Genomic DNA, 144,179 nt, shown 5'->3' with positions numbered 1-144,179 from the left:
TTAGTGCTTTCCATGCAGTTCAGAGGTGCATTAAAACACCAGTTCACCCTTCTGCATTGCAGCTCAGGAGGAGAAATCTGGTACCAGCAGTCAAAAAACTCTGGACAGCACTTCTACAGCTTTATCGCTTCTGTGTGCCAAGCAGAATAAAATAAATTCATTTTAAAAATCAGCTACTTGAGTCAGTAATCCAGCAGAGACGAGCAAACAAGAGATCTGAAATGCAGGAGTTCCATTTTAATACAGACACTCCTTTTAAAGAGCAGTTTAATGCCAAGAGCACCCATTTCAGCCTTGTGACCCATCTATCAAAACACAGAGAGGAGATCACAGCCCTTCAAATGGTGCAGGGAAGGCTTTGTACAGCCCCTTCTCCTTCAGTGAAATTCCTTTCTAAAAGCTTTATTGTTGTTCAACTAGATAAAGGCTTGGCCTTTTCCTTTCTAACTTTTTTCTCCTCTCCCCCTTCCCTTGCTGTATACAGACATTTCAGAGAAAAGAAGACACTAAAGAGGGACAATGGAACAGTGATCATTACCTGAGCACTGCTTCATATGAAAATGATTTTACAGAGACCGACAGTGCCTGTTCTCCAGAGAAAATAACTGGACCCATGCCACACCACATAGGATATTAATGTTCTTTATGAAGTGGAAAAAGACTCAGATGAGGCAGACACAGAGCTATCAAAAGAAACATGCGTTAGTTTTGCTTCAGGACAACATGTCAGAAGCTGTAAACCCCTTCCACCTCGAAGGGCATTCACCCTTCCCAGTCAGGACATGTGTGTTCAAGTCTTTGTTCAAATGCAATGTCTCACATTGGCTCTCCTCAGCCTTGTTTACCTACCTGGTGAATCTCCTTTCTGTTCCATGCCCTTCTGCTGTACAGCATCTGCTCCCTACACCAAATTAAACTTAAGCCAGTGAGTCTGCTTAACCAAGCTTGGCTCAGCTTCTCAAAAACAGCTCTTCATACTGTATTCTTGTGCATTTATTTTAAAAAAGTGTGTGTCCACATGCACATACACTCTTCATAGCTTAAAATGAAAAAAGCCCTAGAAATTCTTATTTGTGTCAAGCACTAGCACATCACTTTGCTGTCAGAATCCTTTTCTTCATTTGACTGACATACACAATCAAATGAAATCTGCATAGGAAAAATAAACACACATTTTACTGCAGGGAATAAAATGAGAAATTATTCTAATTTTCTTTTAATCTTTTGTAACCAGAGTAATTCAATCCCATATTAAACAAGCATTGCTTCTGCAGCATATTCCCTTGCAACAAATAACACTATAATCAGAATAACGTTGTTCATAATGAATACAGAAGAATCTTCAAATTGTTGCAGCACTGGGCCACCAGAATTCTGCTGGATGTTGGAATATGAGTCCTTAGTGATCTATGGACAAAATTACCATTTAGAGCCACCAACATTAAGAACTCATTGTACTGGTACTATTTAGAAATATGGTAAGAATTTATGTGCCTTGAGAGCTTCTATTGACAGAGGAAGAAAAAACAGTAAAAGCTGATGTTTGAAATGCATGTTGTAAATACAACAAAACAGTGGGAGACCTGACCCACCCATTTACATATATTGTAAAGATTTGCATATAAGGCACCCCACTGCACAACACTCCCAACAGAACTCTACAGTAATTCCTTTAGATCCTCTACCATTTCAAGCATCTCTGAAAACTGTCATTTTGTATTCAAAATTATGCCATAAGGGATAAGTTTCTCTGTATCTTCTAAAGGAAACCATTTTAGCCTAACAGAGATTGGGTGGAAAGAAGCTGGCCCTGCAGTGCTCACTGCAGGTTTATACACAAACGTGCTCCAAAAGCTTTGGGAGATGAAACACATATTATAAAAGTCGTTCCTGGGAAATGGAAAAGAACACATCTCTGACACATTTTCAATGTCCCAAAAATACTAAGAAATAAATAATTCATTCCCATCACAAAATTTCCTAGAGTTCCCAATCACTGTCTTTAGCAGGACCAGGGATGAGGGAGGCAGGGGCAGTGCCCTGGCTGACAAAGGGCACCACCCCACAGTACCTGAGCAAGGAGTGGTGAGCTGGCCAAGAGCAGCAGCCAGGGACATACCTGTGCCACCACCCAAGGCCAGGGCAGTGCAGCAGGGCTGGGGTCAAGCCCAGGAGTCAGGATCAGCAAAGTAAATAGCCCAGAACAGGCAACAAAGCCCAGGCAAGCAGCTCCCAAGCAGAAGAACAAGGTCTCCAGCACAGCTTCAGACTGGTCTTCCCACAGCACCTGAGCTAAGGTTTCACAGCTGCCCCTCAGCAATGCAACTTTTAAGTGAGGGCAGCAGAGCCTGAGAGGGGAAGGGGTTGCAGTTAAGGCCTGACACTACTAACTGAAAGCAGGTGTCTTGTGGAATCCAACTTAAGTTAGCAGCACCAAGTCTTTTGCTATTACTACACCTGCTTACCTAATTCTTAACTACCTTCAGTTTCTGGAAGATTACAAATTTTGAAATGCTTTTATAGAACTAAGAACTTCAAAATGACTGGTAAGATGCAAGGAGTTATGAAGTCATGTGTAATAAGGCTCTGAAGATCATGAGAAACTGATTTAAGCTGCACAGTTTAAATGTCATTGGATTTTTTTGACACTTCTTTCTGATCTGACATGGTGCATTTGGGAGACATGTCCATAATGGAGAAAATGTATGCATTGAATATAAACACACAGAGACCTCCCTACACAGTAGTGCTCCCAGCTTTCTCTAGCTGCTGATAGTTGTAAACGTATATCATTAGGATAATTTCTTTCTTTTGGTTTATATTGATTTTCTAGAGGTGTAGAAAAACCTTTTGCAGATATAGGACATCAATTTGGCATCCTGAAACATTAGTCTGGCATGTTAAAGGTATGAGGAATATGGTTAGCACTTACAGCATGTTTGTGCTGCCACCAGTGCTTCAGTTAGAAAACAAAACACTGTTCTTGAGCTCAAGTAGATGCTTATTGGATGCTCAGTTACAACCTTTGCATCCAATGTGCAGGGCTATTACTGCTACAGGGTACTAAATCTGCTGTGGCTCAGTGGAGAAGTGAAATTGCAGTTATTGCAACCCACATTATTCATCCATACAGTTGAAGTGTGAGCAAGAGACTGTTGAGATGGTATTTCACACATTTTCAAGAAGAGACATACAGGTGTTTTCACCTTACAGCTGAATTTGTCAGGAGTAATGATAGAGAGGGAACACCTTGCTGTACTCTGCCTTTGGATTTCTGCTCTGAAGAAAATACATCTTTCATTTTTACATGCCACAGTCTCACACAAAATGACTTCACACTGAAAGTATTTGTACTTTGCTAACTGCTTTAAAAAGTCACCCAGTATTATTAAGTGCTCATTTAAAGTAACATTTGTGATCTGCCAAACTACTTAACACCATGTAGTAAGAAGTTTTAAGCCATTATCAAGCTTGCAGTTATATATAATAAGGAGGATGGGTTTAAATAGAAATCATTTTCAAGTAGAGGAATGATTAATCATTGCTGTTCTCTCCTTCGTTTATATTCTTAGCAAAAGTTGTCAACCTTTGTCCCAGCATTAATGGTGAGTTTTATGTGACTATACGTGGTATTCTTAAACTTGATTAATTAGCAAGGCCACTTTTTATTTGAAAGTACAGAATGGAGTCACATTTTCATTCAGTTCCCTAGGGAACTAATTATAAGGTCTGCTCCACATACATCACAACAATATCTCCTATATGGCACAAGTAATTATTTAGATACTGTAAATATCCTTCCAAATACCTAAAACAGACCAGCTTCAGCTATTTTAAAGTTTCTGTAGAAACTGCTAGCTTCTGCTGGGAAGTTCCAAATATTCCCTGCTCAGGAAAAACAGCAGGTACTCAGCATCATGAAAAAATTTAAACCCTCTACCGGAATTTATTTGAACCAGCACAAGGGAAAAAAATGAAGAAAAGGAGAACATAGTAGTTAAGATTACACAACCCTTTAAAAAAAAATGAACATAAATGTTTAACAACCCAATGATGTTGTTTTTTCTCCCTTAGCTCCAAGGCAGCAATCAATTCTTTTTATTCTCCGCCCCCAGTACACTGGCAACTGGCAGTTTTGCTGCATTAAAAATCAGGGTAGAATATGCAAAAACCCATCTTTTAGAAAAGGAAAAATCCTTTTTTCCCATCTTTCATTGGCCTTGGGGCAGGGGCAGTGGGCTAAGGAGTGGGAAAGGCTGACTAGTCATATTCCAGGAGCTTTGGGAATGGAATTCCATCATACTAGATGTACAAAGATATCAAAAGTTTTGCAGTAGCGCAAGACTTCTCCTAAACTTTACACCAGAACTGGAAGCTCAGCTGCTACAAAACTGCAATTTACCACTAGGAACACACACAAGGAACACAAACACTACCTTGGAAAGGGACAGAGTGGCTGCAAAGTAGCTGAGGAGCTACACCAAGCATCAGTTTACTTCTTTTTGGCTTGTGGAATTCTCAGCTTTCTTAAGCTGTGCTCCAATTCCCAGGATTTGCCCCTAAAGGCAAAATTTGGGGGGGGAGGGGGGGGGAAGGCTATTTGATTGGCTCCAAAGCTCTTCTAAATTGGATGATACAGTGCACATCAAGCAGTAGAACAGCTTCCATAGCAACACACACTCTCTGCTTCATTATTTCTAGGGCATCTGTCAGTGACTCTGCTCCCTGCACACAGTTGCAGGGAGGGATGCTTGCTCGCAGCCTTGTAAACAGCCACCGTTATTTTCCAGGTGTATCTGGATTATTGTCAGAGTGCTCCTCGTGAGGGCAGGCAGCAGCAAACTGCTCTTCCAAATTGATTGTAATACAGATTTATACTAACCAACATCTCCCAAACAAAGACTTCAGTGCAGTCTACAAATACTGTAAAAAACATCCTGCAAGAGACCAGAATTATAGATTAAACTTTCTGAAGCCAGAAAAATAAATTAGAGAAGATCATGCTATCTAGAAATACACATCAGCTATGCTGAAGCAGAAGACAAGTGTTTCCACATAGGAAAACAGTCTTAATTATTTCTAAAACCTTCCTCAAATCCCCTTTTTCTGAAGGCCTATAAAATAGGTGAAAGTATCAATTGCTCCAACCTTCACAATGTAGCAAAACAAACCAAGAGTATAACTTAAAGTGCAACAAGCATGTCAAATCACAAAACTGTGTGCCACTACAATGCTTTGATTAAAATTACTCTATTTCATCTTTGAAGATTTTCTTATATTATTTCACAACTTACATAGTATCAGTATTTCTCCTTATTGTCATCACCTTGGAAACACCATTACATGCAGGAAAACAAATACCAGAAAAATAAATATGGATTTATTATTTATAATACAAGAGGTTTTTAATCCAGAATCTTCTATTTGATATTCTTAAAGAATTTTACAATAACTGAGACATTTTTTATCCAAGTAAATATCTTCTGTAGCTGAGTAATAACAGTTGTGACCATGATTTTGAAGATTTTGAGTACAGGTAAATAAACAAGAGAGGGGTGATGAGCACCTACCATTTCCCTCAACAACAAAACCACAGGACTTCTGAAAAAAAAATTGATCAAATTCAAGAGGAATGTACTTTTAATGTTAGATACTGCTTATTTTTAAAATGTCTAAAATGTCTGAGTGGCCAGCTGCCTGCTGAAATTCTGCACGGCGCAGGATGCCTCCCGGACCCGAGCTGCCACCACCGCCAACTCGGGCTGCTGTGACAGTGCCAAGCAGCTCCTGCAAACTGACACCAGGAACCTGGGCTGGAGAGACTCTGGGGCTGGGCCTTTGAATGTAAATTGAAAAGAAACGGTACTGCTGAGAACAGGGCTGTGGACATTGAGGAGAAAAGATGCAGGAGCTAGCATAGTGCCCGGGGATTGTTGGGCGGGAGCTGCAATCACTGCGGGGCTGGGATGTTGATGGTTTGGTGGGCTTAGAGACCCTCGGGCAGGAGCTGAAGTGTTGCAAGTAACAAACCAACATCAATAACTAAAGGGAATGTTTAATGAAAGTGCCATTTTCATTAACTGAGAGTCAGTCTCTGTTCTTTGTAGCTTAGTTTTCACTGCTAAATATCTCCTAAATAAAGCACATTCTAAATTCACTCCTAAACCAATACAAAGATTCCAGAGCAGGAAATTCTCCATATAGTCTCTATATATTTTTTTCTTAAATCTCCCTCAAGTTCTAAATAAAATAAACCTTTTTTTCTTTACGAGCTTCACATTGGCTCTTAGAGCAGGACTAGACTTAACTCGGCTTATGTTTCATTGCTATCATGAAAGGCAGGACAGAATCACTCCCTTTTATGCTTCCAGTTTTTGGCAAAGCTAACAGGAAAAACTATAGGAAAAAGAATATATAATAACAAAATCCCTAGTGGAAAATAAGCTGCCATAAATAATTTTACAATATGAAAGCTAATTTAAATTTGGTCATATTTCTGGCAGAGCAGCGTTTTGTTTACAAAACTCGGAGTGCTTTACACTCTATTGTGAATGCTCATTTAATTTTATCTGAAAGAGGAAGGTGAATCCAATTCAACTTGTTTTCATGCTGAGATAGTTAGCTTTCGCTCACTCCAGAAGCAGAGATAACAGCATATACCTTCCCTGGCACACTATGAATTGCAAATAATCTATCTTTTGCATCAGTGGCACAAGCGAACAGCAACTAAAACAGGGACTGATGAGCAGGCAGCAAGACCTGTATCTTCTGTAAAACACACCGTGTATGCCAAGGTGCAGGGGAAAGGGCAAGAAGTGAAAAAGTTCTCCCCAGTTTCACGTAGTGAACCAGGTCACAAAACAATTGAAACACTCTAATTCTCACTGAGCTGACTGAAACTTCTTCAGTTATTTCAGGGTGATTTAAAAAAAGATAAATTTGCAAGCATCTTCAAGAAAATCCAATGAAGAATAATGTCATCTACTCAGAGTCAAATAATGAACAATTAAAAAGGGAAAAAATATTTGAGAAAAATTAGTTGAAATAATTCTCTGCTTTAAGGAAATGTTTTCAAGTTACGAAAACCTGAGTGTTTCCAATATCTCATTTTCAATACACTTATAATGTAGTATTTTTGAAAGAACCAGAAAATAAGGCCTCACACTATTAAAAAAAATTGTATACTTAGAATGAACCAAATTATCTAATTGAAACCCTAAAATTTTTAGTCCGCAGCTTCACCAGACATGTGGTGAAGCTATTTCAGCAGAACCAGGTTCAGAATTGGTACCTCTCATTTAAAACTGATGAATCTTCATCATTTTATTCATCAAGACCCCCATACGAGGGAGTTTAGTTGATATACGTGAACTTAACAGCTATCAGGTGGTTAATAGATTATTTAACAAGAGAGTTGTTGTAAAAAGAATGTTAAAAAATAAAAATCAGCTACTCCAACTGGCATTAGTTACCCAAAGCAGTAATCAGGTTTTGCCGTATTCTTTAAGATATATTAAAATATCAGAAGTTCTTATTTCAGCAACGCAAGTGCACTAAGCTATCTAAAATACATCCAAAGTATTCTGTTTGTCAGCAAATGTATGCCATAATATATAATTCAGGATGATGGACAAACTCTCATGGATGATGGAGAAGTAAGGTGATGAATATATTCTCCAGTGAATTGTTATGCAGCAATTAAGCCTGCCCGCATTTAAACATTCATTGAAGGCTCACCAGGATATTGGGCATTGTCCTCGTGAAAGCTGAAAACATCATTACAGCAATCAAACAATAATGCTTCCATGTAAAGGAAAATATTTTTAATGAAGTCATCCACAACACCTTTATGCAGTCAGTTACCAGTCCAAAGCTGAGATAAAGTGTAAGTGCAATAAATCAATATTTTAAAATATAGCATAAGTGTTATGAAAATAATTCTGTCACCTCTTTAATTCAGTTGAAATTCAAACCCAGAGAAACACACCTACAAAACTGGTCCTGGTGTAAGACTGACTGGTGAAAATAAACATATTTAGCTGCTACTCAATTAGAGACATTAATTGCTCAGTAACATTATTCATAATCAGCTGCAAAGACATCAAAACCATCAGGGAACAAAAACAGCAAAGGAGAAACACTGCCCCAAATGATAAAACAGCTCTTCAACCTGCACTGTTATATTTGTGTTTCAGTAAGTTTTGTAACTCTGATTTGGAAGCATCACACACACAGGAACAGAGTCAATCAAATGACAACATTTAGAGGACATGAAACCAAAGAAAGATCAAGTTACATGAATTCAGGACTTGGGTCACCAGTACAAAATGGAAACAGCAGCAAATGTCATCAATGACAAAAAAATTGTCAGACAAACAATGAAACTAAGAAAGGATGACCTTAAAGCAGCTTTCAAAGAAATTTCTTGTAACCAGATTGCAAAGATGAAGAGGCTTTTTCTTCCAGTTAACTTGAACCAAGAGACATGAAGGGGAATGACTGGAAATGGAAAAAAAAAAAAAAAAAGAAAGAGTTCAGAGAGACTCTGCTGGATACCAGTAACAGTGGAACAAGAAACAGACATTCCAAATTATTGGAAACTTAGATAGAAATAGGAGAATTTGTACTTGTGTTGCAAGGATTTCTGAAAAGAAAGAAGCAGTATAAGGAAGAAGCACAAGGAGAATTGACATTTTAATGATACTTTCTCCAAGACTAAGTTTCTTAGTTATTTTTAGAAATGCAAACTGCAATAAACATCATTAGAACCATCTAGCAAAGCTCTCCAGAAAAAATCAGTGTTTCTTAGTAACCAACTAGACCTACCTAAATGGCCCCTAATATTCACTAAGTCTTCAGTACCTTAAGTAAATACTTAGTTTTTATATTTTTATTCAATAACAGCCTACAGTCTCCAGGAGCGATGTTTATTTTTCCAGACTAAAAATCCAGTTTTAAAACAATTCTGCATCTATCAATTAGAGACAAGAAAAAATACAACTTTCCTATGCTTACCTGAAGAATGAATGAACTAAATGACCTTGGAAATAATTTGGCAGATAGATATATAATGCAATTTATAATATCCCCCATCCACAAAACAAAGTCTACGTCCTCTCAAACATGGATCTGATCAAGGACCAGTGTGTTACAGCAGTCTGAAAGTGCTGTTACCCTGGCACCTCTCATGGCCATGGGGGATACTCAGCACTGCCCCACAGGAGCAGCTGTGCACTCACAAACTCCATCACCTATGCTGTAAATGCCCTGGACTGGAGCATTTCCCATCCTGTTTCAGCTGCAATTCAGCAATGGACTATTCTTACCTATCATGAGAGGAGACAGAACCTGCTGGTAATTTAAAGAAAAATTCATACAACACTGAAAAATCTTCAGATGATCAAAACGTCTAAAACTATTTTACAAAGAAAGTATTTAGAGAGTAGTAATGGAAGAAATTGGAGAGTCTGGCATTGTGATCTCACATTGCAGGCCATGGGATGTACCTTTCACTTTTGAACATCCACAGAAAAAGAACTCTTGAGACCAAGTGGCAGAAGATTAAAGAGTCATATTGAATGAAGACTTTTGACACTCTATCAAAATAAAGAAATAAAAGGCTGTTTCTTAACACGTTCTCTGATTTAATATTTCCACTTCTGCAATGTTCTGCTTCACTGCTGCTGAGTGACTGAAAACGAAATAACAAAAAGTCTTTTTGTGTTTGTATCTTGCTTTCTTTCTATGTATTGTAGAAGAAATGACAGAGCTGATCATTAAAAATGTTACAGTTAAGTCTTGCAGTCACCAGATGTACAGCTGAAAAGTGGGATCAGTCCTGAAAATTACATCACAGGTAAGGAGAAAGGAAAACTGATGAATAAACCAAGGAAACCAATAGAAAAAAAAAAAAACAAACCTGTCGCCTCTTCTGCTAGATTGGAGGGTGAGGAGGGAGGAAAAGATGCAGTATCATGTGGTTTGAATAATTTCTGTTATGCCCTTTCCTATGATGAGGTAACTGCAGATTTAACACAGGCTGTGATGTAACTCATTGCAAATAATCAATTTGCAATTTATCCTGATTCTGATTAAAAATATAATAGCATAATATGTGATTAAAAATATAATAGCATAATAGCTTTAGAATCAGAAAAGTTCTGTAGAATCAGAAAAATTGATCCTGCCTGGGGCACTCGCATGTTTGACAGCAGACACTATGCAAGCAGCCATGGGAAGTGCTTGCTGTTCAGGGAGAGGTGAAGCCTCTCAGATGAACAAGGAGATGAATGGAGACATCAGGTGTCACATGGTTTGGGGTTTTCCTGGTTTGATAAAGAGCAATTAAATAAGTAACAATTTCTAGTACCCTCCATGAAGTGGTTACCACGCGGTTATTGAGTGGCTGCAAATGCAAATAGAGGTAGAGAGCACCGGCCTCTCCCCTTTAATGTGGAAAGTGAATGAGACCTTCCTCAGTCCATGACCCCTCTCCTCTTATTTATTTTATTTCTTCATTCACAATGAATTTTAGGTTGTTGTTTTGGAGTTACTGTTCTAAATTCTGGACCCTTATAAAATACACTTGGCAAAAAAGTACAGATAAATTTTAATTTTTTGTTATCTTTCTATACTCAAAGATATATTATCATTGATACTTTTTCCTCATATATTTATATCAACTATTTAATTAATAAATTATGAACAATTCCTCTTTGATAAGTAGAAATAGACAATTTTAACCAACTGAAAAGACAGGAAGATTTTAGAATAAGAACTGTGATAAAGATACAAACAGAAATCAAAATTCTCAGTAATTTAGTTCTGTAAATATTTGGAATTTTGACTTGAAAAGTAGATCAACATTAAATTAAACATTAAAACCATTAAAATATTTCAAACTTTAAAAAAATCGACATAGTCTTGTTGTCACTATTTACTATCCCATCCTCCGCTGTTGTGCAGACACTAAACCTCTTTGCAGTACATGTTTGGGGACCTGATACAAAAACCTGAGCCTTCAGAAGATGCAGCACAGATCAGAGCAGGGTCACCTGTCCCAAGGCACCGTGAATCACCCACAGCAGCAGAGTGCTCCACACCCAGAGCTCAAAGCATCCCCTGTGCCACCACTGCCTCCTCCCACCTCTGGGTTAACCACGCCACTGCTGAAAGCAGAGAGGAGCTCCAAGGGGTGGGGACATCCCAGGCAGACCTGGAGAGCTCTGAAAGAATTCCACATTGACTAGGGTGGGATAGATGAGCAGGGCACAGCAGGCCACATCAACACAACGGAATCTTTTTGGAACCTTTCTTTAAATAACAGCTAAACTGTATAACACACAACTATTCAAGGATAAGGAAGTAAATTGCACATATTTTTCCAGCAGAAGGTTTCACCAGGAAGAAGTTATTCTAACTAAATGCAGATCTTTCAAAGTTATTAAAGAAATTATAAGCAAAACACGCTTACTTTGGATTTTATTTATAGAAAGGTAAGGAGAAGACACCAAACCAGGAGTCACATTTTCTTTAGCAGAGACTTCTTTTGTCATTTATCTTATTCTGAACTCACTGAAGAGGCATAGAGGCTGCTGTGAACTACAGCCAACCAGATCAGAGAGAGCAAGGAGCAAAGGGAGGACTGCGAGCTGCCGAACAGATGGAGCGATTAACTGCACTGGGGGAATCCAGTCAAAGCCACCAAGAATAACTAGCAGGGAGCATGGCTTTCAAGGGCATTTAACAGGAAACTGGGCTTTTTTGGACTTTTTTCTGCTTTTCTAAGTTAGCATTTTATTGTCATTTCTTTCTGTAGCCTGTTGTCTCTCAAATAGAATCCTCACCTTACTGTTGCAAATCTGGAAAATGTGATTATTTTTCAGCTACAAGAAAATGGAAAATCCTCCAGGTTTCTGTGCAAGGGTTCAAAGTTATATTAAATATTTTAATATTGAGCCCTAAAACTTGAACTGCGAGGAAGTTCCCATGTTGCTGTAATTCAAGACCTGGACTTGTCTGACCATCTGCTTATTTTCCTGGTCTTACTGTCATCCATCTATCAAACAAAAACCATGATCTTTTGAGGCACTGTCTGCAGCTCCTGCTAATTTCAGTCTACATTTATGGAGCTTATGTGTTTTGGAGATCAGATCAAAATGTGTCCTAAAATTGATAACTGAGCAAACATGAAGATTCACAAATACAGTATTTCATTCACATATTCTGGCAATTTTTAAAAATAATGCTGAAACTAGTATACAATGCAATAATTGTATACAATTACCTAAAGTGGACTCAAATGGATCTCAACATTTTCCAGACATGCAGAAAAATATACAAAAATGTTAAAGTTTCCCAAATACAAATATTCAGCTTCTAGAATGCTAATCAAAAGTTTGGCCAGATTTTAAAGCCACGAGAAACTTCTGAAGAAGGGTATTTCATAGAACTACTTGTGTTGTGCAGTTTTTCAGTGGACAATGTGAGAAAAATTTTGAAGTCATGCAAGAATCCATCAAATTAAATGCTGCACTGGGAAGAAGAATGCTTGGATTCTATTTCTCAGGCTAAGCCAGACCTCAGATAAATCCTGAATCTCTTCTTTAATGCTCATTGTCTGTTTTGCCTGCTACAATTACAGTCATCATATTTCTGCAATGACAACAGACCCTCAAACTGGCCAGAATCTGTATTTCCTGGTTTGACATTAATTGCAGCAGTAAACCAGGTATCAAGTGCTGATGCAAAGGCAAAAATCTGTAGTTGCCTGGTCATCAAAAAACAATCTGAGGCGGGCAATATTTTTAACTTACTGAGCTGCAAGTCTTGGTGAGATAATTGTGTGCACGTACACAATATGCAACACAGAATAATCTTCCATCTTATGCACTTACAGGCTCCTTAATTCACAGAATTCCAAGTTTTCCAATTCTCTTTTTGCCATGACAGTTTTACTGTGTGAAAAGATGAAAATTATAGTCTTACATAGAGAAGATGCCTACTGAAGAGATAAAATATGCTTTATAGATAAAATCACTCATATGAGCTTTGTCTATTCTTTTCTAATTGGATGTCAAAGCAACAACCAAAAGAACCATCTCAAGAGACATCTGAGTTCAGGAAGATGAAATGGTGAGAACAGACAATGGTTCACTACAGGTTCAGGTACAGGTTTTGTCAGCATTTTGTTCTCCTTTGATCACAGGTTGAAACAAAGTAACCCAGAGATTTATCAAGAGGGGAAATACTGTCCAAATAAACTTCTGAGTTTACAGGTTATCGAATATCTGAGAAACTATGTCACATGCAAAAATCATCACATACAAAGAATAGTGAACCTTACATTAAAAAAAAAAAAGTTCTTGCTCATTTTAATTTGAGCAAGAACCCTCCAAATAATGGTCTAGATGTCAGTGTGTACTGGGTTGGCAGATACCATAAGGATCTCTCTATACTGTGTGTAAGATTTGCCCTTCTCCTGCCTGGGAAGAACCAATCAGAAGAACTCACAGAACCTTTAATTTTTACTTTTTTTTAATGATTAATGATCATTTCTGAGGTTCCTCAGATCCAAGTGATTATTTTCCAAAGAGTGGGTGTTGTGACCCTTGTGGACTGTATTTCTAAGTGACTATAGGTTACATAACAAATATGCATATATTTTTCATCACATGAGGAAAAGCAAACCTGTTCATTCTGCAAGATAAGCATTATCAGCTTGGTGGTAGGGAAAAGACTTGAAGTTGTCCAGGGCAAGAGCTGGGGCACCCCCAGTACAGCAGTAGAAAGGTAAACATACTTCAATCAGACCAAGTGATAGAACTGAGGTTTCTGTGGAACTAGAGTCACAAAAGGGTACCACAATAAAAGGCAAAGTTGAAGAAAGTTGTAAAGAGCAGGAGCTGATTACAGTCTTCTTGAATATGCATCACTCCTACTACAAGCTGGCAAGTGAATTTTTCTCTCACAATATGGTGCACCACGTGCATGTTTTTCACTGCTGCAGTTTCCCGGAATAGCTCAGTATACAGGAAGATATGGGGCATTGGCAAAGGAAGAGTAGAAAGAGGTCACATTCATAGGAGTCCCAAAGCATCTTCACTTCTGTTTAAAATGCTTCAATCTATATTCCTGGAACTGGTCCTGCTAATTAGAAAAGGAAAACGTAACAAAAAATCCACTTCTTATTTTTTTTAAATAACCCTTCTTTACCATGGCACAAATTATTGTTCATTAACACAGTAGACAGTGCAAGGATGTGGTCCTTTTAGATTACATTATCAGGGAGACATAAATTTAAGGAGATGATATAACCTCGCCATTCCTTGGCCAGCTTACTACTGAATCCTAATTTCCTAATACATAAGAAATAAGAATACATACTGTATAGCATTCAATCACACGTGACATTGGTAGTACATATTAGCAAAAATTACCCATTGTTTTTCTTTTTTTTGTGTGAAATTGTGTTTATTTTTTCATTTAAAATAAAAAAATATTATCATGACTGAAAGAATAATTTAATCTGAGCAATTTAGATTTAAATATACAATATTTTATAAACAGTGTTATGGCTATCTACAATTCAGACATATATCAACAAGAATTTTTGTTTCTCATGTGAGCATCATTTCTGTAGAGGAAACTGCACAGAGAGTAAGTGGCTCCCTGGAGGATTTCCTCATTTCTAGAAAGAGATGGTATCTTTCTTTGAGAATAATATTAATACCACAAAAAATTCATCTGAAAGAAACTTTGAAACTAAGTTCACACCAATGTCTGGGAAATTGATGTCTTACACTCTGTACTAAACACACCAAAGAAATTCCAGCGTGTAAAACACCAGTCAAACCTGTCTCAAGGCTACTTTCTATTTCAAGCCTATATTCTTGTTACATATATTTTATAGCTCCTGGTTTAGATTGTGAAGGTGCTAAAGCATCCCACCGTGTGGCAAATTGGTTGCAAACCAGTAAAGCTAACAATAGGTGCCAGAGCCAAGTTGGGACTGAAAGGTTATGTGAGGAATTGTACCTTTAAAACATTTCTGTAAGGGGCCAGAACTTGACATCAGATGAAGCAGGTGCTTCCATTATTAGCTCAGATTGATTTAACAGGATCTTTTTGGGGAAGTTGTTTGGCTAAAACTGGAAAATTGCAAGTTCTTCCAAGTTCCCCGCTGAGGGAGAAGTAGAGCACAGACACTAAACAGGAAGAGGGAACAGAACTGACAAAGAGGTTTGACAGAACATGGTAGGAGAAAAAGACTCGGTGCTTTGAAGGAACACTAAGAAAGAAGAAGCAGGATGACCAGAAAAGTGATCAGAAGTGATGATCAGAAAAGAATTTCCTCTGGAGCAGTCTGATCATTGTCCACGTGAGAACTGTACTTCCAACAGTTGCTTTAATTGAAGCCTTCCCTTCATTTATGTACATCCTCATACTGCTGCAATTAATGTATCCCCATTCCAACATTCAAAATACATTGAAAGCTCCCTAAATAAAAATTAATAGGAAGATTATAAAAAAATCTTATCCTAAAATAAGCTGTCAAGCACAAATACAGAATATAAATTCTAGCTGAAGTTATAAAGCATCTGGATAATGGATCAGATTGCAGCAAGTAAAATTTCTCAGGTAAATTACACAAGAAATTGAATTACTAATACATAAGCACCCACGCAGACATGCCTTAGAATGCACACACTGAGAACAAATATAACCAGCAAAGAAAACAATTGGTGATGTTAAATCTTGTTTCATTTTTGCCTGTAGCAGAATAACGTGAAGGTAGTGACAGTCTACATGAGGGACATCTCTTAGCAAATGTAATAGAAAGAACAGGCCCAAACAGATGAAAAAGGAAAACACCCTGTACCCTGATTTTTGAGGAATTCTTTCTGTCATTTACTTACAGAGACATTTTCCACACATGCCCATGATAATATTCCCTAAATACATAATGATGTAACTCTACAGGTAAATAACTTTGAGGCATTTAGGAGACAAAATGATTTGAGCCATTTTATATAAATGAGTGGAAGAATGCTTTGTATCAGTTACCTTCAGTAAAGTTCGAGCCTAAAACAACAGAAAATGGTTCTTACATTTTAAAAATTATAAAATTGAATATTTGACAGTAGCCAATTTATTAAATCACAGAGAACACTTTTCTTGATATATTATTTTCCCGGCTTTCCCTCCTATTTAATAAGCCAAACATTAGCACATTGTAACAACACAAGATTTGGTTGGCTGGGGATTGTTGCTGGGGGGTTCCTTTCGTGGTTTGTGCATTACTTTTCTCAAACCTGTTATAAATATAAGCATTTTATGAATTTCCATACTAACATTACCAGAAAAGAATCCTGATGACAAAAGGAATTTTCAAACAAAACCGCATTGAGGTTAATCCTGAAGTACAAACATTCACGTGCATCTCAGCAAATCCCTGTTTCGTTCTAAACATTTTGAGTGCAGCTTCTACAATACTGTTTAATACAAAACTGTATTCTAATGCAGAAGGGTTGAAAATCTTGTTTGTTTGTTTACCTGTTCCATCAGCTTCTATCATCTGCAGAGACCCAAGTTATAATTCACAGAAAGGAATGGGTAAGTTTAGAAAGAATAGATCACATACTCCTGTAAAGAGGGGAACCTAAAACCAGGCAAGGTGTTTAGGAGATGGGCTTTCAAAACCGAGAGGTACCTGGATATGAAAGTAGAAAACTTACCATTCACTCAGCTGAAACAGAAGAGCTAAACCAGAACCAACTCTGCCAGATGAACATTTGAGGACAAAGAAGCTGAAGCAAATTTAGGAGACCCGGTCTAGTGGTAACAGGCATTGAATACAGAAGCAATGTCTGAGTGAGCTCAAGGATTTGCATTATCAGCTGCTGGTTAAAGTGTTTTCCACATTATTCTTTGATGACTGATATATCAATAATTAAAAGACACATATAGCCAAATCAATCTGAATGCTGTTCTTTGCCGTTCCCTACCTATTGAGAATCTGCTGCTGTTTCCCCAGCACGCGCACCACCTCTGCAGAGGCCAGTTTTCAGATTCCCATTCACCTGTGGTCACTTGCAGCAGTACCCCTGCACTGTAAGAGAAAAGTTGCTGAAGTTAGAACATATCACAAAAGAGATTTATCTTTAGAATTCATTAATTTTTCCGATTTTCTCCTTTTCCACCCCCTAATTTTTTACCAGGGAAAAACACTAATAGTGACCATTGTTAACAGTTTCTCCATATAGATGAGGAAAATGTTCTTTCTAGCACAAATGCATAATAAATAGAAATAATATTTTTATCCTGTAAAATCATAAACTTTGTCCATGTCATTTTTGAATTTTTATTTTCAATAATTGAAAGATTGAAAGTCACAGCAAAAGGTGAGTGATTGAATCAGAAACAAATTGAAATCTTGTTATATGATGTAATAAGAAACATTGTCCATGCTTATTAGTAGCTGCAAAATTTTTTATTTTTTACTAATAATATTTCTAAAGTAGACAAAAACAGAGCTTATAGAGGTAGCATTAAAAAAAAAATAAAGCTCCTAACTTCAGAAAGGAAGAAACAATCAATTATTCCATTTTCTGAAATACTGGGAACATCAAGCCAGTCTAGTAGCTGGTGGTTTTAATTCTTCATGTCAGAATTTAGAACCATGTAGGAAACAATTTCATGTTTATTGACTTAGAATAATTGAGATTTCTGTCTTCTTGAATCTGTGAAACAGGCTCTATTCACCTGCTTTGTTCCTGATCTCCATTTTCAGGTGGAACAATTTAAATAGTGTATCTTTCACTGACAGGTTCCTTCATGCTGTCAAGGAAGAAAGTTTCAGTTTTACTTTTTATTTTTAAGGTCTTCTTATGCTTATTTAATGAAGCATAAATATGGATGGTACCTTTTTCCTTACAGCAGCTGAAAACATACAAAAATACATTCAGCTGCAAAAGCACCTATTTTTTAGCCAGTCTTTTAATAGTTCCCTTGGTTTCCATTATTTTTACAGAGATCTTTACTTCCTTCACACATGTGAGCCACACCATCTCCAAAACAGTTGTCCACATAAACTCACCACGCTGATGTCAGGAAAAGAAAAAAACAAGTGGAGCACTCAGAACAGGAAAATCCTTTCACACAGAGATCCATATTACTGTTAACTTCATTTTCACTTCTTATGAGCTGAGTGCTCAATACTGATGTCTATGTCATTCTTTCCTCTTTAACTGTAATTAACCCTACAAAGAGTCTGTCAGGACTATTTTAAAGTACTTATTACCTAAAATATTGATCACTGATAAGTTCTTATCAAAATATACCTAGAAATACCAGTATTTTGTGGATGAGCTATTTTCTGTTTCTGGATTGAAATCATCAGGTTTTGTCAGAAATATCTTGTCAAGCATTCCCTGTGCCAATGCCATAGCTCAAAAACTGAGGGCACCCATGAAAAGTCAGAAAAGATTTTATCAAAATATACAACTGAAATGTCTGCAGAAGGTCTGCAGGAGGCAGACTGTTCATGTCTTTTTTTTCTCAGTTTTCTAGACCTCTGTCTCTTGTTTGGTAAACAGGTTGTCTGAATAAAGTATTTCTTATTCTCCTTTTTCCTCATATTCCCCCTTGGGTTCTATACCTTGTGGCCATCTTTTGTCTATATGCGAGGAGATTTTTCAGCTGGATCTCTGGGGCTCAATTTTGCCTTTATACAAAGAGAAGGATAAAATACAGAAAGGAGGGAGAGAAGATAAAGCTCCAATTAATTCGTCTTGAGTGAATAGGCAAACAGGTGCAGCTGAGCAGGGATCACCCCTCAAAAAAACTCATATATTCTTTTGGTGACATTTAATTATACTTTTCAAAATACCTCAGCTCTAAAAAACAGGCATTTCATTTCAAAGAAAGGAGAACATAGCAACATTCTCTTATACAGAGATGAGAAAGCACATCTATGAATCATAGCAGAGAGCCAGCTAACCCTGCAGCAGATTCTTCTGCCAACCAAACCTAGAAAAGACAGAGTTTGAAGGATTTTTGCATTTGCTCAAACTAAAACATTCATGAGCCTGCAATATTAACACAACCCCACACTGATTCCCAGAGACAGAGCGCTGCTCCTCAGCTGGGACGCTCCATTCCAAGCTGACACATTTCATTATGGCTTTGTTGTACTTCCATACCCTTTTGGGGTACACCAAAAGGGCTCAGCTACAAAGCTGATCAGGTATCCACTGTACACTAATGTATATTTTACAGCTGGGCTTTTTCAAATATGACAGATTTTGTACACCACATGAATTCTAAAGAGTTCCTACAAAGTGTGAAAGAAGAGTGAATTCTAGAACCAGAGGAACAGGTTGTGGGACAGAGCTGTCCTCCAAGTCTCAGCCAGCGTTTGGAGTACACAGTGGTAAACATAAAATAAAAAATAGGGAAGAGAGATCCTAAGATGTTATTTCATCCATTAGGCTGCAAATTCCACCGTTTCTGTGGGAATATAAGAAATAATTAGTCCTGGGAAAATATTCTTCCTACTGAAGGACAACAGAAAAATTACAGGCTCTAGAATATATGTAACAATTAAAAATGTGTGACTTTATTCTTTCTCAATGCTTCCTTCTTCCTTTAGTATTTACCCCAGCCCAGAGATTTTCATTACAGCTAATGTTAAGAATAGTTATCCAACCTCAATACCCACTGGGCAGGAAGTTGTAAATCAAGTACATTGCTTCTCAAAAAAAAAAAAAAAAAAGGGAATAAAATAACCAGACTTCAGGCAAAAGCTCCATGAAAGTCCTGGAAGAAGACTTAGAAAATCACTGACTCTTTTTTTTTTGTTGTGCCACAACATTTACTGTGATGCTACTTTTGGAGTAAAAGAGATTTCTCTCTGCACACAAAGGGTGTGTTCCTCAGTGACAACACCCATCCCTGGGGAGCCTACAAAGAACACAGCAGGCACTGTAATGGCTTTATTGCAGGTGGAACCTGACTGGGGGTGGGGGGGGGGAATGTTGCTCCACAATACATCAGAGTTGCCTTAATTAGGAATGCCTTTAATCTTGTCTTGGATAGGGCGTTATTACAGATTAGTTACATTCAGACTAGGAGCTCTTTGCCTCTGTTCATTTCTACAGAATTTCAGGAGCAATCTGCGTGTGAACAAGTGGAGATGGGCCAGGGAGACTGAAATATAACTGCACATAAGAACATATCATCAGATCTCAAAGGTATAGATCGCAAAATGAACTTTCATTTACAATTGAATGAGCAAACCTCTTCATTCTACTTAGCTAACCATTACATTCCAATATATCATTTTTAAGCCCTTTGTGTACTTTTAATTATACAGCCTGATAACCGCTGAGATACCTGCAAAGCACCTTATAAAATACATGAATATTTTATTTTGGTGAGTGACCACAGTTGATGTTTCCTACCCATGAACTTTGACATACCCCTATGGAAAATGCAAGTTTCAGCTTGAAGTGGGCCCATGGATAACAATTTGTTTGGGTGCCATAGTGTGAGGCAGCACAGCGGGTCTATTTTGGTGTGTTTACTGCATGTATAAATACAAGCAGGAAATACAAGCATCTTTCCATCCTCCTCACAAAACCACCTTTCACAATTTATTATCTCTTACTAAAGCCTACTGTTGGCTTGATTGAAGTGTGTAGGTTGCACTATACTTACCTGCAAATAAAGCACCTTCTTTTGGTTCTTAAGTTACTTCAGAAGCTCTCCCTGTTATTACATGCCTCCTTTTCAAATTATGAATTTCACACACTTCGCTGCTTTTGTGTTTCATTTAAAGCCTTGTTTATTGGTAGCACAAAAGTAAAGCTTGACTAGTAATGCCTGCCTTTTTCTTTTCATGCTTTCCCTCAAGGGATGCAATTCAACTCACATTATTGATGTGAATTATTCATTTCTGAAAGTCTTTCAAGTCTGAAACAAGCAGGTTCCTACTTTTTCTACACTCAGAAAGAGGGAAGAATCAAATTGGAGTTTCTATCCTTTCATACACACGATTTAATGACAGAGCATAGGTAATCATCTTTCCTAACAGAGACTGTTGAAGTTAAAATCTATATCTAGATGGACTTCTGTACCCAGCCAAAATCAGGTTTTCTGTGACAGGACCACAGGATTGCTTCTTATGACTTCTTCAAATGTAAGGCTGTTTTTACCAACAAAAGATTACTACATTTCAAAAGGCTTAAAACAAACATGTAAAAAAATTAGGTAAGTAAACCAAATTACCTCTATGGCTGATTTTATTTAATATAAAATTAAAATGTATTCATTTGGTACACATGTTTTACTACTATTAAAACTATTTTATATTCTTTGAAAAATAAATCACTCACTTTACCTTCATTCAGAACTGTATAATTAAAGAGACAATTCTACTAAGTTACATAATCCCTAACTCTGTAAAAGAGTTTATCCACAGTCTGCAAACTCAGTAACTATATGATCCCTCATGTTCATGTAATGTTCAGACAAGGAATATTTTCCTTTAGTCCTATTTTCAAAATTAGATAGGTCTGTTCACTGTAACGGAGAGCACATTAGATCTTCAGATTATGTGAAAACATAGTTGTCCTCTGCTATTTCCTTCATCTTTTCTCTCTTGGTAAAATGCTCACCACAGGTTAAAAAAAAAAAAAAAAAAAAAAAATATATAGAAAATCAACCTTGCCGGAACAAGGGGTGGGTTTGGGGTTTTTTTGCAAAATTGGCTGGAGTTAAGAAAACAAACAGAAAAACTGCTAGACAATCTAGGTTTTTTCCTCAGGTACTCCAAGAGCGAATGTGGTTTGTATAACAGTTTATATAGATCCATATGCTCACTAACCCAAAATGATGAGGACTGTCAACATTGTGACTCCAACACCAAGTTGTGCACATAGACTGAGTCATGTGAATTTCTGTAAGTTCAGTTAAATGCAGGTTGCTGAATTCCGACCGCTTATTTTAAAAATTACAAAATTTTGCTTTCCATGCTAGTTTTGCAAGGAAATAAATTACACAGATGCACTGCCAGCCTGTGGGTTCTTATCCTTTCCCTCATAACTTTTGAATGAATTGGCTAATTTTGATCAAATTTGACAAGAGGACTCGGTCTAAAAGATTTGAAGTTCCAACAAGTTTCCATGAGAACTGACAGTTGAGTAGGAGATAAAGACTGACATGAGTCTTCCCAGTGAGGAAAATATTGCTGTGTAAGCTCAGCAATTATCTATTATGCTTGACGTACCCACCAGTTGATGATTGTGTATGTATCAGCCCCACAATCCTCTTGCATGGAATTTGGAAGCAATTACACGTCTCCCATTTCTCTGCCAGCCACATGCTGGGAAACAGGGGAGTGGTTAGCAGTATATTTTGTAGGTTTTAGCAACGAAAAGTGAATGAAGAAGGGAGCTGTAATTTGATTGGACATAACTTCATTTGAAACCAAGTTTCAGTATTTACACTGTAATCATACAAATGTGTTCAAGTTCCAAAGTGTTTATAATCATGACCCATTATAATCTGAAACAGTAAAACCCAGGAACAGGTTGGAAACCGTCACTGTGGCACTCACAGGGAGTTAACAAGGCTGCACACAAGTTGCTGTTTGCATTCTCCAGGGCAAGTTAAAGGAGTACCTTGGGGTGCCAGCACTTGCTCCAGGAGGCCACAGGCAATCGCAGCCTGGTTTGGCTGAAGGCACAGGAGCCCTTCTGGGAATTGCCCAGTTGGCACTGGGGTTGCTGGTGACACACCCTGTGATAACACCTGGGTAACCTGAATCTTTTCGAATGCTTGATACATTGTGAAAGAACTCTTGGACCTTTCCAGGCCTTTGTCTGATGTTCTTTGGCTCACATCTAACTAAGAGATTCCTACTGGTGCTGGTTCCTCGCCTCTGCCCAGTTCTGCTGATGGTAGCCCCTGGCTCTGAAGGTTATGCCGTGTTTCTTTCCTGTCTCCTCAGCCAGTCTCACCCATGCCACGTAACAAGTAAAAACAAGCTCGCCTCAGTCCTTACCCCTGTTTAGTTCCCCTGCTTATTCAGGAAAAGGATTGCATTACCTTTGTATGCAAAGGCACCACACCAGGACCTCGTGCTCTGTTATTTTTCTACTACTATGAATCCTTGATCTTTTCCAGTCATTGCTTCTAAAGACAGTATTGCATTCTGCTGATGAAGTACTTCACTTACATCTGCTCAGACCTAATAAGCACTCCAGAACTGGAGGTCCATCACTGTTACTCAAAATACTTGTTTGAATTATCATTTAGGCAGTCATATCCCTCCCTCATTCAGATGTTGCAGAGCATAAATGATAAGAAACCATTCCAAAGAAATCTGCATTGCAGTCATAATCAAAGTGAGTAAATAAAGAAAGCTGACAGGCCCTCACACAGGAGGCAAATTGCTGTGATCTTTACAGAGAAAGGTAATGGTTTTCTTATTTTCTTTTTAATACAGCTTTTCTTCTAGATTCAGAGGGCTTCATGTTAAATTAAATATTTTTAGCACCCACACGACCATCTAGAATTAAATTGCAGCAGTTCCTTAGCATCTAAGAAAGAAAGCAATGATAGATCACTGTGATTCTCCTGTCCTTGTACAGAATCAAAGAATCGTTTACTAATAGACTGAATGCTTCCAAAAGCAGAAATCACACAGCTCCATCTTGTGGAAGATGAGATTCTTTGTGAAATGTCAGCTCAGTTCATCTTCTATCTTTGGTAATGATTTAGCCTTAGATGTTTTAACATATGAGTTTTACTTACCACAGATATTTCCTTTCATGTGTGCTTTACACAACTTCACCAAGAGCAGGAACAATCTGCCCAGTGTTTTTATTTATATTCTCCTGTTTTATTTTACTTACCCATAGCATTCTCCCAAACTGGTCCATACTTCAGCAGTTCACATTTGTACCAAGTGGTGCAGAATCAGCTATCTAATTTTCTTTCTATCCTCTTTCTTTGTCCTGTAAGAGCTTGAACACCTTGCAAAAGTGTCCTCAGTGACCACACCACACATTATACTAAATATATTTAATTTTCAGCCTAGTGGTATTTCTTAGCAGGAAGCATTTTCAATACAGTTTGGATGACATAAAAATGCAGAGCAGCAGAGTTTGTCTCATTCATGTAACACAGAACTGGATCTGTAATGTTTCCATAATCTAATGCCATTAAAGTAAACCAAGTCAGAACTACTTCTAGGTCAGATGAACCAAGTAGCTTTTCACAACACTACAAAAAATGTCTTCATGAATTCTGGAGACAACTGTGGGATTGGTCCTTATTTCCTTGTTACACAATCTTTGTCCTTTTGAGAGCTTTGGAATGGTTTGGACATCAAAAACCAGCACCAAAAACATGCACTCAACATAAACCTCTGTGCCAAACTACCAAGAAAAAAATGAATGTTTATATTTTGACCATACATTGTACTTTGGGATAGCATATTAAACCATATGTACCAACACAGGGCTACAAACTGAAATCCACCAAGATAAAACTTCCTTGGGCTTTAGTATGGAACTCTTTGTAAAACTTCACAATCTATTCGGATGTTTCCAGCAAACCTTGGAGTTTGAGGAAGGTGTTTCTCATAAGCTGCCGCCAAATGTAAAACTTCTCTATCAGATTATCCCAGCCCACATTCACTGAAGTTTTCAGAAAAAGCAGGAGTAATGTGACTCATGGGACTACTCAAAGATGACTCTGGAAACTTATTTGCCATTAATTTTCAACTGAAATGTGTGAGTGGTCAAAAATGACCACAAACCTTCCCTCAAGTCTTTTAATTTAATTAAAAGTATAAATGATCTTAAGTATTTTCATCTTTTTAATTATTTTTAAATTAATTTTCAATGTGAGAGCCAGAAGTCTTAGGAGAAAAGTAAGGAATTGCTCATAGAAACGTCTTTTCAAATCTGCATGATGAATGTCAGCATGATAACCAAAACCTGCTGCTTATTAAAATACTGGTTTTGGACTATATTAATACATAAAGGCAAAGGAAAAAACTGAGTAGAGAAAAATCTCCTAAAAATCATCCAAAATATGTATTTTTAACTAGCATTCTGGGGCCCAAGGGGGGAAAAAAATAGAATAGCATCATGATTGTTTCCCTACAAAGGATATTCCTTATTGTCCTATTGAGATGATTCACCACCACTTCCCTCCCCTGAGTTCATCTTCCATACTGAGAAACGTTATGGCATTCCTTCCTCCTGGTAGAAGTCAAAATAGCAACTTTTGAGATGTGACTGACAAGAAAAATACTTCATCTCTTCTGCTAACCTTTTTTATTGTATGAAATTTCTGGAACACTATCGACATGATTTTATTTTATTAAGTCTTGAAGTGATTTTTGTTTCTCTCAGAAGTATTCCTATTACTATGAAACACTAAAAACCAAAATCCACAGCAAGTAAGAAGAAAAAAAGCAAAAGGAAAAGACCTTCTAAGGTTCATACGCCACCCCAGTGACAGCTGTCAGTCCTGAACAGCTGCCTCTGAACGTGGGTGGATGCGAGAGTTCATCTTGGTCCGATCACTGTTTGGGCCATGTTTCAGAATCTGCCAAGAAGGTTGGCAATTAGTGCCAATCATGACAGGTTTTTCTGTGATACAGACACCTATTCAAGAGATGTTGGACTTACACTATCAAACAACTTTGCATCTGGATCTGAAGATCCTCTGACTTTGCAACCTTCAGTTACTACCAAGATTAGCCATGTAGATATTAAAACCATATTCCTCCATCATAGAAAGACTACACTGTGCAGTATACAGCCGGAAGTACTCTTCAGCTTTTCGAGAAGGTGCCAAGAGACATCGATTAGAAAGACCAAGTAATTTGTCCAATAAAGCTACAATTATTTTGTTGCCCAAAAGCTGAGGATTAAAAATCATGTTAATCAGGATAAATATTGAGAAAGTATTAAAGCATTATTACAAGACAAACCAAACAACAAAAGAGTTGCTGACTATTACAACTGCTACGATTAATACTTTATAGTGATACACTGTGTTGCCTGTGTTGCTTAGAAACCACAGAATTACACACATTTAATCAGCCTTAACCTATGTATTTTCATTACCTTGATGCATACTATTAAAATTCTATTGTTATCAAAATATGACATTAGAAATAATTTAGTATTTCCTATTTTATATTGAAAAAATATAATATTAAATGCTATCTTTGAGGCAGGTCATTCTAGTTAAGAAAAGGAGGAAGGACAGCACAAACACCTCAATCTGCTTGTTTCCCACTCATTTATCTACTCCTTTTCTAATCTGTGTGCATTTTGAATAAGGTATTGAAAGTGTAATCCCAATTTCCCTGGTAATCTAAATGGGAGATTTGACTGCAGGAGAAATCGAACACTAGCCTTAGAGCAGAGGGAAATAAAAAGTAAAAAGCCTGTAAGACTTTGCAGGTACCCAGTTTTAATGTAAAGGCCGTTGTTTCATTATGCATGAATAGGAGTATGATTCTTTGGATTCTAAAGTACTTTAATCAATGTTCAAGGGTTTTTAAGAACCTCATTATGTACCTCTTTTACAGGATTATGAATATTTGCAAATGGGGTCATGTGGTAAAGCTTCAAAGGCTAAAAAGTTAGATCAAGATATATTTTCTAAAACTCTTCAAAATATTTCAAAATCAAAAGAGCTGCCCAGTATATATTGCCACATTCAAAGTATCAACCTTCCCTTTGAATTTTAGCAACCTCAATTTTTCATATATATAATATATATGTATCACTGTTCTCCTTCCTCATTGCTTTCCTGTGACGATGAGGATGCCTGCACCATTTTATCCAAAAGTAGTAAGAGTTTCATTCAAATAAAAAAAGGTACAAAATTAAAGCTCCGTATACTAAAGACTAAGTTGATTAATTTAACTTAATTTACTTAGCAACAATGTGCAAGAATTAATAAATAGATTATAGGTGACCACCTCTATGGCAGTTTTGTGCTTTTTCTGAGTTTTCTGCTCATTAGAGGAACAAGAAAAATCAAAATGTAATCATTAGGATAGGTCTGCAAAGACAGAATGGGGTTTGAGCCAACACTGCTTGAAAAAAAAAGGATGTAGAGGGACTCAGGACAGAGAATGTTTCCATCTTCAGCTCTCTGTCCATAAGTGACACTGCTGGAGGCTCTCCAGGAAGGCAAGACCCAGAGTTAAGCACATGGTCTGACAGCGCAGGAGGGATACATTGTAACGTACTGCAGCCAAAAAAGCTTTCAAAAGGGGGTACAGTGAAATCCAGAAAAAAATTAGTTCAAACTTCCCTGAAGATATTTTTGAATTGTATCCATCTGTAAGGGGTGTCAGTCCCACCACCTCTTACTTTCGTCAGCTCCACAGCCCCTGGAGAGAGACTGGCCTGTTTCTGACCCCATGGGCACCATACCCTGAGAGGAGCCTCGGCAGGCGTTGCTTTAGAAGTAAAATGGGTTTTGTACAGGGTGGAGAGGACTGATGTCTGTGAAGAGCCTCCAGAGGGGAGACAGTGGTTGATAACAGCACAAAGGAAGAACAAAAGGCGGATTTGGTACACCATGAGTGTGTCAAAGAGGCATAGCAGAAGAAATAATACCCATAATGAGTTATTAATGGCACTGAAATTTTACCATTCATTTGTTAAAATGAATATGCTTGACTGTAGATTTTCTTGTCAGTCTATATATTTTGATTTTGTGCACCATACAGCTCAGCAGTAAATTACTGCAATTAACTTTGATTCCTTAGGATCCACAGCACTAGCATTTCCACATCTCATGACTGAGGCTAGAATTCAATTCTAAATTATTGTCTAAAGTGCCTTCACAAAGTAAGTGGTTACTCTGAAAAGTGCTGACAAACTTCAGAAGATTCTACACAGCTCTATTTCTCATAAGAAAAATATTTCTAAAAAAATCCAAAGAAAATTTAGTTTATCCGTCACAGTAAAGTTTGAAGAAGAGCTGAACAGCTTGATTTAATTCCTTAACAAACACCTTATGTATTCAGTCACCATTTTTGGATTCCAAAGACAGACATTTCAGTGAGAATCTTCCTTACAGATAAGATGTTTTTCATGCTGTTCCTTTTAAATTTTAGTAGCACATCCACTGTGAAAGTAGCACAGTTCCATCTGTGCCCTTCTAGAGAGTCAGACACTTTCTCTCATAACAAATTTGCGTAGCTCACTGGGTTTTGGCTGTATGAGTACAAAAGAACTTGACACAAAACAAACTGCAAATAATCAGATACTAGGTGTAACTCTCTAGAAGAAAGTTAGAGCCCTACCATGGTCAGGAGAAACCACAAATCACATGGCAATAGAGGGTGGACAAGAGGGGAGAGACAAAATATTAGAGCTAGGGGGACCAAGAGATTACACAGTAAAAAATCTGCCAGGAAATAGCAAGTAATAACCCATCCTCTGAATCAAATTGGACAAAGTGTAAGAAGAGTCAAGACAGATATTTATTTCTGATGAAGAATGCTAGTAGTTTAGTAGTTTCTCTAGTAGTTTCAATTCTATGTATGAGACATGCTTTTCTAGTTTTGTTCCCCTAACTTCACAGTGAGCTACTTGGGCAATTCCCATCGCTGAATTAATTTAATTTACAAAAGAAGTTTCTGTGATTTGTAAAAGTCACTGTGTGAAACAATTAATTGCTGCTGTATCACTAGAGCATAACTCAGAAAATGATACCTAAATAATAGATATAAGGGAGAATTTTGCCATGACTTGGAAATCCTGTCAAGGGATCATGATCAAAAGGGCAAAAGCCAGCACAGAACTGGACCAAATCTACTCACCAATACTTTCTTTTTATATCACAGCACACCACAAAGAGCATCTGATCCTCTTCTGGTAGTGCACAAGCAAAAAAAAATTTACAAGCTATGACACTACTGGCTCCATTTGACTCCACTCTGAAGAGCCAGAAAAATTAGGCAAGTGCACACCTCTCAAGCACTTACAGCTCAAACTCTGACCTAGCTGCATGAAACCAGTACCCGGTGGCACTCTTACATACTCCATTAGACTACAAATGTGAGGAGATAACAGAGGTAGTGTTTTAATTGCCAAATTAATCACTATGGTTTTGATAAATACCGTGGCTAAGATGGCTAGTCCCTTTCCCAAAAGCAGTCAACAAATCCCTTTTGCAGCTCTCTTATAAAGTTACCTTGCACCATTCATGTGGTAAACAAAAGTCCTTGGGAAAAATGGAAACAATGAGAAAGCAGTTCCAAGCATGTTCACACAGTTGTAATTGCTATGGAAACCATATCTAGTAATAGTCTTTTGCTTCAGAGGCAAATCATGATAAACCGACAGCAAAGCAAAGTGTAATACTGCCCAAGAATTCAAAGTTCAAGATTCAAGAGAAAATTTAACCACTGCATAGGAAAAGCTTTCGTGCCCTCCCATCTTCCAGGCTCCTTTGCCGCACATCTCTTGGATGAGCGCTTTGGAATGATTTCTGCCCAGGCTTCCCAAATTGCAGCTGAAGTAGCACTTAGGGCCGGCAGCATCGTTACAGTTGTTACACAATACAAGGATACTTGTTTCTTTAGCCCAGAAGTTATCCTAATTTTATGGCCAGAAAATTTAGGAAACCTGAAAACATGTAACTCCATTGAAGCAATGTCAATTTTTTCAAGCTCCAAAGAGACTGATAATAGGGTCAAGGAGGGTAATGGGGTCATGGATTCAGAGATCATTTGTGATAGCAATTAGCTTTAATGGTTTACCCACCCAAATTAAGGTGGGTAAAATAAGAAGCTACTAATCTTAGACTTTAAAATCAAATTATTTTAGAATATTGTATGTCTTGCTTTCATTTCTGTATATGAAATATTCTCAATTCATTTGGCTGTGTCTGTTCTACACTAGTCTGTTAATGGACAGTACAGAATATTTTCAACATTTCATTTCCTTTCCTCGCAGCAGCCTACCTGTTGATACAGCAGAGGTCATCTCCCTACTCTTCCTAATCAACCCCAACAACTCTGTTTCATCATAGCAATTCTCAAATTTGTGTTCTGAATAAAATTAGGCAATGCAATATGCATATATCTACTACTCCAAATTCTGTCCAAAAGTCATCACTGCTGATGTGCCAGCCTTGATTCTCTCTAGGTGCATAATTTCCAGAAATACTACCAGCTCAAATATTACTGCAGAAGAGCACTGGACTCCAAACACTAACTCTCCTTTTCCTTTCTTCAGGGACATCCCATCCCATTACAACCTCAAAAAGCAAAATTCCACAAACAGTTTCATTTATCAAAGGCTTACAGTAATAAATCATTATTGTAGTTGTTTTTAAGCAACAACTTCTGCTTTTTAAAAAGTTTCTTTATTTGAAAATTCCACACAGCTGCCTATAAATTGTATTAGTGTAATTAGGGTTTGGGTTTATGATCATCTGAATCTTGCTTTTCCCAGTTTGTATTTTTTTAGGGTCTTCTAAGTCATATAAACCAACTAACTTCCCACCAAAAAAAAAAATCTAGCAAACACCCATTTTCCATGCTACAATCAGTCAGATGGGAGCAAACAACCCCATTTTGTCAGGAGAAGCACAGGATGCAAATTTGTGCTAGTACTATTCTGATAATCAGAAGGCAAACAATAACTATTCTCACCTAATGCCATTTGTTTTAGCACTAAACCACCAACATTTTTACATAAATGTGAACAGGCAGGACGTGAACCTTACAGACCATCCTGTCATGTGGTCACAGCCTTCTCAAGAGAGCTATTGTCAGTCAGAAAGTGGATTTATCAACCACCAAATCACACCCTGGGCTTTCAGAAAAAAGAGTGACCAAAATATACTGCAAGTTACACAATCAGCTACACACAAACACTTAAACACTTGCTCACAAGCCAAAACAATGTTTGGTTGTAAAAATTAGTTAAATAAAAAACCCTTTTTTTTTTTATAAAACATAAAGCAATGTAGCATCAATACAGCAAGGACATGAATTTGGCTTCTCTAAAATCTACCACTGGGATATCACCAGAGTTACCAAACTAACGTATTAAAAACTGGCAGGAAAATTGACACTTCTAATAACACTCATCACATCACATTGTCATCAATCTTTTTTTTTTCATTTAGGATCCGAAAACACAAAATCTTCAACTAAAATTGAAAAAGCAGATTTGTATTGCCACTCCCACACAGCTCTACACTGGTCACAATGGTGCAAATGTTCCCCATTGCAACATCGCTGCTTCTGCTTCCGTTAATAACAAAGTAGGTTATTTGTAAAATGACTTCTATTAAATGAGCAGCTGAACATCGTCGAGTGAACATGCCCATGGCCCCTGAAATGTGTGAGACACTTGAACACATGTAATGTATGAAACATTTCATCTATCTGTCATTTCTATATATTGCTGCAATAAAGAAACCTCTTTGTATTTCATGACTTTTTCATCTAGAAATTATTAAATAGGATAGTCTACACAGTCACCACATATATTATTTTTATAAGATGCAGAAAAAGAGGGGGGGAAAAGTCAAAATTAAGGTTGTTCAGGATACTGAAGTACAAACTATATGTATGTATCTTTGAAGTTTTAAACTTAGCTTTGTAATTATGGAGAAAAAACCACCCTGTGGAAACCACTAATGGCTGCTTAAACCTAATTCAGTTTACTTAAGACAAATGATGCTGAAGCCACTTGCTGTGACTTGTGGAAACAAAGGGGGGGTTGGTAACTCCAGGGTCTCCTGGTCTGGCAGAGCCAGTGCAGGATGAGAACTCACCTTTCCCTTACTAATGTTCCCTATCCATCAGACCACAGCCCAAATCAGCTCTTTTATTGCAGTTCATTTTTTACCCAGAAAAAACATGTCATATTTAATTTTTGCAAAAGCCTCATTGAAAAAGAATAATTAGGTTTTCTTTTATAGAGGTAATATTTTTTAAGTTATAAAGAATGTTCTGTATGTAGACTGCTGGAGAAAAATCTATTTCAGCCAATTACAGATCACAGAAAGCGTCCCCCCCAAAACTACCTATTCTAAGAATGTGAATAAATCTGGCTGAAACACAGATTCTAATAAATTTCCAGATTATAGAACATTTTTTTTCCATTTTCAATGTATATTTAAACAAAAGACAAATACCAATATGTCTCAATCCAAACAACAAAGCAAATCAAAGACACAATAAATAAATCCACTATTGTATTTGCGGGGTGCCCAGAGGATGGGAGGAATGATGAATCTGACTCCATGTTCTCAGAAGGCTAATTTATTATTTTATGATACTGTACTATATTAAAGAATACTAAACTAAACTATACTAAAGAATACAGACAGGATACAGACAGAAGGCTAAAAAGATAATAATGAAAACTTGTGACTCTTTCCAGAGTCCCAACACAGCTTGGCCCTGATTGGCCAAAGAGTCAAAATAATTCACTTAAAACCAATGAAACAATCACTTGTGGGTAAACAACCTCCAAACTCATTCCAAAGCAGCAAAACACAGCAGAAGCAAATCGGATAATTATTGTTTTCCTTTTCTCTGAGGCTTCTCACATTCCCAGGAGAAAGATCCCGGGCAAAGGGATTTTTCAGAGAACATGAATGTGACAATCCACTGAGTTGGCAATCTCACCATGTTTCTACAGCTGAAATATGGATTTTTATTTAAATACAAGTGTTATGTAAGTTATTTAAATATTGTTTTTCTTCTCACAGGGAGTCCTCTTCAGCTCTTTACATGATCAGTAATAGAAGTTTATGAATATGGCACAAAAGATCTGTTACTGTCTTCAGACAAGACTCTTGTCATTACCCAAATGAGCAGATTAATAACTTAGTCATGATTTTAGCAATTTCCTCTTTCACAGTAATGAGAAATAACTTGTAAACATTAAAATTTAAAACCGAATTAGTTGTCAAAAGTGTATCATAAAGCCTAACATTAACACTGCTGATCCAAATAGCACGGGGTGAGCCAAAGACTAACCCCCTCTCCGGGGATTTGTTCTATTGCACTACCAGGCAATTAACCTGACTTTCATTTAGTGTTGATATGGTAAAATAAATAGATCTGTTAATGCACTTTTAAAATACACGAGTAAATGTCTTCCTTGGGAGGTTGCTAATGGGCTGTACTGATCATCCCATATCATCTATCAGTTTGAAAGTAACTCATCATTTGTATGTGCTTACTATTTCATATGGAATGAAACTCCAAAAGTTACATTAAAAAACATGTTTAAAATTAAAAACAAACCTTGATTGTTGGATATAGGAATGTGTTCATGCACTCCCCTAACTAAAATTCTCCCAGCCTATTATTCCCAACTTTAAAATTAAATAGCTAATTCTTAGCTAATTCTTAGACAGATTTTATTTATCTTGTTCCTATTCAGGTTATTTCTTGTGTGTTTATGATTTTTTTCAATATTAATCTAGTGTTTTGCAAAGAAAAATTGCACCGAAAAAAATTGCAAGATTTAGGCCTAAATTCTGGTCTCCAAAGGTAAGAAATGACAGCCCTCTGCTGGCTGACAAATATGTACCCACAAGAAGGACATCAAACAACAGCTTTACATTGATACAACATTTAGCCCAAGTAAAAAATACATAAAAATATAGAGAGTAAAAATAAAATGGTACTACAGGGATGCCTGAAGTATTTTATCTGGACCATTAGGAAATATTCTGTCTAATTCCTGTAGGAAACAGTAGGGCAAGGAAATGGCTGAATCCTGAATTATATGGACTACTCTACAGAATACTGAAATTCCTCAAAGAAGTAACTTTATTGGGCTTCAGTTTTCCATATAGTATTCCAAAACAGCAATAAATGTTAACGGTAATCATTGTGTTACTGTGTAAGGCTTTGCTTTGTTCAATTAAATGACCTGCAGTCCTCAAAAATAAAAAGTTGCCCAAAAAAAAAATACTCATTTTTGTATGAAATTTCTGGAACTCTATCGACATGATTTTATTTTATTAAGTCTTGAAGTGATTTTTGTTTCTCTCGGAAGTATTCCTATTACTATGAAACACTAAAAACCAAAATCCACAGCAAGTAAGAAGAAAAAAAGCAAAAGGAAAAGACCTTCTAAGGTTTATACACCACCCCAGTGACAGCTGTCAGTCCTGAACAGCTGCCTCTGAACGTGGGTGGATGCGAGAGTTCATCTTGGTCCAATCGCTGTTTGGGCCATGTTTATGACATTTTTATGGTCTTAAATAAGTTTTAAATGCAAACATCAGAGAGCTTATGGGCAGCCAGATAAAAATAAGAATCAAATATTTGCCACAACAGTTAGCAATGTGATCCAACTTGCAAAGAAAAAATTGTTTAGGTATCAGCATAAAATTTCATAAACATGAAACGTGCATGAGAAAAATCAAGACTAGTTCCCTATATTTTATAATTTTTGCCTGTTTTTAAAGACTTGTTTTCTACTTTGCCCTGAGGATCTGTACTGCATTTTAAGATACAAAGACATACATTGTTAATAATCTGCATTTTTCCTACATTAATTTAAAATGTTCTTTAGCATAATTCTGACTGTGTGGAAAATTTACAAATAATGCTTTGCAAAGCGCCTCTTCATTAACTGCGCTGACTGGAAGCAGTGTGCAGTAAAGGAACACGTTGGCAGCATATGCTTTATTTTCCCTCACTAGAAAAACACAGAAACCCAAAGGAACCCCCACTGCAGCTGCCCACAGGTGACAGCGTGAAACAAAGAACTGAAAGTGTTTATTTGAATATATTTGACCGTTGGCTCAACGCCCTGATAACGGCATTTTACCCGAAGAAGGCATTATTGACAGAGATAACTGGAATCAGTGCCCAGAGTAAAGAGAAGTGATGGGAACATTTTGCGCAGGTTCCCAGAATGGAAGGAGCGGGCGGGGCGCTGTCCCCTGCCCAGCAGCCCTGCACACAAAGCTGGCAGCCTTCTCCTTCCCTTTCCAGAGCGGGATCTTGACCCAGCCGAACCGCGGCCACCCCGGGGGCTCTGGGCAGCCTGGGCCACGGGGAGGTGCCCGTGCCACGGCAGGGCGTGGAACTGGGAGATATGAGGGTCCTTTCCATCCCAAAACCTCCTGTGATTCCATCATGCTCGGCTGAGTTGCAGGGAAAGTCTGAGGAGTGCCCTGCATTTCCAGCCGATTCTGAAAGCAGCTCTGAGGGGCGCCTTCACCCTCGGGACACAAGCTGCGTTTTGCGCACTGACCGGGGCGGGCAGCACGGAACGGCGAGGGGCCGATGCCTTGTGAGAGGAGTGCTCAGGAGAGTCTGGGTTTGGTGCCTAAAAAATGCAACTACCCAGTGAAAAATAACGGAATCACAGAATATTCCGAGTAGGAAGGACCCACAAGAACCCTCGATCCAACTCCCGGTCCTGCACAGGACATTCCAACAATCCCGCCCTGTGCCTGAGAGCGGTGTCCAAAGGCTCCCGAAGCTCTGTCAGCCTTGGGGCCGTGACCACTGCCCTGGGAGCCTGTTCAGTGCCCACCCTATGGATGAAAAACCTCTTCCTCGTGTCTTACCCAAACACAAAATGATTAGAGAACACCGGCTACCTCGCGCTCGGCACACACTCCCCGCACGGGGAGAAGCGGAGGCTCGTCTGGCCGCAGTAGGAGCCCGTGTGCGGGGTCCCGTCCCCGCCCGCTGAGGGTATCCGTGAGGGACATTTCCCTGAGGGACCCTGCTGTGCGCGCGCCTCGGGACCCCCGCGCGCGGGGCGCGAAACCGCCCGGCCTGGAGGACCGCGCGCGGGCCCGGCAGGGGGCGCTGTTCGGGCGCGCGCGCGTGCGCGGGAGCGGTGCCGCGATGGCGGCGCTGCTGGAGCACGAGAGCCAGATCTTCCTGGAGCTCTTCCACCGCGACGGGCTCGTCGTGTGCGCCCGCGGGCTCGGCATCGACCGCCTGCTGCTGCGCTTCCTGCGCCTCTACTGCGAGCCCGCCAGCCTGGTGCTCGTGCTCAACACCAGCCCCGCCGAGGAGGTGAGGGCAGCTGCCAGCGCCCGCCCCTTCTCCTCCCGGCCGCGGCGGGCGCGTCCCGGGGGCGGCCGGCGGCTCTGTCGCTGCCCCGGCCGGCGGAGCGGCTCCCCGGGCTGGCGGGAGGGTGTGCGGGCTCTGGTGAGGGCAGCGGGGGGGCGGGCCGGGCGCTGTGTACCGGTCCCGGCACAGAACCACGGAACGGCTCGGGTTGGCGGGAGCGCAGCGGCTCATCTCGCACTCCCTGCTCAGGCAGGGTCATTCCAGAGCACGCAGCGCAGGATTGTGTCCAGACGGTTCTGGAATATCTGCAGCGAGGGAGACTCCACAGCCTCTCTGGACAGTCTGTCCCAGGGCTCGGTCACTCACAGGGAAGAAGTTCTTCCTCGTGTTCAGGTGGAACTTCCTGGGCATCAGTTCCTGCCCGTTCCTGCTGTGCCATGGCTGGGCTCAGGGAGCAGAGCCCGGTCCCTGCTCTGAGCCCTCCCTGCTCACACTGGCACACACTGCTGAGGTCTCCTCTCAGCCATCTCCTCTGGAGGCTGAACAGCCCCAGCTCCTTCAGCCCTTCCTCACAAGAGAGATGCTCCAGTCCCCTCATTCTCTTTGTCACCCTCTGCTCCCCGAGCTCCGTGTCCCTTTTGTCCTGAGGTGCCCAGAACTGAACCCAGCACTCCAGATGTGCCCCAGCAGGGCTGAGCAGAGGGGCAGGGTCACCTCCCTGACCTGCTGGCAATGCTCTTCCTGATGCACCCCAGGATCTCCTTGGCCACAAGGCACTGCTGGCTCAGGGACAGCTTGTTGTCCACCCCCAGGTCCTGGGGAAGCTATCAAACCCTGCACATTCGGGATTGGGGCAGTTGGATTTCTACTCCTGCAGCACAATGAAGTCGTAGTAACACTAATGAGCTAAAGCAAATACATAACTTATAAGTAACCAGTGAGGAGAAGGGGATGAAACATGCTTGTCAGATGGGTTTGTCCCTAATTGTACAAAAAAAAACTGCTCTTTTTTCTCTGGAACCAGGCAAATTTCCCACCATCAGGAAGGAGAGGTCTTGGGAGGCCTTTTACAGCAACCATAGGTGAATAAAGATCACAGCTCTAGTTTATAAGATTAAGCTTGGTGTATATGATCTACCTGCTGCAGTCATCTCATGACTATAGGTGATGGCACTAAGAGATTATCTTTTCCCAATTCTCTGTTCTTAAGGCAGTATTAAAATTGCATTTTCTCTGAAAATTAGATATGGAAATATAAGAAAATGTAAGCTCCTTGAAGTGTCAGTTGCTCATTTTTATGTAGGTGTTGTGTAGTTACTATTGACTATATAGATTTTTTTAAATCACCTAGATGAGTTTGAAACTGAAGAAAGTATGTCAAAGAAGAAAAAATCATAATTCTGACTTCTTCTAGCATGCTAAATTGTCATGTCTTAATTTGTTTTTGACAGCTCCTCAAAATTACCAGAGTATAATAAAGGTATAAAATTACCAGAGTGAAATAAAGGTGCTTTATGGATCCCTTTCTCTGGATATCACAATAATGTCTGGTGTTTTTATTGTGTTTGGTTTAGGAGTATTTTATTGATCAGCTGAGGTCAGATGGAGTTGTTAATCTCCCTCGACGAGTTACCAATGAAATTGCAAATAATACTCGATACGAATTTTATACACAAGGAGGAGTCATCTTTGCAACAAGTCGGATCCTTGTGGTAGATTTCCTTACTGACAGAATTCCTGCCAATCTCATTACCGGTAAGAGCTTAATCAAATAAAGGTTAGGGTGCTCTGTTTGAAAATACACAAAGCTTAAAAAAAATTTTCTATATTTCTATAGTAACGGATATTGAGGTTGAAGAATTGTTCCCTTTTTATTCCCCCACCAAGACTGAGGTGAAAGGAGCAAATATGTAGTTCTTTTGTTCCTTTATTTTCCCTCTGAACTCATTTGCCTTATTTAATGATGCTGTTTAAAAAGGCTTTCAAAGAGGAATAATTGATTACACTTGGTGAAATAGTGTCCTGGGGTCTGTTGGACACTGGCCTATCATTAAAACAGATTTTAGATGTCATGCTTTATGAGCCATGCACACTACCTATATTTTTGCACTAACAAATTACTCCTGATTGCTTCTCATAAAAAGATACCTCACTAATCTTTGTATTGACACACTTGGATACTATGCAAATAGCAGTATTACAAAGTAATGCTGTTACTGTCATTGTAAAGATTTGGGGAATAGCTTCCAACCTTTTGTTTTTTGTAGTTATATAGAAGCTATACACGGAGGATGTGAGAGTTACCCTTCTCTTCTCATGTTCTGTTGGCTTTCTCTCCCAGCCACTCTTGTTTTTATGTTCCCATCTAAGCTGGAAACCCTGTTACAGCCTGGAGAGCTGGGAAAAGAGAGCTCTAAGAGCCAGGGATTTGAGAATATTTTACTAAGTGTTAACATCTTAATGATTAAACATAGCTGAATATTGTATGCTTAGAAGAATGTGAGTTTCTGCTTCAGAAGCTGTACTGCCTTCCTTTTAGTCAAGCTACAGCAAGTTCCACTGTAAAACATTTTGAACACCTTTTTGCTGGAGTCGAAGAACACCAGATTTCTAAGTTGAAAAGAAGTGAATAGGTTTTCTGGGCAACCTGTGGTAATTTCTCTTTTTCCCTTGACTCCTTCTTCTTTACCCTTCTACCCTACCAAAGAAGGAAAAAAAAAAAAAAGAAAGAAGAAATACAGTAAAGTTTTAGAACTGATGCTGTCCTATAGTGCCACAGAGCTGTGACAGGTTTTGCATTGCCACCAGAGGTCGGTGTGAGAGCAGCTGCAATCGACTGGTGGCTTCATTGCCAGCCTCCCAACCTGGGTCTGTGTGCCTTGTCTGGGTTGAGATTGTACAACCTCTGTCTTGTGCCTTGTCTGGTGAGATTGTACAACAAAATCTTGTAGTAGTGTTTCATGAGGAGATAACAGCAAAAGCCTTTCTAGGTGTTAAAAATGTCGTTTGTAAAATCAGCATGAATTAACATCTGATGAACTCATAAATCCAGCTAAATGAAGATAAGAAATTATCGCTGCAGTAAAGCAGAATTATTCCTGGTGGTTTTAGCTGAGTAGAAATGGTGTATATGACAGCTCTGTGAAACTGATGCAAGTTGGTGTAATAAAAAGTGGCAAGTTGTTTCTCCCAAGGCTTGCAGAGCAGGTGTGAACTCCCTTCATAAGCAGATAAATGTTGACTAAAAGCAGGAAGGTATAACAATAAACACAGTCTTACTGACCTGTTCAAAATTCTGTCTTTCCTGTCGTGTCCATTTGGGGTCACATCCTGAAAGATTTGGAAGGTGTTCAGAGATGATCATTATTATGTACTGAAAAATTTGCTTCATAGGACAGGTTTAACAAATTCTAGATAGAAAAATACCTTGTAGTGGATTATTTCAGGACTTAGTTATGAATGGTGAGCAGTTATATGGAAGTCTATTTTGTGGATGCTTTTTCATTTAGCAAGCAAAGGCAGATTAAAATCAATGGCTGTGTGCTGAGTTGAGGAGACTTGTTATTAAATAGCTTGTGTAGGCACAAGGTAAAACCTATGATGTTTGATGTCCTTTGCTTCCATTTTAGAAAGGCATTTATGATTCCCCTGGAAGCTGTGAACAGATACCACATAGGCCTGAATTCAGCAGGGGGAGAAGGAAAATAATGCAATGTGCTGTTTAACATGATTAACATGAGGAAAAAACAAGCCTTGGTTTAGGAGGTCTTGGCTGAGTGAACTGTGAACTCCAGAAATGTTTGCCTCAACCACATAATTAAATTAAACTCTTGTTTCATTTCTCTTTATTGAAATGTGCTTGATAAGTCTTTTATTCCTGCACCCATACCCATGAAGAAAACTGGTAGTGTACTCTTGTATTTGATAATACTTGCTGTCCTTGAGTGTGAATGACTGTCAGATGGAGAGAAAAGCAAAATAAATGTTTTCAGAAGTTTTTTGATTATGTGAACACTTGAACTGTTACCAATGAAAGTTACTTGACAAGTCTGTAATTCCAGAATTTCTCTAAACAAAAGAATTCAACTATCACAGCCTCGAACACATCAAACTTGCGTTGTTGTAACAGTGTGTTATTACATGCATCTGCTTTTCCTGCTTTTAAAAGGCTCAAGTTCAAGTTATGCCTCAGGAGTAGAGAATTTTCCTAGCTAGTAAGTCGTGCTACTCATGCACAAGCTTTTTTTTTTTTTTCTGTTAAAGATGCATTAGTAACCCAGTTCTGATATTTGGCAATTCCATGGTACTGAAACTGAGGAATCATTTGTTTCAACCCCAGAAAGTTTGTTCAGCCTTCATTTTAAAAGACTTAAATTCCTGTATTTAAAACAACAGTAGAAGAATAAGACAGTTGTGAGGAAAAATCTGTACAAACCTGGACTTTTCTGTATTTTTTTTTAATTTGATTATTTTTTTCTTTTGCCAGGCATTTTGGTGTACAAAGCACACAGAATCATTGAGTCCTGCCAAGAAGCGTTCATCTTGCGACTTTATCGCCAGAAGAACAAGCAAGGCTTCATTAAAGCTTTCACAGATAATGCAGTTGCATTTAACACTGGCTTTTGTCATGTGGAAAGAGTGATGAAAAATCTTTTTGTTGGGAAGCTTTATCTGTGGCCAAGGTGAGGCACTTCTTTAATTCACTGGAGAGTTAAACTTAGAGAAAAGATGAAGGATGTTACAGCTGGTTTCTGGGAAAATGAGGTGTATGCAGTCACACTGCTAATCTGAGTTCTCTCCTCTATTCCCAAACAAATTTTTTTCCATTTTTGACAGAAGTGGTCTTAAAGATGCTGAATTTCTGAGAGTACTTTTGAAAATGGACTCCAGTTGACTGTATTAAGTGAATGAACCTTATGACAGAGCTCTCCTGTTAGTCAACAGAAATCACAGCAAAAAGTGACATTCTTAACAGTTTAAGAAAAATTCCTCTTACTAAACAAGAGTACTTAAGCCATGAAATGACAGGAAAACAGTCTCTCAGTTCTGCTGTTCATGGACATGTTTGTTTCCAGCTGTTACGAATCTCCATACAGCTCTTTCTACATGTCACATTATTTTAATCTTCTTACACACATATGCTTTGTATGAAGAACACTTCTTGATTACTGTTAGAAAACAAATTGCCAAAATGTAGCATGCACAGAGTCTTCCAGGAGCAGATCCACAAATGGAACTGAACACTCTGATGACCCAGTCAGTGCTTTTGCCCTTGGCAGGAGCTCTGCCCATTTGTTTCGTTAGTCCAGGCTGGAATGTGTTTCACTCCTTAATGAATGGCTCCTCTGCATTGTAAATTCCTTAACAGTCTTTCAGTATCCCAGGGAAGTAGAAGTGGACATACCTGGGGTAGGAAAGGTTGAGTAGAAGCTCTCTAGATTTCCTTCCTTGACTTCCATGAAAAGACCTGGGGCTGCAGGCTGCAGTAAGGGAAATGTCCGTGGAGTTGCAGAGGTCAGCACCCATCAGGTTCTCTGAGCCTCCTCCTGTCAGGAACAGTCAGGTGGCATCTCTGGATCTGTGCAGCTGGAGTGGCTCCAAGGACAACCCTTGTTGGGTTCCAACAAGGACCTGAGGTTGTCATTGCAAGCTGGAATGTCATAAAATCTGCTGGTGCAGCCGTGTGATTTCAGAGAATTTATGAACCCCTTCCAGTTTCTCCCTTATTTGATTTTTTGGGCTCATTTTAATATTTACTATGTGTGATGATGATGCAGAATCCAGTGCAGTAATTTTCCATGGATCATTCACCAGCACTTAGGCTCACATGACTAGAATGATTACAGTCATAATTGTGGAACAGATGGTTTTCCAAGGCTGTTCATAAGATTGCAGTCTTCACATCAGTAGAAACTGATTTTGGAATTAACTTGGTTGTTTACATTTTTAATATTTGTAATTGTAGTTTATACAAACTTTTGTGTAATTCTAAGTCAAAACTATCCATGTAAATCTTAAGAAGCTGTTTTTCTCTTAGATTTCATGTAGCAGTGCACTCGTTTTTAGAGAAGCATAAACCTGAAGTGGTGGAAATACACGTGGCAATGACCCCTGCTATGCTTGCTATCCAGACTGCAATCCTGGACATTCTGAACGCATGTCTGAAGGAACTGAAACGTTACAACCCAGCTCTTGAAGTAGAGGATCTGTCTTTAGAGAATGCTATTGCTAAACCTTTTGACAAGGTAACAATTTTGATTGTTCTGCAGTGTCTAAGTACTGGGATATAGATCTCCTAAGTGCCTGCCATGCAAACAGAAATGTTACTTGCAAAATAAATAACCAGCAGCAGCTGAGTGTTCTCCCATGACATGTTTATTACTGGTACAAGGGGATGTAATGGTGATGTGACAGTTGCCAGTAGGGTTTTTGATGTATTGGTATTATTGTTCTTCCTTCATTTCCAAAGTCCCCAGAGTAAGAACACCCCAGTTCATGGTTATAGTAATAATTATTGCTGCTGTTATTAAAAAGACAGCTGCAGCTTCAGCTCAGAATACTTTGGAGATAAGTATCAGTAATTGCCATACATATACTCCCCTTTTCCTTTTGAATTTCTTGCTTGTGTTTTTTTTTCTCTGTAGGAGAAGCACTGTATGTAATAGACAATATGCACATGCATACATCTGCTGTATCTTTAATCATGTATGTCAGTAACTTAGTGTTCATTGTTATTTTTGACAGATCTGCAATGTTTGGCACACATATGCTTTCATGAGGGTGAAATCAGCTGTCATAGTGCAACACAGTGGTTAACTGTGATTTAATCTGGATGGAAAGCCTTCTGTACTTTAAGTATTTGAAGGTTCTTTCTCGGGCTCTATAAGTTGCACATCTTCATGGTACCTATCTTGATTTTGGAAACTAAATGACATTATAATGTTTTTTTCTGTAGCTAAGTAAAGGACACTAGATACTAAATACAACACACGAGTACCAGTAAAATAAGACTTTTCTTTTATAATTTTACCAGTATTTTGTTATTAGATGGAGAGAAAAAAATTTACTGAAAGCATTAAATTATATATGTCTGCTAATTGCTGAAATGTGTTTCATAAAGACTATAATATCTATATATAGACTATAAGACTATAATATCTATATTATGTTAACTTTGCTAAAATATAGTAACTTATATCAAAACAAATATCTCACCAGTATATATTTATTTTGGTATCTGTAACAACTTTGGGAAACCAGAGCATCCCCTGTAAAGTTAAAGTGCATTCTCAGCTTGGTTAGAAGCTATAATGCAATACTGTATGTCTGACACTCTGAATTTTCCAATTTTCATTTCCAGACAATACGCCACTATTTAGATCCTCTCTGGCATCAGCTTGGAGCTAAGACAAAGTCTTTGGTCCAGGATTTGAAGATCCTACGTACTTTGCTACTGTATCTAACCCAGTATGATTGTGTCACTTTCCTTAATCTCCTGGAGTCACTGAAAGCAAGTGAAAAAGCTTTTGGTGAGAATTCAGGTAAACATGAAATAACCATACAAGTTAGTGCATGAAACGGTGCAATGTTGATGTTTTTAATTATCATTCCCAAACATATGAAGGTATCTAATTAGGTTTTACACAACCAGCCATAAGGACGTAGGTTTTTATTGACAGATAATTCTTTCATCTTCCCACTTAACTGCTGTTACTTAACAGTGTGAGATTTGCATCACATTTTTGTCTTTTATGAAGCTGGTGATTACACAGCAAGCAGGTACAGCAGGTATTCCAGCTGAAGATCTGGGGCTTTTATTGCAGAGGGTTGGAACACATGCACATTGCAGATGTCAAACTACTACTGCTTCCTTCTCATTTCCTCTCCAGGCTGGCTGTTCCTTGACTCCAGTACTTCAATGTTTGTGAATGCTCGAGCTCGAGTTTATCGCATTGCAGATGAGAAACTGAATCAGAAAGGCAAAGTCTCAGGCTCTGAAAAACGTGATGTAAAGAAGGAAAATGGTACTGATCATTCCTAATTTTAAGTTTAAGAGTGTCACACGATTCCAAATGCTTTGCATATTATTACTTGTACTCTGGTTCCCTGCATGAACTTCCACAGCTCAGGATCTCAGTCTGTTAGCTGGGATAAATTGAGATATAATCTTTGGTCCAAAAGCATATGATAAACAACGTAAAAGAGTCACGAGGTAGGGGATTCTCCTAAGCTTGCTCAGCTGATCACTGGAAGAGCGTTTTTGGAATTGTTCTTGCATTACATTGATGTTTAGCTTCATCTTTATTATCTTATGTGAAAGAGTAGGAGGCTGTGGTTGCTTTTATTAAAAAAATATATTCAGGAGTTTCAGAATTGAAGAATAAGTGAATACTTTAGTGTTTTGCTTCACAAAAGCATTTATCTCCATTTTTAAATTTAAGAGTGTTCTCCACCTCATTAGCATAACAAGTTGCATATGTAGGCTGTTGAATATCATATGTGCCAACAACTATCACACTATTGACATCTAACCACTGATTTAAAGTCTGAAGGATATTTTGCCTGCAAGAGCTGCTGTGTTCAATCTTACTTTGTTTCAGAACTGAAAAGGGAATTGGTTCTAGAAAGTAACCCAAAATGGGAAGCTTTGAAAGAAGTACTGAAAGAGATTGAAAATGAGAATAAGGACAGTGACAACCTTGGTGGTCCAGGTGAGAGAATACTAAATTATGCAAGTTTTCCAGGAATTCTACTGGTTTGTACTTCTACTTGACCTTGGAGAGAAGGAACTCTTATCAAAGAGCTGGTTTAAATTTAGTAATTTGTGGTTTCAAGATGATGAATTTATATACATTATGTACATAAACTGTGTAAAATTAAACTCTTATTAGATCTTGTTCTAAAAGCAAAATGCTGTTCCTACAATGCAATTCTTTTTAGCAAAGAACCTGCATTATTCTGGAAAAACATTTTAGGTTACATTTCAGTAGTGTACTGATACCTTAGTTCCAAGCCAGATAAAACAGATGTGGAGATTTATAATGATCAAGGTACCATTCACTCATTTCTGAAGTTTGGGTCCAAAACAAAAATAGGGGTTCTGTCTTACACCCTTTCTAACTTGAACATTCTTCTCATGCACCTGAAAATTTGCTTTGCATGGGTTGCATATAAATGAGGTAGAGATTAGGAGACAGGGAAGAGAGTCTAACTGCTTTGCTGCCTTTCCTATTTTAGGACTTTTCATTCCCTTAAAATTTAGCAAGTTTTATTTTAGGAAATAGTAAGGGTAAAAAAGTGCTCTTTTCTCCCACCCACAGTGTTCTGACTCTGGGTAAGAACTGGCTCTCTCTCCTAGTGTTGTAGGAGTTTATCTGAGTCAGCTTGCGGAGAATTGTTATTCACAAATGTCAATAATACTGTGTGAAACATGTGTTTTGTAGACTATCTAACATAGCTGACAAATTAGAATGGTCTAAATTAAGTTCTCTCTTATTCCACATCTCAAAAATGAGTAGTTGTTCGAGTATGTTTCAACACACACTATCTGCCTCATTTCCAATGGTCAGAAGGAAAATTTTATGAATTTAGGTATTGTAAGAAAAAGGAATGTTGAACTTCCAATAATGTACTCTAATTTTATTTTGTACAAAAAGCCATGCAATTTAGATTCTCTCAAAGTCCAGAGCAACTGTGGCAGCCGAATGTCAAGGCATTTGGCAGGCACAGTGCTGGGATCAGTGCAAACCATTGGCTCGGGAGGTGCTTGTAGCTGGATAAGAAGCACAGCATTACAGGCTGTAAACATGGTATTGTTTCTTGACTGCAGGGCAAGTGCTCATTTGTGCCAGTGATGACCGAGCCTGTGCACAGCTCAGGGAGTATATTATTGCTGGAGCAGACGCTTTTTTAACAAGACTATATAACAAAACCTTCGGAAAGGACGAGAAAGCTGGAGAAGTGTGGATTAAGGACAGAAAAGCCATCAAGTCCAAAGGAAATGCCAAACCAGACACAGGGCCTCAAGCCAAAAAAGCCAAACTGACAGCTTCGAAACAAAATAAACAGAAGAAGCAGCAAGACCGGACTCTAATCCAAATGATAGGGAAAACTGAAGAGGAAAAGAGAGAAGAGGTCGAGGTGGAAGACAACAAAGAATTAAGTGGTAGCCAAGAAAGCAACACTGAAGAGATGATTCTTGAAGATTTTGATTTGAACTTGCCCTCAGATTGTTACTATGGGATTTTCAAGGACCCCCTGACAATTATCCACCCGCTGCAGGGGTGTGGGGATCCCTACGCGCTCACTCGGGTGCTGCATGAAGTAGAACCCAGATATGTTGTGTTGTACGATGCAGAGCTCACTTTTGTTCGGCAGCTGGAAATCTACAAGGCAAGCAGGCCTGGGAAGCCTTTGAGGCAAGTTGACTTGGCCGGGGTAATTCTAGTCTGAAAAGAAAAAATTGGAAGTGCACTGTCAGCAGTCAATGCAGAACATGCTGCTGTTCATTTTCATTAGCTATCTTCCAGTTCCTGTTGAGCCCTTAAGTTTAAACAAAAGCAGAATGTCTGGTGAATCCAAAAGATATTTTTTACCTTCCAGCAGGTATTTAGTCCCTTAACAGCAGAAGCATATCTGTTAAAAAAAGAGAAACAATTCCAAGATCTCTGCTTCAATGATTTTAGTGGCAGTAGATAATTTTCCGGTGGTGTAGTCTCATTTTAAACCATTTCTGAAGATATGATTTTTAAAGAAAAGGATTCATTTTGGGTTTAATTAACTTTCACATTTCCTGATGTTCATCATGCTGAAGACCAGTAATTCAGAAACTGTAACAGAGAAGCAAGTAAAGAAAACACAATAAAGAAAATTAGTATTTGCAGTTATAGCATTTGCTGACAGAAAGATCACCACGTTGGGTATATGTATTTAATACACCTGGAAATTTCAAAACTCAGTTTTATGAATAAATGTCACATACTGATTAAAAATATAGAAAGCTTAAAATTTAATATGTTATTAACTAACTTGTCAGGCATTTACTGCTACTAACCTTAAATTTATTGGTTGTGAATTTTTTTAACTTAATGCAAAGTTTTGTGGCCTTTTTTTTTTTCTCTTCTGTACCTACAGAGTTTATTTCCTGATATATGGGGGTTCCACGGAAGAGCAGCGCTACCTCACAGATCTGAGGAAAGAGAAGGAGGCCTTCGAAAAACTCATTCGGTAACACAGTTAGTTTAACTGCCTTTATAATTAGTGTTTCATGTAATTCCCCAATATGCTTACATTTTAAATAGAGTGAAGTTCTTAACTGTGTGAAGGCTTTAAATAAACTTCTAATTCAATTATTTGTCAGATATAAGACTACTTTCCTATTGAGAATCACCAAAAAGTCAAAACTTTCCTTTTCAAAGCGCCTGGTATTTTGTTTATTAATTTTAGCAGGATTTAATATTGATGTAAAGGCTAATCAGCATCACTTGCTTTTTTTTTTTCCTAATTGTTTATGAAGTTCAGTTGTGTAATTGTGTTTTTGCAGGTAACATTTCTTCTAAGATAATTTCTAAAGCTTTTATAGCCTAAGTCAGTTGGGGAAACAAAACATTTCCTTAGACTGTATAAGAGTATTTTTACTGACAGTGCCTTCTCAGCAGGTTACAGGGCTATTACTAGCCATTAGTTCCTTTGTAAAAGGAAAAACCTAGAATTCTCAGTAAATTGCATTTCTGATCAGGGTTGCATTTAGTATTAAACCATATATGATTTTACATCTGGATGAAAGGTATTGAAGTATTTCAATCTTCTTTACTCCTGCATTTGCAGTTTTTAGTGTGTGTTTGTTTGTGGTTCCTTAGAGAGAAGGCCGGCATGGTTGTTCCTGAAGAAAGAGAAGGAAGAGATGAAACAAACTTAGACCTCCTCAGAGACGCTAGACCTGCCTCTGTCTCTGCTGACACACGCAAAGCAGGTGAGCAGCTCCTAGGTCAGGCTTGCAGCCCAGAGCTTTCCAAAAGTCCCTTAACTATTGCACCTTAAATCCCCCTCAAAGCGTCTGGGGCAGAGACACGCTGTACATTAGCTTCATGCTAAAGAAATATTATTTCCCAGTGACAGTGAACTGTGGTTTCCTTTGAAAGTACAGGTTAATGAAGTATTTGACCGTTAAGACGGATACCGTTTGGATTGTTCCTAGTCAGAGTGTTGGTTATGTGGCTGTCTAGTGCTGCTTGTAGGAAGAGATATTAAAACATAGAAACTGAAGTCCACAGATGGTCAAAGGCAGTGTTCTCCTTGAGCTAGTAAATGGTGGGGATTTCTTTTCATCTTGACAAAACATGTTGCCTGGGTAAACAAGTGCACATTATGGGTTTGATCACTTTCTTTACAATAAAGTGTCCCTTTTCTTTTGTTGCAATTCTAACCATATTTTTGTTCTTTTCCTCTGACCGGTATGCTATGCCTCTGCCTGTTTTTCTTTACTGTTGTTTCTGTAATCCTGTTCTCCTTTGCCATATGCTCTCTAATCTTTGCTATTACATCTTTTGTGGCCTTGGTGCTGCAGTCTCTTTATGTGTCCTGCAGATCTGTAGAGTGCAACACATAATTCCCACAATAAAGTGCTGTATTTCTGTGGGAAACAGCTGGAAATAAAAGGGATCAGCTTCATTATCTTGTTTTGCAGGCAGCCTTTTAAAGATTTCCCTGATTCATTTAAATAGTTTTCATCTACAGCTTAATGTATTTCATTGTCACCTATACAAAGCTTTCAGCAAGTAGCATGGTAGTTCTATCAAGCTGCAGAGCATGCTCCATAAACTACAGTATATATTTAGGCAAGTAATTCTTTTCTTTAACAGTTAAAAATCAAATGAAGTCTGTATTTATTGTACTGCTGAATTTGAGGTATAACTTAAGATGAGAAGTCCATCCATTGCAGAAGCCTTGGCAGCACACAGGAAAGCAACAGAGCAGGAGGTGCCAAGTATGGGAATAACTGTGTTTATTTTGCTCTTCAGGTGGACAGGAACAGAAGGGCGTTCAGCAAACCATAATCGTGGATATGCGGGAATTCCGTAGTGAGCTTCCATCACTGATCCATCGCCGTGGGATCGACATTGAGCCTGTGACTTTGGAAGTTGGGGATTATATTCTAACCCCTGACATCTGTGTGGAGCGGAAGAGCATCAGCGATCTGATTGGTTCCTTGAACAACGGCAGGCTGTACGCACAGTGCGTGTCCATGTGCCGCTACTACAAGCGGCCAGTTCTCCTCATTGAATTTGATCCTAACAAATCCTTCTCCTTGATCCCACGAGGCTCTTTACAGCCAGAAATTTCCAGCAATGATGTTACTTCTAAACTAACCCTTCTCACACTGCACTTCCCAAAGTTACGAATCCTGTGGTGTCCCTCTCCCCACGCTACTGCTGAACTCTTTGAAGAGTTAAAGCAAAACCATCCCCAGCCCGACGCAGAAACGGCGATGGCCGTCACTGCAGATTCCGAAATTCTCCCCGAGTCAGACAAGTACAACCCAGGGCCTCAGGACTTCCTGCTAAAAATGCCAGGGGTTAATGCAAAGAACTGCCGTGCCTTAATGACCCACGTTAAAAGTATTGCAGAGCTGGTGACACTGTCCAAGGACGAGCTATCCAAGATTTTGGGTAATGCTGCAAACGCCACACAACTCTTTGACTTTATTCACCTGACCTATGCAGAGGCACTAGCCAAAGGAAAAAGCAAAAGATGACTCATGAGATTGTTCAACACACAGCACAGATAAGCTTTTCTGGCACAGTACTTTGGCAAATACATGAAATATTTTAATAAATGCCCCCTCTATGATAACCAGCTGTTTCTTGCTAATGCTATTCCATCAGTTTTAATATGTGAGTTAATTATTACTGAAGGCAAGTTTCAAGAGGAAAAAATATTTTTAATAGAGAAATAGGAATTATTTTTTGTTCTTTGTAAAGCACTTTAACCAATTCTATAATACCACTGAATTAAATCAATTTCTAACTGAAATTAGAAATTTCTAACTGAATTAACTAGCTTTCACCAAGACCATAAGAATTAAGTGCTAAGACTAACTGATGAAGGTGTTTTCTTGTGAAAGTTAGGATGTCTTGTTCAAGCTAAAAGTGTGCTGTGTTTTGATTAGTCTGGGTGACCTGCTGCATGTTACAACACTGCTCTTGCCATTTTTAATGGCTCACTCTCTGGCAACTGCCACTTTTTGATTGATAGTGATGAAGTTATTTGAAACATGTTGTGGTCTTTGCTCAGGAGTTTATTTAGACTATACTGGAACTGAATCCTGAATTTTAGAACATGACCATAAGCCTTTGTCACAGTAAAATCCATTTGTATGCTTGCTCTACATTGTGCTTGCTTGCCGTACTACCAGTTACACTTTTTACCATTCCAAAGCCAGTACAGCTCTCTCTTGCTAGATTTTGCAAAGTGCTTTCCTTTGGTCTAATTGGGTAGAGATTCTGTGGTGCCACAGTGCAACTTAATTTGGAGTGTGCCTTATTTATACTTTTAAGAGGCTTCGTTTTTTACTCAGTTTTGATAGCTCTTTCACTGGAAAGTGAAAAATCTGGGTATACCATTGGCACTGTTCCTTTACACCAAAGAATATTTCCTCTTGTATAATGCAGTCATTTTCTAAGCAAGGTTTTCCAAAAGTGTTGAAAGTTCTTCCAATATTGGCTTCTTTTGTGTCCTATTGCTCTTGTATTTTAATGTCCCAAATCAGCTGTCAATAAACTCAGTAAAGCCATTGTCACGTAGAAGATAATACTTTTAGCATTTTGTGTAGCATAAAAGAGGGAAATGTTTGTGAATATGTGCATTGTTAAATTATATATTCTACACTGAACTTTGATACAACTGTGTAACGAACTGCCATTGCCAAAAGGGTTGGTCCAGTGTTATTCCATGCTAATGTATTTACATTTGCTATTTACAAAACCTTTATCTATGACTTGCACATGTATTTATATGATTCTAATGGGAACAACAGACCAATATGATTTCATGAAAAGAGAAAATATTTTTTGTGTTCAGGTTCGGTAAAAACTGTACTCTGCACTTTCAGGTAAAATGTTTATTTTGCATTTTAAGTGTGAATTATGAATTGTTAACTTTAATCTATGGTTGAGTTATGACAAACTTCCAAGGGAACATTTTTCTGCAGATGCAAATTTTAGTATTAAATACACCCACCATAAGATTAAAATTTGTTCATTATCTTGTTTTTCATTTGACTGTATTGATATCAAAACATTTTATTTTTAGTGTGTGGTTTGCAATCTAGATCTTAGGGTTTCTATTACCCTAGATTGTAATTTATTTATTATGAGAAGAAGTCTTTCCATTTTGACTTTTGCTTATTGAAACTAATGTTTGTCAGATGTGCAGAGGGTTGAGAATGCCTGTAAAGTGGTGCTAAGAGAACTGGAAATCAGAGTAAGATCGAAGTGTCCTGAGTGCATGGCCTGTAGAGCCTGATTCAGAAAAGGGCAGCTGACCAGCCTTTGAGAACAAACATTGCTTGTGCAATGGGCATTAGGGTGCTCCATGAACTGTGGGTTTGGGGTTTTTCACTGGTGCTGCCTCAGCTCTGTCAGTGAGGTTTGGCGTTTTTGCATTGATGTGTATGGGGTGAAAATGAAGGCTATAGTAATGGGTGATAAAGTTGTAGCTTTGTGTTGTATGCTAGGTCAAAGTTGCATCATGCAATTAAATAATTATTTGCTAAATATTTTAATGAAATTGCCTTTTGCTTATATGTGTGGAATTTTTGTATAGCTTTTGCCTTTTTCATTCTCTATGCAGGATTTGCCCCTTTTCTCTAGAACAGCCACAGGTATATGTTGCTGCATGTTATTATTGCTCCTGTGCTTTGGCATTTCACTGTATTAGGTTCGATGGCCAGTTAGAGCTGTGTCCCCCTGGGGCTGGAGGTACAGACTGTGCTCCAAGGTGGGAGAGGTCCCGTGCCCTGAAACCACTTATCCCTGAAATAATAGAGCCCAAGGCTCTGCCTGAATGCAGTCACAGCACAGGGTTGGGTGAATGATGAAAACTCTCTCTTTGATCAACAGTCATGGAATTTGTACATCTTGTCATTGCTGATCTTTTAAATTTGTGCTTTTTAATGAAAAAAGCAAACACAAACACCCCTTGCCTTCAGTTTGGGAGTGTCTCAGCTTCTTGCTTGTCCCCAAACGAAGACTTCATGTCCCTCAGTAGGTGAATCCCCCCTGTGAGGGGTTCACATGCTATAGAGTTGCCAAGTTGCTCCTTTCTGCAACTTCTCCTGGGCCTTGATCACTGACAGTTCTTCTGGAATGACTGCACAACCTTTCAGGAGCAAATGTAGCTTATATTAGCAAATCTGTTTAGCACAGGGCCCTTTTATGTGCTTCATATGAAATCTTTAATATCTTGTTAACTGTTAGGTACCTTCTTGCATTGAAAATACACTTCCCAATAGTATCTGCACCTTCTTAATTCGCATGTCTTGATAAGGTTTTACAAGGAAATACTCAAATGTTATGAGTTTCAGTGCCATTTTTTATTTTGAGTACAGAATGTTAGGAACTATCTCCCAGACTTTTCAATACAAAGAGGCTGACTGGTTTTTTATTTGGGTTTTGATCTGTATTTTGAAAGCTTCTCCTCAATAAATTAAAGGGAAGAAATATCCTCTGTCATAGTCTTGAAAACAGGGAAGAACTGTTCAGTAGCTTGGCTGGCCAAGGCTTAGCTGAGAGATCAATTCTGACTGAAGTTGGTGAGGGTAACCAGGGCTGCTACACTGCTATGGTGATTTGTTGTCTAAACAGAAGATGCTGCTGCAATATGTCAAAATGGGCCTGTGTATGTACTAATTTTAGCGTCTCTTTTTTTTTTTTTTAAAGCATGATAAAATTACCTAATCTACAACTGCTATAAAGCAGTCTTCCTAGGAATATTTAGTCAGGGCTAAATAGATACCATTTTCTCAGCTTGCATTTTACCCTAGTTCTGTCTGAGAGCTTCCCTCTATAAATTAAAGCATAGTTTTCATTTCTAGGGTCCTCAGTTCCTCATTGTTACTTCTTTTTTCTTTCACCTTGATCATCTCTTATCAAAGAGCAGGAGCCTGGAGTTATTGAACAGCTGACATTGTTTTCAAGCTGGCATTTTCAGTCAGCTGTGCAATCTTGTTCTTACATTCTTAGCTTCTTCCTCAGCTCTCAGAATGGCACTTAGACCATTCTTATTTTTATTCTTTTTTGTTTAGGAAAACACAGTGGCTACGTGGCAAAATTTTTGGAACTGACTTGCCTTTTTTAATGTAACCTTTCTCATGTAAATTCAGATCACAATCAACAGTCAAAGTAAAACCACATGTAAGTCTTCCTATTTATGAGATGCTCAGGTTTACCATGGGCTAGGCCCAGAGTTTCAGAAACTATTAAGCTGGGACTACTGATTAAAGGATTTCAGCCAGGAGCCAGAGAGTATGCTTATAATTTTGAGGGTAGAATTTTCAGAATCACTCCTAAATCTATCACATTTGTACAATAAATATATAAGGGTTTAATTTTTAAATCACTATTCATATCTTTAGCTTCACTTTGATTAACAGTTCAATGAATTCAAATTTCATCTACCTGAACTCAGAAAACTTAGAATTTTACATAATTGAATTTGCAAGAAGAGAAACAAATTCCCACCTGTAAATTCAGTGCAATAGCTCTGGTTTCTGTCTCCTTAGTGACTATTAGCTGTTGTCCACAAAAACATGCTAACCTTCAAATTTCAACCACATTAAAACCACCTCCAAAGTGATTCAAAGCCCACGAGTTTTCCCAGTGAAATTGGCACAGGAAGCCTAAACTTGACAAGGCTGCATTTCAGCCCCCTAAAAATAGGCAGCATAGTTCTAATCTGAGCTCTTTGCGTAGAGCCCTGCAGTTCCATGAGGATACACAGTGGGACATGTGCATTATCCCTGCTCTGAACATCCTCGGGTGAATGGAATGTCCCAGCAGTGTCCCAGCTGTGCAGCTGCGGTGATCTGTGTGTCCTGTACTCACAGCATCATTTAGCACTGAATGAAGTAACACTTTACAGTTTCTTCATCACTTTTTTTCTTGTGAAAATGTAAACTCTTATGAATTATTTTACTCTTAGATTCTCTATTCAACTTCTATCTTTCTTCTATTTTTCCTCTGGAATTTTCTGATTTATTCCTTTTTTACATCTCTTATTCTAACCATGACTGTCTGTATTCTTGTCCTTTTGTTTCCCTTCAAGAATGCTGCTTAAATATTGTGGCAATTTGTGATGTCCGTTGAGCACAAAAAAACTGAATTCTTTGCAAGACTGGCTGCACTGGAGCCTTGTCCAGTACTTATTATCAAGGGGATTACATAAAAAAAGTATTGTTCTTTGCTTTCATTTGGTCCCAGACTTGAGGCGTGTCACACTTGGAAAGCTGACACTCAGAGAAAAGAGAGCAGCAGGCTGGCAGTTCTTGCATCATTAAATTATTGGGTTTGCCTTACATTTCTTTTGAAACAGATTAAAAGCAGTCCAAATAACAGACACAATAAAATCATAATCAGTTGATTTTATAAATTTTTCCCACCCTGACAAAATTTTGAAGTATTTTTTATGTGTCACAAAATTCTTGGAACCTTCTGCATAGATAGCAGAAGTTGGAAATTTACTTGTGGCATTTATATCCCATGATCATTTTTACATACTCCAGTACTACAACTGGCAAGTTCTCAGATGCTGCAAAAACTTTTATTCCATGCTTAAGCATTTACATTAGGATATGGGAGATCTGCAACAGCAAAAATATTAACTGCATGTCTTCTACTTTTGTCTAATTTTTCTTTATCCCCTTCTCTAACTCCTCCTATTGTCAAAATATGCTTTATTTCTGCATCATCTTTAATCTCTGAATGTTGATTGTTGGGAAGAACTACAGTCTTTAAAATTAACATATATTTGTGTTAAGCTATCATGATTCTACCTTCTGAAGTCTCTGTAATGCTCGTTTGATTTGTTACAGAAGCGTTTGGAAATTTATCAATCCACTTTCTCTACAAGCTTACACAATGTCTTTCCAACACTTGCAGTGTGACAGCAAGGGGGGCAGACACTCCTAACAAAAGCTGGCCAGGATGTAAATGTTCAGCTCACCTGCAGCTACAGCACAACAGCAAAATCTAGAGATCCTTCAAGAAAAGTCCTGTCCATACTAAATACGAAAAAATACCTAAAATCTTCAAGACACATCCTGTGCAAATCTTGGTGCACAAAGTACTATACAGACAGTCTTTCAGAAAATGAAGATGTCTCAGCCAAGCCTTGAACTGCAGAAAAAAAATCTGATGTACTACAGTTCACATAACTAATAAAGTAAGTTGCTGTTTTCTTAAATATTTGCATTATACTGCACATCACTAGCTGACAGAAGTCATAACCAAGTTCTTCTTTTTCACTTTAATATTTACTTGCCAGAAGGTCTGAATCACATACTAAGTTATCTGAGTTCTTTTCCACAAAGTACTATTGGTATTAAAATGATATTTGGGGTTTTTTTGGTCAGCCCCACCAGCTCCTCAGGGATCTCTGACATATTTCTAGTGGCTTAAATAACTCTTGTGTTATTACCCAAAGAGAGGAATTTCAGCTGGTGGCCACCAGGAATGTCTGGCTTTCCTCGGGCCATTGCTGGCTTCAGCCTGTGCTGGGCACACCAGCACCTGCACATGCACACACCTGCAGGGGGGTGACACGAGCCTGCACATCTGCAGTGGCCCTGTCTCTGCAGTGACCCTGAAAAAGCCAGCTAAGGCCATGCCTGGTTCTATATTTAAAAATGTTTGTTTAATTGGTGGAGTGCACCAAGAATAAATAATGAGCTAATTCTGAAGATCATTCCCAGAACAGCCAGCTCGGATTTTTTTTCTGCAAGTCAGAACTCTCTCCTCTCCTTTGGGTTTTCTGTATTTTGGTGTTTTTAAGGGTTTAATTGTCTGAAGGTGAACAGCTTTATCTAGATGCAATTGTAGGAACAGTACAATATTTCAAGCATGAAGCATTCTGCACATGAGTGAGGTTTTGCAGTGTTTTTTTACTGAATACAAAAATAGTTAAAAGTTCAAATTCTAAAAACTGGATCAAAGATTCTAACCAGATTGGAGATGAAGTTTCTTCCATTAAAAAAACCAAACCAAACCAAAACAAATAAAACCAAACCAAACCAAAACAAAACAAAAAAACGCAGCAAACCAAAACAAAAGTCAGTTAAGGAATACTACCACCAGAGTTTTACCAATGTATTGTACAGACCTTCTTCACCTTCCTTGATAACAGTTAAAAACAAGGAGCTTAACTACAAATTTTATCTCAGAAAAGAATTTAAAAAGACTTAAACAGATACAGAAATTCTTTTTCAAATTTTTCATTAACTTTTAAGCTGTAATGGGTTATAAAGGTTTGATCATGATTTTTTTAAAAACCTTCTCTTGTATTTTGCTTTGTTGTAATGCACCAGCAGCATCCACAGGTCTCTGTATCTCAGTGAGTGCACAGGCAGAGAGATGAGGTACAAAGTAATATAAAAAGGTCAGAGTGCAGTGAAATAACTGTCCAGTAACAGAATAGGCTTGCTCATGGATTTGATGATTAATAATATTAATACAGCAATTGTGCTTTTTAATAACTATGGACATAAATGGATCTCATTTAACTTGACTTACTGTGGTTGAAAGAATAAAAGCTTTAGTCAAATACCAACAAGGCGCTGTGAGAAGACTACTGTGTGTCTTTGCTAGGTTATAAAATAAAGGACTTAATTCTGTTATGCACTTGGTGTTGTATTCATTTTATCTCACAAATAGGGAGCCAGAAAAACTAAAGGCAGAGGGTTATGCCCAAGCTGATAAAGCAAGTCCATGATGAAGTGTGAAATTGCAACTCACCACTGACTCATAGGTCAGTTAAACCTTAAAACCTTAAAATCTTATTTCCATATGCTTTTATAGCTCTCATATGATGTTGCTTCTTACCAGTTTCAGATGAAATCTTGATTTCCGTAGGAGTGTAGTGATACTCTGAGCAGCTTACCCTCAAGTTTCTCTTGATTCCTAGCACTGATGCACCGATTCATTCTGTCACATGCGAAAACATTCTGCCACCTCCAGTACAGCTTAGGGACCAAACATGACACCTATTCCATGGCATGAGCTCACCAAAATCCTGTCCAGAAGCCAGCAGAATCTTACCTTCTGGGTTGTGTCTAACTACCCTGTAAGACAGAAAAGTTGGGGATTAAGTGGTAGCATGGAGTCAAGAACCAAGAAGTTACTGTTTGCTGCTAGAGTTTTACAGTTCAAATCCTTTCTCTAAGAGTGGGTTTTAAATACTCAAGAATACCGAGAAATTCAAGCTGGCAGGCAGGACCCAGTTCAGACCTGGAAAATCTGGATTTCTGAGCAACTGTAATTAGCTTCACCCTTATTTTTAGGGTCATGCTGCTTAAACTGGCAGATATCAAAATAGGCTGAGGGCCAAATCAGTTATGATCTGGTTTTATTTATCCAAAAGTCTCATACGGACCTAATTTGCTATTTTGTGTTAAGAAATAATGAGTAAGTAGAAAGGATTACGAACACATGTTTGGCATAGAGAGGAAGAGAGAATGCAGCCATAACTTCAATTTGGGAATGTCTTACTTCATCATAAGCTTAAGTTTCAAAGCTGACACAGGGATTTTGGTACATAATGCCTCATTTTCAACTAATTGCATCTTAACTGAACATTGAAACCTTCAATTTGGAAGTTCAAATTAGCAGCTATATGGTGGTAGTTTTTTCCCAGGTTGTGTGCAGATGCCAACTAGAGGATATAAGCATATGATCAAGTCTTTAAATGTGGTTTTATTAAGTAATAAGAAAAATCAATATATGGTGACAGTTTTTACAAAACAAAACTTCTTCTAGTCTGCTGTCTTATCCCTAGTCAATATCTTGAATAATTTACCCTGAAGTTTTCTCAGCACTCTCTGTAGAGAAAACCAGTACGCTTCCTTGAAAGTGCCCTGCTATTCAGCCAATAAAAACAAACAAACAAAAAACCAAACCAAAACAAAAAAAATGTAACTGTTCTAGGTAACTCCCATGCTACACTGTGTCAAAACTGCGATTGAAAAGTTGAAGTTCCCCCAGGGAAAAGTAAAAACATCCCTGGTGGCATATACCTGTTAAATATGCATGCAAATCACTGCTTCCTTAACTATTTATGCAAATGAATCTTACAGTTGTTTATAAGATGATATATAAGATATATATGATGATATAAGATATATAAGATATATATAAGATATATAAGATGATATAAAATATTATGAGATGTTTATACTTTAAGCCTACCAAGCTGAATAATGACTTGGTCAACATAAGTCTTGGTTCACAGGGAAGGCATCTGCAGATAAATAAATCAAACACTACTTGCCAGTTTATAATATTGTATTTATACTTCTACCCTGTGCATGCTGAATGATGGCAGTGGCACATGAATCAAACGGGTACTTTACAGCTTCCCAAATGCCACAACCTGCCAATTTTATTAGCAATGCCATAAAATAAATTTTTCATTCTGGGGAATTTCCTAAGGAAATCAAACTTAGAAAAGAAAAGCCACCTCACGCTCTTTGAAAGTATGAAAAAGACATATGAAGTCAAACTGTTGGAGAACAAGGTGTGAGAAGTTGCAGAGGAGGAGATGCACCAAGGGTTGGTGGTGAATGGTACAAATAGAGACAGATGTGTGCTTAGTGACAGCCATCCACAGAAACTCCTCAGTCTGAAACTCCTCCCTTCCTTCCCAGCCACCTCTGGCTCCCATTCCCTAGGGATCAGTAGGCATTGTGTCCAGCACGAGCACAGCGCTGCAGAGAACGGCAGAAGCCAGAGCTCTGCAGCTGAATCCCCACTACATCAGCATGAGAATGGGGGATGACAAAACTCGGTTACATGGCTGAGCCATCTCACAGTCCTCAACCCAAGGAACAAGCAGAACAGGGGCATGAAAAGGATGGGACTTAAAAGGCAGAATGAACATGCATAATTAATTTTCAGGGACTGCAAGATGATGTGATCACCTTTAGATTTTCCCCATCTGTTGCTAAGCAGCATTCTTAAGTCACAAGTTTTGCCTTACAAAATGAACAGCAGTCTCCTCACATTTTGCTGGTTTTCCATTTGACACTGTTCTTTTGACAAGCTTGCATTTTAACTATATTTCAAAACGCCTTAAAACCAAGATGAGCGCTAATATAGCTGCCATCTTTGGGAAGAGGTTTCAGTTACTACCTGGGACTAGCAGCCCATGTACTCTCCAGTCCCCAAAAAGGAGTTAGAAAAGCCTCCATCTCACATGTACCAAAGGAATTGCTTTCTGCTTCTCATCCCTGAGCTTTACATGAGAAATTGAACTTGCATCATGGAAAAGGCAACATTTGGGGTTGTACATTCATTATCAGTCTTAATCTGTATAAACAAAATCTTAGAATTTTTCCCGTGGTGGTAGTAAATTAATTGTATTTATTCATTTGATCTGTGCTAAGGACGTTGTTCCAATGATCAAACACCCATTCAATGCTCTGGGCATTCTGACAAAAATTAAAATTAAATCAAGGAGCTCTCTCTGTTAGAAATTCTCTCTCTCATTTAATTAGAAGTAAAGGGCTGGCTGCCAGTGTTCCAAAACTAATACCAAACATGCCCACTGCAAACACCCTCTCCACAAATTATTCTCACCAGAAATTTCAGAAATCCTAATTCTTGAAGACCTAGAGAAGTAAGTGACAAAGAGTTCAGGATCTTTCAGCAACTGTAGGGAATTAATTCCTCACATTAGATCCCACATGTCTGCAGTTTAACCACACTACACTGTTAGCTCAGTTACACAAAATGAGCCATCATTTTAAAGTGCAAAATGACCATCAGCTCCATTTTCAATATTCACGAAATGAACAAATCATAAAGCTGAATAACATAGGTGATCCTGTGGAGTATGCTCAGCTCTCTAAAGCATGTACCCTCAACTCTCTAGAAAAACATTTCTCAAAGGAATAGCCCAAAAGTCTCTCAAGTCTCCTTGGCTAACTGTAGCAGCCTTTAGAGCTCCACAGCCAAAAAAATGCTTCTCATACAGCCACTGGCCCAAACCCACACACATTGGTCTATGACTTTTCATATCCTTCCAGATGCCTCAGCACTCACCAAAGCAACAATTCTACCTGGTCACATCCCTAGTTATAAACCCCAAACTTGAAGTAGCTGCACTGTTCTTCCACTGATTAAGCCATCACTGTTTTGGCAATGAGTATTGCTTATTGAAGATTTTTGTTTCACGTAAATTCAGATATAAACAGAATAGCTTTAATAACCTGGGCATTTATATTCACCTACTGCCCAGGAGTAGCTGGGGATCTATACATCTACACCAGGATATGTCCAAAGCCAAATTTGTTCCACCAGCTCCAGCTGACAGTGCATTCCTCTCTCTTTTTGGTATATCTGTAGGAAAGAGAGAGCGGGTTTGGTTTTTTTTCCTTTGTTCATCTCGTTTTGTCTCTACCAGCCGTTAAGTAAAAGGACAGGGAGCAGGTAACAAAACCTGCAGCCTAGGGGTAGGTAGGCAGACTCCTGCTGCCAACTCAATCTCCTCCCTGCAAGCCTCCAATTTCTGCAAAACTGCAGCACTATGGCTGAGCTAGGAAAGAACAGCAGTCTCTGGCATGTGTCCTGTTGCTTAAAGGAACAGGCAAATGAGGAGAAAAAAAGCATGAGGAGGCTGCAGAGATGGAATATACACAAATTCAAAGGTGAGGTTGCATCTACACGAGAGGAAAAACAGGCAGAAAGGTCTGATGCAGGTACCCCATGGGAGAAAATAACAACAACAACAACAACAAAGAAGTTATTAGGAGAATTAGAGGAAAGAAACTAATGGAAAGACCAAACAAAAATGAAGAAATAGAACTTAAATGCCATTAATAAATATGCATTTCTTGTGGCAGACTATTAAAGTTTCAGTGCGAGACTGATTTTACAATTAGTATGAATAACCACTGTTTGGCAGTGTTAAAACCTAATGTAAAACCAGCCAGTGCTGATCAGCTATATTATTTTCTCAGCTGTAACCTGAAGTGCAATACTGTTTTCTTTTATGAGAAGCCACTGATGACCTGCAGTGAGCTCCATTCAGCAAGGTCAGCATGAATACAGCTGGCAATGGAAACCAGAACTGCAGGAAAGCTGCTCTCAGATATCGAGTCCCTTCTGTAGAATCACTGGGTTCAGATGTTTGCGAGTTTCTCTAGGGAATACCAAAAACATCATAACAGAGATAAGGTCAGCCTGATGTTTCTGTAACATGGCTGTTTCAATATCATGATTTATAATGCTTTTTTAACCTGCTAATTTAACCTGTAAGATGGTAAGAGGTTTTCATATTTTTTTCTCTTGTTTTTAGCTATGATGTTGATAAATGCTGCCTTTTCCTCTTTCAATTTCCTTGTCAAAGAAGAACTGGTTCTGTGGTTTACAATGAAAGTCCATCTAGTCCAGCACGTCCCCCTGAAGAGTAGCTACAACAGGATACTTCACACAGACATTCCTGTCCTTTGAGTTGTTCCCCTGTGAGAGAACCACCCCTTGTTAACTATGCTGCCATTTTGTAACTAGAGTCTTAAAAGCTTATACAAATGCAAATAACACTGTGTCAACAACTCATCCACTCCCCCCTCACTTACAGCCCTTTGGAGAAAGCTCTGTGGAGAAAGTAGGTATTTCTTCCTCGCATAACATGTTTTGTCAATCTTTTCATCTCAGGCCTTTAAGGAATATATTGAAACATAATAATTACAAATTATATGACTGTAGGAGAGGCTGTAGTAGTTATTGCCCTACTTTCAAAGCAGCTTGCTCAACTCCGAGCCAACTGCACTACTATTCTAGTTAGGTGGCAAAATGGTGGTCTTTACTCCAAAAATTTTATCTAGAAATTTAATACCCCCATTGAATATGTAGCTGACACTACTACAGAATATATTATTGTATGTTATAAATAATGAAATCTTTATTAACAAATCTAACCACAGTGTTTACATCTCTAGAATAATCAAATTCTTTATATAAAGCCTGTACTAGAATTGAAAAGCATTGGTTATTTCTGAATAATTCCTAAAAGATATTTGCATTGTTTCATTAAACAAACAATCCTTCCCTAAAATATGCAGCTTACAATTGCATGATAATATACATATTCACTATAAATCACAACAAATGTTCTTATTTGTGCATCAGATGGAATATTAAAATGCTGATATTGTGTCATTTATCTACTTTTCATGTTCTGCAGTTTCTAACATCAGAACACTGGTTGGAAGTGAGAGAGGGAGAGGTGGGTCCATCCTTTCACTTCAGAGCATTGCACTGCTCTGCCAGCTTCAACCACTGTACCAGTGCTTCTTATCCTCATCCTGTTATAAAAAAGGGAATATAGAATCCATTGTTATTCTTGGAGGCATATGCCAAGGGCCTTGTTGAACTATTCTGTAAGAAGAAGGAAGTGTTGTACATGTCCATGCCCAGGACAGGAAAGGTGGTGCTCAAAAGTCAAGAACAATTGTGTGCAACTGGACAATTTCCATAGAGTGATTTTACGGAAGAAACTGTTTATAAGTAGTTAATTGTCACTTGAAATGTGTCTTTTTCATTGACTCCTATCACCATGTGGTTTCATAAAGCACAAACATATTCAAGAAATGAGCGCCATCTGTGTTTAATATCAAACCCTTTAACACACCTTTGTCTCAGACATCTTTTTTCCAGGCTTTTCAAGTTCTATAGTATTCTTTAGGAAGGAATACTCCATGTGTTCTGCAATATGATCCATGTCTATCCCCTTCTAATCAATGAATGGGCAATGCCCATTACTGCAGCCATTGGAACAACTGGAATGATCTAGGCTGCATGGTAATATTAAAGAGATTTCTACCTGTTGCACAATGCTCTTGTACATTGTTGTTTTTAGTTTGCTTCTGAAATTGGATAAAATCTGATTAGCTAACTGTAATCTACTGAAATATAACAGAAATTTACCCTGTTTTACAAAGCTTATTTTAAAAAATAACCTTGCAATCCATCTAAAACAATTTGAACAAGTAATTCTTTCAATATCAAAGTATCCATTATTAGTGAAGTGTATCGGAATGTTGTCTTAAAATCATAAGGAATTATAACTGATTCTTTTTTTGTGTCTGTGGTATCACTGCCGAACAAGTGCACTGAAAAACTCTTTTTGGAGCAGGGAACCATGTTTTGCTTGGTCAGCACGTGGTGTAAGCTCAATGCAGTCTCTTAGCAAGCTCCTGGACATCGGCAGATTGCAAATAATAAAAAAGATGTATTAGACCATTGCACCAAGTGGCAGCTTAGTACTTAATTTATGAGCTAAAGAAAAAAAAATACAACTCAAAAGCAGGGTTGCATAATACTGGGCCTGATGCAGTATGTACTTACAGAACAGGACTGGCTCGGTATTAGTAAAGTCAATTTGTTAGATATTCACTGTGAGCACAGTGTTGCACAATATGTGCAATAAATTACTGCGTGCATGCATGATCATATTCTGATCACAGAATAAATTCCTGTGCTCTCTATTGCACATTCTCAAGTATAAATCATCAGGTTTCCAAAACTTCTTTGACGAATTTTTTTTCCTCGTGATTGGTTTGATGTTGAATCAAGTTCAGTCACCTCAGACAATGACAGCTAAGCCTGAAGGTGAAACACACGAGGTATGAGTCCCATCTTGTTTGTGAATGTTTGCACAGCCAACATTTGAAGCCATACCCAATCCATCGGCTTCGAATTTCAAATCCGTGTGACTACAACTCGCCGAGAAGAGGCACTGGCACCTGAGCCTGCGCCGCCGCGGGACAGAGCCCTGGACACGGGTCGGCCGGGCCCTCCCGCCTGTGCCCGGCGCCCCCAGGAAGCGGCGGGGCCGCCGCGGCCAAGGCAGCGCTGTGAGGGACCGGGCGATTTGCCCGGGCCTGGGGAGTGATCCCAGAGAACTTTCAAAAATACCTGCACCGGGAACAGTGTGGCCAGCAGGACCGGGGAAGTGACTGTCCTGTACTTGGCACTGGTGAGGGCGCACCTCGAGTGCTGCATCCAGTTCTGGACCCCTCAGTTCAGGAAGGCCCTTGAGGTGCTGGTGTGTGTCCAGAGAAAGGCAACGAAGTTTGGAAGGGTCTGAAGCACAACTCCTATGAGGAGCTGATGAGGGGACTCAGCCTGGAGAAAAGTAGGCTCAGGGGGGACCTTATTGCTCCACAAGTACCTGAAAGGAAGTAGGGGTAGGGGTCGAACACTTCTCCCAGGCAACCAGCGACAGGAGGCGAGTACATAGTCTTAAACTACGCCAGTGGAGGCTTAGGTGGGACACACGAGGAATTTCTTTCCAAAAAGGGTGATTAGACACTGGAATGGGCTGCCCAGGGAGGTGGTGGAGTCACCGTCCCTGGAGGTGTTTAAGGACAGGCTGGACGTGGCCCTTAGTGCCATGGTCTGGTTGACACGGTGGTGCTCGGTCACAGGTTAGACTGGATGATCTCAGACCCGCAGTCCAGCCTCAACGGCTCAGTAACCCCGCTCCGGAGGCAGCCGGCCCCGCTCCCCTCAGAGGGCGCGAGTGCCCGGATGTGCCGCCCCGCCTCCCGCACGTGCGCGGCGCCAGCGCGCGCGGCTCCCCCGCCCCCGCCCGCGGGCCAACCGCCGGGGCGCGCGCTGGGGAGGGCGGTCCCGGGCGCAGAGCTCGCGAGAGGAACATGGCCGCGGCGGGCCGGGGTGAGCGGGGCGGCGCGGGCGGGGGGCGCGGGGCGCGCGCGGCCGGGCGCCGCCTCACCGGGTCCGCGCCTCACGGGGCGGCCGCGCTGCCGCGCGCTGGAATGGGCCGGGCCGGGCCGCGCCGCTGAGCGGGAGCGGCACCGCCGGCAGCCGTCGCCGCCCGGCCCCGGGGTGGGCTGCGCGCCGCCCCGCCCGCAGAGCCTTCTGAAGGAGGTTGAGGGGGGCGGGAGTGCCGAGAGCCGCGGCCGCCCCCTCTCTGCCGGGGGCGGGCAGGGTCCCCGTGAGGCCGCAGCGGGCACACGGCGGGGCGGCCCCCCAGCTCCGCCGGGCCGCTCTGGGCCCTGAGCAGGTGGAGGTGCCGGTGCCCGCACCGGCCCGGCCGCTGCCGTGCGGCCGCTGGTGGAAGTGTCCTGTGTTATTATTTGCTAGTAAGGAACACTCGCTCCCGGGGGAGGTGCGGGGCTGCGGGCAGCAGGGCGGCGCTGCGGGCCCGGCCCCAACCCTGCGGGCCTTAAGATGGGAGCGCCTCGCCCGGTGGAGACCTGAGCCCTCCGTGACCCCGATCCTGGAGCTGCAGCGGAGGTCACGGGGCTGTGAGAAGAGCTGCGACCCTTGGACCAGGGGCTGTTAACGAGTTCCTCTCGTTTTCTGCGACGTGCGTGGATTTCGATGGCACTTGGTCGGTCCATTTCAGCGTAGCCAGGCGTTGGAATAGGTTGTCCAAGAAGGTGGTGGAGTCACCATCCGTAAGGCGTTTAAAAGACGGTGTGGCGCTGGGAGATGTGGTTTAGAGGTTTCAGTGGCAGTGCTGGTTTGATGGTTGGACTAGACGATATAAAAGGTCTCTTCCAAGCCTGATGATTCCATGATTCCAGAATCAGCGTTGTTAACAAGTGTATCCACAGCACCTGTATGCGCAGATCCACATCGGGGGTGCAGGTCACTTGGCTGACACTTGTGGCAGTGACATTCTTTGGGACAAAGGGAGCCAGGTGGAGAGCTGTGTTGCCGTGCCGTGCCTTTCTGCCAGCAAATACATTTGCCTTTGTTCCATTTATTTGGGTTTTGTATTGGTGTGCAAGTGCAGTGCAGAAAACTCTGTTAGTCAGTCTCAGTGCAGTCAGATACCAGGACTTCTGCCTGCTGCAGGCAATTGGCTGAAATAAAGACTACAGGATTTAAAGTGAATAACTTGTTTAGCTATGAAGTAAATATCAGGAAAATTATCTTTTTATGAATGTTTCAAAAACACCTCCATAAAGTCTGGTATGTCAATATGTGTAAAATACTTAAAGCTTAAACATCACTCACCTTTTAAGAAAAAGAGCCAAGATTACACTATCCTGTGAGTACAGCATGTTCTGAAGTTCTTGTCTATGGGAAGGTGTTCACACTTCTTCCTCACACTGCATCTTTTCCTTTATAAGAAAAAAATACCCAAGTTTTGAATTAATTGAGGTTTTAAAGCTTTCAACAAAGGCACAGCTGGCATTTCATAAAATTCTTCTCTTAATGTGTGACATTTTATCTTGTTCCTTCCTAAAGTTTTCTTTCCTGTGTAATTGATTAGGGCAGATGTGACTTGTTACACTTTGTGGTACAACTTGCATTTAAAACTTAATAAGATTGCTGTCTGGTAATGACACCACTTATTAAGCAAATAAAAACGCCTGGAAGCTGAACATCCTTAGTACATTATTTGGAGTACAGAGTATCTTTCAGAATTTGGCAGTATTTGAAGTGTAGAAGTGTAGAAAACAGAACTTAATTATGCAAATGAGTTTTTAGAAGCAGTCATACAATAACATGGAAATCACCTTTATATTTACCTTTTGTTTGTCAGATTCTGTTGAATTGTAAGGTAGTATCAAACAGCTTTCATAGTGAGGGTTAATACATAGATACTCAGACAAATTTAGTGGTTTATGTGCATAAAATACTTTAAAAATATGAACTTTTACTTGTTAGCCTAGCAATGAAATTAGATAATTGATGACACAATGGATGAATGTAATATTGGATAGGCAATATGCTTAGCTGAGGTTTGGGGTATTTTAAACAGCGTTTAGATTACTGATGAAATGATTACTGGAAGGAAGAGGGAATCTATTTTATTGTAGGTCATTTATTTTTGTGGGCCTTTTTGGCATTTCCATCTTGTAACCTCTTCCTCTTGTGTGTTTTGCTTTGGTTTTTTACATGTAGAGCTTATAACTCCTGTCACTGACATGTACAGAAACCATAACATCAGCTTCAGCCTTTAAAATAATTAAAAGTAATCTGTTAGGATTCATCTCTGGGATCAGAAGTAAAATTGTGTGGCTGAGCAATGTCAGGGACATTCTCAGTCTGATACTTGTGGGTTCAAAGCCAGAACTGGAAAACTCCATTAGTGTTACTGTATGAAACAGCATTTGATAAATGCCAGACTTTAAAATAACTGAGTTTTTAAACTGTTCTAAATACAGTGAGCAGTTGGTTTCTATTGACTTAATCATATGTGTCTGTATATGTATGTATATATGTACACACACAGTCTAAAATATTCCAATAAATGAAATGTTGATGTTGGAACAGGTCCATTTGAGTTGGTGACATAGCAAAAAGACAAAATGTGGATGGGAACAGTTTCCTTTTTTTGTAAACATTCCATTGTATTGGAATCTACAGAAAACTAAAATGCATTTCTGTTGTATAATTGGCACTTCCAAGTGTCAAGACTTGAAGGAACTAGGGCTGAGTTTGTGCATTGCAGTTGAGCTGAAAGGAGCAGATGATGCACCTCTGCTACTGCTCTTCTTGCCAGAGGTGATTGGGAAGACAAATACCATCTTAGAATTTGAGCAGGAATATGAAAAATGCTAAAAAATGCACATAAAGTATATTGAAATCACTTTACTCTCAGGATTTTAACTTAATAACACACTTTTACATCTGAAAACTGCAGAAACTGAGAAAGCTGAACTAGTATTCTTAAGACTTTAATTTCTTAGGTAGAACAAAATATGTAACTTTTAAAATAATGAATCCTTGAGACATCTTTGTGATTTTTATTTTTCCTTTTTACTTTCCAACCAACCAGGAATGTGCTGAAACAGACACTCTAGAAGGGTGCTAGAGATACAAGGTAAGTGCTGTATCTTAAAAAAATTAAACTTTTTAAATAATATTTTTTTTAATAAAGCTGTTCTGCTATTTTTTTAGTGAGCAGTATATGCCTTTAAGTTGTGCTTAAGGTTTTATAATCCTGTTAAAATGGAAGGTTTTCCAGGAGGTCTGTTCCTATACAAACAGAAATTTGGTTATATGTAGTACTTGTATTACATAAACTTAAGAGCAAGTCATTGTGATTTTGTGCTTTGGCCTTTGATATGAGTGGATTTTAATCCCCTCTTAAGATTTTGACTTAACTGCTCATATGCTGATTAAACAGTATTTTCTCTTTTTAAAGGACTGTCATGCTTGCAAGCCTTCATATATGTTAGCTGTTTTCCAAATGTGAATAGTTTTGATATTAAAACTTTGGCCTGTAGAACATTTTGTTTATTTTTAACAGTTTTTCTGCAGTGACTCAGGCTTGTACCAGCACAGCACCTCCAGAGGGACTCCAGCCCCCGTATGGTTTGGGTAAATCAATCCAGTTATAGATGAGGAAAATTCTCTCTCAAAGGGAGCCACCAAGGGTCTTTGCTACTGCTGATAGTGCTGTTTCAGGAGGATAGGAAGGGAAGTCAAGCAGCTTAGTAAAACAAGGAAGTTGGGTTATATTGGCTAACACATTCTCAGTTCTGGAACTGTGCGCTTCTGGAGTTTAGCTGGTCCCTAAATGGTGAAAATTCTGATCCTGTCCTTCCCTCTTCATCTTCAGTGCGGGAAAAAGAGGGTGGGACAGGTTGCCTGATTTTCAGGATAACCAAGACTTAAAGCCTCTTGATAGTTTCCACTGAGGCCTCCTAGATGAACCAGAGCATTGGTTCCACCTCTACAGAAAAAGCAGACACTGCACACGACTGTCATGGCTAAGAGCTGCTCCAGAGACTGGAAGAACAAGATGTACAGAACTGGATATACACAGAAGGGGGTATGTATCTGTAGCATTGATGTATTCCAACAAACCCCAGAACTGTGTTAGGCAAAAATCCCAACTAGAAACACTTAAAGGTAGGGGAGCTTCCCCTAACCTGAAGGCAAGGCGTGTTTAGGGTTGTGTGCAGGCTCCATGAAGAGCAGGTTTGATTAGACTTGGCAAACCAGTTCACTTTGTGTCCTCCTTTAGTAAATCTACAGCCTTTGGTTCTTACTGTGAATAAATCTGCTGATTTTTTAGCTGCATGTCCAAAAAAAAAAAAAAGAGATGAACCACGGAAATTAAGACTATTTGCACTTGACAGCCATTAATGTTTAATGTTTGCTTCTTCAAATGAAGAAATGCTGCTGCTTTTTCCATGCTGTGCTGTTTTCCTAGCATTGTTTTTAAACATTTTTAGCACCTGAAGTTCAAGAGCCAGAATTGCCCAGTGTTAGTTACAGAATACAACTTTTTTCAAACTTTCCTTCTGTGGCAAAGATTGATGTCTACCACAAAAATCTTCCATATCCTGAAACTCCAAAGTAAATGCACATTACAGAATTTATTGAAGTGTTCAGATTACTGTTATTAAATCCAGATGTTAATGTAACAGTTTTGCACTTGGGCAATAAACTGGATCTCTCTGATTGTTGACTCAGTAGAGAGTATTTTAAGATTTCATATTTGGTACTTGGCTTAAGCATTAATTAAATGTTTGAAAAGGGGCTTTTACCTGGGCATGGTGCCAAAAGCAACAAAGGGAGAGAGAAGTCCTAGTTACACTCCATTTTGATCTTTACACCAACTAGTGAAACAGAAATTAACAAAACAAAAAATAAAGACAAAAAGGAGACCCACTGGTTTTCCATCCTTCTAAGTGAATTTATGACATAGGTAGTCCTAGTTACCTACCTGAGAAGGACATGAAGTTGTGTTCATGTTTCCACATTTTGTGTCTAATACTAGAAGCCTGCTGGAAGGCTAGGGAACAGTTGCTGAAAACTTGTTTACAAATTCTAGAGACATTAAAATTAGTTTCTTAGTCATTCTTTAAATGTAAAGCAGGTAGCTCATAAAAATTCAGCAGAGAAACTCATTAAAATGAGTTCAAATTGTTAAAGTCAAGTTAATGGTTAATGTAAGAACCAAAAATGGTTCTTACACCTCATGTAGAGGGCAATTTCTCAATATTTCCTACACAAAAAAGGTAGAAGAGACACAGAATTCCTGCTTCTGAAATTCTGTGTAATTACATTGCTGCAATGCCTGATTTTGTTCCCCATATTTTTAAAATTGAAAATGTATACCTTGTTAAAGTTGCAATCCAGCAAAGCTTTAGGCATGTGTTTCTGGCACTAAATAGGTTGCACGAATGAACACACGCGTAAGGCTTTTCATGATCTAGAGCCACATGTTAGTAAAGCTTTGGGAGAGTGAAGTTGAGACACAGGCAGAGCAGTGTGTGAGAGTGTGCCTGTGGTGGCTGTCTCCTTACTGTTCTTGCTGCTGCCCCTCGCTGCACCTGCACACAGAGCTGCACTGCTGCAGGCGCGCTTCTGCGTGCAGGTGCTGTCCTGCATTGGCAGGGCTTCAGTGTAAATTGGGAATTAGGGGTTTGTACTTGGCTGTTGTCTAAGGGAACGCCTGATGTCACCGTTAATCTCACGCTGTGTTTTTAAAATGCCGCTCAGCGTGTTACCAGTCTTTTTTTATCAGTGCATTGTGCATTGGCTATCTCGGCACGTTCCCGTGTACGTGAGTGGCTGGAAGTGTGAAAGCAAACGAGTGTTTATACTTTTATAATCTTCCCTTGGTGCTCAGGCAGGTGAGGGTCTCAGGATTGGTGTATTCTGAGAATGGAGCTTGCTGAATATACTGAGATGGCTATACAGAAACTAATGGGGATCTCCCTGTTCATTAAAGTTGTCCTGAATTCTACCATTTGTGTGTTATTTTAGGAGTTTTTGAATGGACTAATTAATCTCTCTGAACTATTCTGAGTGTGTTTTTTTGTTATATATCACTTGGTACACAATATTTTTTTAGGATTTCATCTTTAAAAATAAAATTTAAACATACTTTTCCATGGAAAGTACAACTAAGACAGGTACCAAAAAAGAAAAGCCTTAATGTTTTGCTAATGTTTTTCAGTATGCAATTTCTACTCTTTGTACAGCTATGCTCTTTATAAATATACTTTGTATAAGGTTTTATACTTAGTATATTTATAAAGTTTTTGTGAAAGACTTGTAACCTGTATGAGTTAGAAGTTTATAGAAACAACTGGAAACCTCACCATTTTCTACTTACTGTTTTCAACACTAATTTCATTTGCAGTGTCTGGACTGCAGAAGGTTTTTAATACCCAGTTTATGAGGGTAGAGCTCACTTAGGATCTTTCTAGTAAATAGTTAATTAAAGAGAAGTTACTGCTTTATTTTGCAGTCTTTATTATTTCTGAATTTGTATGGGTTAATTACAGTAATGCTTCTTTATATTAATGTTGAATAATACAGCAGCACTCAAATACAAAGTACTGAGCAAATACTGTCAGTTTTTGCAAAATATAAACTGTCTCTATGGTTATGGGAAATATAAGTCTTCCAATGTGAACCAAGCCCTAAATAATTCTCTCCATATCTTCAGACATTTTTAACCAACTTTCTTTGCTTCTATGAATAACAGAGTGTAATTTGTGATTTCTTCTGGAATCAGATCCTCCCTTCTCTGCCAGATGTTCCACCCTTCCTCTGTTCTGCCAGTTAAACCATTAGATGACTCTTTTACCAGGTCCTGCATCAGAAGCCTAATTTTAAAACCTTGTCGTGCAAAATTGGTAAAAGAGAAAAGTGGAATCTCTCGGAAAGGGTGAAATGCAGGTGGTGAGAGCCTGCTCTGGTCCCTGGTTCATCTTTGCTGTCCTTGGAGCGCTGTGGGCAGGAGCACAGGTGGCAATGTGGAGCCAGCCCAGCTGTGTGACATGGGGCGTGGGTAAAACACTGGCACTGCTTCCCTTTGCTGCAGAGTAAACCGCACTCACAGGAGACCCTTGGACACAGTTCTACACCAGCTGTTCCTCAAATACCTGGGGCAGCTGAAGGTGGTGCAGAAGAGAATTCCACAGTGCCTCCCATCTGCCTGTGGGTTCTTGGCATCGGTAGTAGACTTTGGAAAGCCTAAGCCAAGCCTTGTGCTGGCTGGCTGAGGAACATGGTCAAGAAAAGGTTATCAAGGAAGGATGGTATACAGAGCATTTTTGATGGGTAAAGCTGAGTTGAGGTGATTTAGTGATAGATGGAGGATAGAAAAAAATAGAGAATACAGGAAAAGAAATCAGGAAAGTGGGTATTGAAGTGTTCTGGGGAAAAATAACTATTGTCTGACTCCAGAAAAAGAACAATGACAATAAACCAAGAGAAAAAACTCCTTGGCTACAGTATTTATATCTGATACCAGATTATATTGAATTAATATCTTGTTTTCATCATTTTATCAGTATTTTCCAACAGTTTATAATAAAGCTTTGCAGTATCTTTTTAAAATATTTTGAGTGCTGCTCAAACTACAAGAACTACAGAAAGTAAATGTGTGACAGCTGCTAAGTGCAGAAATTTGTAATTTACTGTAAACAATTTTATGTTACTATCTATTTCTTACTGATTTTTAAACAAGCAGCTTTGTATGGAATGAAATATTGGAACACAATAGTTTAACAGATAAGACTTCTTTGAAACTGGCCTTAGGCAACATAAACTCTCCTGACCCAGAGTTTCTGCCCTATTAGTCTTTAGCTAATTTCAGTAGGGAAAATGGAATTCAAGTTCATTTTAGCTTTGGAGATCGTGAGAAATTGGTTCTTAAAGTACTGAGGGCATGGACTGTGGATTATAGCATTAAACTGTTTGGAACATCAGAGTTTTCAGGCACCATACTAATAACATAATTTTTCTGATTATTTTAGAATATGGGTGTTGGTCTGGAGATTAGGCTTCATCAGTTATGGTCTTGGATCTGTATTTATAAAGAAGCAATAAGTTATATTCCTTCCTGTGGTCTTACCCTGTTCCTTGTTAGAAGGAATGTGTTTGATTTGAAAAGTAAAAATTTGACTTCTCTTAGGTGAAGAGTGTAATTTTGTCTTTATCAAATTATTTATTATGCTGTTAGTCATAATACTATGTGTGTGGTATATCTTCGTGCTTAATTTCCAGTGTTCAGGAGTCTCAGGGCTGGGATTTTGTGGTTTGTTGTGGGATTTTTCTTCCTGGAAGTCTGCTTAACTGTATGGAATTCAGCATTCTTTCAGTCTGCATCCTTGTTGTTTCTGTTAAAAAAATCCCTGGCTTAATTCTTAGGAAGATGCTGTAAGGTGTAAATCTAGTAGAAGTGATATAATTGCATTCAGATTGTGACCTTTTGTCAGTGCTGTATAAAAATGAGGCCATGTAACACAATGTGGGATTAGACATAAGAAACAGGAAAGAATATTGTAGGTGAACTCTAAGCACTTGGTGTTAATCAGGTAAAGAATGCTCAGTAAATAGCTGCTGCTTGAGATGTGCCTCAAGTTGATTTATATATTTTTAAATTAAACATTAATGTGTCACCTTCTAAGTTTTCCTTTTGTGCATTAGCAGATTAAATATTAAAAGTTTCATTTTCAGAAGTTGGGAGCAACAAGTTGACTGGTTTCCATGGGAGCTAATTCAAGTTACTGTTTGCATTGTTAATATCTCAAAGTGGCTGTGTTGGTCCAAGTCAATGTGCAGCAAAAGGTTTGTGAGAGAGAGATTTTCTTGGCTCTCCTAAGGCTGTGTGTAGGGACTGCGTAATTGAGGACCTTCTGCACATGTCACTGAATTTCAGCTTAGACACAATCATTCTGATTTTTGCAAGATGCCCTAAATTGAAGTTGCTCGTAATCTCTATGCTTACATTATTTTGAATTAATGTCTAATTAGCCCTTAGTTTCTTGCTGAATGTAAATAGTGTTTTAAATTCTGTCCAATAGAAGTTAATTGTATTTTGTAAGACAAATTCAACACCAAATATTACAATAATAAAATAATTACAATAATTAATAACCAAATTATAATAATAAAACTTTGCTAAACTTTGTAAAGTGTATAGATATAAAAAGAAGCAAAGTATAGATTTTTCAAGAAATCTCATCTACTAGAAATGATTGTGCATTGTTAAGTCCTGCTTCTGATAGGAGGTAGAAAGCAGCACGTTCAACGGGAGGCAGTCCTGCAGTTCCTTCCTCTTTGATTTGAATCCTTGTGCTTTCCTTGCTTTGTTCAATTCAAGGGCTTGGTTTGCAGCAGTAAAATAAACAGAATAGCACCTGCAGCTTAGTCATCGATGGGAACATCTTGCAGTATCCAAGCAAACAAATGAAATCATGGAGTCATCTAACCTTTCCTGAAATGCCTTAAGAGCTTTACCAACATTCCTTTTAGAGATGGACCTCTATTTTGGCTATCAAAGGTCTCTGAACACGTAGAGGAATTGGGAAAGATTATGATCCAATTCATTGATAAAAGTTACTAATTATTGTCTGAGCTATCAAATGCATTTATTATACAAAAACAAACACTTGGGTTTTGATTTTTCCTATGTGGAAAACTTCAATTACATAAATAGATTCTTCTGGCTGCAATTTATGTTTGCTGGCCACAGAAAATCATGGAGCACATGGGACCTTACTAATTCCTTTCACAAAGTTCTGTCATAGACTAGAAGAACTGAGCTTGCTTTTGAGTAGGTTAATCTGAGTTGATGTCGCAATTACTCAAACACTCCTGCAAAGCACTTCATATTAAAACTGAAATTAGTAACTTTGGGATTTTTGCTAATTAAAATTCGAATAAGTTGCTTTGGAAGTCATATGTCACTGTGTTTCATCGGAAAAAATATTATTTAAATATGTAGATATTTATGAGAAACTAGAAGCATCATTTGTTTGCACACCACACTAATGCAGATAGCTGTTGTTTGGTTGGTTTCTTTGTTTCTTTGCCTTGCTATATTTAGATGTAAAACTGACCTTGTGTTGCTTTGTAAACTCAGCCTAAATATATTTGTTGCCAATGTTATTTTCAGCTTTTAAAATTAGAGTATTAAAGCAAATTTAGAATATTGACAATCAACAAAATCTTCACAGAGTGAAAAATAGGAATGTCATGCTTTAATTTTTCTGACCATTTGCACACAACATATTTCCATATACAGTAACATGTAAACAAGATACTACTTCATGTTTTGCCTATCTAGTTTTAAGTATTTTTATGAAGTTCTTTATTTTAATAGAACTAGTGAGGATATGTGCTATGACAGCTTTGTATTTATTTAATCAAGTGGAACCAGCTGATCCACTTAACGTTGCCTTAAGAGGAGCATTGTTTATCAAGAATATCCACAGAAAAGATGAGATTAAATCAAATTATATCTGCTCATATGGTGATTAAAAGTAAAAAGTTGTTGAGGACTGTGTCTGAAGTCCTTCACTTAGAACAGGTTATGGGTCAATGTTTTCTACACTTCAGGTATTGTAGCCAGAATTCTGGTTGCTGCTGAGTGCTCAGGCAGCAGCTCTTAGGGAAGATGGACTTAGTTGTAGATAAAATAAATCACTGTCCTCTCATGATTCAGAGTTTTCAGCACAAATCTTTATGAACTCTGCTGCAAACACTGCAGTTAACACAGCATAGCTTCTGTTTATGAAGCATGGTGTCAGTAGAAGGTAAGTTGAAGGCTGGGTTATCAGGGTGGGTTAATGGATGTTTGCTTCCATGCCAGGTCTTAAACAGCTCTCTAGAGATGAGTATCTCTTGTGCAGGGTGGAATAGCAGAGCAGTTCAGACTTCTCCTTAAAAATGGAAGTTGTTGACTCTGTGTTACCCATAAGAGGCAGCTAATTTTAGGCTTTAGTTTTTGCTTAGTCCCTCAGACCAATTTATCGATTTTGATGCACGCTGTGGAGTTTCTCAGCTGTTTCTCAAAGGAAGATGATATAGGTGAACAGTTCTATATAATCAGTAAACAATTGAAACATCACCTTTGTCTGAAGGTATGGGATCTGTTTTGGTGATGACTATTGTGCATATTGAACTTTTGGTTCCTCTATTTAAAATATTTGTAAAAAGTTTAGCATTTTGAGTAAGTTCTATTATAATTTTAAAGCCCTTGAAATGTGAATACTGAAGATAGTTGTAATATTTACAACTACTTAGAACATTTGTTTGAAACCTTAAGGTATTTAAACACTAAGCTTCACAATATTGCTATAAGGTAGATTCTTCCCAGTGAAGGTTTATGTGTAGCCCAGATTTCACGGTCTTGTTTGAACAGGTTAGTTTGAGAAGGCAGTAATGTGAGAACAGATAAATCATCTCTATGGCCCTGCTCAGCGACAGGGTAGGCTTTAGTTTCCCCACACTTTAATGGAGCTGTGGGAGGCTGCCTTTATTCCTCACAGCCCCACACTGCAGGGTAATTCATTTGCACTTAGCAGGGCTCAGCTCCCATTACCAATTACTGTGATTTTTTTTTCATGCCTGGAGGTAGCAGTGGAGGGAATGTATCATCAAGGATTCTCCTGACTCATCCCCAGCCTCTGTCCAGGTACACGTAATTCTCTATACATTACCTTGTGGACGATGTGCATTTGCCACTGTAGCTTACTCATTTTTCATTTTTGGATCAGTCCAAAAACTTAAAATTTAAAGATTTTCTCTGAAGAATTAGTAAAGAGAATTTCATTGTAGCATTGTGATCAGAATATGCAGAAGTGTTAAATGAGTTTCTGGAGGTCTTTTGGTGTCTGTTCAGTGGTATTAATTTAGCTAGAGCAGACAGTTACAAAAATTTAATCTCAGTTATTTAATAAAAGTGGACAGTTTTCTGCAGTATCGACCAGCCCAGTCCAGGAGGACTCTGTGCTCATGAAAGAAACACATTATTCCAGGTACTGAAACAGTGAGAAGTGTGACAGGACCTCAATTTTGTCAGATACTTCTGCACACTGTTTTTTAAAGAAATGAATAGTAATAGTGAGTTTTTCATAATGCATAATCCAAGGTGATTACTCATGGTTAGTCAGCTGCTGATATTTCTCATCTTTTTCTGCTTTTGTATAATTACCTTAATAAAAATAGCTGTATGATTTAAATCCTTATTGCCCTGTGTTTGACCACAAAACTTAATTAATTTTATTGACGCTGTTTTAACTCTGAGATTGCAGTTTCTCTTTCAATATGGTAATTAAATGTCAGTTTTCATGTCAAAGTTCCCGTGCTGCAGTAGGGTGCTGTCTGTGTGAAGGGTGTCACCCCAGCAGAGGTGAGGCTGGGCCTGTCCCATCGGGGCTCGTGTCCCCGCAGCCCCTGCTGTGTTTCTGAGCTCCAGCAGCCGCTGTGGCTGGCTGAGGAGCGTCACCCTCTTTGGAGCACAGCCTCTCTTTGGTGCTGCTCCAGGAGTGATGGAGATGGAGACTGCAGCCAAGCCATGATTTGTTTCTGTGTTTCTCTTTACCCCTTGCTGATAGGCAGCATGCCAGAGGAGCCATCCTTTAAAACCCTGCGTCTCTTCCTCTCCTTGGAGTGGGTGTTCCATCCCCAGGGCTTGTCTCCGGGAAGTGACTCCCGTAGCTTCCAATTCCCAGACTCTACAGTGAGCTGAATGTTCCCGACTACTTTGTTTATGTTCAGGCCTGACGTGTGTTGATCCTTGGAAGAAAGGAGAGGCTGAGCATTCCAAGGGTCTGACCACTGGACTGGACTAATTTGTAGCCTAGGAAGGAAGTTTGCTGTAGGCTTGTGTAGGCAGAGGTAGGGTCTGCTGCATTCTGAAAGCACAGTCCCTGCCCTTCTTCATGAGAGGGGAAGGGCAATTGCCAAGTCAGTCTCAGATTGTGACTTCTCACAGTCTCTCAGGTCATTAGTGCCCACTGCACAAATAGAAGGAATATTTAAAACTGTAACAGCCCCCAAAGTGCTGACTGGCCTCAGTGTCAGAAATCACTGTTCCCACTGCACAGATCACCACGTCTTTCCAGGCACTGACAGGGAGACTAGACTAAAAAGCTTAATGCAATGGCCTGCCTTGGCAGCTGTTAGTTAACCTGCTGGATCTCACACTCTGTGATGATCTTTTTTAGTGTTTTCTGATACATTGAAGAAAAAGGGAAGAAAAACAAAACAAACTGAACATTTTACATTTTGAGTATTCTCTCCATTAAAGATTCTGGTGTATTACAAACTGCTAGAGTTTTAAATTTTGCTGAGTTTTATAAATGGAGAAACAGAGTGCTCATGTTCACACCATGATTCTGTAAATGCTGGAGCTGATATTGCTAATATCTGATGACTGTAAGTTCAATACTGGACTGGGTACAGTGACCCAGGTTCCTTGTAGGTGTGAGTGAGTGAGCAGTGTTAATGTCAGCCAGTTGACTTGGCCAAAGCTTGAATTCATTGTCATTCTTGAACTGTTATTTTCCAGCAGATTGCTAAAATAAAAGCTGGTTTACTACTGAAGTGTCATCCAGATTTCAGAGCTTGTGCCAAATAAAATACCAGTTCTGGTGTCTCAAGTAGCAGAGAAGTATAAGATGATAAGATTTTTCCAAGGAAATACATTTTGTCTTTTGAAGATAAAATGTTTAAAAATAAAAGGAGCGTTTGTCTTCAGCAGTTAAGAAGATAGCAACCACCTACAATCTGTGAGAACACTTACATAAGGCTCATACATTGTACAGGAGTTCTGGTTTGCCAGCGCTGGAACAGTGTTCCTATGTACTTGTCAGGGAGATGTGAACTGAAGCCTCCTAGCAGTGCTGGTGCAGATTCTATTTTGATAATGTATTCTAAAAGCTAAGTAGGATGGGGTGGTTTTTTTTTTAATTTTTACTTTACTATTAAACGTTTTGCTGTTTCTATGTTAAAAAAAAAAGGCAAACCAAACCAGCTACCTGTAATCATTTAGGACTATTGGAACAATCGAGTAATGTGATTTTTAGTTTCTGGAAATAAGTTGGTATTATGCTTTCCAACAGTTCATAAGCAGAAATGGAGCAGAGTGATGGCTCACACAACTTTAACTTCAGGTGTCTTAGTTGCAAGGAGTGAAGTGGAAAGCCCTTGAGTGACAACTGATTTTTGTCAGATCAGCCTGGTATAAAAGGTGCTTTCTTGGATTATGTTAAGTAAAATATAGAAACTTTAGTAGAATGGATTTTTAAAAATTTTATTTTCTTGCACATGTTTTAACTGTTGAATTTCAGTTATGTTATTAATATACTTTGTGTGTAGGTCTGCTTCAATTCAGGGGTTACACAGATAATGGTTACCATCTGTAAATGCAGATGGCAAATCTGAAATAATTCTTCAGGATTGAGGAGGCTTCAAACAAATGAGAAAGGGGAGGCAAATTGTAAATGTGAGAGTATCATGGTCTTTACATTCTAAATCAGAGGTTTCTCAGTTTTGCACATGGTTGCTGGATAAAGTGTTTATTTACAGGGTTTGATTTTAAACAAGGTGAACAAATATTTTCTACTCATTTTTCTGTTTGGATTGTTGATGTACAAACAATTGGTTATATTAGAAACATCAGAATGAAATGGCTTTTGAAGACTGAAAATAGATGGGAGACATTCTGCCTATCTTTAGTTGAGTTTTATGTGAAGTAAATGCTGCTGATTGTAGCCTGCACCTGATGCTAAAGCAGTTGTATTCATCTGGAGCTGTTAAAATGAGTGTGCTAGAAAATGGTAATGGTTTATTTTCCTACATGCAGCAGTGTAAAAATATGTTTACAGAGATGTTTATAGATGTTTTTTGTCCTCATTTATTTCTTGTTTGTTTGTTTGTTTAGAAAGATATTTATAAAAGTTATTTTTAAGTTCCTAAATTAGTTTTTTCAATCAATAAGGAAAACCTTATGCCAAAGGCAAACTATTAATTTCATGGATGCCAAGTTCAGGTGTTGTCTTCAGAAAGTTGAACAGCTGAATGAATTCTTTATTAGATTCTAATAAAACGAGATAAGAATCAAATTAATTGTTTATATTTTATTATTGCAAGTCTTCAATTTGCCATCTTTATAATATTTTTTAGAAGTTCTGTTCGTTGATTCAGTAAGGAGCTGTAAGAATCCTAGTGTATCTATGCCAGATGTTCATGATGTAGGTCACTGATTTTTTCCCCCTACAAAAAAACCCTGGAAATGTTGGGTGGGGATGTGTGTTTTCCTTTTTGGGGAAGGTTAAGAGAATTTGTTGTTCTTAGCTCAGAAATATTTCTGTCGTCTGATACAGCAGCAGTTCATAAGTAATAATGAAAAGAAATGAGAGCAAAATGTGATTTGAGATATGAGTAAAGAATTTGAGGAATTTAGACTTTCTGGGAATTTTAGAGTGTCTTTTGTTCAAAGATTAGATAGCAACATAGCAGTAGGGTTGTTCTAGAGTTAAAGGATCGTTTGAGAACATACCTGGGTTTTTAGCAGCCTATCTAAAAGATTTAGGAAAAGGGAAGTGCAGCAGTTTCTGGGACTTGACAGTGAATTGGAAAGTTTAAAATTAGGGTTAGAGTTCTGCACTGGAGAGCTTTGGATTTAGAGGTTTCCTAATGATGACATTCATGCACTGTATGAAACCACAGTGAAAACAGGGTCCTGAGTGTCATGATCAGCAGGAGAAGAAAGTGTGAAGCAGGTGGGCAGAGCATTCGTACTAAGGTTACCCAGAGGTGGTGAAATCACCTGCTTTGGAGATTTTCAGAAGCTGACGAGGCAAGTTCCTGAAAGCTGGTAATACCATGAGACAGGGGGATGGACTAGATGACCTCCAGAAGGTCCCTTCCAACCTGATCTATTAATGTTCAAACCACAGATCAAGCACATTTTGTGTGGGAGTCAAACTTGTTTTGAGTTGTGCTGCTGTGCTGCAATCAACATCATTTAATTGCATGCTGTGTTCTCAGTTGGATCTGGACAATAAACCCACATTTCTGTACATTCCTGAAACAAAAATTAACAGATGGACATGTTACCAATTCTGCAGTGCATTGTAGATACGGTGAGAGTCAAGCTAGTTTCATTCAAAGCACGATGTTTACTTATCTGTCATGGGGAATAAAATTAGTCAAAGCTAACCTGCATAGCATAACAAATGCTAAGCCTTAGTACAAGAAGGTGTTTCTATTAATTTCATCTGGTTTGAAAGCATGAATACAGCTCACGTGGCCTAATCTCTTTGAAAAGTGACTCCAAGGCAACTCGTAACTAGTAAATTGTGGATAAAACTCTGTGGATATGAACAGATAAGCAGCTAAATTTTCAGTTAAATTCTGCTCTGAAGAGACCTGCTTGGTTAATAATGTACTTAATTTGTATGAGTGAGTGGGAGTTTGAGGAGAGTGTAATGTCAGGAAATCGAGTGAGAGCTGAGTAAATTATGCTTCTAGAAGCTAAGAACAAAGAAGAAAAATCTTGCATAACAGTAAGTTAATGTGTCTTCATTTAATGTGAAAGCTCCAGTTGGTAACTAGGGAAAATAATGAAAAATATGCACTTAACCATGATAATTGTTCTATTTAGGTGTATATCAAGCAGTACTTACTCATATTTCTTATTTTTCAATTCACATTTTCAGAACATGATTCTCTACCCTTTTGTAGCGTAGGCCTTTCTTTGGTGGTCATGATAACTTTTTGCCATCTTGGTTTTCTAAATATCATGTTAACACTTGAAATATTTTGGTATTGATCATTGAAATATGTATTACATTTTCAAAATTCTGAGTACACACCCCAACACATGTGGTGTTTATATTCAGAGTATTTGAAGTTTAAGGCTGAGTATGGCAAGCAGTTGTGTTTCTTAAGAAAAATAATTAAAAATTAACAAAAAATCTCACAATAATAAGACATTTCTTCATTCAGTGGATCTTTCTGAGTTGTTAATATTTCATATCATTCAAGTTTCCAAGAATCCAGGGATAGGACTCCATTGACGTCCATATTGATTTAATGACATTTTAATGACTTGATAGTTCTGTGAGGTGTAAAAAGCCTGTACCAGTAATTCATACTTCTGTCTCTCCTCACTGTAGATTAAGTACTACACTAATGATAGGAAGGAAGAATATAGTAAGTTGGGACTTTTCTTCAGTTATTCAATAAGTAGCTAGTATACAGTAAAATTAATTTTAAAATATTCATGGCCAAAAGTCTTCCTTGCAGGAGAAACTGAGGATTAACTAGTTCTGATATACTCCTTTGGTGGTGTGAAGTCCTGTATAAGTACTGACGTTGATTTGGGATCTGAAGGAGAGTAGTGCAGAGCTTCAAAATATTAAAAGCCCTTTATATGTTAGCACAATGTATTAATTTGCATTCTCTAACAGAAGCTATTGGGGAAAAGGGATGTTGTGCTGATAGGCGGGTGGGACCCAGGGTGGGGCACAGGAGCCTCTGGACATCCATCGTGAGGGTTACCACTGGGTGATGTTTCTGTCAGCGTGAGCGAAGAAACTGTCCTGCTTTCTGCTAAATGGCCTCTGAATCCATTCCCCGACTGTATTTTTGCCAACCCCGTAGTATCTGTGGGAAATCAGCAGGTAACGTCCATAATTCTAAGCTGAATTTTGCGTGCGAAGGAACGGCAAAAGCCCAAAGCCCAGATGTGAGGCAGAGCGGTGCGTGAAGCGTTTGCCGGTGCTGCCGGAGCCGAGAGTGACCAGAGCCGCGTTGTTTCCGCAGAGCGCCGAGGCGTGCCCAGGATGGAGCCCGCGGGGCCGGCGGACGGCGAGGACGAGCCCGGGCCCCCGGCGCGGCTGGCGCCCAGCCCGCACAGCGAGGCCGTGGCACACGAGCTGCGGGGGCTGTCGCTGCAGCCCAGCCCCTGCCTGCCGCCCCTCACCGAGCGCAAGAATGGTGAGTGAGGGACTCGGGGGTGCCCGGGGGCGCGGAGCCGCGGGAGGCACCGGGCGGTGACGGCGAGGGACTCTCCTTGCCCGCTCTTGCCACGTCCAGGTGCTGCGGGATGTTGGGAAGTCCGTCTCGGGAGCATCACCTGCCAGGGCAACTCTTGGAGCAGCAGCAGGCACTCTGGAACCTAGAATGGAGTTGAGGAGATTTTTAAGTTTTAGTTTTAAAACTACAGCTGGTGTATACTACAAGTATTGATGAAATGTTTTTGAGTGTTGTATTATTATCAGACAAAAAGGGATAATTTTCAATGATGGGTTTTTCTGCATAAATAATACATAATTTATGTTTTGCGTTCTATCCTACAAATTTTAATTCAGTATTAGAATACTTCTGGAAAATGTGTTTTTTGTTAGTTTCCTGTAAAACTGAAATGGATGAGGTAGGTATGTGTGTCCTGTCAAACCTCCAGAGCAGCCAAACGATTGCTCGTCGATAAGTTCAGATTTAGTGATTTTGGTTAATTTAATTAGAAACAATTTTTGTAGAAATGATGAAAGTCAGAAGCAAATTTGTAAAAGTGAACTTTGAACTTGATGGATTTGCATTTAAAGTAGTTTTGATAATTTAGTATTTTTACTTTTTACCAAAAATTGGATATTTGCAAGAGTATTTTAGCATGTCACTACTTTATAAAGTCTATAAGCGTAAGAGATTGCAGTTCACAGAAATACAGTGGCACTTAAAAAATTCTGAAATGTTTTAAGGGTATTTTTTGGTAGGATATTTTTATGCAGGAAGCATTATGCTTACTGTGAGCTCTGGTAGTGATCCTTTAAACCTTTTGTTTACTTGAATTAGTCTTTTGGCAGTAGTCCAGTAGGAGGCTGAACTGTTCTAGTGTTGTTCTGCAGTGTTGTTAAGCTGACTTGCACAAGTTAGTACAGAAACTGTGTTTCCAGCTTTTCCAATGTCACTGCAAGGGTAGGAGGCTTCTGCTCTGGTTTGGTTTTGTTTACCATGGAGGTAATCACAGCGTGCCTGGATGAGCCAGCAGTCACTGGAGCTGTTACTACCTTCTCCTTTTTCACATTTTCCCCCTCTCCCCTGCCCTCTGCCCCAGAGATCCCAGTCACAGAGCAAAGCAGGAGTTAGAGTTCGGGTGGGCAGAGCTCGGTGGGTTTGCTGCAAATTCTCATGGTTAGCTTAAGCTCCAGTGGAATTATTGTCCCTTGAGTTTACAAAGGAGCATTTATATACTGTGCCAACTCTGTCAAAGAGGTTTTAACTTCCAGCAGGGGATCAATAACAAAACAGTTGGAGTGCATTAGGAGCTTAAGATTTTCTAGTCACTTATTACATGCAGGTATTTAGTCCCTGCGCAAAGAAAAATGGATAATTTTGGGAGGTGGATGTTGTATGTCAGTTTCTTGGTCTGTCATAATTTTAAGGTTCTCCTATTTAATTTGAGCTGTTTTCAAGTTCATGGCTGTGGGCAATACTGTATTGCTAATGAAATTAATTTCAGGTTCTCATTAGTCTGCATCTTTCTGGATAATTAGGCAGTACATACAGGGCATTGATCATGCAACCATGTGCCCTGTGTATTGCAGTGGTTTACATGCCTGTTCTCTGGAGGCAACTCTTGCTCCACTTGCTAAAAAGCAGCAAAGTTCTTATTGGTTCTGCTCTTCACACTTGTCACCTCCTGAATGATGACAGAGATGTGTTTGTGATTCTGGCTGTCTCATGACAGCCATGGGTGTACAGTGCCTCTCATGAGCAGTGAGCCTGCTCACATACGTGGAGTTGGGAAACAGGCTCTGCATCTGCATGCCACGTTGGGTCCAGTGTGTGCTTTTTAGGCGAGATGCTGTGTCCTTAGGAAGGACAGCTTGGGGGAAAAGTGCCATGGGTGAGGCTCTTTGGAAGCAGGAGGGAGAAGACTGATGCCTGGGTGTTGAGTTGGGCTGTGGTGGAGGAAGGCTGACAAGAGTAGCAGCAGCGTGGCACGGCCCAAGTACCAGTCAGAACAATGTGCTGCCCACACACACTGTACCACGGTTTCATGAGCTTCTGTCTGAGAGCCAGGAGGTGGCAAGGGAGGGAAGGATAGGCTGTCTGCTGCTGAGAGCAGGAGGGTGGACGGGAATGATTCTTCCTGCAGCTTTCCAACCTGCTGTTTCAGAGCCAAATGATGGGAAAGGATTGCACATGTAGATAACATCAAAAAAAGGAAGCAGTGCATGACCAGAGCTTTTTGCATGCTGAATTAGTACTTTTCCTCTTTGGCTGGAAGAGGGAGCTGTGAAGGGCTGGGTGTGAGGAGCCATGCAATCATTATTTCCAGGTACACGTAAAATAGAAAGCTCCTAGCTTGTGTATCGGCAGCCTCTCTTGGCTCTACAGCGGCTTCCTTGACTGTCTCATTGTGCCAAACTCTTCTTGTGACAGTGACTGCTAGTTTCTGAAAAAGAGACATGTAATTGCTCTTGTGCAGTTGTCATCCACAGGTGGGAGCCTGGTTATATTCTTGTAAAATGAGTGGATAAGTGGCTGGCACCTGTGCGGGCCGTTGAGTGCCCTTTGGCTCTGCATTTTGGCCATAAATCCTGTCAGAAGGGGAGTGTGCCCATTCCCTGCCCTTTGTGTGGTGTGGAGAAGCAGTTCTGTTCCAGGCAGTGGGAGCTATGAGGTGTCTGCTCCTCCAAACTCGCAGCCAGCATAGGAATGGGATTGCTTCTGCTGCTCTTTAGGGTTGTGCATCATGAACTGGAGGAGGATAGAGAAGGGGGTGCTGTGCCTCCCATGGCTGGCAGCAACTGTTCTCCAGCAGAATTGGGCTAATTGAGAGAAGAACCAAGAGTCTTGGATACTTTGTAGGAAAAAAGCCTTGGGACAGTGGACCTCCTAAAGTAAATGCAAGACTGGTAAAATCTCAATTAGGAGAAAGCAGTGCCCCTGGCTGTGTGAGAACAGGGACACTCAGGAGCAGAGACCCTGAGGCACTGAAGGTCAGGTGAGAATTGCAGCTTCCTGTGGGGCTGGAGAGCTTGTGGGATACTGTGGAGAATTCAGAGGAAGATGGAACACACACACACACACATACACAAAACCCAATACAAACCCAAACAAAAACAAATACTCCAAATGGTGTATATTGAGTCCTCCTAAGGGACCAGTCGAGTCAGCTGGGAGACACAGTTCTTAAAATAACTGAATGAAATCCACATCCCACTTAACCTAATGGTATTACTTAAATAAATTTGATGATCCAGGGGATTTTTTCTGGCATCTAAGAGTTGTGGCATATTAGTTTGCCTGTTATCTCTTATCTTCCACTCCCTCAGTATGTAGCACTGGTAACATGCATTCTTGGCATAATTTTATGGCTTCTGAACAAATTCTCTGTGCAATTAGTAGATCTGAACTGCGGTTTTGGTATTAGGGAATCAGGTGAGATTTGGGACATTCTTCTTGCATCTGTGTATGGCAGGTTTTTCTCCATTCCTCTAAGATCAGTGATCAGGTGTGGTTTTCCCTCTTGTAATGATATATAGGTAGGTCACTGTGCTTAGGTTTTTTTCTTGAGAGAGCTGGGAGAGACACAGTATAGAAAAGATGGCTATTGGAAAGACTAGAGAACAACAAATGGAAAACTTAGTTCTGATTAAAGTAATATCTTGGCAGGGAATATAATTGAAAAATCATCTTAAATTCAGCAAGTTCATAATCACTAAGCTGAAAGCAGTGAGATCTGGAAAACAGCATGCAGATATTCTGATTAACAGCACCACCACCAACAATAATATCAAGAAACCAAACATAAAAATCCCCCCCAAATCAGACCTCAAAGGAAGTGTATCCTGAAAGGCCAGTCTAGATAAAGAAGTGCACCATTTCTGTAAGATTACAGTAGAAATGTGTGTGTGCATTTATAGTGTAGTCATAAATAATGTGTGTGTCTACAGTGGTGGTCCAGAGAGGCTGTGCAATCTTCACCCATGGAAATACTAAAAATCAGACTGGGCACTGTCCTGGGCAAGCCTCTTCCAGCTGACCCTGCTCCAGCAGGACTTGGGCCAGGGGATCTCAAGAGGCTGCTGCCAGCCTCAGTGATTCTGGGGTTTGTCTTTCCCTTAAGGTTTTAATAACCCATGGAACATCCAATGCAAATATTCTATTAAATAATCTTTGCTAAGAACATGCAGCATGTTGTAATTAATATATGTTTGTCTATGCTTTGGGTTTTTTGGTAGTGCTCTGTTTTTTGGGGGAGTTTGTTTTTGGGGTTTTGTTTGGTTTTTTAACATATCAGTAGAAAAAACCAGAAGTCCCTTGGTCTCCCTGTAAATGCTTGAATGTCATCCTATCTGTTCCGAGAGGAGAGCGCAAACTGAGTAGGTACTGATTTCCCAGTAAGTCTGTCTTTGTCATTGGTACTGCCAGTTCCCACAATCCTAGCATTCCCAGGCCATCAGTCAGTGTCTACAAGGAACAATTTTCAAATATTAAAGCATGTGAAAAGACATACAAGCCAAAACTCAGAGATCTCTAGGGACTATGACCTCTTAAATGGAATATATTCTGACATTTTCACAGGCTACATGAAAGAATTCCAGCAGGGTCATTCCATTTGGTAAACTTCTAAACAAACATTCCATCATTTTAGTTTGATTTATAGATATTATTTTTTTTAATTATCTGCTTATTGTGAAGAGATTAACACAGGAGACATGACCTGTGACTGACTCAATTCAAGGCATCTGGTATATGTGAAATCCTGTTTGAGGGCTTGGCATTTGAGTGATTACAGGAGATACAGAAAGCATGTTTTCCTTTCAAGAGATCACTTGATCAAACTGTCTTATTCTGACCTTTTTTCTTGAAATTCCTTGTACATAACTAAATGCATACCTAGAAAAGAATGTTGAGTTAGTTTTAAATTCCATTGTGTAATTGTTTTAATTTGTTAGAACTAAGTCCTAACTGCAAATGTTGTTGTTGAAGTGTCAGTTTGTGACAGAGCCACTACAAGAAGGTAACACAGAGCAAACAGAACTGGTAATTGGTGTGCAGCACTTACTATAGGCAACTTTTGCAAATCAGAGGTAGCCCAGTGGATGACTAAATATTGTCCTCTACAGGATATATTTATGCAGTTAAATGTAGATCTGTATAGTTAAACATATACAAAAATGCACATTTTTATGTACTCTATATACACATTTTAAAAATATTTAATAATTTAGATGTGTACATGGGTAAGACCAAGTGGAAGGTGGTTTTCATTTAAGCAGTGAACGCTGCCAACATATGTCCTCCCTTAAAAGGAATTTGTGTGGGTTTTAGTGGGAGTAGAAGAACATGCAGACTTGTAAATTTGACATCACTGTAAGTGTTTGGTATTTTTCTGGGAAGGGTGACTGAGGTACATGGTGACCATTATTTGTGTTGTTTGGGTCTTTATTGCCACAATGGTGGAGAATATAAGCAGAACAGAACTCCCTCAAAACAATTCCCCTTAATTAATAATTTGAAGTAATGTTCTTAATGTTTATAGAAGTAATAGAATAAATTATAATAGAGGTTATGTAAACTGATGCTTTAGTTTGTGTAGTCAGAGCACTGTTTTCCTATGTGAAGAAATTATTACACCATGATCGAGAACTAGATTATCCTAACACAATATAAAGCACCAAGATACTCATCAAGGTGTATGTAAACCCAAGGTGAAATAGATATTTGAGTAATTAGGCTTTTTTTCCGACTTGAAAATGTTATTATGGTAATGAAAGAGTTTAAACACCCAAGGGCATTTGGTTTGGTTTTGTTTTTCTTTTTGATGGGATTGCTAAGGAATGAGTTCCATATGATGTGAAGAGTTGGAATGTACTGTTAAAGCAATTGTTGCTTGGTTACTTGGTGTTTAACGAGGCTGCAAAGCAGCTCCCAGTCAGTGATGGCACTCAGCACATCACTGATGCTTCACCCAGATAAGGGTTTGCTGTGAGGGGCAGACAGGCAGGCCCTGGGCAGGTACCGTGGGGCTGCATTGCTTCCTCCTGTACTTTGGAATTTTCGTTAATATCTACTAGACACTTCCACCTTTTAAATAACACTTCTGCTGCAGGCTGAAGGTTGGCAGAACACTTGGAGTCTGTGCTGCAGAAGAATGGAAGGAACAAGCACTGATGACCTTAGATGTAAAGCAAACATTTGTGAAAAACTTGTGCAATACATTGCTCTTAAATGAGATTCTGGCTTATGAAACTGACAGAAATGTTCCATTCTGAGGCCTTTTTTCTTCATTTCACCCACTCTTATGCAATATATTCAACTTTAATTGAAATTCAAATGAGAGGTACTTCTGCCCTCTGAAAATAATGCAAATTCTAACATTTAATTTTCACTGAAACCAAGAGCTTGTTTTGTGTCTTTTACTTCAGCTTCTGGTTTGGATACACTGATGCACTTTGTAATGGAGTTCAAACCTGTAACTGAAAAATACAACATGTAGGACTCAAGATTTTCTTTCAGCTGAAAGAGATACTTTGGTTTTGTTGTTTGATAGAAACCTGTCTCTCAGCCACAAGTTTTGTTTCTAGGTCATTATAGGTTTCTCTGTGATTCTCAGTTTCATTTTGCTATTTGTAATGTTAAAACCAGCTCATTTGAAACAGGTACATGCTCAAATTGCAGAGGTTGTATGTCCAATGTTTAGTTTGGAAATGAGTAGTTCTCTCTATTACAAAACATTGTCTATTTAAATAGCAGCAGAAAGAGAAGATGAAAAAATTGCAATTTGAAAAAGTTTTCTGCCTGTTTTTAACAAATACTGTCAATTTCAAATGACGATCCAAATTTCAGCTCACTTTTAGACACTGAACACAAAACCATTGCAAACTCTGAGTGGAGTTGTAAGATCCCAAGCTTTTTCTGTGTCCCTAATTTATATTGTGAAATTCATGGGTTGTTCTATTAACAGTATTACTGCTAAAATAAAGAGTAGTCCAAGAACAAACAAGTTGCTGTTGCTTCACTAATACTTACACTAGAGGATTTTTTGTGGTAGGCCAAAATGGGTGATTTGAATGGGAAGATGTTAAGTTCCCACCTGTAAAGTCACAATTTCTTTTCAGAGAAATGTGGAATTAGGGTCCTTTAAAACCAACAACTAAAGTAACTGAAATACAAAGTTTTTATCTGTCAAAACAATCTTCAGACAGCTACTGCCCAAACATAGGCAGTGTGTTCAATGTATCAGTGTGGTGGTAGTGGTTCGTGACAGAAATTCTGCTATTTCATAAGAGCTTAAAAAATTACCATCAGATTTGAAAGTGTGTGAGTAAATCTGAGGAGTCATTGTGGTGCTTTAGCAGTCACAGGTAAGAACATGTGTAAACCATTCTGGAGGAGTTACAAATTGATTTCATTTGGCAGGGAAGAGGGAGTCCTTAAATGGCAGGGGGGGCAGCACTGGGGGTAACAGGCAGCACTCTGCCTTGGTTCACATGGGACCTGCTCAGGACACCTTTGAGCACCTGGGTATTGGTTGAACAGGTGAACTTAGTACTGGAACATGCTAAGAGTGTTTCCGTTCCTTCTAGTACAGCTCTCAGGAATGTTTACAAAGTCCATGCACTTTTCTCATGTTGCAGTGCTGTGGAGCTGGGAATTGTGAGATGCCTCCAGGTGCCTTTGAAGCTGTCCCAGAGTTTTAGACTTTTCCAACAGACATGTTGAGATGATGATTAGTTTTCTTTGAAACCTTATCACTAAAAATATAAGAACTATATTGTTGCACACTCAAATAACCAGTAAAACCAAGTTATCAATTGAGCTTGGATTAACGTACATTCAAGACTGCTGGGAAAACAAAAAGTTGTTGGAATAGGAATATTTTTTCATGATGTGGGAAATAAATGTTATTCTTCATGCAGGGATTTAATAGAAACTTATCCCTGAGCAGAATATCCAGATATTCTCCTTATTCACAGTATAACTGAATGTGGAGCAGAACTATTTCCTTCTTCAAATGCATCTTTTCTTTCTTTTCATTTGTTAAGTCTGCCCTCATCCAAGTAGTCCATATTGTATAGCATTTATTGGCAATGGCAGTATTTGGTTACATGAAAAATACACAGCATCTTTTTGACCTTTCATCTCTCCTAGTCTGTACAAGAATTTCCTCATTCTTACTTTTCATTAATTCTGTAATTCCTGCTTTTCATACTAAAGATTTTGCATGTCACTGTTGAGATTTGGTCAGACTTCTTAAAGGTCTTCTAAAATTTTCATCTGTGCGCTAAGCTTGTATTGAACTAAGAGGTGAAATTGAAGCAAAATATGAGGTATACCTTCAAGTAGCTGAAGCATAAGCACACTGATCTGCTGTGGGGTGGCTGCCTTGGAAAGGGGGAGGAGTGGATAGCACCAACCCCTGGCTAAACTCGTCCTTCTGAACAAGAGAAATGCTCCTGAAGGCTTGAACTGCTGCCACCCAGCTGCTGTTACTGTGGTCAGCTTTCACCTGAGCACTGGGCACTCTCAGTCTATATAAAGCACTATAAAGGGATAGGGATGGATAGAACTTCCTTCAGAAGTATGGTGTTTGAAGAAAAATATCTTCCTTTGGCTTCTTTAATTACACACTTCCTCATTAGGGCATGGGATTTTTTAAATTTCAAAATGCTGTTTTCTGAATCATTGGGAAATCAGTTCAGAGTGTGTGAAGTGCACTGTACCTTTCTCATAAAACAATTTGTGCTGTTATATATTGTTACACTGTTAGAATATAATTCATCAATACAAACAATTAACTTCTCTCTTGGTACAAGAAAAATGTGGAGTTATAATCTGTTGTATCAGTAAGTGTGTAATATTTTGTTTATGGACTATGTCAGAGTTTAATGTGTGTTTAAGTTTAAGCAGTATTTGTATTCTGCTTGTCTCAGTTTTTATTTTCTGAATGTGTGGAGTTTCTCAACAGTAGTTTTGTTTCTTATGCACAGTAAGTGTTCAGCTGCAGGCAGTCAGGACATTAATTTGATTTATGAAGGAGCTTTTCTACAATATTTTTTCCTTGTGTTCAGTAAAAATCAACTACAAAAGCAAATGTATCAGAATAGTCTGTAACTTGTTTAATTTAAGCAGAACATAATTTAAGCTGATCATTTTTATACAAATGATGTGCAGACAACTGATTTTTAGGCTGGGAGAGTGGCCTCAAATCACTCATGCTGCAAAGAGTTTTTTGCCTGTATCGTCAGCTCCTGACATGTCAAGAGGTTGCTAAAGCCTGGTGAGCTCACAGCTCCTTGAGTCTGCAGTTCTGAGCAGATCTAGGTCTCCCTTCTCCCAGCAGCAGGCAAACGGGGAGAGGCTTCCAAATCCCGCTGGCTGGGCCAGGCAGCTTCACACCCGTGGTGTCACTTGCCCTGGGGCACTGTCAAGGTGAAGAGTCAGTGCTCAGTGGCTGTCTTGTAGAAGGATCCGAAGAGGAAAAGATGGGATTTTTTTCCTAGTTTCCACTTTCAAAAATTCTGTGTCTCAACGTATATAGGTATTTTCAAATCTGATTCTATGGAAGTGAAACATTTTATCTGAATGGAGATGTCCTTTATCATTTCAGGTTGAAGGATTTCAAATACAAAGTAGAGGCGTGGAAAATGTGTGCAATGATAGCATTTTTTGGCCAAAGGGAAGGGAAAATACACCTGCCAGAGTTCCTAGCTGACATGTAGAGACTCTTTAACATTATGTATAGTTTATTTTCTCTAAGTACAGGAAATTAAATGCAGACTCGTCTGCTGTTCCCTTATGGCCAATGCCAGGTAATTAGAGGGGATCCATTTCCCTGAAATCTTCCAGGTTGACGCTGAAGTTGATGACTCATGCAAGATAAATGGGATATGCTGCAGAGAATGGCAGATCAGAAGCTGTGGGAGGAAATACTCCTGAAACTGCTGGGAATAATGAGATGTGTAACTAATGCAAAAAGGAAAATAATAAAATACTCGGGGCTTAGCTATTTACAACAAGGAAGGAACAGAGGCTCTCATACTGCAGGGAAAGAAAGGCATGGAAATAATCACTGTTTTTCCCAGTTACCTCTGCTAGATAAATGTCTCTGGAACCAGACCTGGGGTTGGGTGGGTGGGAAGGTTCCTTAACATAAGAATAACTTTTTCAAATGCCACTGTGCAGCTTTGTTTACTGGTGAAACTTAATGAGTAATGAATGCGCCGGTCAGGCAAAGATGAAATATTTCTGCTGCGTGCAGCAGTGTTCCGAGGAGTGGGGGCAGGGAGAAGGAAGGGGAAGGGGAGAGAGACCTCAGCAGTAGTTTGTCTTAGGTATCAGCGAATGCTCTCCAGCAACTGCTGGATTTATTTTTAACCGCTTGACTCATTCTTTGTCAGATGATTGACCACCGAGCTGCACATGGAAACGCCAATGTGCAGAGGAAGCGAGCGACACTACAGGCGGGGGGAGTGTCTGCCTGGGCAGAGAGGCGGCGCTTGGGAGTTGTGCTTCACACGCTCCGTGCCCGCGGGCAGAGCGGGCTGCGGGCTCGGAGCGGGCACAGCGAGCCGAGCCGAGCCGGGCTGAGCTGGGCTGAGCCGAGCCGGGCTGAGCCGAGCCGGGCCGAGCCGAGCCGAGCCGAGCCGAGCCGTGGGGGCAGCGCCATGGGCGGCGCGGCGGCGGCCGGGCTGCTGCCGTAGGAGCCCCGTGCGGACCGCGCTGCTCCGCTGCCCACCGCGGCCTGCGTTTTTTCGGTGCTGGATGTTGCCATTCTAAAGGATTCCCACCATGATCGATAGCTCCAAGAAACAGCAGCAGGGCTTTTCCGAGATCTTACCTGCAGGGGATCTTAAGCCACTGAAGGAGAAGGAATGCCTTGAGGTGAACAGCCAGAAAAGTCTCAAGGAAGGTCAGTCACTTGCTGCTTGGGGGACAGAGAATGCAGAAGTGCTGGGCACACTCAGTTCACCAGCACGCCTGATGTAATGCTGTAGGTCAGGAAGAGATTTGTACATTAAATGAGGTATTGTTTTCCCTCTGAAAAAAAACCCAAAACAACCAACAAAAGCTGAATTTAAATTTTACCTGAGACTAGTAAAATAATGACGGTGATAGTTTGATAGGAATTGCAGTATGAAGAAAAATGAGCAATCAAGTAATCTTTTCAGGGTATCATTTAGTGCAGAGTTAATGAAGGACTCTGAAATTGTCCTGTAAATATTTCACAAAGTGCTTCAAAATGTCTCTATTGAAATAAATATAATTAAATAAACATCATTAAATATGGCATGTCAAAATAAAACCCCCCACACCTTTAGTATTAGACATATTGCTACCTCATTTTCAACAGTGCTTTTCTCAGCTCCTTTCTTTGGAACTGTGTTCTCCCCTCATACTTTAAATTAGATTTAATTCTGGTTTTGAGAAGTGTGCTTTTCAGATCACATTATGTCTTTTTAAATTATTGGATTTCAACTGGGCATTAAATTGATAAAATGCACCGGCATTAGTTTCTAAAATAGCAGTAGTCTGAGAATATTTGGAACATCATTTAAAGCTGACAAATAGAACTATACGAGATTCATTTAAAGTAATCTTTGTTAGGCTGAGGCAGTAATGCTGCCGAGACAGGGAAATTGTCTTACTCCTGGTGGGCAGGGTTCTTCCAGCTGGCCTGGGTGAAGGAGGTGAAGGAAGAGACCTCTGGAGGTCGGCTGCCAGCCCTGCCCAGAGCCGTCTGACACGGCCGGGAGTTAACACACCAGGCTTTTGCAGCTCTGGGCTCAACTCCAGCTGCTTAATCAATAGGACACAAACTGTATTTGTAGTAGACAAAATTCCTGCTTTCCTTTGCAGCACTCTGCTTTGGCTTTTCCTCCAGATATCTCTGGATTATCTGGTGATTCAGAGATTTCTCCCTTGGTGTGGTGGCAAGAGTTCTATATGAGATCCCGCCTTTCTCGGAATTTAAATGCTGGGTTTGTTTGGGGGTTTTGTTCATTTCTTTTTTAAATTTGGACCTTAATAATGTTTAAAATGGCAAAAAAAAGCACATATTCAGTATTAAATTCAGTACCTGACAGGTTAGTTTAAAGCCCCCATGACTTAGCTTTAAGTTTGAGCTGGAGAAAGCTGATCTTGGTGCGGTGGACTGATGCCGCAGGGGTGGTGGTGATCAGGAGGGTACTGAGGGCTTGAGTGTTGTTGCCTGTGGCAGTGGCTGAGAGCAGAGCAGTTCTGCTTCCTTTGTGGCAGGAGAGCACTGACTGCACACAGTGACTGAAGGGAAGGGCCAGCAGTGGCCTCTGGCTCGGGGCGGTTTTGCCTCTCAGCTCAGAACAGGCCCAGGTAAAGCCCTGTGCTGCTGAGGCTCTGGGGCCAGCAGCGAGAGAGAAGGAAGCCAGGAGGGTCACAGGGGTGGGCAGTGCTGTGGGAAACAAAACCTGGCTGGGGTAAGCTACCGAGAAATAAAGGGCAGAAAAACATGGCAAACCCAGCACGGTGGGTAGTGTAGGTGGGCTGATGAGTAACCACAGCAATGATTCTCTTCAGGCCTCTTCAAGCATGTCAGTTATGGAGAAAGTGGATGAAAGAATGTCCATTACAGTAATGATGGTCTGTCAGAGTAGCAAAAAACCTGCAATTATGGGATACTCTGCTGGTCTAAATTTGTTAATATTTTAGAGCTTAAATTATTCAGTGTATAAAAGAAGATACGTTTTTCATAATCACTATCCTTGCTTCCTTTTCTGTGTTTTAGTACCTGTTCTCCATTTTCGCTTTCCTCAGTGAATATTTCTTATTCTTTTATCTCTCCCAAGTTTGGCAATGTAATGAATAAAATAATGAACCTCTTCTCGAGAGTTTGATTGACTACAGGATCTTCTCTTCCAGCCTTTCCTCCTTCTAAAGCTTAGAAAAACAATAATTTTCTTTCTTGTGGTATATAGAATGAATTATTGAAAACACTCCAAATCTTCTTGATTTACATCTAGCGGGACTAAAACAGAGCTTCACATTTCCAGTTTATAATGTTATGAAATATGTAGTTCAGATATTTTACAGGTTTTTAAAAATTCAGTTGCAATTGTTAGTTTAATCCTATTTAAATAATACTACAGGTAACACATTTTATTTTTTAAAAAACATAAATTGTAGGACAATTGTAGAACAGTATCTTCTAATTTACCTTGTGCCATTCTGTTTCTCTTTTTTCTGCCCTCCTCTTTTCTCCTCCTTTCTTCTTCCTTAAAATGATGTGGCTGGTTTTGCCACGTGAATTCTCAAACGTTTCTTCCTTTGGACACAAAAATACTTAAAAATATGATATGTGAATTATAAAACTTGCAAAAATTACCCATGTAATCATGTAGAGATCCAGTAATTCAAAAGCTGCCTTTGTTTCATAAGCTATTTTGCACAGGTTTGATAAATCTAAAAATCCTGAGATAATGCAGTGCTTATTCCAGCAATGAGTACCTTAAGAAAACTGCAAGGTGCTTTTTTTTTTTTTTACTTAGTATTTCTTTATAAGGAAAAGGATTTTTGATGGAAGCAAAAACAATAACACTGTCTTCAGCAAATTAATATTAAGGACATTAGCAGTTTAGATTGCAAAGCTGAATTTTTTTCTTTCCTTAGGCTCTTGATACACATTATAGCATCCTGTAGCATGGGAGGAAATCCTCTTAATTCTCCTGCTTTCTTGTAAACAGCTCAGATACTATTGTTGCATATTGCCTTTTTTTGTGAAAAAAGTTGTTACTTTTATCTCTCTGATCAAAATTACCTTTTGTATGAGCAAGGAACAAAGATATTTTCTGTCTCTGAGGTCAACCACACAGTGCTAACTAAACAGCTTTTTCAGAAATTCCTGTACCATTGACTGTACCTCCTGCAGCATCTGGTAGCACTGTCAAGTAAGCAACCAAAACGTTTGGAAAATTCAGGGGAAAAACCTTAAATGTGCATACAGTTACTAAGGAATATTCAGTGCCATCAAACAGTGCATGCATTAGGACCTGGGAATATATCTGGACTGCAGATTGAAAGGTTTCCAACAGCCCTGGAGAGAGTTGAGGAAATCTTGTTTTATACCCTGAATTGTTTTGGTATAAAGATGGATGAGCTGTGTGACCATACAGAACTCTTGAAGACACAGTATTAAAGTGGTGAAACAGATCAGTCTGGTGCTTAGGTGGGATTTAAAAGGAGGATTCAGCCTCCTTTGTTTGTTTGCACCATATTTTTCATATCATAATCTGAGTTTCAAAGTTACCAGTTGCCTGCAGGCTACTCTAATTAAACAAAAACTAGCCAGGAAGGAAATTTTATTTCCACCTTGAAACACAATTTCTTTCCGGGATTTGTTGTGCATTTTAAATTTACTGGTTTGTGAGGAACTGGAGACTGGCAAGTGCTGGGAACAGGATACAGGGTGGAATGAGTGGATTTCTCAGGTGTGCACTGGAATTGTCTTCGTGCTGCCTGAGTAACAGATTAGCAGGTGTAGGCAGGAAGGATTTCTTCCCCTCATCCCTTGCAATCAAACCCATGTTGCATGAGAATCGTTTATTCAAAAGACTTCCTGCTATTGGTGGCATGTTGAGTATTGATGATACTCTTGACCTCTTCTGCTCTCCTGCCCTGGCACGATAAAGATTCTGCTCTTGGTTTATTTGGGTTGGTTGGTTTTTATAAAGAAGAAGCTCTAAGTTGTGTTATCTGGTGTTTAGAGGTGTTTTTATGGCACCTTATCAGCGGTAGTCCATCAGGTATGTTTCTTGAGACACAGATAATGAGAAAAATACTGGCAAAAGAAGTGTTATTCCTTTGTTAATAAAGGAAGCACTGTAAATTCTGTGTACTGATCCTGCAGGACTGTGCTAAACTCTACCACAAACAGTCTCTTTAATGTCATGGGATAATTGTATGTCGTAAAAGTAAATCAGCACTTACTCCACAGAATTTTCTTCCTTCAGTGTAGCACTTAAATTAATAATAAATATATTGTAATACCATTATAATAAACACATGCTTAACTACTTCAATAAACCAAGACTGCGATGTACTAATTTGATTTTGTATGTAATCTGTATACAGCTGGAAGATGATGGTGGCTAACCAAGAGCTTTTAAGAAACTTGCTATGGCAACTGTAAGATTTCTTGAAGTTTTTATAAAAGGATTAGGACTGCTGCTGCCAAGAGCCAGGGCTGTTCCCATCCAGCCCTGCTCTGCTTACTGCCAGCCTCTTTCTCCTGTTGGCTTTAGGAGTCACACAGCCCAGAGTGGGTGGGTATTGCTGAAGAGCACTTCTTTCATGGTGCTGCCAGGCCAGGGCAAAGGCCTGACAGGAGGCACCTCTGCCAGTGGGAAAGCAGCAGAAGCAGCTGGGGGTGGAGGGAGGCACAGACCATTGGCTTTTCATTGGTAATCCTGTGTTAGATCATATTGAGTTATGAAACCACACTCTGAAACCACTGTCTGCTTTGCTGCTCTGCTGGGGGATTCTTCTTTCCTGTCACATCCAGCACAACACGCGGGAGCCTCAGCCTCTAGTGCAGGTCCTCCCCAATGCAGCAGCTTCCCCATCCCTGTGATCAGCTGGACTCACCCACTGAGCATCTGCAGAGTCTGGAGCTGTCTGCAGCAGAGTTGACTCAGTTCCATTGCTCACAGCCCCGTTTGCAGTGAGGCAGCTCAGTGGCAATCCACCTTCCTCTGTTTGGAATTAATGTGTGGTCTCCTGAGGTGGAGAGTCTGCTTGGCTGTGCATTTTGTTTGCTGTGCCTAGGAATAGCATGGACAATGGAGGGGGCTTGGCTGGAGCCCCCCCAATCTGTCATCATTCTATGTCATACACTCCAAATTATCACAAAGCAAGTTGTAATAGATGTAGAATTTCAACTCAAGTTTCATGAGTCCCCTCACAGTACGCTTTTTGGCTAATAGTAGTATTTGAGGAAATGCAGATTATTTTTTAAAAATCAGAGGTCTGCACTAAGCAGAGTAATACTTGCAGATTTACATAATATTATTGTTAATATACTGAAGTTATGCAATTTTACAGAAAATGGAAATATAAGCTTTAGTTTGAGACTTCTCACTCAAGATGATAATGATTTTTCTCATTTTAAAGATGTAAACAGAATAATGAAAAGTATAGATTTTGCTCTTTACATATCCATGCATATATAGATATATTCATCCCAGCAGACATCCAGTAATTTGTTTGAAGGCTTGTGTATGTTCTGGCTGGTTTCTAAGCAACATGTTCCATAGCAATAGGATACAATACAGGTTGTCCTATATCCTAGTCATTTAAGCTTCTCAGCTAATGATATTGTTATAGTTCAAATGTTTGTTTGAAATGTTGAGTTTACATGCGGCTCTCTTGGCCATCTAGGTTTTCATTTTCTGCTTTCAGTGGATGCTGTTACTGCTGGAAGCACTCATCTGAGCATCAGCCCTGGCTGCAGACAAAAGCTTTAAATCACAGCGGTATCATTTGAGAGATCTGGATGTCCTGCAGGGCTTCCCTCCAGAATTCTGGAGAGATGGTCTGAAATGGCCCTCAGTTGTCTCCTCTCAAATACTTTACACTTACACAGAACATTTCACAGCTGAAATGAAAGTATGACTGAATAATTGTTTAAAATGAATATGCAAAAGAGCTGCTTCAACTTTTCTTAATTATTTTGGAATAGTCTTCACAGAAAAATCACTTATACAATAATGGAAAAAAGCCAGTAATATAACAAGCCAGTGAGGGGTTTTTTTTTTAACAAAAGCAAGTTAAACTAAGTAAAATAAGTTTTGAAGGCATTCACCATGATTAGATGATGTCTGATACTATTTACAAGATGAATTGGTGACAAATTATTTTTGTTTTCAATCTAAGAGTATTTTACATGCTCTATTACCATCTTCAGGCTGATGGGAAATGATTACCACAATTAAAAATCCATTTTATCTTAAAATTCCATACAACTTACTTAGAATCATTTCCAACAAATTAAAGGTAGCTATTTTCATGGTTTTCTCACCTCTCCTACTTTGACATGCCCTATAAACGAAGTGAACATTATATTAACAAATTTCTGACTTTGGACTGGTGGAATGTGTAATACCATGTGCAAGCTACCATATTCCATAACCTTCCTGAATTATGTACCTTGCATATCACCTGCTCTTTCTTTTACTTACTACACAAAATATACTTTCTACTATTTTTTTTTTATTTGCAGAACAAATATTTAGTGGGAAAAATTAACCATTTTTTAATAGATAGAGTACAACACCTCATCATAGAGTTGAGGTAGAAACAATCTCAACTCAAGAGAAAGCAAAACCTATCTCTAGAAGATTAACCTAGCATAAAGTTACGGTGTTCAGAAAGTACCGACTTGGGGATGTGAGCAGACGGGGCTGGGGTGTGGGCAGCAGTGCAGGATGCCCAGAGAGCACTCGCCGCTCAGCCTCTGCAGTTCTGCAGCTGCTGCCCTGCGAGGCTGGGCCACAATTCCAGGGCAGAGGCGATGCTGGGATCGCTCCCGGCGTTCACCTGCGCCCGCTGGAATTCTGTGCCCCGTGCGCTGCCGCTCGCTGGTGACACCCTCGCGTTAAGGGTGCGGCTGCTCCGGGCCCGGGGGACACCTCTGCGGGCAGCCGCGCTGCCCGGTGCCACCGCAGCCTCTGCCGGGAGCCTGTGCCCTCTGTGCCCCCGCGCTGCACCAAAGCTGCTGGCAGCTGGCAGAAAGAAATGGAGGCTTTCGGTGTAACAGCTTTCCATTGAAAGGAAACGGCCGTGTTTCCAGCACTGTCTGTTTCCATGGCAGCCAGCCCAGCAGCCTGCGCTGGAGTTTCTGCCGCTCTTGGAAATTTCCAAGGGGTTATGGAGGAATGTTGGACATTACGTTTTCTCATTTTCACTTGCAGTTTTAAGTGTTTAGATAGGTAATATCTGTTGGATTTTAACTTTGAGAGAATGAGATGATTACATCCAGAACATTAAAAAAATCTCGATGTGTTGTTTTTCTTCTTGCTGCTATTTGAAAGGACTGTGTGGTGTCTGCTGGACCCTGTGTCTATGGTGAAGTGTTTGTTTCAGCTGTGTAACTGGGAAATGGCAACAACTATTTGGTGTTTCATAGTACCTTCTATAAAAAGATTAGGATTTGATCTTAAATTAATAGGCTATGTAATGAACTGTGTTATATGTGGAATTATTAGTGCTGGAACTGCTGGAATTGTGCACAATATGTGTTCTGGTTTTTTTCAAGGCAAGAAGCAGTGGTGAAAGCTTGTCAATCAGTGTAGATAGCATTGTGCCTGCAGGACAACTATCGATTTATTTTTGGCCTCTTTACATTCCAGTGCTTGTGATTGTGTAGTACTACTTTGAGACTGCTCTTCTATAGGATACACGTTACAGATTCGTAGCAGGAGTCACTTGCTTAGCTCTGATAAAAGCTGTTTGTTGCGGGTGATTTAATAATACACTTTATTTCACTCCTTCTGCCACTCACAGCGAGACAGACATGCCCAGAGCGCTGTGTTTGCTGCCTTTCCAAGGTATACAGAGCGTGCTGTGTCTTCTCAAGGTCCTGTTTGTGGCACTTCTCCTGCTCTCACCCCCTCGGAGCGCTTCAGCAGAGACTGAGGAGCTGCTGGTTCTGGTTATCCTCAATCTCTGCCCCTTTGGGGCACGCTGTGTGTGAACCTGAGCAGGACTCCTGCTGTGAGAACGGGGCACTGGCTTTATAAAAGTTGCTGCTTCACAGAAATACACTTCCACATAACCAAGTGCATTGGTTGACGGATGAGCTCCCCTTTCTGCACCATCATCTCCATTCCCTGGCTCAGAAGTGTTGATTCCCTGGTGTGCTAACACTGGAAGGAGCTGGAAGAGTGGGAGCCCCAGCCCCTGGCACTCAGCTTTTGTGCTGGCTAAACACTCTGCCTCCAGTGCAGTCACAAGACTTCTGCTGACTCTGAGAGTCAGATAACCAGATGTTCTTACTGCGAGGAGGGATTATGCTTTTTTGTTTTGTCAGTAAGTATTAAATAAGCTATTCAAGCTTCAATGATCATTTTATTGACTTAAGAAAACACATGGAAATTTTGGAATCTCTCCACCTGGTGTTCAAGTGTTAAAATTGTATGCTTAGTTGAAAACAAAAAAGAATATCCTCCCTTCTCTCTCGGTCAAAGCAGGACTGACCTCTCCGTGCATGGCTTTTATTCAGAAGCAGTTCACAGACAAGTTTTAGAGTTGCAGTGGTGTGAAGGAGGATTCCTGCCAGATAACGTGAAGTGCAAAATATTTGTACTGTCTTTTAGCAACTCCATTTGCTCAGTGGTATTAACATTGCCCTTCTTTTGCACATGTACTTTAAATAGGAGGAACAGTATTAACAACATTAATAGTTTATCAACATATGTAAATATTTGTTAGTGTTGTGCCTTCATTTTGGAGATCACTTATGATTTTAGATGTTATGTAGGTAACTCCCTGATTTTAAAAGTGTAAAAGTGAAAGGTAAACTATCGGGCAGCAAGCTGAATGGATTTACTCTGATAAGAACCATCTGTGAAACACAATGTTTGAGTAAATACCATTCCAAGGGCAACTTAGCTTTGTAGTACCTCCACCTCCTGTCTTTCAAATTCTCCCTTTCCCACATTCTGTGATAGTTTGTCTTTAAATGGTTCTTTAAAATAAAGGGGAGGGGGAAAAGCAAAAGGACAAAAAATAATATAAAAAAAATATATATGTATATGTTGCATTTGGATAATACTTCAGTGGTTTTTAGATTTTTTTTTGTGGGATTTTTTTGGTTGTTTTTTTTTTAGGCTGTGTCTTCTTATCTCATCCAGCTTTGCTAGATTTACCACTTTGTGTCTTACTGACTGTTCTAGAAATCTCTTGCTCTATGGATTTCCATATATACAATAAATAAAGTCTGTATTAGCTTTAATTACATTAGATTTAAACCAACCTGCCTTCTGTTCTAGATAGTTTCTCACAGAAATAAATGAGCAATTCTTTGCCCTAAGTGGAATTCTCATATGGCTCATCCTTGTCTCTGAAGATAATTTCATTATATGTTCCTTACTGAAACTGTGTGATTCAGTTTCCATGACTCCCATCCTCCTGTCGGGCTGGCTGTTCTTTGAGCCGCTTCTTGCGAGTCCCCATTTCCTTCTGAGCTTTTCACAAACCTCACTCCTGTTCCCTTCCTTCATACCCACACCAGGTTCCCCTCCTGTGTAGAGACACATCTGTCTGACCCTACAGAGACAATGAAGGGTCCCTCCTGACTGTGGTGTGACCACCTGCTCTGGCACCCTGACCCGTAACCCCGTGTGCTCTGACTGTGTGAAGTTTTGCAACTCACAGACAGCTCTTTCTACTTCTTCCTTATACACAGCTCTGCTTGTTACTTAGTGTCACTGTAGGGGCTGAAAGTATTTTAGATCCTCTAGATCCTTGTATCTCTTTTATAGAGATATCAGTATTGGCTTTTTTTCTGATGGATTTGCTTTGGAATAGCAAAACCTTCTTAGCTTTCCAAATTAAAAAAATAATATATTTAGGGGTTTTATTCAAGATTGCTTTCTTTTTGAAAATTTTCTATTATTTAATAATGCATTTGACTGCTCAATATTTATCTTTTTTAAAAGTGTAGATATGAAACACTTTTTCAACATCAGTTTTGGAGTTGATTGCAAAAGCAAACATCTGGTTTTCATCCAGCTTGGTTTCTGTTTAACCTCCTTGCTCTGGTCAAGTCAAAATCTTCAGTTACTATCTTATACCATCTTTCTAACTATGAGTCATCTCTTCTTTAGCATTCCCCCTGCAGTGCTTTCCTATTAGTCATGCTACAGGCTGTCCTTTCCTTATTATGTAATATATAAGTTCATGATATTTATCTAGCAAGTGAATAAGTACATGTTCTGTATCTTCTATATCTCTAATTTTCTCACTGTTTCTATGACTTGTCCAGATACAGATGGGACAACATCAAAATCTTCCCTTATTTCTTTGTAATGCCCAGTGTAGTTAACAGATGATGGGCAGACAAGTGATGTTATGAGAGACAAAAAGGTTTGTTACATGTTTTCCTAAAAAATGCTAAAGCTTCACACAGGAGCACATAAGGTTTATGTGCAGGTACATTCTTCCTGTCCTTCTCTCCCTTTTGCTCAGTCCCACTGCATATTCTCTTTTCACACTGTACGTTGTTTAGGATATGGCTCAGTTTTGAGTCTTTCTGTAAAGCTTAAGCCAAATATCTGACCGGAATTCAAGCCACAAATCATAGATACATTCCTAAACTACACAGCAGCGCTTCCCATAATTTATATTTAGAAATAATGTTCACTATAATCTATTCAGTAATAATGTTCTTTCCCACTTGTGATTACTGATATTGAAATCACATCCCTAGCAATGCTTAGGTGGTTATAGCTGAACCAGCTCCACCTACAAAATGGGCTTTATGAGAAAGCTTAGTTAAAAAGAAACTGTAAAAGAAAATTGTAAAGTCTGAACAGATCTGCTGTGCCACAGCCCTGAAATGTTTGTATTTGAACTCTCAATGTTTGTGTGATACAAGAAATAATGTCCTTGTTTTCAGGACTTGCTATTCCCGGTCTTAATGCTTTAGCCAGAGGAATATCCTTCCTGTACTGCAGAACAGGAAATAAGCTGGTTCCTTTTAAATTCTGGAAACAATGAACTTTGTCCTTAGCTTAATTTTTTAGAAATTACATTCATTTTGATGTTTTGGACAATGCATCAGCTTGTTTTGCTTCCTTGTGAAATACAATAGGAACAGCATACCATAATCATACACCCATAATAAGCTCTCAAGTCGGAATTTCAGCATGCAGATATTACATCTTTAATATACTTTGTGTCTTAACTGTCCCTTGTTCAGAAGATGAAATTTCACTTTGGGGTAGTAGCTATATGTGTCAAAGAGATAATGAAGCACTATGATAAATTGATAGAGAAACAAGGGGAAGGGAGGAGTAGATGAAAGAAACAACTTTTTTTTTCCCCTTGTTTTCCCCCCCGGCAACAAAAAGCCATAATCTTTAAAAGTATAAAATTTTCATGTCTACCTCTTCCCCCAGGTTTTGTGGTTTTTGGTGTAGTATTTAATATATGTCACATTGGAACATGTGAGAAACATTTTATTGAATGTAATGAAATGTAAGAAGTTACCTCTGAAGCTTTATAAGCTGTTCTTCCACATTTGACATTATTGGATTTATTCTGTCCTTTAAATAGTTATGATAACACATATCTCAATCAAAAAAAACAACATTTTCTGATGTTCAGAGAGAGAATAAAGTGTGTTCCTGATTGTAACACCTTGTTGTTTTTAAAGAAGGCAGATAAATTTCTGCTTTTCTTCAGTTTCTTTTGTTTCACCAAGGTTTATTTAAATGTACAATCAGTCTTTATATTAAAAACCTTAAGAAACAATCAGCAAGACACACACAGAGCTTTTCTTCTAAAATGCTCTGCACAGTTCATTTCTATTTCAGCACACAGAGTCGTGTAAGATTGGCTTAGGACATGCAGTAAGGCTCTGTAATCATTATGGGCTCCAGTTTATGGTTTAAACTCTTTTTACCTCACTGTTTTCTTGATGTAAGCTCAACACTCCTCATGAGGCCTGGCTGACAGGAAAGGTGGATGCACGTGGGAAATACAGTCCTGGCATCAGATGAGAATGAGAAGCAGCAAACTCCAATGAAAGTGGGGATGGAAGTAATCCCTGGGAGCTGTGAACAGCAGCTGTTCCTGGGATGGCTCTTGGGGGGTTACTGTCGGTCTGAATGCACAGAAGAAAGTATTTGAGGTTGCAGTACTTGGTATCATTGGAATGGGGGTTTTGCACTTCATGGGGAGACTGTGCTCACTCAGGAATCTGTGTTTTCTTTTGTCAGTACTTCAGCTGAGGCTGCAACAGAGACGGACACGAGAACAGCTGGTGGACCAGGGCATCATGCCACGTAAGACGTCTAGTAATTTGTACTTCTGTAGTGTTCATTATGAATTGAATATATAAAATGATGAAGATAAGTGTTTCTGTGAGATCACTAAAAATAACTTTAGCATTTGAAAAGACTTGTGAGACCCTTTTGATAACCTAAGTGAGCATGTAGTGAATTCACTGTGCTTCAGTGAATTCATGTGCATTCATGTTTCAGGTAAAATAGCCTTTGTGACGAAAATGTAAGGATTTGTAGACATAGTCTGATTCTGCTTTTATTTTCTCTATTTAAATAATTATGACTAATTTACTAAATAAACTGAATTTGAGTTGACATTAATAATAAAACCAGCAGTTTTTAAAGAGTAGAATGACAAAGCTTGCCAAACAAATGAAGGGTGCACACAAAACATGGAGAATCTCTAAGTGGATAGCCCTGAGATGGACCACTCTACAATTTATGTTATTGCTAGTTGAACAGTGGTTTTTTTACTCTTTTTTCTTATTTAGAAGCTAGACATCATTCTGTTTTCTAAGATGAACATTTAAGGCCTCTACATTTTTCTAATTAATTTTTAAATCAACACATAATTCTTAAGGGAAGGTCCACTTCTCTCTAATAACAGCAAGTATGAGGTATGGACAGCCAGAAAAGTGGAATAAATTAAATTAAATTGGCATTTTGGCATTCTAAACCTTACCTCACAAACTTATCAAAACTGTGGGACAGTTTTGATAAATAAACAAACACCTTTGTAGATAGCGAAAAAGTTAACTATTACATGGTAATAATCTGTTAAAATAAAATATTTCAGGTATTCTGTATAGGAGTATTGCTCATCTCTGCTAAATATAGGTGGATACAACTAGCACAAATCAAATGTAATCCTGCAAACACAACTCTGAGGTGGTGTTAAACACCCATACACACATTCTGGTTAGCATATTTCTTTCGAAAATGACTTCCTGTCCATTTAACTCTTACTCTCCCTTCACAGCTTTGAAAAGTCCAGCTGCATTCCATGAGCAGATAAAGAGCCTGGAGCGAGCCAGGGTAAACCACTTTGTGTAAACTTGTGATTAACATCTGGAAATGGAGAGTCAGTTTTTTGTGATACTAAATTCTCTGAGTACATGGAAAAATTCTTACCGTTACAGAAATAACGTGTGCTTTTATTTTGGGAGAATTTGTTAAAATATCAAATCTGAGAGGAACTTCTGAGCCTTCACAGATCTGTGGGGATTAAATTTATGGGGGGATAAAACATATGGGGGGTTAACCTCCAGTTAAGGATTGGATACTTGGGGAAATTATGCTTGTGCAGTTTTTTCTATAGCAAATCTATACTAATTGTGATTATGTGGTGGTGTGGGATCAAATCCAGAAACATTCCCATCTTGTTTAGAGAAGTTGGAAATCCATCAGCCCTGCTTAACTGCTAGGAAAACAGAACAAAGCAAGAGGAGCCCCTCTACTGCCTGTGTTCTGACAGTGCCACCCACCCATCCGAATGAAACTGCAAATGTTCATTGATGGGACGCGGGTGATTGTCAAACTGCTTTGAGTTTTGAAGTGAACAGTAGCTAATGGTGTTTCCTCCTTTCTTTTAAGACTGAAAATTTCTTGAAGCACAAGATCCGGAGCAGGCCGGACCGCTCGGAGCTGGTCAGAATGCACATCCTGGAAGGTACGTGCCTGCTCTGGTCAGAGCTGCTCACAGCAGGGCCTTGGTTGTGCTCCCACATGTCTCCCTGAATGACACTTTGATGGGAATTATTTCTAAAGGTTTATCTGCTCTATTTCTCTACGTCTGCAGTGTCTGTGGTAGTCTGTACTGTAAATCTGTATATAAAGAGGTACGTCTCTGGCAGTGAAGGTATTCTCAGCAGGATATTTGTTTGCTATTGCATATTGTTCTTGAGCTGTAATGGTAATTACAGCATGAGGTCTGTACATGGAGTGCTGCTATTGCTTCAGTTTCTACTCATGCCCTAAAATGACCTGAGAGCCTTGTGCTCTCCCCTGGCCCTAAAGAACCTTTAATAAATGTGATTGTTGTCCTGTTACTTGTTAAACTTGGCAGCTTTTGATGTAAGTGGAATGGTTATTACAAAGACAAGACAATGTTGTTTGTCATGAAGTTGGGGAACAATTGGAACAGAATATTTGAATCAATATACCCTTTTAGAGACCTTTGCAGAGCCTTCACTACAGGCCACTCAGATGAAACTGAAGAGAGCTCGGTTGGCAGATGATCTGAATGAGAAGATTGCTCAGAGACCTGGCCCTATGGAACTGGTAGAAAAAAATATTCTTCCTGTAGACTCCAGCGTCAAAGAAGCCATTATAGGCAAGTAGAAGTCCCACAGGTTCTGTTTGTGATCTACATGGCATTGTGGAAAATAAATAATTTAACTCTTGAGGGTAAAGTTCACTAGAAGATAACATGTGCTAAGTTTATTACTACTTCCTCTTTCAGCTTCTGAGACCTAAACTTTGTTATCATTTAAATAAAGTAATCCTATTTTTACATGAAACTTTGAAAAAATATATTTTTAAAACAGAAATAATTACAAGGTAATTAAACATCTGTAGCCGTTCCTCAGCCTGTCGTAGGTGTCTGCTTGCACTCCACATCTGTTGAACGTACCTTTTAATCTCTTCCTAAAACCACTTCTGCTCCACACTTGGTTTTATTGATCCTTGAATATGATTTAATATGGCTCTCATATTAAAAACACAATAAATACTTAGGTACCATATGTTTAGACTGCTGAAAGCTGATCATTTTCCAGCAATTAGCTGATTCTGCCATGAATGTCTAAATTTAATTTGAGCAATTAAAAAAAAAAACATTGTTTCTTTCTATGTAAACATTTTAGCAGTTGGACAAGAGAATTACCCTCAAGCTTTGGATGATTTTTCATTTGATGAAGACAGCAGTGATGCTTTATCACCAGATCAGCCAGCCAGCCAAGAATCCCAGGGTTCAGCAGCTTCCCCTGGTGAGCCAAAAACAAGTGACTCACCCTCACCAATAACCCCAAATGCTGCTACATCAACACAGGTACAGTTTTGAAATTTAAAGATCTTCACAGTATGGTTTTTGGTCTGGCACTGTAGAAATGGGGCATGGTTTCAAATGGAGTGAATACATCTGCTGCTACCAGCAGATATCTGGGACTCTCTTTTCTGGTTGGGAGTGCATAGAGTAGAACCCTGGCTTAGCTGGTGGCAGTGATGAAATTCCTATAGGCTGCAGTGAAGCCATAAATTCCCTGAAATTCATTATGACCCATAGAAGATCTGCAGCTTTCCCAGAAGTTGTTTAAAAGGTCATGGCCATGGTTTCCTCCAGCTGTTATTGATTACCTAATGCCTGTCTTCCTTCTGGGCAAGGTCTTGAACTCATTTAGAATTAAACTTAGCTGAAACAACAACAGTTGATGTCAGTTCCATTATCTTCAGAAAAGTCCATAAAAAAGGTTTCCCACATAATTTAAATATTCTTTCCTATATTTTTAAAATACTGCCTAATGAATTTACTACTTAAGAAATCAAAATAACAGTTATGTTGATTTTTCTGCGGTTTTTAGTATTTTCTCAAGGTACTTACAAAGAAAGGAAAGTAACTGTGTCGTGGCAGATAAAATGTTATCTTTATAGCAGAGCATTTAAATGTGTGAGGATTTAGAGAGCTGTGGATTTGCTCCTTACTGCAGAAAGCAATGTAAAAGTCAACTGTCACAAAAGTTAAAAAGAGATAGCTCTTGTTAATGCTCCAAAGACTATATTGTCTTTATGACCATGGACTCTTGGCAGCTGAGTGGTTCAGGATCTGGTATTACTCTCCTTGTTTTTCTTATTACCACAGTAGATGGAAAAAGTATTGTAAAGTTCATGTGCAGAAACAGTGCTGGACGCAAAGTACAGCACATCCATTTTATTGCATTGTTCCCTAACATACAGATTGAGTTGGGTTTCACATTGAGAGAACATCGTTTGTGTTGAATAAATTGAAAAGAAACCACATGAAATTAGATTCCTGAGTAAGGAATTAGGTTCCTAATGGAGAGTTAAATAAAAATACTCAAAGCAATACATGCCAAAAGCTTTTCAAGTAGGAAGCATAAGAGAGATCTGTGATTGTAGAAACAAAAAGTAAGGTACTTGAACTTGATTGAAAAAGTGCTTCAGATAGAACTTTAAGCCTTTGCTTATGGATTTCATATCACATTACAGCCACTTCTGTGCACACATCTGAAATGAGATGTTGTTCTTCTGCAGAATAAAACAGATGCTCACCTTGTTGTTCCTTTTGAATTAAAGAATAACAGCACAGCAGGTGTCTACAGGAGACGTGTCTGGGAATGGCTCCTTTATTCTTTTAATTTCCTCTGATGAATTTTAAATTTTATCACAACAAAAAATACAAAGAAAGTTTTGAATAAAGCAGAATGCAGCCAGAGTTCTTTTCAAGGCTTCCTCCTCTGCACATTTACAGATATGAGAGGATGTAACATAATTTTGAGACCCTTCAGCTCTTGTTGACTGATGACCTAAAACTTCCTTTAACCCAGTGTACTTGCCTCTGGTAAGGATTAGGCACTTTAGTCATACCCTAAACAGTTGAAATTAGGGTATTCACAATTCAGAAGATATTAAATAGTTATCTTCAAAACAGCTGAAGAATTTTGCTTGATGGCACAGACTGACTGTTTCCTTAATATATTCTCTGTAGCTTGTTGACCTCCTAGATTCTTGTTGGCATCCAGCAAGAAAAGTACAGAAATCATATTATTTGGAAATAGGGATCTGTTCAAATGAAATAACGACTAGTTTATGAAGTAATCAAGTGAAGAAGTCAAGACCTGTTAAAGTTTTTGAATTTAAAAGCAAATTATGTGCATGGTTCATTGCCCCATCTAACACTTGCAGGTGAAATTGGGAAGTCTGTAAAAAGCTTTGTGTGTAGGTTAGGATAATGACTAATGTAAGGAAAAATAATTTGCTCTCTGGCAAAAGGAAAATGTTTACCACCATGATTTTCACACAATGTGAAAAGAGGTAATTTGGGCTTTTTGGTGGTGCTTTTTTTTTGTTGCGCAAGTCCAGCAAATAACAGACACGGTGTAGATATCAGATGCTTTCCAGAGCAAACACTTTGAAACTTGGATATAAAAATAGAGACATTTGTATCTTAGCCTGCCACCATAAACTGACAGGATCTCAGGACAGGCATTGTGCACAGTGTTTCAGTGACTAGGGAGGGCATGGTAAATCTGCTATTTAAAAAAGCAAGCATCAGGAGCTGTTCCTCTGTGTGGCTGCAAGACAGGGATCAAACCCACTATTCAGTTTTGCTGGGTTATGGCAAGGCAGCTATAGTTGCCTCTTGGCAGCTGATGGTTGGGAACACAGCAGGATGTCTAAATGAAACACGAAGATAAAATGGAAATTTCTTACAAATTAATTGTAAGCAAAAGTCAGAGAGCTTTGTTCATGCAGACTGGCACCTTGGGAACTGCTATCCCAGAAACACAAAAGAACCAGGACATAGAGTTGCAAAATGTGTACTGAGTTAAGTCCTTCGTGGTACAATCTCATAGAAAAATACAGGAAAGGTACAGGAAGAAATGAAACAGAAAGAAATACCTGTCAGACTTAATTATAACGCGAGTCTTGGAATTAATCTGGAAGAAAAAGGATGTTTACTGATAGGAATATAAAGAGGGGGCTTTTATAAAAGGAGCGCTGTACTAGGTGATCTAATTGCTTTCTTAAACAATGGAAGTGCAACTGATGTCATCTGGCTGGATTTATTACTGGATGATATTAAACACTAGGAAAATGATGATGGAGATTACAAGAAATGAGACAGAAAGAGGGAAGTCCTGGGCTGAAAGGAAGCTGGTACCAGTGCTCTGTGGGAGTTGATCTGGAACGTTCTGGTTTCACATTACCATTAACAACCTTGATGTAAGAACAGGTCACCTAACAAAAGTAGGAAGGCATAGTCAGCACACATGTGGATTGTTACTATGCAAAAAGAAGTGGTTGATTTGGCTTTTAGGAGAGAAATGCAATTCCAATTGAATGAATAGTTCTTGGAAAGAAAATGCAATGCCCCTCTTTCCCATGACAAAGAAATGTGGAAACCTGGGGACTCCTGACTCAAGAGAAAACTGAGGAGGAAGAGAGCTGGGGTGCAGTGGAGTCAGGGAACTACTGTGGACATCCTCTGTAAAATTGCACGCCTGTCAGAAGAGATGATTCCAGTAGAAATGCTAACTGTAAGGATGCAGTAAGATCCTAAGTGGAATATCCTGTACATTTTCAGTTACTTATATCCAAGAAAGACTAATGAAAACTGTTAAACTTCCTGTTAACTGTACCAGGAAGAAAATCAGAGAATGAAAAATCTGTTTCTGAGAAAAGAGTAAAGATTTCTTTGTATATCTAGGAACACAAGGTCTGAGATCTGTTTATGTAGAGTCTATATTCCATCACAGGGATATCCACCACAGAAAGAAATAATAAGGTTTCTTTAAGACTTAAAATCACAAACCAATTTCAGCACAATAAAAATTGGTATGGCAGATTTAACATGAGCAAAGTTTGGGTTTACACTTCTCCTGGCATAAGATACAGAAGAAATGCATCTCCTGGCACAGTCAGAGGTGGGGTTCTGTGAAAATACCATAGGAAGGGTGAAAATACACCTTCTGTCCTGCTGCGTGATCATTCTGAAGCAAGAAGTTTGTTTGCCTGTGTTGAAGTTTGAGCTTTATGAAAGCGATGCTCTTCTGACAGTACTTGTTTGGGTGGTAAGATTCTCCTTGTATACACAGAAACCTGACTCCACAGACAAAAAATACTGAAGGCCTCAATTTTATAGTAATAAAGCAGTGTCTTCTTAACTAAGAAGTCAAAGTAAGAAACCACTTTATTTTATTTGCTGTGTTTGAAGTGTGCCAAAATGTGACCTTATAGAATACTTGTACACATGTACAGGAGTTCTGTTTTCACCATTCCTCCAAAAAAGGAGGAATTTTGTGAATTTGACGTGATAGTAAATTGTCTTAACTTTTTCACATTTTTTCCAGTTACTCAGGCGGTCGATGTTTTTAATGTTTCTCTTTTTCCTTATATTTTTTTAATACTAGTATCCACCTTTAACCTCTCCAGTTCCTGAATTCCTCAAAACTCCCTCTACAGTCGAACAGCACGTGACTCGTTCCACTGCTGCAACCACCCTGACCACAACCACTGCATCTGCAGCAAAGCCTGGGCCAACGTTAGTGAAGGTGGGTACCTGCAACTGTGGCCCCTGAAGACAACATTCTTCATCTGAGTCCTAAACACACAGTGCTGTGTTTAATGGAAAACTACACAAGTAAACTTACAGTGCCTGTAGCTAAGAACAACTTCTGCTGCTGTTCAGGGGAGCATACTGGGCTGGAGACTCAAAGCTTTTGTGTGCTAAGGTCAGTCAGAAGCCCAGAGACCAGCTCATTATTCCAAGAGGCCCTTACAGTACAGCTGACAAAAGTTTCCAGGCAGAATTGTGCATTACATTGCTATGGAAGTTTTTAAGAAATAAGGACAATAGGTTTTTGCAATACAGAGTTTCTACTTTCTGTCTGCTTTCTAATCTAGTTTTGTATGGAGGATAGTTGAATAGAAAGAGTCGCTGCATTCATAGTCTAGCTGTATCCAAAGTGGTGAACGGCATTGCTCCTTTTCCACAACTGTTTCCTTAGTTGGTTTAATGTATAAGCAGAATGCATTGTGAGGAAGAAGTTACTGTATCCTTGCTGAAGATTAGAAGAACATACTTAGTTCTCTTTTCTGCACTACTAAGCCAGCAGCATTGAAAACCCTTTCAAATACAGTTAGAGAGGGATTTCTTTTAGATGTCCATAATGTTTCATTTCAGTAACTTCACTGTCTTCAGCTGTGTTAATGAATCTGTGCATGCAGACTTCTACTTACCTACGTGAAATGAACTCAGTGAAATGTACAAGGATGACCTCTGGTAGTCATTTTCTAATATAAATTTGGCTGTATCCTTTGAAATCACTGGATATGTACCAGCTTACTTAATGCAGGACCTTAATCAGATGTGCCCCAAAAGAGGCTGTCTGTTAGTGAACAGGCATGGATCAACACAGCATTTCTGCTTTGATACCTTCTGTATGATTAGGTAACTGCCTTCAGTTTTTCCCTCAAAATAATTTCAAAGAGCTTGTAAAGGGAGAGAGTTTTACCACGTGAGCATTGCTAATGAAGATATTGCTGCCTGTAATTTATAGGAGTGTCTGTCCATGCTTAGTCTGGACCTCCAAGTACCTCAGATGTTTACAGATGGAATTTAGGATACTGGCTTTTACTTCCACAAACTGCTAAGTGGCTTTGAACTTACCTGCTTAAGAAGAATGCCTCTTTGCAATGACAGGTCACAACTAGTAGAATCCCTTAGCTGTGCCACCTTTGAAAAGCCATTCACAAACTGTGATTTGATGACCCCTGCTTGTGCAGGGGATAAGCCAGCTGGAGTATGTTAACCTTCCAAGGATGGTTCATTTGGGGATGTTTTCAAGGCAATTGTTTTCAGCAGCTCTCTACAGTAAAAGTGCTCTGGTCTGCTGCATCTCTGGGCCATGCATAACTGCTTTAAGTGACATCTGTTGTGGTTTTGTTTCAATCTTTTCCATCCATAAACAGCAAAGCCACCCAAAGAACCCAAATGATAAACATCGGAGCAAGAAATGTAAAGAACCTAAGCCAAGAGTGAAAAAATTGAAGTATCACCAGTATATTCCACCTGATCAGAAAGGTGAGAAAAATGAGCCACAGATGGACTCCAACTATGCTCGTCTGCTACAACAGCAGCAACTGTTTTTGCAGCTGCAGATCCTGAGCCAACAGCAACAACACTACAACTACCAGACAATTCTACCTGCACTGCTGAAGTATGTGAAACATTGTTTGTGTCCTTTTAAGAAAAAACATACACACCAGTTAAAGGCTTAGGGCTTTAGACGTAAACATAGTTTGCAAACAATAAGGAGACAGTTGGAACCCAATAAAACTTTAAATGGTATTATGCATCACTGTGGGTATTATTTGCCTTATTTAACAAGGGGGTGAGGTTGTTCTCTTGTTAAAATAATCCTGAAGTCTTAGAAGCCTTGAGGTGGTCCTAGTTATTTTCATGTGACATAAACAGAACATCTTACCGGTCAGATGCATTTTTTCTGACCAAATGCATACTTGAAACTCAAAAGCATTTGTGCAAAATCAAGAAAATTTTGACACCATTTTCACTCAAATGTGAGATAGGTAGGCAGAGCAGGAGAGAAGCTTGCAGGCCATGTCTTTAACAAAGACATGCACTATTTCTGCGGGTTTATTTTTTTTACATCAAATTCACAAACCACATTCTTGCAGTTTACAAATAAGGCATAACAATCATTTTTAAATTTGATAAGATCTGTCTCTTGTCTATAGCCTCATCTCTACTGATTATATGAGTTTCTCATTAGTACTGATCTTTAGCACTTCTAACAGTGAGAAGTACATTCACTGATTTATAGGTAGAAATGGTCAAAAAAATATGTTTAAAGAGTTGCCAGCATCCCATAACAGAACAAAAAGTTGACTATCTGCTGAATTTCATTCTCATCATCTAAGACCAATCTTTTCCTAGAAGTGCTTAAAGTGTAACATGCCACAGTCACACAACCCTAAATTCAAATTGAATTTGAACTATTTTTTTAAATGAGTTTTCACTGAGTTCTTTTTCTTCAGCAAGTGAGGCTAGAAAAGTTAAAGCTACCATCTGTGGTTGTATTTATAATTACCATGTATCCTAACATTTGGGCTGGCGATGTTTCTGCCTGCTTGCCCACGCTTCTTATGTTCCATTTACTGACATTTCAGAAACATTTCTTCATAAATCAGCTGAACGAAATAAAAGAGCTGACTTATGGTACCTAGTGTAAATGGTGGCATTTTTAATTTTTTACGATTACTTCAGAATCCTTATATGAGATTCTTGAGTACAGCTGATAAAAATGCATCGTCTTTAAAGTGAACTGCTTTATGTCAGTCCATACTGTGTGTGAGCATTGGACATCCACGGAAGGGTTGCATCACAGAGTTCAGTATTTGAGGGGTGGTTATTGATGCCAGACAAAAAACTCACTAATTGCCCTGGCTGGTGATTAATTTGTGTAAACAGAGTTTACAGTCCATAGTGTTTTTCAGAGATAACATGACAATAATCAAAACTATGAAGCATAAATTGGTATGCTTAACTGCAAAACCAAACCAAAATAGCAACATACTACTCTCTGTTTTCTTGTCTGTTTTGTTTTACTGAAAATACTTAACAGTAATGTGTTAGGTTAATCATGGATTTGTAAAAAAAGTTAATTTGTTCATTATCTTCACAGACATAACATTCAGAATCACAGCCTCTTGACTGAAAACATATTTAGCATTGACATTCTTGTCCCTCTTTTTCCTATTACTTGAAGGCCACTGAATGACAAACAGAGCAACAATGGGAATTCACCACTGAATACTTTGAACAACAGTACACCAACATCAGCTGCCAGCTCCCCAAGACAGAACAGCAATGTTCCTAGCAGGAAACCAGGTCCTCTGCCTTCAAGCTTGGATGACTTGAAGGTAAAAGATAAGAGGGGTTTGTCCATTCCTGTGCATTACTGTAATTCTTAACTTGTGAACTGTTACTATCGAGAATATGCCTGGTAATTTGTACCAATGAAAACTGTCCTTTCCTCCTAATTGGTTAGAATAAGATTGTCAAAGTTTTCATACACAACTCTCCTGGACTGAAATACTTGATTCCTCATACGCATATGTTCCAGAGCTGACATTTCTTTCCCAAAGAAGTAGAAGAGGAGGAATTTCAGACACATTGTATTGGTCCCTCACTATGACACCTTGGGTAAGCTGTGAGGTTCACTTCATGCCAAGTTTCAGCTCAGGCAGATTTAAACACAGGAGCAGTAATTTCCTCATGACAATTTCAGTGTATCAGTAAAGAGGTTTAGTTAAGCAATATAAATTAGAAGATGCCCTAATAAAAACATACTCTGAGAGGTCACTGCTATAAATAGAAACAGAAGTAAGACTTTAAAGAGAGAACAGAAAGGATCTTCTTATCAGAGTTCAACACATCTGAAAATGAACACTAAATTCCAAAGTTTCTTGAAGTCAACTAACTGTGTAGACTGTTCAGGTTGCACTATGAGGGCATTGCATAGGATCTTCTTCCTTCTGAAATACATGAGAAGGAATAAAGACTGTGAGGGACAAATCTGTGGGGGTTTGGAATTCAGCAGCTATAGGAATGCCAAACTTCAGCAGCAGTGTAGGGACATCTAGTGGGCAATTAATTCCTTTCTCTCTGCCTTTACCAAGGTTTGTGAGGGGTGGGAACGGAGGATTCTTTTAGATTTGAAGGGATAAAAAGAAGACATTTCAGAAGATTGGATTCTCAAGACGCTAATATATTGTCCTAAGTTAAAGCCAATCTTTTAATATGAAATAAGTCTATAAAATGCAATTCAAACAACAGTGTTTGAAATCAGTTTTCCAGTCATTAAATTTTTAACAAAAAACTTGTGAAGATATTTAGGTTAATACCTGGAATTGTGCTTTGCAGTGATTAAAGCTGTTCACTTACCTATTTCTTGGCACAATTTATTGGTATTCCTGCTGATGTGGTAACACTAACATAAGCCTTCCTTGCAGACCTGCTGGTGGTGGTTTTACCACTGAATCAGCTAAATCAGTTCTGAGTTCAGAAATGAATTGTTGAAAAAGAGAACAATTAGAACACACTCTCAAGTGCACAGGGTACCAGACTGGGGGAAACAGCTGATAGTCACTGGCTAGGGAGTTATTTAACATAAAATTGCTGTGGGTTTTAAAAATGTAAAATGTATTTCTGTGACTTTTCATCATTTCCAAATCAAAAATACCTCCAACTTAAATTCTAGGCTGACTTGAGTACTGAAATACTACTGAGGTCACTACCTTTTGTTCTATTAGAGGTAGATCTAATATGCAGGGAACCCCACCTCTGCCGTTAGTTGTGGTGCATGTTTATGATAAACAGAAGTCATTCTTTGTGACTGCTTTGCTTTAACTGATATTTTGAAGCATAGAATCAATTTACACTCCAACACATTTGCACTTTACTTTGTCTGTAAGCTTACTGGAAAAAAACTGAGAATGTTTTTCTGTCAGAAAGTAATTTTGATTGTTTTTGTAAAGGAAACACAGATGGCACATAGGGTGACTGGTTGCTAATTAGCAAGAGAGCCTTTTGTGTTCGATGGGTCTATTGAATCATCAGCTGACCTGATAAAGTTTCTCAGAAACAGATGTCTGTCCTGATGGTGCAACAATGGGGCTCAGCATGCTGCTGTTCACTGCTTTTATCTGCACTGCTGCCATTGTCTGCTGGTTTGTTTCAGAGGTTTTTAGCTCAGAACTGGAGCTGTAGGTGCATTTTTCCATGTTGAATATTTACAAAAAAATATCATCAGTTTGCTATTATTCACTGAACATTGAACATCATTATTATACATCAGAACATTGCCAAGATTTTGGCCACCTAAACACTGAAGTAGGAGGTCATGGAAATGTGTTCATAGATAATGCATGCTGTCAGAACCCAGAGGTGTAATAACTAGCAAATATGCTAATGAAAATAATTTTCATTATTAAGATGCATATCAGTAAGTTTTAGTATTTTCTTTTTTATTATAGTGTTTTATTTTATTTTATTTTATTTCAGGTAGCAGAGCTTAAAATGGAGTTGAAACTGAGGGGATTACCAGTGTCTGGAACAAAAACAGATCTTATTGAGCGTCTGAAAACCTATCAAGATCTTAACAACAATGGGGTTGCTACAAGTACCTCTGTGACAGTGACCACCTCTAGTGCGGCCACAGGTAACACTGGGGAAGTGACTGTGGCATTTCCTGTTGCAACAGTAAATAAACCAGTGGCTAATACGATATCCAGCTTCCCTCCAGAAAAAACATCTACTGGACCTGGCAGCAAAGCAGTAAATACTGAAAACATCAGCTCTCCCCTGCCTATATCTCCCTCTCCCTCTGAACAGTCCAGTCTAAGCACAGATGATACGAGTATGGCAGACACTTTCCCAGAAATGACCATGATGTCACCATCCCAGTTCCTAAGTACTTCACCACTGAGAGCAAGTACAAACGAGGATAATCACAATCGCAGCAGTGGAAGCATCTCAACCATGGAGTTTGATGTAGCAGAAAAGGACCGCAAGCTTCAAGAAAAAGAAAAACAAATTGAAGAGCTCAAAAGAAAACTGGAACAAGAGCAAAAACTTGTGGAAGTATTGAAAATGCAACTTGAGGTTGAAAAAAGGGGACAACAGCAACAGTCTCAGACTTTTGGTAACTCAACTGCTTTGGAACAGAAGCAGTTCAGTGCTGCTGTCAAAGATGAAACTGCTCCTGCTGACTGCTCAAGTACCAGTCAGTCTGTACCTGTAGCCAGCCATTCCTTAGGACAGTCAGTGTACACCGCTGGCCAGAATCCAGTTGCCAAAAAGGCAGTTGTTATCAAGCAAGAGATACCTGTGGCCAAAGCTGAACCTCAGAATGCCATTTCTCAGTTTTACGTTAGTCCACAGAGGCAGCCACAAACTGCAGTTGTTGCCCAGCCTCAAGCTTTATTAACTACCCAAGGAACTGCCCAGCTGCTCCTCCCACTGTCTATCCAGGGACCGAATGCTGCTACTGCAGTGCAGTTACCAGTTGGAAATATCAAGTTGCAGGTAAGGGTGTTTCTATTTTTTTATCATGTAACCTGCATGGCAGTATTTCATAACTTAGTGTAAACAGGTAAATGTACTGCTTGTAAGATTAACTTAAAAGTCAGGCTTAGCCTGTTTCTGCTTAAGGGAAACAGTAGAAAAGCTTGAGCCGATCTTGTAATACCTGCTTCTAATACTTGTTTCTTTGCAACTTGTGTACCTAGATAATCTTTCCTGAAAAGCAATTGCCTTACCATGTACTGCCTCCATGCACAATTTGATTAAAGTAGCATATACCATCATTTTGTTAACTGCAAATTGTAATAGAGAGGTACAGTCTCAGTATTTTGAGATAGCCCTGTTTGCAAAACATACAGGAACTACCTTGTGTGGGGGTGCTTCAATATATTAAAAAATGTGAATGCCAGGTTGTAGAACTCTCCTGTGGACATAAAAAAAGAAACCACGGTTATACAAATATTATTTCTAGGCTGATTACAGGTAGTGAATAAATACAGCATAAACCAAGACAGCCTATAAATACAGAGGTATAGGAGTAATCTGACCAAGCTGAATCAGTGTAACCTGTTGGTCTGAACAGAGAATGGTAGAATTAAGCAGTAATGCACTTCCCAGTGGCATTGTTGGAACATCCCCTGCCACTCTTCCAGCTGCACTGTGTCTCTGGCTGTTGTGCATGCTGTGGGCCTAGGCTTGCTGCAAGCCTGTGCAGCAGCACATCCAGCAACTTTTATGAGGGGTGGAAGATTCTGGTGAGGATGGGCCCCAGTCTGCAGTGCAAGAACTGTTCCTACAAGAGCTGTACACCCAAATCTCCACCTGAATTGTTCTAAAATCCTGCTGGAATTCTGAAACAACCTTAAGCAGCTTGTCCTGGTATTTTACTTCACCTATACTCTACATTTTCCACTATCACTTAAAATTGTTTTTAATGAGGTTGGACACACTTCTTGCCTTTCATTGGCCATTAAAAATTACCATGGTCTTAAAAGCAACCTTTTTCTTGCGTTATCAGTTTTGTCTTCCGATTACGCAAGCCAGTTCTTATAGTCCTTTCTTACTGATATCTGCTCTCTCTGTCCCCTGTTATTTTTAGCATTTCTCCTGGGCTCTCTCCAGTTTGTCTTTGTCTTAAACTCTGTTTGCAAAATAAACATCACCTTTTAGCTGGGAACTCCCCAGTACCAAACACAGTAACAGTTTGGTTTCCTGTACAGTTCCCACTCATCCCTCCCAGAATACATGTTACTGCTATTCTGCATAAGGTAGGCAATAGATTTTTTACAGGATGTAACTTACTGTGAGATACAAATAATTCAACTATTTTATCTTCATCCTTTAGGCTCAATCACAAGCTGGAATACAGACCCCATCACAAATACCTGCTCCTATTTCTTCCTCTGGCCTGGTGCAGACAGCCCCTCAGATGCATGCTCCACAATCAAAACAAAATACCATCACGCAGCACACACTTGGTCAGACCCAACAAATCAGAAAGGTTTGTGGATAGCAATAAACATTAAGATAAATAGTTGTATAATCTAGTTCTAGACAGTGCTTTTAGAATCTTTTATGTGTCATCTGTGTTATATACAAATGATCAAGTCACCTAACATCGGTACCATGTTTTTCTGTGTGATACAATGGGCTCGGAACTCCTTACTTTTCCAAAATTTTAGTGCAGGACTTTATTTTTCAGTTGCAGATAAATACATTGTCTAAAGACTTTTTATCTTAATGGTGCACTTAGGGTGTGACTCTTACTACATCCTTCCTCATGCTTGGCACAAGTGTTGTGTACCAGCTATATTCCAGTCTGATTTGCCACTGGCTCTAAATGGGAGATTCTCATAGACAGTTCATAAGAGAAAGCTTTTACTTATGACTTCAAAGATTTATTCTTTTATAGATGTTAATTCTGGTTTTCTGACTTTCCTTGTTGATTTCATCCCTCCTTATGAAGAAAGCTATGGACTCAGATCCTGAGGATAGTAATTCCAGTGAGTCAAAACCCTACCATACCTCTTCCTAAGGAACGCAGGGTATGATTCAGAGAGATCCTTTTCTTCCTCTCTACCAAAACCAATCAGCTCTGTAATGTCCCATTCCAACACATGTTCCTCAGCACTGGATGTACAGTTGTGACTGCCACTTCAGTCCTGTTCCAGTTCCTGGGAACTGATACCAACCCATCAGCACCAGTCATCACAAAGGAAAAGGTTTTCTCTCCCTCTGAGCCTCTTTTAGACTGACCTCTATTATTAGGAATGTGGAGATTAGTTTTGGGCCTTTATTGCATCCTTATCAGTGGACAGCAGGGTTTTTCAGCCTGCCCCTAGGGACAGGTAATTCAGAAACAACGCAAATTCCAAGATGAAGAGGGTCATTTTTTACAGTATGTTACGTAACTGTTATATCTCAGCCTTCAAAGTTCTTATTTCAGTTTACAAAAGTGCATCATGAACCCCATGTTCTGCTGAGATTTGGGGATTGTACCTGAGCAGTGTAACCTTATCTGCCTCTGCTTGGGCTCTTGTTGCAGATAAGAACTTACCTTAGAAGATGTATGATTGTGCTTTGCCATTCTCTAGAGAGCTGGGTAATAAAGGGGGTCACAGCTAAAGGAGCATCAATACTCTTCAGACTGCTTGTTCAATCTGTTTAATTTCATGGACATTGAGGTTATCCTCCAGAAGTCAAAACTGACATACATCCAAAAAGCAGATTTAATGCAGGTTCTCTGGGACTTGGTAAGGGGCTAATCTTACCTTGCTAATGCAATGGGTCCTATAGACAAATTTTCCAGTCATCCTGAGGCATGCAGTTGTACCAGAGACTGGCAGCTTGCTGCCATTGCTGCCTCCAAGTTCCTTGAAATGTCCGTAGGACATAACCAAGATCTGTACCCTCCCGTCCTCCCCTCTATTCAGATCAGTTGTCATGAAGACCCACAGTTCCCAGCAGAGTTTGCAGCTGCTATTGCACTGGTTTTTACATCAAGATGAAAATACTGATGTGATACACCAGATCAGGACACCCCTCATGCATTCAGCCTTAGATCTACCTCTATCCATCCATGACCTAAGATTTGTCACCTTTGTTATAAAGGAATTTGGGAGTGATACTGGATGTAAAACAGCCTTACATGCTGATGCATTCAGAGCTTCTCTTCATCTCCCTTTAACTCAAGGATGAGAAACAGGATACTGCTGGGAATCATTTGCAATGAGAATGTGGACTACCAGTTGAAGAAATAAGACGTTTCATGTACCAGTAACCAAACTTATAGTTAATGCCCATGTTCATCAGTTTTATCTTCTGCCTCTCCCTCAATCCTCACAGATACCTGTAGTTACTTTAAAAAAAAATTAGAATTATGTGGCACAGACAAACCATTCTGTCCTAAAACTGGCAGGAGAGGGCAAATGTGGATTTATGTAGAGTTTGCATCAGGTCAGAAATAAGCTCATGTTATTGACTGTTCACTAGATGGGGAAATCATGGATATGCTACTGAACTGTTCCATACACTTCCTCATGCTTCCTAGAAAATTGCAGGAAAATGTTTTTAGTAATGAGTGATGAATGAAAGTATGTCAGAACACAAAGTTTCTTTCAGAAACTGACTGTTCTGAATTTAGAAATTATTCCACTTAAAGGAAAAATCTGTATAAATAACATTCACTTAATAGGGAATTTAAGCAAGCAAGTATTTTAGGAAAAAAGGTCTTATATTTCATTACTGTAATATATCCAATGTTACCTTTTTTTAAAAAATAAAAAACCCACAATCTGAGACTGATCTGTTAATCCTTTTCAGGTTTTTCCACCTGCCACATCAAATGCAGTATTTTCCTATCAGACTGCACCCGTTTCAACACCTTCACAATCTTTTATTAATAAAACATCAAACTCTAACATTCACCCTGGTGGTAATCAGGTCCCTTCTGTGCAGAATGGACCTGCTGCTCCCAACAAGGTAAGGATATCCCAACAGTCTTCCATAAAGTTCAGGTTTATATTATTATTCTTATATAACATGTGACTCTTTACATATGGCAGTTCACTCAAGGAAGAATGTTTTGTACATTTTAATAATGCTGATATGTGCATATGTGTTAGAGAGGGAGAAAGAAACTTATTTTATCCTTCTGGTTACCCTAATACATGGATTGATGTGACAAAATAGAATAATCTGTAGAGCTTGATACATCCTGAATTCACTAAATCACATTATTTAGTCATTATTTTGTTACTTCACGCAGCCTGGGTCTCCATCTCAAGCCCAGCCTTACATTGTTCAGCAGCCCCTCTTCAACAACACAGTGTCCAAGACAAAAGATCCTCCTCGTTATGAAGAGGCCATAAAACAGACCCGCAGTATTCAGCCATCACACCGTGAGGTACTTGTTTTTTTCAGTCTGTTAAAAACAAAGCTTTTCTCTGCAATTACCAAAACCCTTGCTTTTAGGTTTTGAATTTTTTTATTTGGTGTCAAGATTTTGTAACATATCCTGTCACTAGTTTCATAACTGTGTTTAACTACCAGACTCCTGTTTCATTATTCTTTTATTAAAGCAGCATATATGTAAATAAGTCTTACAGTTCTTACAGTTGGTGATACATCTAATTGAGATAATGCTGCTGTTGCTACTAACAGTAACTAGCCTTCAGATGACTTGTTTTGAGAATGATACCCAAACCTCACACTTAAGAGAGGAAGTATGTTTGTATTTTCCAAAGTGAGTAAACTTGAGGAGAATGTGTGTGAATGTGTTTATACACACAGGAGCATGACAAACATGAGCAAAGGTTCTTTCTTGAAAAGAGTCTGTATTAAGTGATCTTGGTGAATAATCCTTTAATAATCCTTGGTGTAGTGCTTTGCCAGTATGAGTAATAACGAGTATTCTTAATTTCTTGCATTTCAGAACTATCCCAAAAGAGAAAACCTTGTAGCCCCTTGTGTTGGTTGGGTTTTTGTGGTGGCAGATCTCAGGCACAGCTCTGAGTGCCTAATGCCCTTTTCTGTGTCCTTGGCATGTGCGGGACATCCCCACAGGGAGGGCACACAGGTTGTCCTAGGTCACTCTGTCACTACCAGTCAGCCAGGGGCTCCCCACTAGATCTCCTGATGACAAATCTCTTCCCATCCCTGGAGTATAAGCAATGGTTTAAAACACTTCTTCAGACCTTCATGAAAGTCTCTACTTTTTCTAGGCTTTTTGAATGAGTAGGTTTGGGGGGGTTTTCTTACCTTTTGCTGAAGGTTCAGTGATTTAGGGGATGGCTGCTTAAAACAAAGATGAACAGTTCCAGAAAGCTTAGCCCTCCCCCCCCCCTTCCCCCCCACCCCTTTAAAAAATAAAAGAACATAAATCTACAAATTGGGAAAAAAAACCAAATAAAATGCATCTTACATGATGGACATTTACATGCTATCTTTGACAGTAGAGCAGGGTTTGCAACCAAAAAGTGCTGCAGTTATTACTATACTGGTACAAAATGGGGTTAGTAACTCTCCTGATCCCTAGCTTCCTGCACCTCTCTCCGAGGTTGCCTCCATGAAGTCGTTGTCATGCTTTTTGCCCGTTCCTTTGTACTGAAACCAACTGCAGAAATTGCAAATGTCTCTCCAGAGTATCTGTTTTCTAGATAAACAATTTCCCGTTAAGAACTGCAGTCGGTTTTATAGGTTAGTACTTACATACTGTTGATAGAAACTAGGAACAATGATCACAGAAAAGAATACCACATGAGAGAGAATAACCCTGTTCTCCTGCACTACAGATTTCCAGTGCACATAGTCAGCAGATGGATGATCTTTTTGATATTCTCATCAAGAGTGGAGGTAAGCTCATTGACAGCTGTGAGATGTAAAGATTTAAAACCTGGTAGTAAAAACTCGCTGCTATAATCAAATGAAAATTCTTTTAGGAACAAGAGTTAGAATCTTCCTAGCCTAAATAAAGCTGAATTTCTGGAAGTTTGCTTAGTTCCTTATTAAAGAAAACATTTACCAAAACACATTCAGTCAACCTGCTGTGGAACTTCATGCGTGCAAATTAGCTCAGGCAGACCTTCACATCATCTCTACAGCATTCAAATGATTAAAATAACACCTTAGGTTAGCACAGACATACTTTATCAAAATTGGAGGAGTTGAGCAAGTCCATAACATGTTTATTGAAATTACACAAAGAATAGAATAAGGTAAGAGTTAAAGCATGATGATAGTAAAATTTCATTCAATATAGCCATGTGTTATCAACTGTAAACATCAAAGATACATTACTGGGAAAAGTGTGCATGAACTACACGGAGACATTAATGAATAACAACTTTAGGTCAGTTAAAATAAGGGAGCTATCAGAAAGGCACTGATATAACTAAAGTAATAAGCAGAGTAGCTCAGCAATAAAAGAAGGCTTTCAGCCATAATTAGGCTTAGTAGCCTAAGAAGCCATTCCAGTAGGGGAAATGTTGTGGTGCCAAGCGATTCAATTAATGGAATGGTTTGTAAGTGCTGCCATATCAGGATCTTCACAGGAGTGAATGCCAGGGCAGGGGGACTGGTTCTAGGCTACTGGAAGACTTCAGCCATATTCTAAACATCGGAGTGTTTTTTTCTTTTTCAAAGAAAATTGCAAGGTCACTTGCAGAAAATGTGAGTAGACTGAGATAAGTAACTTGAGTACTCAACAACTCAAGCTAAATTAATGATCATCTTTATGAAAAAAAAACAAGAAAGTAAAGCATTCAGGGTTGTTGCACTTAAAGTAAGTAAGCTCTGCACTGAAAAATGTTTAGTTTACTAATGTACTTCAGGACAGTGAGAAGGATGTGGGTTTTTGCTTGGAAAACCAGCACAAAATATATTGTCAGGTATATTTTTTCTGCTGGGAACATCACTTGTGCTAGAGGATTTACTTGCATATTTGTCTGTCTTGTTTTTGGGCTTCATTCACGTCTAAGAATAAACTGGAACTTACGCTTTATTTCCCCTTATTGTTACTGCCACTGTCTTATATGGAACTTCTTGACAGAAGGGAAGTTTTAGATTCTAGAACTGGGAATAAATGCTTCTTAATCACATCATTTCATCTCATAGACTCTTAATTAACCAAAGTGGACAGTACTAAACAGGGATGAAACTGAAAATTTGTTTGGGTACTCTGCTCTATACAAGGAAATGTGTTGGTTCCGTAATTATTCCAGTTAATGAGAAGAAGTATAAACACGAAGGAGGTTAAGGTAACATCTAGAGATACGTTCCTTTTTTCATCAGTACTCATGCTAATTTGCTGAGCTCTCACTGAAAGCAGAACTCTGTGACTTGCATAAAATGCTCTACTGTTCATGGAGGCCATGCCAGAGTCTGATGCACATGAATAATAGTGGAGCACAGTGACTGTTACTGCACTTAATTCACTGTGGATGCATCCCAAAATGGGCTGGAATTTCTAAGTATGAGGATATTACATCATTATCTGCTTGAATTCAACAGTGTTTTTTTTATTACAGAGATTTCCCTTCCAATAAAAGAAGAACCCTCTCCCATATCTAAAATGAGACCAGTAACAGCCAACATCACTACGATGCCAGTGAACACAGTGATATCCCGTCCACCTCCGCAGATCCAAATGGCCCCTCCTCCTGTCTCCTTAGAACCAACAACCAGCTTGTCCATAAGTTTGGAAAACCAACTTGAAGCCCTCTTGGATGGAACTTTACCATCAGGTAATGAAATTCCTCAACTGGCAAGCAGTAATGAGGACAGAGAGTCATTTTCTTTAATTGAAGACCTCCAGAATGATCTGCTTAATCACACCAGCATTTTAGATCACTCTCATTCACCCATGGAAACATCTGACCCACAGTTTACTGCTAATAATTCTTGTCTGTCTCTTGACCTTCCCGATACAAATTTGGACAATATGGAATGGCTGGACATTACAATGCCCAGCTCCTCATCTGGACTCACCCCTCTCAGTTCTGCTGCCCCGAGCGTGTTTTCAACTGACTTTCTAGATCCACAAGATCTACAGTTGCACTGGGATTAAGCTATAGCCAATGAGAACATGACCTGCAAGTCTCTTTACAGCAGAGGTCCACTATTATACCATTCTGGGTGCAGTTAACATAAACTAAGACAGTAATGTTTGGAAGAACAAATGCTTAAAGCTAATTCCTTATTGATTTTCAAGTTTACAACAGTGAATCACTTTATGCACCTATCAGTAATGCAGATCAGGGCCCTCTGAAAGCTGTATTTCACAAGTCAAGAAAGGATGATTGTACTTTGTGATTAAAAGTACCCCAAGGTAAATGTATGACAAATATTTAAGAAAGAAGTTACATCTCTGGCTTTGTAATGCTTAAATGAGCAACACAACATGACTAAACTTGGAGTGAGATGTCAGTTCTCTGTATTGACCCGGTGAGCAAATGTCTGGGGGAGGGGAGGTATCACTGCACTTCATTGTTCCTGTGGAAAGCCTGAGCCAGATTCAGAACTAATTGTGAGGGCAAAGGCAAATAGAAGCACTGGCTGGTTCAGTGAAATTTCATATATCTAGTCTCTTAATTTGTTCAATTTGTTTTTATATTTTGCTTTTGTGGATTTTAAAACACTTCCCCCATTCTTTAATCATGAGGGAGGAATTTAACTGCATCCAAAGGGATATTATGTGTAACTGCAAGAAATCCACTGTAGCGAATGCCAGGTAATATTGAGAACACTGAATTTTCTATAGCAATGCTCTGGATTTAATAGCTAGGTTTTAATGTGTATATCAGACAGTTATTTGTATACTCTTTTAACTTTATATAGCTTATTTTTGTGAACAGAGGGGAACACAGTGGTCTTCAAACAAGAGATTATTATAATGGAAGTAAATATCCTATTTTGCTTTGTGTTTGAGGATATTTGTTAGATCATTCAATCCAGTATCTCAGCATACTAAAAAAGTTGGAGAAAGTAGAAAAGTTTAATTGTGTTGTATACTACAATCCTGCAAGCATCTATGCAAGAATAGTCCCAATGCCCTCAATAAAAGATGTTTGTGGGATGAGATCAAGTTGCAGGGGACAGTGCTGACAGGACAACCATAATTTCTTAATGAACACTTTGTCTGTTGAACAGCTTTGTCTGCCACTACATAACATCAGGGAAACCAACAGAGAAGCTGCTCAGTGCAAATCCTAAACACCAGGATCAGAATGTACTGTTTGTGATAAGAAGGCATATTGCATATCTGAAACAGAGAATAGCAAAAATTAAGCTCTTACCTCACAGCACAGCACATGAATTTTTTTTGGTTTTTTTTAAAGCCCTTAGTTGTTGTTTTTAGAGTCTATTTTGAAAACAGAAAAACAAAAAATTCAAGTAGAACTAACATACTTTGACATTTTATGGTTGTCTCTCAGGTAATAGCTGTTAAAAGTTGCCATAGATGATGGCATAGATGATGGAGGCTAATAATCAAACACAAAATTGGAATTTCCTATTAGGGAATTCCTCAATTAAGATAAAAGGAAACACATCCCGTTTCCTGAAATGGGGAAATACTGTATGTTTTCTAGTTTGAAAATTGATCTCATTGCATGGTTCTTTCCTCACCAACAAGTTTCAAAACTAAAGTTTTGGGATTGAATGAAAAAATGCCCCGAAGCTTTTGCCCACTTCTTAGAATAATGATACGTATCAAAGAATACTGAAAACAGTAAGTAGCTGTTATCCACTTGGCAACTTTGACCACATTTTTCAAAAAGAAAAACACAACACAATCATGTTAACATCAAACAAATACTTTTGTCAGAAAATGTTATGGAATGAACTGAAAATTTGCATCTTCAGATATAATGCAGTCTGGTTTACTGATACGACAGAATTCCATTGGCTTCAGATAAAATAATGGATTACATCATTGATTCAGGGTGTGAACTGATACCATATGTTTGCATCATATCAATTACAGCACTTTAAATCATTGTATATCTTCACTGGTTTTACTGGCCAAGAATTACTGTAATATGAAACTAAGTAGAAGAAAACAATCTTTGGAGATTTTTCACTACACACAGTTGAAAGACATAATTCCTTATTCCTTCTTGCTGTGCCTACAGTACTTGAGTACAATATTACACGTGGACTGTCTGCCTTAAGCTTTGATGGTATAGGACTTTTCAGTAACAGTGAACACTTAACATTCAACTTTTTGCATTCCTGTTCATCATCCTCTCTTGGGAGCTGATACTCTGAGATACAAAGTGCCCTCGGCTGTTACGAGAATAAGAATTAAGGATTCTTGGTCTGATAGGAACAACTCTGAATGAAATCTAGTGTTCTGCAGTACTGTCAGTTTATTTTGTGTGATACACCAGACATCATACAATATATGTGTGGTTAGAGTTATCCCTTTTTGACCCTGCCTCCTGCTTAAATGAGAGGCAAGTAAATTAATTTTTAGAGGACAAATTAACTTAGAGCAACTGTACTGTCATTTTTGATGTGCATGTAAATACAGCTTGAAACTGGCAAAGTCATCCTGCTACAAAGTTACCCTTGTTGGCAGTGTAGAATGTTAATTAATCCATAGGAATCTTTGTGCAGAAATAAACCCAAACAGTTGAGATGTCTTGTTATCAGTACGGTATAGCTTTCTGCTCTGAACGTCTATTTGAAAAAAAATTAAAATTAAGGGATCATTTTAGTTTCTGAAGTACAAATATTCTAGTGTAGGGAATGTGTGATTACTTTTCTGTACATTTCAGAATTGTGTATTAAACCTTATATAAAATGGTTTGCTTTAGACTTTGTTCTGAAATGTGATCTGTTTGCCATAGCTGTATATGCCTGTTTATGGCAGAAATAGGTTTTGCTTAGACTTTTGTGTGTGCATGTTTTACATTAAAGTTTTTGTAGCACAAATACATCTTAGAAATTTAATCATGACTGTGCAGTTTGACTGCACAGAACTGAATCTTTCTCATTAAGAGAACAGTTGCAAAGGAATGCACTGGCACTAAATTTGCCATTTAATGGCTGCAGTATACTAACAGAATGCATCCTATCAAATGTGGTGTTAGTGGGTCCTTCAAAGTAATTAAGAATACCTTTTAATCAGTATAAAAATCCAAAGTTGCTTGTTTACACATCTAGGCAGAGAGAGCTCAGACAATGTTTTACTAGGGTCGTGTTACTCAAGAGGAGTCACATCCTGCGTTCAGTAGAGAAATGGAATTTGCTGCGCACTTTCAGTGCCCTTCAGCATCGGTTACAGCAAGGAAGTTTACAGGCAAGATTTTGTTTAACATTAGAAATAGATTAAAAAGCATTGTCGTACTTTTTCTGACAATAAAATTAATATATGGCAGTTGTTCTCTAAAGAAATTGAAAGTGTAATCCAGCAATGTGGGCTTGCAGACCTGCAGAATCAGAACTTTAAAAAGCTGAGGCCACAGCTTTTAAAAATGATCACTACTTAATACTGACATTTATTTCCCAGGTATTTCTAAATTCACTAACAAGAGTCATGTTCAGAGAAGATGGTGATCCAAACAGAAGTGTCAATATTAAACTTTTCTGTTACATAATCTCAGACATTCAGGTGCCTCAAAAGTGTAGGCCCTGTAATCAGAACATGAGCACAAGCTGCTGAACTATTTTCAAGGCAGAGAAACTGCAATTACAGAATACATTGAACTGGAAGGGCATTATGTTATCAAAACACAGGAAAGTTCACCGATGTAAACAATTTTTACTTGGCTGGCATCTTAAGTGTATTATAAACTTAAAGCAAACTCTATTAAAACTGGAAAAAAATCTTCCACTTATCTCTAGTAAATGTTCTGTTGAAACTCTTCATACTGTGGTCTGTGAAATCACCTTTCAGTGAATTCTAGACCATACCCCAGAAGGTATTTCATGTGAGATCCGTGGAATTGAGTTACATATAGTATATACTTGGCCAATAAAGAGCATCCATTAAAACCTGAAATAATCTCAAATATTCCTTTTGTACCAGTTTGCTAGGAATAAAGTGCAAAAAAGAGACACCTACATCATTCTGTAGTGTCCAATACTGAACAGAAAGTGTTTTTAAGTTAAAAGTGCATAAATGTATTTGTAGAAATCTAGCCAAAAAAGCCATTCTAGCTATGAGAGCAGATTCTCAAAAAAAAGCAGGGAATGGTTAATAACTATATAATCACACTATTTTTATAAAATTATACAGCTCAGATATTCAAAAGACAGCCTAAAATAAATTATAATAATATAAAAATTTAAATAGGAACCAAAGCGTTGCCATTTATATTGCCAAAGGAGGCACTTTGTATTTTAAAACATAGGAAATTAAGTCCCCAAAAGCGTTATCCGTACTTTTTTAAAATTAAGGATGTAGATATTTTCAAAGCTGTTTTTGATGTTTAACAGTACAGATTTGTTTTTGTTGTTTGAGAAATTTGTAGTAACTAATAGCACAGGCTTTTTTTCCAGATAGGATTTTCTTCACAGTACTGCTTGCAGTAGGAATAACGCTAACCCAAGTAGGTGTTTCTCTTCTTATTTTCATAGTCGTAATTATGTCTTAGCATCTCATTTTGTGAAAAGAAGAAGATAAACACCTGTCTCTGGGGCCCTCTTCATTTAAGCACTACTTTACTAAATGCAAATTATGGCAATCAGGGCGTCAGTTTATGTATTGCCTTTCTAGAACCATGATGCCTTTGTATTTGCTGTTTGCACCCCTAAAATCAATTCCATATGTTTGAATGCCATATGTTTTGCACATTGTACTGTATATATGTAATGCATACTGTATTTTTATATGTGTACTACATTTATCAAATATTTTGTACATAGTGGCAATATTGTAGCTACTGAGGAAATGTTTGATATTTCAGCATTTTTGCTAAGTGTCTCAAATAAAAAAGGAAAACTGTGTTCATTTGTCCATGGTTACTACTTAAAATGAAAACATCATTCTGACTTTTATGAATCTGATACATTGGGCTTACGTTCTGAGTACCTTTCTCACAAAAAGGAGTAAGAATGAATCTGCACTTAGACAAACCCCAGAAGAATCATGGTTTGTCTTTAAAATCAGAGCCAAAATCTGTAAGAACAGAGTGTTCCTGAACCCTTGAAGTTTAGGTTTGGATTTCCATTTTTTTTAGCAATTTTTAATATAGCATCATTTACTCATAGAATGGCCTGGGTTGCAGTGGACCTTAAAGTTCATCTTGTTCCCTGCCCTGGGCTGGGACACCTTCTGCTATCCCAGGTTGCTCCAAGCCCCGCTGGATCTGGCCTTGGACACTGCCAGGGATGGGGCAGCCACAGCTTCTCTGGGTGACCCACTCCAGCATCTCAGCACCCTCACAGTAAGAACTTCCTCCTAATACCCAATCCAAACCTACTCTCTCTCAGTTTGAATGGTTCCCCTTTGTCCTCTCACTACAGACCTCTTGTAATGCACTTTAATACATGACTTTCCCAAATTCTTCCAAGGTTTTCAAGATGTATTGGGTTGTGAGATTTTGTATTTTTGATTTGCATTCTGCTCAGCTTCTGGAACACGCATTTTTTCAGGAGAATGAGCTATTTGCACAAGCTTCTTTTAAAGATGAAGCTGTTTCATTTAAATATTTAGTGCTACACTTCCCCTTGTGAAGGCAGTCCTGTAATAAACCACCCACCCTCTGCTCATTAAAGTCTGTTCTACACTGATGACATCAGAAATTGTTATATTTGGCCAAATACTAAAAACTCCATAAAGTAGTAAGTAGTAATTGAGTAAAACTGAAAAAAATTAAAATTACTAATAAACGCTGTAAATTTCATAAAATACCCTTTCTCTGTGAACTTTAACCATTGTAAACGTTTGTAGGCTGTATGGGCCACAAACTTACCTTTGATATCACACACCAGACACAGATACTGCAAAACAAGTGCAGCACTTTTTGACCATGTATTGTGCATTGAAGAAATTACAGCTGGAGTATAACAGAGATAAAGCATTTGTTTTGCTGCTAGCTGACAGTCTGGGGGCTTGATTGTTTTACAGTGACAAAATAGAAACACATAACCTTTCACAAGCTGTGTTCATATTGCTATTTGATGTAAACACAAAACAAGGCTTGATAAAAATTGAGATTATGCTGAGTGAACTTCTTCCACAGGCTAAACCTTGATTTTCAATAAAAACTCAGTTAATTCAAACATGCTCTGCAGATGGCCATCAGCCATTTGTCTTTACTCTGTACCACATTCAATGCCATTTGCTCCTGCCCATGGGCTTGTTGGTTATTGTACACATGTTGCTACAGGGACATATTTCTTAGGGTATTTGTAGTGTCTCAAGTAGATGTTTCTTTGATGGCAAAGAAGTCACATGGATTTCCCCACACCTCAAAGGATAGTCTGCAACTTTACCAAGATATTCCTAACACAAAATCAAAGTAACAAATTAGAGCTTCTGAGAGCCAACAGCCAGGGCTTAGGGGTTTTTTTCTTCAAGTGTTTATCCATAAATGAAATGAGAAACTCTAAGATAAATACTTCCCTTCATGTAAAAAAATTACCTGTGAGTCTCCAGTCTTCTGTGCAGAAAAAGGACTGCAGGGCCATTCTGCCCTCTACTGCATCATTCTTGAACCCCTTCCAAGACAAGTGCTGTGGACTAGAAACTAAAATAGTCAACAGAAGCATCTTTCATACAGCTAAGACAAAGTCAAAGCTCAAGTACCTGCAACTGAGGAGCATTCCAGCTCCTCAGCATCCCACAGCAAGTCTTTATAAAACTCAGCATCCCATAGGAAGTCTTTATAAAACTCAATTGCATCAAATCTACATAAATATGATGGTTCCCCTGTATGTATCTCAGTCAGGAATGTGTTGAAAGGCCTTGTTTTGCACATGCAAACAGAAACCAAAGCCTCTCCTAAAGCAACACCTCCATCTCATATGTGTGAGGCAAAGGAAAAAAAAAAGAAAAAAAAACAACTGGTGATTATTTCTCCATCCAACAAAACTGCAGTCAGTATCTTTTCAGCAACTGTCAGAGTCCTCTAAGACTTCCCTTTTGAAAAGCCACGCTGTGTTTAAAAGTAGCTTGTGTCATAAGAGAACAGCCCATAATGCACAAGGAAGATTCAGCATGGAAGAAGGGCTTTAACACCCAGCTCAAACAAGGGCAAGGGCCAGCATAAAAGACACTTCCAAACAAAAGTATCCAGACACCGAAAGGGCAATTAAAAAATCAAGTTAACTTTTTAAATTATTAAACCTATTGCGATAAATCAGCTCACCATTAAACAGCACTTTGTTTAGATAGGAACAGTTTCTCCAGGCACACTAAGGAAGTTAGAGTAGACAAATTTTTTAAGCCTTGTCAAGCATTTTCTCTTAATCTAGTTAGAAGATCTTTATGAATTCAAATTGAAGTTTCCATCTCCCCATACAGTTAAGGAAGAACTTGATCAATAGAAGTTGATTTACCATTAAAATACTATTCTGGAATGCCAAGCGAATACATTTATTACAACGTAGTGCATTTGAAGACATAAAACCCACATGAATTCCACCAACAATCCAAACAGCCCTTGCACTCACCACTAAATTACCTCTCAGCTCATAAGGATGCAAAACCATTAATAAACACAGATGTGAGCTGCACAGGAACTGTGATGACAAGTTACAACTGGCACGTGTGGCATATAAAAGTGCCTAATTTGTAATAAGCAAGTAGGCCAGAAATGGCATTTCATCAGTCATGAATGGTTAAAACTGAACTCCCTTCTGCTGCCAGCTTGGTAATACTAAGAGTAATTCCTTCAGCCAGGGGAGGTAAGTGGCTCTCTGAGGTCAGCCCGTTCATAAACATTACAGGTGTGAGAGTTGAGGGAGGCAGCTTCCACTCCTACACACCATCACCCTTTGAAATGCTGCAGTGATTACACTGACAAGACAAAAGCCAAATAAACAGTGCCATTCTCATTTCCCAGCTTCCTATAATCCAGATGAGGGCATGTGATGAACAAGACTAGCAGATAAATTCCAGCAAGCATTCAGATTGCCAGGCCATCAGTTATGCCCATAGGGACTGGAAAACCAGGTCACTTTCAGGGCAGTTTATCCAAGGCAGCAGTAGACACACTTAACAAGGGCTGACTATCGAGTAAGGTAATTTAAATCAAACACTTTTCACTGCAGGGCAAGCTAATTCAAATCACTCTGTTTAAATACAGGCAGGCATAGAGTAATCACAGACAAACTAACAAATTATAAGTTTTAAAGAACTAAAATATTTTCATACATTCAAGGCATCAAGCATGACTTTCCATGATGACAGTTCAAAGAACATCCCAAAAGGACACATAAGTATTTCCCTCCTCACTGCAGGGTGGTTCAACTAGAGGACTTTGAAGGTCTCTTCCAAGCCAAGTTATTTTGGTTCTTTATCAACCTTGCAACTCACCTGCATTACAGCACTACCGAATCAATACTGTGATCTAAACCTTTACAATGACACCTCTGCAATATGTTCACATGCTTTTTCCACAGAGAAACCAAAACCACACCAAAAGGAATATGAAACTTGGATATCAAGCCACAGTTTCATGGAGAATTTAAACAGACCTCCACAATGCATTACGTGAAAACCAAAACCTTTCTTTTCATGTCACACTTGTAAAAATCTAGGAGATCCCGTCTAGAAAATATCTAGTATCTTTTCTGCAATTCACAACACAGAGTTTTTTGAGGGAACAGCTACCAGGCAGCAAGTGTGTTTAATTTAGTATTTACCATTTAGTTATCCCAACGTTTTGGATTCCTGCTTCTCTTCTTGGAGGAGGAAAAATTTAATGCCGCTTTTTTCTCCCTCTCTAAGCCGTGCTGGCCGGTGCGAAGCAGCCCCTCGAGTGCCGTCTCCGGGAACCGCACCCTCACAGCCCCGGGGCGGGCGCTGCAGAGGGCGCTGCCTCCGCAGCCGGAGGGGAGGCTCCTGGCAGCAAAAAGAGCGAGAGACAAAGGGAGACGGAGGGAGACGGAGGGAGAGCAAGAGCCAGAACGAGCGGCGGTCCCGGTCCGTCCCTCCCTCCCGTTCCGCCCCCTCAGCCGCCGCCGCGCCCTCAGCGCCTCAGGGCCGCGCGCCCCCAGCAGGTGGCAGCCCAGGCGCGCGAGGGCGGGCCGTGGGCGGGCGTGCGGGAGTGGCGCCAGCGATAGAAAGGCGTCAGCAGGGCTCCTCAACGCAGGCGCGGTGGCCAAGTGGTAAGGCGTCGGTCTCGTAAACCGAAGATCACGGGTTCGAACCCCGTCCGTGCCTTGGCGGGTCCGCGCCGGCGGGAGCTCTCCCCCTCCTTTTTAGGGGAGGGCGGAGCCCCGGCCCGGCGGCCGCGGCCGAGACCCTCCCGGGAGCGTCCGACCCGCCCGGCTCCGGGCGTGGCGGCTCCGCAGAGCTCCGGCCGCCGGAGCGCAGCCGGCAGCAGTAGAGCCACGGCCCCCGGCGGGTGCCCTGCTCACCCCGAGCGCAGGTACCCAGCCGCGGGGCTCGCAGCGGCCCCAGCAAAGGCTTCTGGTGAATGTCGTGCCGGCCCTGCCCGTGCCTCAGCGGCTGCACGCCCGCCCTTCTCACATCTGCAGCAACAGAACAGTTTTTCCTCGTTTTTCTTGGAGCCTAATCCTGCTTTCAAGAGACCCTCAGCTCAGCCTGAAGAAACAAAAAATAGTTTGAAATGTGAAAGGCCAAGGTGACTGCTGAGGCCTAATGGAAGTCATGTCAAACGCCTTTTCTACACAGCACTACTGATGCGCGTGCTGGTGCCTACCTTACCATGCAGTTCCTGGGAGGAACAAGTGGAGCCTCTGCAGGGTCTTGTTTGAAGAGATCCTCCAGCTCCTTTGAACTCTTGTTTGAAGAGAGCCTTCTCCAGAGGCTGCAGCTATCAAGATCATCCTGTAATCCTCCAGGTCCTTTTCATTGGTTCACCTCCACCCTGCCACTATGTAATTAAGTATTTATTAATTTGGTTCTTTCTTCTGATTAGTAAACCATGAGGTTTCTTCATCTGTATCAGTAACCACTTAGAAGGATTATTTGCAATCTGATTAATGTGTACTTTACATTTTCTGTTTTCTAATAGAAAAAACTCCCTGTGACACTGAAAATGGGTAAGGAAAGGGTGTGGTGGTTATGCTCACAGGAGCCCAGCAGTGCTCCCCTTCTCCAGATGAAACAAACTATTGATGAAACTGGGTGCTTTGGACACAGCTGATCCAGCTGCAGCACAGGTGGCCAGGAGGTCCAACTCAGTGACACTGACGGGACCAGGCACCAAACCCGCCCACACAGTTAAGGGTTGACAGCACTTAAACGCATCCTAATGGTGTAAATAGGAAAAGAATTACTAATTGAAGGAAATCTTTATTGATTCATGTTTGATATTTACTTACCATTTGAAATTTTACTGACCACTGTAAACACAATCAATTTTGTTCTCTGCCTGACAAATCTTCCTATCATGTTCTGCACCACTGTTGGAATATAAACTGTATATTTGTTGTATGAACAGAAATAAATGTCCTTAACTATTTACACTGGATTTTGTAAATATTCTTAGATATTTTTACTTAGGGATACAAAGGACAGTGAAGTACATCCATGTCCCTGAAACTACTTTCATAGGAGGGTTGTAAAAACTAAATGCAAAAATCAAACTCAAGGACAAAACACAATCTGATAAAAACTGCTTTCTGTTTACTACAGTCTCAAGGATACGCCTCTTAGGGAGGGTGGAGATGAGCCGCCTTGCCACTGATGAGTAAAGCTTTCATAAATTTGTGCTTGTTTTTTGAAAATAATATATTTCTAGGACAAAGCCAGGTGTGCATAACAGCTGTGGCTGCGTCTGACCCTCTTAACGATGGTTTGAGGCCTGTGAGGCTGTGTTAGATGACACAGAAACCAGATAACACAGAGCCTGTTTTTCCACAGTTTGCAGACAGAACTTACATTTTGTTGAGTAACATTGCTGAACTATTAGCATGACAACAATGTTGCTGAGTAACATTTTAAGACGTCTTGTGGTTATCTACTTGAAATTAATTTTGTAATTAGAAAACTATCTGTATACTCAAAGCCTAAGAGAAACTTGTGCAGCCCAGAAATAGTAACTCCAGCAGCAGTTAAAAGGTAGAAATAATTAACATATCACACAAGTCCATGCCACAATGGATTCATTCACTTGATGTTAAACCTTTTTTCAGTGTTGCTCTCTTTGCCTTCAACTTTCTTCTTTTTAGACAACACAATGCCCAAATAGCCTCTCCTTTTAGGCCAGGTTTTCTTACACCTCTAATCATCCTTGGCACAATCCCCCCAGTCCTCTCCGGATGCTCCATGTTACTGTTGAATTGAGCAGCCAGCGAGGCTTAGCAGCGGCGCTCAGAGAGGGCATTTCCGCGCAGCAGGGCTCCCAGGGCAGAGGCCGAGCGGCAATGTGCATCGCACGCCCCGGCCGAGGCCGGGCTGCCAGCGCCACCGTGCCCCGACAGGTTGCCCGGCTGCCAGGCACCACAGCACACGGGTCACCACACTGAGCACCGACCGGCACACACGGCCCTGTCCCCGGGACAGACCGGAGGATGTGAAATTTAAACCCCAGACTTCCTCTGTGGCCACGCACTTGCCAGCACTGCGGCCCTGGCTCCCAAGGGCGCCTGCAGCTCACTGTGGCACCCACACGCCAGGCACAGAGGGTGAAGCAACAGCCGGGGACCGGGGAATGCCAGGGCAGAATTTGTACTACAGTCATGGGAAATGAGTCCTTTCCATAATCCAGTTTCTATCACTGCATAATTTAAAAAAAAAAAATCCTTTACACTATGCAGTGTTATTGGTGAATGCAGAAGGTGAAGCAAATTTAATTTAGTTTCATATTCTTTTTTTTTGTTGTTGTTGTTGCTATAACAGCCTCTTGCTGCCTTTTAAATTCAATTTTACTTGTGACAACCAGTATGACCAACAGAGGACAGCACATCCATTTCTTTTAATGATTAAAAGATCCTGAGCTTGAAACTGCCATTCACTTTTTCACTCAGGAAATGAGAGTGACAGGCAGAGTGGAGCAGTGTGCCGTAAGTAAGCCAGCCAGATTAAAAAGGCCTTTTTGCAATTAACTAGAGCTGTTTTGAATTCCAGGAGATTACTTAAAGTAAATCTACTTCTAACCAGGCATTATTGCTAACGAAACACTGTGGGTGCATGTTGGTGAAAGCTGGGTCTGTATCTTGATGCAATTATTTACTGAGCACTGCAATAACAGTTAAAACACATTTAGGAGCAAAAGCACACTCAGGAGTGTCAGGTAAACTCAGCTAATTCCCCTTCAAAGCTGCAGAAAGACAAGGTGTCTGTAACCAAGTTTTGATTAAATGTGAGTGTTCATAAAACACTGAAGTGAAGCCAACTCTAGTGTTTTTATTGCATTTGATTTGGGGGCAGAGAAGACTCTGCAAGTCATAATGAAATTCAAAGAACAAACTCAAGGATTTCATGTGGCTGAGGGGAATTTCATTAAGGAAATCCAATTAACCTGCAAGAGTTGCACACATTGAAATCTATTATCTTCCCCCAAAAGCTGGCTTTGTGGTTTTTACAGCAACCTTTGCTATTCCTGGATAAATAATGCTTTATTACAAATGCACTGACATCTTTATATAATTAAGATTATAATAACATCTTCATTTGTCTCTGCTTTCCAAACATTCAATTCTTCCTATGAAACATATCAAAGAGTGTTTTTAGAGAAGATATGAGTCAGGATGGATTGGGTGTTAGACACTAGCACAAAGAAAACAGAGATTTAGGAGACACACGAGGAATAATGTGGCTCCTGACAGCGTGCAGGTCTGCATTTGTCGGTCAGAGCCTGATCCTGTGAATTGCTGAACTGAATTAATTAAGAGCCTAAGATACCATTGGGCCCATGGGGACTGGCAATGCTCAGCAGTACTCGGTGTTAAAGCCCTTAAATAAAAGCCAACCTACAGATTCCGATTCACGCGAGTAACAGTATTGCACACATCTACAGCGGGGACATGAATTATTCACATCAGTGTAGCATGAAAGATGCAAACGGCAAAGCCTGTTTAAAATAACACACAAACACTCAGTGTTTCTGTGATGTGTGGGAGGGTTATCATTTGGCCCATTTTTCACTCATATGCATATTCCTTTTATTTGCTGCGTGCATAGGTCTGATATGTGGATGTGGAGAAAATAAATACAGGAGATAGACATCTAATAAACATTATTAGAAAATGAGGAAAGGAGGTTACTGATTAGCATTCTTCCCATATAAAACTATTAGATTGTATCAGAGAAATGTGAGTTAAGTGTTTTACCGTTCTTTTTTTTAACCATTATCTGATCAGAGAAGCATGAAAAGCACTTTATTGCCTTTTTTTTCATCCTTGTGCTAGGAGCCCTCTGCAGGAAGTGAAGCTGAATTTCACAAATCTTCCCTTTCTGACGTCTCCCGAATTTCTAGGAATACCCCTTCCCTGTTACTATATTTGGTGGTAGTTTCTAGGAAAAAAAATAATTTTCGGACGGTCTTGGACTCACCACACCTCCTCGCAGAGGACTGTGCGCCCCGGGTCTCCTGGCACGGCCCCCGCGGAGTTGAGGAGCTCACGGCTCGGGCTCACAACTCCCGGCGCAGACTGCACGTCTTTGTAGCACTGTTGGAGGAATGAGCATGGAAGAAGGAGTGGGAAGGGGAGAGGTGTCTTTGTGGCAACAATGAGTGAATCTTCTCTAGTTTTTTTTTTTTTTCCTGGCTGCTGCTCTTTGGGGTTTTTTTTTTGGTTTTTTTTTTTTTTTCCTTGCACTTTTTTTTTCTTCCTTTTTTTTTTTCAAAGAAGAAGGATCTTAATGAAAGAAAAAAAAAAACCTCTGGATTTTTTTTTTTCCTCTCCGCTCCCCCCTCTCCCCCTCCCCTTGATGTGGCCTCTTGTTTAGCTTGTGGCGTGACCGTGATGAAGAAATGTTTCAGGGCGCCTGGCAGGGTGATCTTTTTATGTAATGAGTCAGGATTTTGCCAACGGAAGGAGCCGGCTCGGAGCGAGCACCGGAGGGCTGTCTCCTTTCAAGAACGGGGACCTGCCCGGCGAGCGGCTCGCTGTGCGCGGGATCCCCGCTCGCTGCGGGCGCTGATCCGTTCCCGTTCCCGGCTCGCCGGGGCACCGCCGCGGGCACTGACAAGTGGTGAGTCGCGCTCTCCCTCCGCGGCCCCGCTCCGCGCCGCCCGCCCGCGGGGAGCGGCGCGGCCCCGCGCCGTGCCCTCCGAGGCCGCAGGTGCGGCCGCCGCCCCGCGCCCCCTTCCGCGGGCAGCCGGGGCCGCGCCCCGCGCGGGGATGGGGCGGCTGCGCGGCGGGCGGGCACCGGGGCGCGCGGGCGCGGCCGAGGCAGCGCGGTGGCGGAAAGGCGCCCCGGCGGCGGCGGCGGCGGCGGCGCGGGGCCGCGCATCGCCGGGCGCGCGGCCCCGGGCAGCTCCCGGCGCGGCCCCGCGCCCACCTGCCGCAGGCCGCGGAGGGTGCGCGCCGGGCGGGGCCCCGGGCCCGCCGCGCCCCGCGGGGAGGGGGCGGTTCGCCGCCGTGCCGGCACCCTCGGGAGCTACAGGTGTCCGCTCCCCACGGTGTCCGCTCCCCACGGCGTCCGGCCACCGGTCCCGTCCCGCTGCCTCCGCGTGGCTTCTGCGGCGACTTTCGCCGGGCACAAATAACTAGAAATGCGCGTGCGGAGGGGTGTCGATACGCGCCGCCTGATCGGGTCGTGTGAAAGCCAGAAAAACCTCCTAAATCATCAGAGCCGTAAATAAGTCAGTTAAAATGTAGAGTCTGTAGAAAGAGGAATTATTTAAACATTTCTACTTTGCCAGAATTTCCATCAACTTCTCTGCGTTTTCCTTTCAGGATGTATTTGGTGATTATAAAGCAGTTCAGCTAGGACAGCATTCTTCAGCTCCACATTTTGATTATCAAAAGTGAATGAATGTGATAGTGGCTTTTCAAGGACAGTAATTAGCTTCTTTTAAAGTAACTGACAGCATTAACCTACTTCAGCCATGCGAGTGTAAACTATAATGCTTTTAAACATGGATTTTATATAGAAGCTCTGTTGGAATTATAAAGTAAAGATTTAGAATATATGTTCCTTTTGTCTGTGAATTTCTACTTTTCCTCTCATCTTTGAAAGACCTTATGCAACATAATATTGCGGGTAGTAAGATGATGATGTAGAGCTGAATACTTGAGATTATCATTGTTAGTAGGAAGAGACCTGTTTTCAAGTAAAGTCAAAATAATTTCTAGTTTATTGTATAAATAACAAATTTAGAATAATGACAGCTATTTCTCTATAACGTGTCAACTTTAATCTGAATTACAGTGAAACAGATAAATAATAACTTGTTACCAACTTTGAGAAGTCTTAATAGATATTTTGAGTTCTGGGTCTAATAACTGTTATTCTGTGTCATTTTATAGACACTTGGAAAAGGTACTTCTTCCCTGCTTGATAAATAATTCATAAAATATTAATAAAATCAATTAGTATCTGTTAGCAATTCCTGCTGTCCAGAAAGTGAGGGAGGATGTATTGTGACTGGGTTATAACGTTCTCTTTTGATTAGTCTGAAAATTACCCACTCTATAAGCAATGACTCAGTTGATTGGGCATATCTTACAAAGATACTTTACTTACAAATTGAATCTTGGAAGGCTGTGGTTCCAGAGTCGGGGTTTTGGGGGCGAGATGAGCTTATGTTTTATCCAACTGGCCCACAAAGTCCCGCTTTTGGTGGTCACTTTGTTCTGCAAAAGAAAACAGCACATTATGGCTCTTACATTGGACAGTAAACTTAGTAGTAAACTACTGCTGCACTTAGTAAAGGGTTATTATACACTTTAAATAAATAATCATGTTCTAGCTTTAATGTTGTCTTCAGCAATAAAAAAATGGATAAAAAATAAAATAATTTCAAAAGTTAAGCATAAAAGTTTTCTAACTATTGGTGGTGTTTTTCTCTTAAAAAGCCAGCAAAAGCTGAAGAAAAAGTCACCTTTCAAAAGGGTGGTCATGCAATACAGGTGAATTGGGGGAAAAGATGGTCCCTAGAAAAGAGAGACAGTTTAAACCTTGAAAAAATCTTTTAAACATTTGTATTGTCAATCCCCACCTC

General features: G+C 39.5%; 2 protein-coding genes, 1 long non-coding RNA gene and 1 other non-coding gene across 10 annotated transcripts; 3 read left to right on the top strand and 1 right to left on the bottom strand.

Moving 5' to 3' along the window:
* Nucleotides 1–35,861: 35,861 nt before the first annotated feature.
* Nucleotides 35,862–53,068, top strand: ERCC4 (ERCC excision repair 4, endonuclease catalytic subunit). Its single transcript, XM_038151628.1, has 11 exons — nucleotides 35,862–36,073; nucleotides 37,645–37,825; nucleotides 40,557–40,752; nucleotides 42,108–42,315; nucleotides 43,431–43,611; nucleotides 43,960–44,094; nucleotides 44,671–44,781; nucleotides 45,900–46,488; nucleotides 47,204–47,296; nucleotides 47,929–48,041; nucleotides 49,090–53,068. Exons 1-11 carry the CDS (start codon nucleotides 35,900–35,902, stop codon nucleotides 49,821–49,823), a joined length of 2,715 nt encoding a protein of 904 aa, XP_038007556.1. The 5' UTR covers nucleotides 35,862–35,899; the 3' UTR covers nucleotides 49,824–53,068.
* An 11,837-nt stretch (nucleotides 53,069–64,905) lies between these two features.
* MRTFB (myocardin related transcription factor B) lies at nucleotides 64,906–132,876 on the top strand. Of its 6 annotated transcripts, none has more exons than XM_038151630.1 (17): nucleotides 64,906–65,016; nucleotides 68,099–68,143; nucleotides 82,852–83,025; nucleotides 106,017–106,082; nucleotides 107,062–107,117; nucleotides 107,676–107,751; nucleotides 108,253–108,414; nucleotides 108,947–109,131; nucleotides 113,231–113,371; nucleotides 114,792–115,039; nucleotides 116,609–116,762; nucleotides 118,906–119,928; nucleotides 121,271–121,426; nucleotides 123,748–123,906; nucleotides 124,193–124,330; nucleotides 125,718–125,778; nucleotides 127,452–132,876. In XM_038151630.1, the coding sequence occupies exons 3-17, from the start codon at nucleotides 82,872–82,874 to the stop codon at nucleotides 127,988–127,990; spliced, it is 3,318 nt and encodes a 1,105-aa protein (XP_038007558.1). In that variant the 5' UTR covers nucleotides 64,906–65,016; nucleotides 68,099–68,143; nucleotides 82,852–82,871; the 3' UTR covers nucleotides 127,991–132,876. The 6 variants fall into 6 exon arrangements, with proteins under 6 accessions (XP_038007558.1, XP_038007559.1, XP_038007557.1 ...); XM_038151631.1 differs by lacking the exon at nucleotides 64,906–65,016 and adding an exon at nucleotides 68,573–69,097 and having other exon boundaries at nucleotides 68,102–68,143; XM_038151629.1 differs by lacking the exon at nucleotides 64,906–65,016 and adding an exon at nucleotides 68,573–82,709 and having other exon boundaries at nucleotides 68,102–68,143.
* On the bottom strand, nucleotides 119,936–138,169 carry LOC119707103. 2 transcript variants are annotated; one of them, XR_005258690.1, is made up of 3 exons: nucleotides 136,741–138,169; nucleotides 134,517–134,614; nucleotides 119,936–120,349 (listed from the first exon to the last, which is right to left on the bottom strand). It is a non-coding gene; the product is annotated as an uncharacterized LOC119707103 (long non-coding RNA). The 2 variants fall into 2 exon arrangements; XR_005258689.1 differs by lacking the exon at nucleotides 119,936–120,349 and adding an exon at nucleotides 129,788–134,377.
* On the top strand, nucleotides 137,189–137,260 carry TRNAT-CGU. The gene has a single exon. It is a non-coding gene; the product is annotated as a tRNA-Thr (tRNA).
* Nucleotides 138,170–144,179: the final 6,010 nt, after the last annotated feature.

This window comes from Motacilla alba, chromosome 14 (assembly GCF_015832195.1).
Source record: "Motacilla alba alba isolate MOTALB_02 chromosome 14, Motacilla_alba_V1.0_pri, whole genome shotgun sequence".
In the NCBI taxonomy this organism is placed as follows: Eukaryota; Metazoa; Chordata; class Aves; order Passeriformes; family Motacillidae; genus Motacilla; species Motacilla alba.
This window is presented reverse-complemented; position numbering and strand designations above follow the sequence as displayed.

Bases quoted from the DNA above. Each gene is read 5' to 3' on its own strand.
- ERCC4 (XM_038151628.1), top strand. From the start codon at position 35,900: ATGGCGGCGCTGCTGGAGCACGAGAGCCAGATCTTCCTGGAGCTCTTC. The intron at 42,316-43,430 runs GTAACAATTTTG...TTTCATTTCCAG, and splicing joins TTGCTAAACCTTTTGACAAG to ACAATACGCCACTATTTAGA. The intron at 48,042-49,089 runs GTGAGCAGCTCC...TTTGCTCTTCAG, and splicing joins TGCTGACACACGCAAAGCAG to GTGGACAGGAACAGAAGGGC.
- MRTFB (XM_038151629.1), top strand. From the start codon at position 82,643: ATGGCCTCTGAATCCATTCCCCGACTGTATTTTTGCCAACCCCGTAGT. The intron at 82,710-82,851 runs GTAACGTCCATA...TTGTTTCCGCAG, and splicing joins TATCTGTGGGAAATCAGCAG to AGCGCCGAGGCGTGCCCAGG. The intron at 107,118-107,675 runs GTAAACCACTTT...CTTTCTTTTAAG, and splicing joins AGAGCCTGGAGCGAGCCAGG to ACTGAAAATTTCTTGAAGCA.